General features: G+C 38.2%; 2 protein-coding genes across 7 annotated transcripts; one reads left to right on the forward strand and one right to left on the reverse strand.

Moving 5' to 3' along the window:
• Window positions 1-29,583: 29,583 nt before the first annotated feature.
• On the reverse strand, window positions 29,584-61,534 carry NMRK1 (nicotinamide riboside kinase 1). 6 transcript variants are annotated; one of them, XR_013170498.1, is made up of 9 exons: window positions 61,266-61,534; window positions 47,483-47,545; window positions 43,831-43,921; window positions 43,476-43,524; window positions 36,623-36,770; window positions 36,471-36,542; window positions 35,812-35,938; window positions 31,866-31,921; window positions 29,584-31,078 (listed from the first exon to the last, which is right to left on the reverse strand). XR_013170498.1 is itself a non-coding variant. In XM_077148448.1 (9 exons), the coding sequence occupies exons 2-8, from the start codon at window positions 47,509-47,511 to the stop codon at window positions 31,911-31,913; spliced, it is 507 nt and encodes a 168-aa protein (XP_077004563.1). In that variant the 5' UTR covers window positions 47,512-47,545; window positions 61,266-61,533; the 3' UTR covers window positions 29,996-31,078; window positions 31,866-31,910. The 6 variants fall into 6 exon arrangements, 5 of the variants coding, with proteins under 5 accessions (XP_077004565.1, XP_077004563.1, XP_077004561.1 ...); XM_077148448.1 differs by having other exon boundaries at window positions 29,996-31,078; window positions 35,812-35,918; window positions 61,266-61,533; XM_077148450.1 differs by lacking the exon at window positions 31,866-31,921.
• Window positions 61,535-61,657: 123 nt separating this feature from the next.
• OSTF1 (osteoclast stimulating factor 1) lies at window positions 61,658-110,918 on the forward strand. The gene is made up of 10 exons (XM_077148444.1): window positions 61,658-61,939; window positions 84,760-84,806; window positions 91,479-91,529; window positions 94,354-94,417; window positions 95,972-96,025; window positions 97,443-97,550; window positions 100,151-100,200; window positions 103,853-103,931; window positions 106,385-106,483; window positions 110,413-110,918. The coding sequence occupies exons 1-10, from the start codon at window positions 61,906-61,908 to the stop codon at window positions 110,469-110,471; spliced, it is 645 nt and encodes a 214-aa protein (XP_077004559.1). The 5' UTR covers window positions 61,658-61,905; the 3' UTR covers window positions 110,472-110,918.
• Window positions 110,919-144,179: the final 33,261 nt, after the last annotated feature.

Here is a 144,179-nt window from a genome sequence, read left to right on the forward strand (position 1 = left end):
GAATGATTTTTAATTAAATCAGGGCAGAGGGGCACCATCATTTTTCCAGTGTCTAATGGCCTACGAAGGTCCCAATCCGGCTGGCTGGCAGGGCTGTAACTCCACCCCCTGCCCCTGCTTGGGAAGACCTTCAAAGAGCGCAGGAGAGGTGACGCCCTTGGTTTTGGCACCGCAAGGCCCATCAGCGTGTTAATAGTGGCCCTTAACAATAATGCCGAATTTACCTCTTTCTTTGCACCTACTTTCACTTACTTTTTGCCTCATTTCTTCTGGGTCAGGACTAAAACTATTGCCATATGTTACAGATTGAATCATGTCCCCCAACAGGACTCATTTGTAAATAGGATTGTAGAAGATTTTGTAAGTTAAGATCAGGTCAAACAGGGTAAAGACTGGGGTCCTGGTAAGCAGAAGAAATTTGGACATAGTAGGAGACAGACCAGGAGAGAGAGGCCATGTGAAAGAAGCAGAGACTGAGTTATGGGTTGCTGGCAAGTCACCCCCAGAACTTCATAGACTTCAGAGAAAACGTTGCTATGCACATGCCTTGATTTTGGACTTATACCCTCCAAAATTTGAAATATTAAGTTGTTGTTGTTTAACCTAACTAATCTGTAGGACTTTGTTACAGCAGCCCTGGCAAACTAAGACACCCCCAGCTTCTGCTGTGTTTAATGTTATTCTTAGGAAATAACTCATTGAATTTAAGCAGGGAGTCATTTAGGCCCTAGAAGAATTCCTTCATCCAGCAAATCAACCCTACAAAATAATGGTAAAAGTTAGTGATTTAAGTTTGGTAAAGCTGCTGGAATGCAATATAGAAGAAATGGGTTGGCTTTTATAAAGGGGATTTATTAAGTTACAAGTTTATAGTTCTAAGGCCTTAAAAATGTCCAAACTAAGGCATCCATAGACAGATACCTTGACTTTGAAGAAAAGGCTGATGGCATCCAGGGTTTCTCTTGTCAAATGGGAAGGCTCATGGTAATGTCTGCTGACTTTCTCTCCAAGCTTCTGGTTTCAGACTGCTTCCCAGGGGTGTTTTCTTTCTCATCTCCAAACTTCTCTGTCTGTGTCAGCTCTGAACCTTTCCCAAAATAGTTCTCTCTTAAAGAACTCCAATAAGTGGATTAAGATTCACCTGGAGTGAGTGGAGATCCACTCCATGGAAGCCACCTAATCAAAGGTCCTACCCACAATTGTAAATGTTAGCTGGGAAGCCATATGGCTGGCATCTGCTGTGGTCTTTGGGCTCTGGGCATCTCTCTCAGCTGGGAAGGCACACAGCAACTTCTGCTAGCTTTCTGTCTTCATTTCATTAGGCTTCCTCCCGGGGCACCTTCCTTCCACATCTCCAAAGGTCCCTAGCTGTGTGGGCTCTGTTGGCTCTCTAGTTTTTTCAAAATGGTGCCTTCTTAAAGGACTCCAGTAAGCAACTCCACCTTGAATGGGTGGAGACGCATCTCCATGGAAACCATCTAATCAAAAGTTACCATCCACAATTGGGTGGGTCATATCTCCTTGGAAACAATAAAAAAAATCCAACCAAGCACTATCGAATGAGGATTAAAGGACATGGTTTTTCTGGAGTGCACAACAGATTCAAGCCAGCACACCAGGGAACAAAGATTCTGTTAAAAGAAAATTGAAAATGAAGTGCCTTCACGTTTTCATGATTTAAATTAATAATTGAAATAAAGGCAATGCAAAAAAAAAAGTTGCTAATATTATGTTAATGTTACATTTTTACATGAGAGTTTAAGTTCAAAATATTGTGTTTATTTTTTTATATTAATACAGTAATATGCATTTCAAAATTCAAAAGGATTTTGAATGTGCTACGGATAACACATTTGAGATGTTTTTTTTACCCCTGGCCCTAGCCATCCGTATCCCCTCCCCAGAAATAATATACCAATTCTTTGCCTATTCTTCCAGATTTTCTATCTAATACCTATTTTCTTAAAGACTTGTGTTTAGAAGGCATGTATAGGTTCTCATAATATTAACTGTTGCTAGTACTGTTTTCATATATACACAAATTATTCATGTCCTAATATGTGACATGCATTGTTCAAGGAAAGAATAACCTAAAATGATATAGGTCAGAGTGCCATAGATAATGACAATCAGCTGTATCAACATACTAGGCAATGCAATAAACATTTACAAAGTGATTTCATTTGTAGAGGCTTGCTTGGTTGTGCCTCATAAACTGATTAGAGTCTTAGAACCCGTGTCATTAAGGAGCTCAACTTTAAATTGTGGCTTTACAGATCAGGAAACAGGAACAGAGATATCAAGTGATCTGCTTGGAGCCACAAAGTAAACTCTGGCATTGCATCCTCCCACTCAGATCTTGTGCCTTTTATTTTAGCAGTATTTGATTATGACTCTAGCTATAGTTTTGAAATATTATCCTATCTAACATTGTATTATCATTTACACCCTTCAATTTATCCCTATTGTATCACCTTATTTGTTCCTCACACCAACTCTGGGAGGGAGGTGTTATTATCTTCCTTTACAAATGAAGAAAGAGACTCAGAGAAATTCATTTCTTGTCTGGGAACTCATAAACAGCAAGAGCTGAAGTTCATTCACTGATTTATTTTTTTTCAACAAATGTGTTGATTCTTTCATGCACTGAGCTAAAGGCAGCTAGAAACTTGTGGAAGCAAGGGCTTCTCCTTCTCGCTCTGCCACATAGTAACTCCGTGACTTCTCTAAAAAGTTAGTCTAGCCTACAGGGTAGTTAGCCTAGGTTGTGTCATTTCTAAAATGAACAAAATATTATCCTTCTTTCATGGTCATTTGGAAGAACAAATTATATAGACTAGAAAATGCCTGGTATATCAGCTCAATAAGTGTTACTTTTCCCCCCTCTTTTCAGGTGTATTTAGAATACATTTTTGGCTTTCCTTTAAAACTAGACTTTCCCCTAGAAATCTTTCTGAACCAAGGAGCTATTGGGGCTGAAAGCACTGGAATGTTTTCACCAGGAGGAGGTGAGTTAATCTCCAAGAATTGCCAACCAAAAAGCCATCATGCTTTCTTTTTGATATTCTGAAGAACTATTAATTAACGCTCATTCATAAATACATTCACACATTGCTGATGGGAATGTGGAAAGATACAGTTACTCTGAAAAAGAGTGTGGTGGTTTCTTACAAAAGTAGACATGCACTTCCCATACAACCCAGCTATTATATTCTTGGACATTTCTGATGTTTCATACAAAAACCTGTACACGAATGTTCATAGTAGCCTTATTTGTAAAAGGAAAACAGGAAGTTTCAACTTGTTTTTACACTTCAGGTAAAATGGTTAACATATATACCCCTTAGTTTTCATAATTATACCAACAAAGTTACTCCCTCATTATTCTCAAGGATGTCTCATAATGAATAAATGTTTGTAAATAAGGGTTTCGAACTCCACAGATCTACACATCTATTAATCCTAAGTATACTTTTATTAGTCTGACATTCCCAACGTGGGTACCTCATCGAAAGTTTGTAATTATACTTTATATTGGTTTACCTTTTAGACTGTAAGTTCTTTGAGAGAGGAAGCATATCTGGGTTGTTCATGCCTGTATTTCCAGAACATAGCAGTGTTTGGCTTGTGATGATTTTCTATAAACATTTCATAAAACAAATGAGTGAATTTACAAGTGTCTGGCACTGTGCTAATCACACACACACACACACACACACACACATATATATATATATATCATTGCATATAATTTAATATTCACAATAGTTATCATTATTGCTTTTTTTTAAAACAGATGAGGACACCTAAAGAGTTTAAGTGACTCAACCAAAGTCATGTAGCCGTTAAAGGGTAAAGCTCAGATTTGAAGGCAGGTCTACAAAGCCCAAGAAACTATTTACCACTGATCTCCTGACTCTACTGAAGTGGTCATGTCCATTCTTCAATGAATTTTATGAAGTCCTTTATACTTTTGAAAATCTCATTAGGTTTGTGAATAATTGTTATTTACAAAATGATTTAACATTCTAGGTGGGCAAGAAAAGATGTACAATTGGCTGACAGAACTGAGAGACTAGATTGTCCAAAGAATATGTTTATGGAGACAAACTATTATTTATACTTTTTGTTAAATATCTAGTTACAGCATCAAAAATTCGAATTACTAATGATCCAAGGAAATCATGGGAAAAAAGGAAGGCAGTCAGAGACTTCTTTGTTCAGTCCCAGGGTTCCCTTCTAATCATCATTCTAGGATTTATACCTTTTATTCTTGGAATTCCTCTAATTAATTCCGCTCTTTAAGAGTACTGCCTTTGACTTAAAACTGGCCTGTTTTGCCCTGTAGTCTTTGTTCTAACAGCTGGCCCTAGTCCATATTTTGGTCTTCTCCATGATGGCACTGAAGATATGACTCCTGTAAGTGGTCATCTTATATCTTTAGGGATTCTTAGGCATAGGAACCAGTATCCAGCTGCAATCTTTGTATACAAATTGTTTCCATTCTTTAAATACTCTCAAACATGAAATGAAAATCCTATGTCTATTGTTAATTTGGGGGGGGGTTAAAAATGAAAGTGGGGCGAGCCATGGTGGCTCAGCTGGTAGAGATCTTGACTGCCATGCCGGAGACCCAGGTTTGATTCCCGTGCCTACCCAAGCAAAAAATATATAAAATTTAAAAAAAAAATGAAAGTGAAATCCATTATAAGTACTTAGTTCGTTTACAAAGTAAATCATAGTTGTCTACTGCTTGGAGTCATTACTTTTTTCACAAGCACTGAAATGGTCCCTACAAAGATGCCATCCCATCTGATATGCTCTAAATCATTTTTTTCCTTGGGGAGTATATCAAGCCAAAAGGATACCTTGAACTGCCATTCTTCCATCCTTCTCCATGCATACATCCAAGGCAATTATCCAGTATATTTAGGGTACCAGCAAAATGAGTGTAACCAAATAAAAGATTTTGATACTTATTGCGTTCTAAGAAAACATCAATGTAATAATCATAGAAAAAAGAATTTGATTAGGCTTACAATTAATTTACAGAATATTACTTTTCTTTTAAAATACATAATAATGGTAGAGATGGGAGTATTGTGGGATTTTCAGGTTTTAGGGTCTATAAAAAGCTTATTAGGTTCTGCGAGAACCACAAGTTTGTGCTTGTTCTGGAGACTCATAGAACACTTTCTGCTTTTCTGTTCACTGCAGAGCCAGTACCTTGGCTTCACCACTTGTACCTGATCTTTTCTGAAATTATTAAAAAGGAGTAAGATTGGGTTATACTATTTGAATTAGCAGAATCACTCTAATTGATTTTCTGTGTTAAACCTCCTTTACATACCTGGGATGAATCCCACTTGATCATGGAGTATAATTCTTTAAACGTGCTGCTGGATTCTGTTTTTTAGTTTTTGTTGAGCCTTTTGGAAGCTCAACAAAACAACATCCCCTAATGAGATATATTAGTCTGTAATTTTATTTTTTTATAATCTATTTATCTGGCTTTGTTATTATGGTGATGTTGACTTCACAGAATGAGTAAGGAAGTTTTCTTAACCTCCTGTCACAGAATGCCATGGAATTCAGAAAGAAAGCATCACCTTTGCTCAATTTTTGTAATCTTTTAGCCTCAAAACCATGAACCAATAATTTCCTGATTAAGCCAGCCCCACTGTATGGTACTTGTTTGGGTAGCTAGGAACAAAAACCCCCTCTTATTTCTGGTTTTAGTGATTTGCATTCTCTCTCTCTTTTTTGCTTTTTCACTCTAATTAAAGGTTTGCCAATGCATTAATCTTTCCAAAGAAGCACCTTTTGGTTCGTTTATTCTCTATTGTGTTTTATCTTTTTTTTTTTTTTTTTTACTTTCTATTTCATTTGTCTCCACTCTAATCTTGATTTCTTCCTTCTGCTTGCTTTGGGTTTAGTTTGTTCTTTCTTAGATCCTGCAGTTGTGAAGTTAGGTTTCAGATTTGAGACCTTCCTTTAAAATGCAAGCATCTAGAGCTATAAATTTCCCTCTCAGCACTGCCTTTGCTATGGGTTACAATTCCACAATTTTAAGTTTTTACTTCTAGTTGCTCCAAGATACTGAAAAAAGAAATATCAATATGCTTATTCAGCAATAATACTCATTTGTTAAACCTTACTTCTCTGTATAACTTCACCATCATGTTTGATCTTTCTGTCACCCTTTAGGGGTGTTTGGGCTATGCTCATTCTAGCTTTTTCATGTTGGAAGGGGCTGTTGATAATATGGGATAGGGGGTGGAAATTGTTGATGTTCTGGAGAGGCTGGTCCCTCAGCATTTCAGGACTTATCTTGTCCAGGGTCGCATCTGGAGGTTGTAGGTTTCTGGAAAGTTACCCTAGTGCATGGAACTTTTGTAGAATCTTATATAATACCCTAGGTGTTCTTTAGGATTGGCAGAAATCGTTTTAGTTGGGGTTTGGCAAGCTATGATAGGTAGCAATGTGTAACTAAAGCTTGCATAAGAGTGACCTCCAGAGTAGCCTCTCGACTCTATTTTAACTCTCTCAGCTACTGATACCTTATTTGTTATACTTCTTTTCCCCGTTTGGTCAGGATGGCATTGTTGATCCCACAGTGCCAGCGCCAGGCTCATCCCTGGGAATCATCTCCCACACCAGGGAGACTTTCGCCATTAGATGTCATGTCCCATGTGGTGGGGAGCCAATAGATTTTTGTTATCTGCTTGATACACTCTGGGATGTATCCAGGCATTACATTAAGTTATACACAATTAAAGGCCCTCATTCTTATTCTGGGCTGCCTATGTTTGAACTGTTTAAATGGTCTATTCAGACAGGTTGAGTTAGATTATTGCTACAGAAAATTTAGGTTCTGGACAAAATAAACCTTTCTTCCTTTGGTCTCAAAGAGTAGTTGAAGTTCTAAAATACAGACAATGTCTTCCTTACCCCTGTATTCTGAATTAACTTAATCCTGACCAGATAGATCAGTTTACTTCTTATCTCCAAATACCAGGTTATACATGATTAATCGTTAATTTTTATTTGCATTTTAGAAACTGTAAGAAGTAAAAACCTGGAATAACCTACCAAAAAAAAACTTGATACAATAGTACTGGTATTACCTTTGCCAGAGATCTTTATTTCTTTACACCACTATGATCTGCTATCTAGTGTCCTTTCCTTCCAGCCTGAAGAACTCCCTTTAGCATTGCTTGTAGGAAAAGTCTAGTGGTAATGAACTCTCTCGGCTCTTATTTATCTTGAACGTCTTAATTGCTCCATCATGTAAAATATATATATATTTTTATTGATAAAGCTTCACACACATATATTCCATACATGGTGTACAATCAATGGCTCACAATATCATTACATAGTTGTATATTCATCACCATGAGCTCCCTCATTTTTGAAAGTCATTTTTGACAGATATATAATTCTTGATTGGCAATTGTTTTCTTTCAGCACTTTACATATTTCATCTCACTGCCTTCCTGCCTCCCTGGTTTCTGGTAAGTAATTGGCATTTAATCTTATTGGGGCTTCCTTGTACATAACGCATTGCTTTTCTTTTACAGCTTTCAAACTCTCCCTTTGTCCTGGCATTTGGTTATTTGACTACTGTGTGTCTGGGAATGGTTCTCTTCGATTTTACCTTGTTTGGGGTGTGTTGGGATTCCTGAGTGTGTATATTCATGTCCTTCTTTAAGTTTGAGAAGTTTTCTACTATCATTTCTTTGTATACTCCTCCTGCCCCTTTCTCTCTTTCTTCTTCTCTTTTTGGGACTCCCATAATGTATATATTGGTATGTGTCCCTCAGGTCTCTTAGTCTCTGTCCATTTTTTTTTTTCACTCTTTTTTCTTTCTGCTCCTCAGCCAGAATCATTTCCTTTGTCTTGTCTTCACAAGACAATTCTTTGATTCTTCTGCCAGCTCCAATCTGCTGATGAAACATTCTCGGGAATTTTTCATTTTCAGTTATTGTGGTCCTCTACTCCAGTATTTTTGTTTAGTTTCTTTTAAAATTCCTATCTCAATATTGAGATTCTCTTATTATTTATTCATCATTTTACTCCTATCCTTTAGTTCGTCCTCTGTGTTTTTCTTTATTTCCTTAAGCAAATTGAAGATAATTTGTCTAAAATCTTTGGTATATACAAAATGCAGTCTTCTCTATTGATAGTTTCTGAATTTTTACCTTGTTATTTTGGATGGGCTATAATTTCCTGTTTCTCTGTCGGTTCTGTAATCTTTTGTTGCACCTTGTACATTTTAATAAATGTAATGTATTAACTCTGGGATTTACTCCTTGGGCTGTCTATTCCTTCTGTTTTTATCCAGATAGTGAGATAACAGAGATTTCCTTGACTGTCAGGAGCTAAGAAAAAATGGACAACCCAATGCGAAAAACCCTTTCATGGTTTTTCAAATTGGATCTGCACTGCCTGGTGCTCTACTTCTGAGCTAAGCATCCTATAAAGAAGAGCAACCCAAAGTAAGAGTGAAGAAGAGGATCTTCCCCACCTTTTCTAAGATTGTGTCTTGTCTCGTGCTTAAGCTTGCTCACTTGTGGTGATAGGAACTCCCCCCTTTTACAGCAAATTCCAATGCCCCCTCTATTCCCTGTGGAATAGAATCGCTCCCCTCTCTGGGTAGTCTATTGTATAACATAAAGCAGTAATCCTTTGTCCAGGCCACTTGGACTTAATTGTTTCTTACACTATTTTACAGTCTCCAAGTTGCTTCTGCCTATAGGGCAAGTCCTCAAAGGGCAAGCCAGAAATGAGTGCCTTGTTTAACAGCATTTAGGTTGCCCCAAGATAGACTGACACTGACATACATGTGCCTCAGTATGTATCCCTCCAGAACAGGGCCGGGGAAACACAACGGGTGCACAGGCCTGTTCCACACTGTGGAGGGAATGCAGGAGGGTTCAGCAAGGGTACCATTAGCATCTCCTACTGTTTCACAATGATTAGGGCTTTTTTTATTTGTCTGTCTGTGTTTTGTATGGGCAGGCACCAGGAACTGAACCCAGGTCTCTGGCATGCCAGGCGAGAACTCTGCCTGCTGAGCCACCGTGGCCTACCCTACTATTTTAAAAGCTTCATTTTCTAGATTCATCACTTGCTCCATCACTGCAATCATTGAACTGTTTTTCCAGAATTTTTAGGAAGATGGCCTTGCCAGTTGTTACTAGTTGTTCAAAGATTCTGTGGGGAGCTGGCATCCTGAAGTGTCTTCTGCCACCATCTTGGTTGACTGGAAGTTGATGGATGATACCTTGTTTAGATGAAAGCATGAGGATATGCAAGTTAAATGTTTACCCATTGTGTTTCTATATTGCACATCATAATGTGTAATATAAAATCTCACTGAAGAGGGGAGGATAATAATATCTAATCGAAGAGGAAAGGGTAAAATAAATCTCATATAAATATTTGATAGTCCATTAATCTTGACTTACCTCTCTCTTGGATTATGAGGGTAACCTTTCATTTATTCTTGAGCGTCTAACCACTGCCTTCCTTAAGAAAAGCAACTTATGTAAGAATTGATCAGTCAATTTAGTATGAAAAATTCTTAAGTGTTGTGAACTGGAGAGAAAAATGTGATTCATGGTTCAAACCCTGGAGAGGCTTATGGTACAGAAGGGCAGCAAAACTAGAAATCACTAAAGCATTGAGAAATTTAGGATAAATTTTTATTTATTTAGTATAAAACGGTATGAATTAAGTAGGTTATGGGAATTAAGGAAAGGGAGAGATCAATTTGAAAGTGGCATGAGAACTAGATCTCAAAGGATAGATTGAATTTGAAGTGGCAAACAGGTGGGAGTATTCTAGAGTGCAAACAAGAAACCCAGTTCAAACTGGCTTCAGTCTAAAGGGGGAAAAAGATTTATTGTTTCTTATTACTGAGAAGATCAGGCATAGGTTAGATCCAGAGACTCAAGTTATATCATCAGGACTATGTCACTTGCCATTTCTTGGCTTTCCCAAGCACTATTCTTTTTTAAAGTTTCAAGAGAATAGCCCAGAAAGGACACTCATTGGGCCAGATTACTAACCAAGGAGTTGTGGTCCTCTGATTAAGTGGATTTGAGTTCCATCCCTATGCTGGAGCTGGCTGTGGAGTCAGCTAAATCCAGACCTATGGATCGAGAGTACAGCTTTGATTGTTCCCCCCAAATTCTGAATGATATCACCAAAAGGTAAAATAGATGAAGAATACATGACTATGTGATGATATTGTGAACCACGGATTGTACACCATGTGTGGACTGTATGTGTGTGAGAATTTGTCAATAGAAATATTTTTTAAAAAATAGATGCGGAACAGGAAAATACAACAATCTTTTGTAATGGGGGAATAGTGGCATGAGCCATGTGGAGAAGGTAAAGACAAATCTGATTCTGATCTACATGGTGATATAGGGGGAAAAGGCTTATTAATTTAGGAGAGCTTTAGAAGTGAGACTGAAGAGTCTGGGTGAGTTACTAAACAATGGAGATTCATTTTAGATTCTGAAGTAGAGTGAAATGATGAATGCAGAAGTATAGAAAAAATAAGTGGACAAGAGCCAGGGGATAAGCCATCATCAGGAAGACCAGATAAGTAGATTGTTCAAATAAACCTGAAATGGAATGATAAAGATTTATGCTGGACAGAATGGTAAGAAGAAGAGATTAAGGTAAATTCAATTCATAGTTTAAAAGGAAGAAAACACAGCTGAATATAGGGATGAAAAAGAGCAGAATCAGAAGAGATGCTTAAGTTTGTACCTACAGTTCAAGGATATTACTAATAGATATTAAAAAGGAGAGTGGGTTTCTCTTTCCTGTTTCCAAGCCTGATCTCTTAATCTCTGATTTCCATCGTAGGCTGGATTAAGACTGCTTGAGGTTCTAAATATGGGAGAGGCTATGGTAGTATACCTCCTCTACAATATATGATTCCAAATAAAAATATTAAATGATTAAATAAGCATAAAGAAGTCCAATAGTCATGATCTAGTCTGTGATGACTAGCATGATGCTTTGTATAAAATCACATACATCAAGTTTTTCAATTTTTTTTTTTTTCTAATTGGAAACAGATCACTGAAATTACTGGCTTGCGTTTAGGGATCATATTGTCTAAATATTCAAGTCACATTTAGCATTGTGAAATGCTCATACTATGTGTGTATTTGAGGGCAGGTGGAAGGTCTTATAAATTCACACTTCATTCCATGGTACCTGCCAGGCATATGTTTATTGAATTGGTGGTGGGTAGAATCATTGTAGCACTTAGAATTCTCTCTTCCTGCCCCCCCCCCAACCCTCCATTAAGACTTTGTAGTTGATTGGAATTTTGATGTAAATGACTTTTTTTTCTGGTCTCTTTTCTATCCAATTTTTTCTTTATTTTAAAATAATTTTAGACTTCAGAAGAGGATTATTTTGAGGTTATGTTTTTTTGGCAAAAACACCACAGAAGTGATATACCCTTCCCAGTAAACAAATTAGGGAGTACATGATGTCAATAGCATGTTTTGTTTTGTTTTTTCTTTTGCATGGGCAGGCACCGGGAATCGAACCCGAGTCTCCATCATGGCAGGTGAGAACTCTGCCAGCTGAGCCACCGTGGCCCGCCCAAAGCAATAGCATGTTTTTAATCAAGGGAGTGACATGATACAATTTAGAAAGGTAACTCTGACACTATGTACAAAGTAAACTGGAATGCAGAACAGTTAATAAACTGTTATAACAGATTAGGTAGGGGATAAAGTTAGTCTGATGGAAGACTGTGGCCATAGGGTGGGATGAAAGACATCTGAAGTAAAAAAAAAAGAAAAACAAAAGAATTTTTGGACTGTTTTCATGAATTGAGTGAGGAGAATGAGGAACTGAGGATAATTACTAGGTTTCCACCTCTCCCCCCACCCATTCCCAGAATATTGGGTAGATGTTATCAAGTGGTGGCCAAGATCCTTAGACTTCAGATTCCCTAATAAGATAGGCAGCTACAAAGGGCTGCCTGTGTGTTTATGGAAAAGATACAAAAAGAGGGGGAGAAACAGATGCTGAGTCATTCATTTACTCTTCTTTTCAAGTTTCAAGTTTGGAAATTTAGCATCTTTGGTCTATATCTATGAGTGAGGACTAGACAGAAGTGTCAGCATGTCATCGTTGTCCTCATTTCATTTTGTTGAAAGAGAATTCATATGTACCTGACAATTATGTGCTGAATATTGCACAAAAGAAAGGGTAAGTGTGGGTTAGAAGCAAGAGTAAATTGGCAACAGAATGTTATGGGAGCCAGTTGCAAATTATTCCATGGTTGAGAAATATTTCATATAAATTGGCTCTGGTCTTAGTTCAGAAGAGTGAAGCCAAGATGGAATGTCAAGAGTGAAATAGTGAAAATTAATCTTCATTGCTCATTTCTATGTTATATCTATCTATCTAGATAGCTATCTAGCTATCTATATCTATTATATCTATATATAAAGTTAGAGAAAGCTTGCTGAGCTTCCATTGACCTGAAATATGGCTCTTATTCTTATAATGCATCACGGAAGGAAGAAGGAAGTTTTGCTTATTTGAAGCCTGTCGACCATAATCATCTATAATTACAAGTTTAAATGTTATATTTCTCAATAAAGTGGAACTTTTGAACTGAGGCTGTGTATCAGAATCATTTGTAAAGCTTAAAAAAAAAAAATACCAACATCCAAGACCCATTCCAAGCAATTCTGACATAGTAGGTGTGTTAGTAATAATCTCTGGTTGGAAGTGACAGCAATACAACTCAAATCAGCTTCAGCCAACATTTTGCAGTGGGTAGTTATTAGTGGCCTAATGCTGTGCCACAAAGTACCCAACCTTTAGTGACATAAAACACAGTTACCTCACATAGTTTCTGTGGTTAGGATTTGGGGAGTAGTTTAGCTGGTTTCTGGCTCAGGGTCGCTCATGAAGTTGAAATTAACGTTAGCTGGAGCTTCAGCCATCTGAAAACTTGGAGGAGCCACTTCGAAGGTGGTGCACTCACATGACAGGCAAGCAGGTGCTGACTGCTGACACAAGGTTTTTTCCACCGTCTCCACAGTGTCCTCATGACATGTAGCTGGCTTTCTTCCTGAGCACATGATCCAAGAGAGCAAGGCAAAAGCAGCTTGATATAATTTTATAGCTAGGATTAAGTGTCTTTGAGCAGGAGGAGTATGGAATTAATAAGTCAGATGATCTATTGTTACATAGGCTGGTGACCATCTTTATGTAGAGTTTTAGGTTCTAGAACAACTACACTGTATATTTCACCCTTCTCATTCATTTTTTAAAAAAATATAGAGCAGAATGGTAAAAATGAATATCAGGAATGCCTTAAAGGGGAAAGAACAATAATTTTTTAAAATCCAAGAGTTATGTTGACTCATCTGTACTTTGAAGATATTACATCTCTCTTAATAACCCTTTAATACGTTTAAGATTTGCAGAGCCCTTAAGAGTTTCTAAAATAATTGCGTAATAGCTTATTTATTCTTCAGAACAATCTTGGGTTTGTAGGATGGAATTATCAGGGCTGGATTGAAAGCTGGAGCTAATAATAGTGAACACCCACCAGGTGCCAGGCATTTGACTGGATGCTTTATATTCATTAACTCTTAATCACATATCATGCGGTAGATTTTAGGGATTTCAATTTTTTTTTTTTTACTCAGTAAATGAAATGCTGTTATGATTGGGGTAGGGACGGAATTTCCAGGCTGATTAGGAGAGTAGGGTTTGGATGGAGTACCAAGCATATCACCAGGATATAAAACCTTCACTCTTGACTCCTCTATGTTGAGTTTCAAACCTAGTTCCTTCTAGATATGTTTTTTATCTGGAAACATGATCAGGCTAAAGAGTCTCCAATTCTTCATGCAGTCTGTAGGAGAATAAGGTATGGTCATGAAGCTTCCTCCATATCGAGGAATTGGCTTGATGCTGAGGTACCAAGCATGTGCTTAAGTCACACGTATTGATTAAAGGGTTTGGCTACAGAGTCTTAAGGGGCATTCTGTTCATTTGGGGTACAGATTGGCTGGATACTGTGGTATCAAGTTCATGTTGGAATCACCCATGTTGATAAAAACAAGGCTGGGGATTCTCTGGGGCCATTCTGTTTATTTGAGGTCCCAAAATCTGAGATGGAAAGCTGTGATCCACTTGTTCTTGTGATACCATTTTCAAGCTGGAATCACCCAAGTGGAGAAAAAAGTGTGGCTGGGGATTTCCAGGGGCCCCTCTGCCCTTCTGGGCACCAGGGGACTCCCTTGGCAGGACTATTCTAAGTCCCTTTGAAGTGTCATTTTCAATCCTGTTTGATGTCTCTCTCTCTGGAAATGCAGTTTCTTCAGTGTGTCCTTATGGTCAGTGATTTCAATTTTGAGGGAAACTTAGCCTACGAGAGTGTTTAAATGACATGCTCACAGTCAAGCATCAGAGCTGGGATGAGAACCCAGGTTTTCCTATTCACAGTCCCATGTGCTTTCCATTTTGCTGCTTCATATTTTTTTTTTTTTGCATGGGCAGGCACCGGGAACCGAACCCGGGTCTCCGGCATAGGAGGCAAGAACTCTGCCTGCTGAACCACCATGGCTCACCTGCTACTTCACCTTTTAGTACAACCAACCATCACTGCCATTTCCCTCGCCTGCTCTGTCCTTGGCTTACTCCTCTTCTAACATTATAGGACTTCCCAAAACACAAGACCTTAAAAGTGGAGGCCTATACTTACTATACCCCAAGAACAAATTTTTCAGGCCTGAGTCTTATTACAAGCATTATTGGAGAGATCAAAAAGACAGAAGAAAGCATATTGGGTCAGAAGAGACCTAGTTCATGATTTATACCGAACTAAACTGAACAAATCTGACTTCCATGCTGACTACTTGAGTGGCCTCAAATAACGTCTTGGCACTTTATTTTCTTTTGTTGCCAAACGAGGAAAGTACTTTAGATTGACCTAACTTTCATGGATGTGGGAGCACAAGTGGCATCAAAGATGGGAAGCACTTTGTATTTCCATATTTGTTTTTGTGAAGTAAATCATTCTTAGGCAGTGAACATCATCTCTATTACTTACAGTCTCAAACTTTCTAGTTGCTCTTATAACTTACACATTTGCCTAAATATGAATCAAGTCAACGTTTCCTGCTGCAGGAAGTAAACACTATTGCCCCATGTTGTTAATGGTTTACTAAAAACAGCAATGATACCTGAGATTATCCGATATAGATGCCAACTTCCCCACCAAATAAATCTGCTATTTCAAGCACCTGTAGACCAGCTGGGCAACATGTCCTTATTTCACCATTTTCAGGGAAGAAACTCCTTTTCTGAGTCTGGAACCACCTCTGTTTCAGTAAAGGTCACATCAAAATGGAGGTCTGGAGGGTCATTCACCTTTCTTGCTTCACACATTCTGACCTTCAGAATCCCATCCAGTCATATCCTCAGTATAGTCTTGTTCCCTTGACCCCCTCATCCCACTTTTGCCACTTTATGGCAGCCAGTCACTTCTGTTACTATAGTTGAGTATAGTAGCTGAGAGATGGACATAAAGCCAAATTTGAATTTGTTCTGCCACTGCTTGTGTGGCTTTGGCCAACTGCTTAACCTCTTTGTGCCCATTTCTCCATCTGAAAAATTACACAATTTCCCCTCAGGGAGTTTTATGAGTATTCAACATAATGTGTAGGGAGCTTAGAACAGGGCTTTTTATGTGGTAAGTACTCATAGCTATTTTATTACTGCATGTATTTTCCATAAACCTAGGATACCTCCTAAGAACTTCAAGACTCAGGAAAATGATCATTTGATCAGGGATCCAATAAGCATTTATATGCTGCCTAGTGTGACTTATATTGTTGGATTAGACAGAGAAGACATAAAGATCAGTACAGACCTAAACAAAAGTACTTTTATGTGCTGATGTCATCACTTCCTGATGCCTTTGTACCTTAGTCTACCACATTTCCATTTGTAAAACAGGAAAAGGGACAAAAAGGTGAATATCAGGATAAGCAAGTCCAGACGGTTCCTGTTGGATTTGTCTTTTGCCAGGAGACAGACATCAACAACTCATGCACATATATGAGTTCAAAGAGTATATTCAACATGGTAACTTGAATTGAGGAGCTATAGATTCCAGGTACCTTTTTGTCAGCTTCCTATAGCATTGACTTCTGTGATATTATAAGAAAGTGAGAAGTTAGAGTTTCCAAAGTTGAAAGGTTTCTCTGATTGATTCTTGCATTTTGAACTATGAAGCTCCTCCATAGCATATAAATTGGGTGAGCAAGAGCTATAGAGAAAACATTTGCAAGTTGAGTGCAGTGACAGCAATTTGGTTCACAGGCTAGATCATAATGGTCTAGCATGGTAATTAAGAGCTCATTATTGAGGGTCATGAAGACTTGGGTTCCACGTGTGACTCTAACACCTATTAGCTGTGTGACTTTGGACAAGTTACTTTACCTCTCAAAAGCTTCATATTCATATGAAGTTCTTAGGAGGTATCCTAGGTTTATGGAAAATTCATGCAGTAATAAACCATATTCATATGGTTATTTAAAAGATAAAATAACTTATATTAAGTACTGTCAAAGTGTACTTTTCAGAAATTTAAAAACATGACTCTTATGTAAGTATAAAGTGAGCCTGTGCCAATGATTCATTTAACCTTTTAATGGGGGAAATTGACAAGATGGTAAGGCTGGTTCAGAAGAATTGGAGAGAGCAAAGAGAAAAATCTAAAAGACAAATGCCTGAATAAGATTACAAATTTAGATATAAAATTGGTTAATGTACAGAGCAATAAAAATTTAACTTTCAGGGTTATCTTTTTATACTAAGAAAATAATTTTCATCTCTACTGGGTAAAAGAGTTATCTTTCCTATTGGGAAAACCATTTCCTGATTTGTATCTCTACTGGCCAAAATTCATTTGCATCATTATCAGCAGTTGTTCTAAAACGTGGGTGATTTCGCCCTTTAGAGGACATTTGGCAATGTCTAAAGACGTTTTTGGTTGTCACAATTGGGAGGAGAGTGCCACTGGCAACTAGTAGGTAGAGACCAGGGCTTGGGTTAAACATCCTTCAATGCACAGAACAGCCCCCCTCTCTCCCCACAGCAAAGAATTATCTGATCCAAAATATTACCAGTACCAAGGTTGAGAAACCCTCACTATAAGCTTCTACTCTACCTTTATGACATTTAAAATATCCAATCAAGAGAAAACAACAAATCAAGCAAAAATACACACTTCTAGAGAACTGTGTAGCCCTTGGGTGAGTCTCCTAGACAATGCCCAGATAACCCTGAAAGGACATGCAGTAACTCTTTTCACCTATTTCCAAATTTTTTAATCTTTTCCTAATAGAACTTGATACTATATGTAACATACGGTAAGTGTTCAATAAAGGTTCATTATTATTTTAATTATTATTTTAATTTACAGGCCATGTCAGTAGAGGTCCAAATACCAACACAGTAAAATAAACACAATGCTAGACTTTGAACCTTTGTAGAACATTACAGAACCATCATCACTGTTGGAAATTATTTTTCCTGTTGGATTATTGTGTCATGTTATTTTGAGGTTTTAAGAAAATCCTTCCATACATTCTTTAAACAAATAGATATTACATCATGTTAAAAAAAAGAGAGGCATGTTCAAAAATCTTAAATCCTAGACTCAAAAAACCAAGACTTGCTTCTGCCAGAGAACCTGTACTGTTAAATCAAGAATATCCAGAATATCTTTAGGAAATCCATTTTAATATCTTCTGTAGGAAGAGGTATAATGAGATAAAGATCACAAGATTTCAGGCTGTGGCTCTTTTGATTAGCCAAATATGTTTTATTCTATGGGCAAATGGGTATATGTGTGATATTCCAGAGATAAGAAGAGATGGCAAAAGTTAAAAATACAAAATAATCAGCCACACAATTGTCCAAATTCATCTTCTATTAATTCATCAATAATAAACCTAATAATTGTATCAGTCTAAGTCCAATTAGGGGTGAGGAACCATGCAGTTATGTGAACAGGAAAAGTTTAATATAAATAATTATTAACTATAACAGGAGATTGGAATAACAAGAGATTGGTCAGTAAGAAATAAAGAGAATTATATCTAAGTAAAAAGAAAAACACAGTGCTATCAGATATAAGGAGCAGCCACTACCCGTAGGGCTGAGATGGAGCACCCAAGGAAGAAACTCTTCACACACACCCCTAATCCCCCAAGAATGAGATCCAGACCTTGTTTAGAAGGGCACAACAGTGGCTCAACGAATTGCAGAGTTGTGGTGGTGGCATGTCAATGAAATGTGCTAGAAATCTATCCTCTGAAAATTTTGGCAAATCTGCCTTCCAGGATGCCAGGAAAAATCTGTTCATGGTGAAGTGTCAAACGAAGGCACTCCACTATAGCTGCTGACTCCCAGGTTCTGCCCACTGTCATGCACTGCAAGAGCTGGGCACTTGGGAAGCCCCATGCACTGCAAGAGCTGAATGCTGGAAAAGTTGTATGCACTGCAGGGGCCTGCAAACAAGCAGCCACCAGGAAACAAATGCCTTTCCTCCTACAATGCCTCTCCAGTGCCCTCTACTTACAAAGTTTACCATTGTACCACCTGGCAAGGGAAAAAAAATATTTAAAGGGTCCAGATTCATGCTCACAGATCAGGTAAAGAGGAAGAATTTGGAGCTAAGAATCAATAAATTGATAACCAGCATAAGGTTGATATTATAGTATCTTGAGGGCTTGATGATTTCAGCTTGTAGGTTCCAAATGACAGTCGAGTCTGTAGGCTGCTATTTGTCCAATCCAGAGCAGTAATTCTCAAACTGTGGTCTGTGGATCAGCAACAGGAGCATCACCTCGGAACTTGTTAAAAATGCAAACTCAAGGGCTCCATCCCAATCCTACTGAATCAGAAACTCTGGGGTGGGAAACAGCAGTCTGAATTTTAACAAATCCTCCAACAGATTTTGATGCATGCTAAGGTTTGAGCACTGCTGTAGAAGGAAGTTTGGGAAACCTGCTTGTGCTAGCTTGAAGAGGAGAGTCAATAGAGATGCCCTTGTCTAAGTTTTAGTCTCTACTTTTAATTGTAAAGACGACCTAACTTCTCCAGGATCTGGAAGCTAGCAAGGAGCATGTTATTATATTTTTACTTTTGCACTGATAACATGTTTCTGGACTCATGAGCATGAATGCATTGGATTATTCACTTTGGTAAGAAATTTTGCTTTTGATATTTCTTTTCTGCAGGTTTTGCTACCTTGATTAGGGTCCAAAATTGCTGCTATTGGAATTTTCATCCAGTCCTTGTGCGCACAGAAGCAGAGAGTAATGTCCATTCTACTGTTTCTATATCCTTGTTTTTTTTCTCTAACTCCCCACCCCTTGATGGAGTATTGAAAGAACAGCTAGAAGCACAAAACTAAGGTCAGGAGAGCCAGGTAGTGGGATAGAGCTCAAATCAACTCACCACTGCTCCTTATCCCATGGATAACTCCATGTGTTGGCTCACCTCCTTCACCAAGCTCCAAGAGCCCAGAACAGAAAGCTTCATTTTTCACTGACACAGCCATTGCCTTTCCGGGCTTCTCAGTACATTCCCTTCCAAGGGAGAGAAGGAGAGATGGTGTGTCTAGCGGGCTACTTTCCTGCCATTCATTGCTCTAGAACAAAAAATGTGTGTGCACACTTGTGTGGTCAAGTGGTTATGGCCTGGTCCCAGCTTTGCTACTAACGAGCCGAATGGTGTTGGACAGGTCATCAGCTCTGGCTTCAATTTTCACATTGAAATATAGCACATTGGACCAGCAGGTACTGCTCCAACATTTTATGACATTATATGCTAACAAGTATATCTTTAAAAGGTGCACTCTTGGGCTTGAATCTCATCCTTTAGAGTAACAATCTGTGCACTGGAGATAGATATATGCTTTGCAGATTTTTTGAAGCATGTTTAATGATGTATAATTTATATACCATGAAATTTTTCTGCTATAAGAGTATAATTCAAATGACTATTAATAAATTTACAGAGTTGTGCAATCTTCACCACAATACAGTTTTAGAACATTTCCAATCACTCCAGTAAGATCCTTGGTGCTCATTTACAGTACCCTTCCTCCAACTATAGGCAATCACTTTTCTATCTACATAGATTTGCCTTTTCTGGACATTTCATATAAATAGAATCATACATGTAGACTTTTATGTCTGGCTTCCTTCACTTAGCATAGTTTTGAGGTTCACCTACATTTTAGTTTGTATCAGCACATTGTTGCTTTTTAATTGTTGAATAGTATTCTATTGTATGGCTATACCATATGTGGTTTATCCTTTCACAAGCTGATGGAAATTTGGGTTATTTCTACACTTTTTTTTACAATTATGAATAATGCTGCTAAAAACATTTATGTGTAAGTCTTTATGTGGATGTGTTTTCATTTCTCTTAGGTAGATACTTAGGTGTAGAATTGCTGTTTTTTTATGGCCAATTTATATATACTTTTAAAAAAATTGCCAAACTGTTTTCCAAAATGGCTGCATCAATTTATACTCCAAACAGTACATGATGGTTCTAGTTTCTCCACATCTGTGCCAAGACCTGCTATTGTCTGTCTGTCATAGCAATTCAAGCTTCATAAATTCATGGCTAGAGAGAGTGTGAAAAAAAAAGTTGTAGCAGACACTTCCAGTTCTTTCTTGCCAAAAGAACTTTGATTTTGTTTCTGTGGCAGCATTCCCAGGCAGTGAATCACAATTGTCCAAACCATCATGATATCCTTTTCCCAGGAGTCCTTTAAGTTTGAAGTGGCCATGTGACCCAGTTCTGGCCATGGAGATAAATCAGTAAGTCTGTTGGGGATACTGAGAGGTAATTTCTTTTTTAACTTTTTATTTTGAAATACCTTCAAACTTACAGGACAGTTACAAAAATAATACAAACCTTATATGGAGAACTCTAACACTCCCTTATACCCCAGATACCCACATTCACAAATTTTAACGTTTTGCTACATTCGCCCTATCATTCTATCTATCCATTAATCTCTCAATCCATCTGTCTGCCTGTCCATATGTCCATCCACCTGTCTCTATTTACCAACCCAATTTCTGAACACCTGCATGTAGTTTATAAATATCATGCTCATTAAACACTTACTGCTGCCATGTAAATTTCTGAAGAACAAAGATATTCACTTATGTAACCATCTTAAGTGCAGTTACCAAGTTTAAGAAATTTAACATAGATGTGAAGCTTACGGTTTATATTCCAATTTTTTCATATGTCCTCATAATATCCTTTTGGGCCTTTTTGCCTCCATTATTAGATACCATCCAGTCACGTATTCTATTTAATTATCATTGTCTCTTCAGTTGTACTTTTTTATAAGAGTAAGAAAATATATGCAACTTAAACTTTCCCATGTCAAGCACTTCCAAGCAAACCGCTCTGTGGGATTACTCATATTTACAATACTGCAGCACCTTCACCACCTTTCATTACTAAAACTTTCCCATCTCCCCAAGCAAAAACCCTACACTCATTATGCATTAACTCCTTATTCTTCTCTCTGACATGACCCCATCAACCTGTATTCTACTTTGTCTCTATGGGTTTGTATATTGTAGTTACCATGGGCATTACATTTAAACATGCTTAATCTGTAACACTCTCATTTGCTTAGATACTAACTTCACTTCAATGAATTTATACAAAGGATGTTCCTACACCACTGTTTCTCCCACTTAGGTAGTTCTGGTCACAAGTACCATATGTATACATTATGAATCTAAGAGCACTGATTTATCATTACATTTATGCATTTGCCTTTTAGATCACATAGGAAATAAAAAGTGGAGTTACAAACCAAAAATACGATAGTACTGGCATTTATATCTATCCACGTCATTACCCTTGCCAGAGATCCTATATCTTCATGTAGCTTCAATCTGTCGTCTATTGTCCATTCCTTTCAACCTGCAGAATTCTCGTTACCATTTCTTATAAGACCAGTATAGTGGTGATGAACTCCCTCAGCTATTGTTTGTATGGGAATGTCAATCTCTCCCTCATTTTTCATCACTTTTTTTTTCCCCATGGGCAGGCACCAGGAATCGAACCCGGGTCTCTGGCATGGCAGGCGAGAACTCAGCCTGTTGAGCCACTGTGGCTGGCCTCTCCCTCATTTTTGAAATACCTTTTTGCCAAATATGGTATTCTTGGCTGCCTTTTTTTTTTTTTTTGCTTTCAGTATTTTAAATATGTCATCCCACTACCTTCTTGCCTCCATGTTTCTGATGAGAAATCAGCACTTAATCTTATTGCAGTTCCCTTGTATATGAAACACTGCTTTTATCTTGTGGCTTTTAGAATTATTTTTCTTTGGTATTTGACAGTTTGATTATATCATGTCGTAGTTTAGGTCTATTAGGGTTTCTCTAGTTTGTAGTTCAGTGAGCATCTTGGATGTGTAATCCCTGTCTTTTGTAAAGTTTGGGGCATTTTCATAATTCTTTAAACATTCTCTTTGCTCCTTTCTATCTTTTTTCTTCTTCTGGGATTGCCACAATGCATATATTGGTATGCTTAATAATGTCTCAGGTTCCTCAGACTATATTTCCTTTCTTCGTTCTTTCTTCTTTCTGCTCCTCAGACTAGATGGTTTCAACGTCTTATCTTCAGGTTAACTAATTCTTTCTTCTGCCAGCTCCAATTTGCTGTTGAACCCCACTAGGGAATTTTAAATTTCAATTACCTTCTTCAGCTCTGTTGGTACCTTTTCATCTCTCTATTGATATTCTCTTTGTGTTCATCTATTGGATTCCTGATTTCTTTTAGTTCTTTGTTCATGTTTTCCTTTAGCTCTTCGAGCATATTTAGGACCATATTTTAAAAGTCTTTGTCTGGTATGTCCCAGGTCTGGTCCTCCTCATGATGCTTTCTAATGATTTAAGCACCTTTCCCAATCTTTCAGTTTGAACTGCGCCAGCACTCTCCTTCAGAGCTTATCTATACAATGAATTCAGAGGAGAGTTCCGGGTCAATACGTAGGGGTTGTCTTGATCCTCTCTGTGCACACATCGTGTCTTGGGCATGCAGATATGCCCTTAAGAATTCTCCCATTTATATGGACACACACGTCCCAGGAAACAGTTTCCTCAAAGCCTCAGGCACCGCATTATAGGCCCCACAACCAGCAGCCCCTTGTTCTAGGCAGCCAAGTGACTGCCCTCTCACAGTAGTCTGTGGGTGCTTCCTAAGCACAGCATAAGTTCTGGGACAGCCAGTCTGTCAGGCCACTGCCAGACATACATGCCACCAGTATGTGCAGAAGGGATACTATTCTCCCTCAGGAACCTGTACCAGGGTCTGCACTGGGAGCACAGGCCAGCTGCGTGCTGCCTGGTAAGATGGGGTGTGGCCACCAGAGCACCACAAAATCCTACCACTTTAAAAAAAATTAATTAATCAATTAATTTTTAAACATAACACATACAAATATGACCATTCTTACCATATGATCATTCCATTCTTGATATATAATCAATAACTCACAACATCATCACATAGTTGTACATCGGTCATCATGATCATTTCTTAGAACATTTGCATCAATTCAGAAAAAGAAATAGAAAGAGAAAAAAATTCATATATACCATACCCCTTCCCCCTCCCTCTCATTGATCACTAGCATTTCAACCTACTAAATTTATTTTAACATTTGTTCCCCCATTATTTATTTATTTTTAATCCATGTGTTTTACTCACCTGTGTGTACCGTAGATGAAAGGAGCATCAGACACAAGTTTTCACAATCACATAGGCACATTGAGAAAGTTATATCATTATACAATCACTTTCAAGAAACATGGCTACTGGAACATAGCTCTACATTTTCAGGCAGTTCCCTCCAGCCTCTCCATTACACCTTAACTAAAAAGGTGATATCTATACAGATGCGTAAGAATAACCTCCAGGATAACTTCCCAACTCTGTTTGAAACCTCTCAGCCATTGACATTTTATTTTGTCTCATTTTGCTCTTCTCTCTTTTGGTAGAGAAGGTTTTCTCAATCCCTTGATGCTGACTCCCACCTCATTCTAGGATTTCTGTCCCATGTTGCCAGGAAGGTCCACACCTCTGGGAGTCATGTCCCATGTAGAGAAGGGGAGGGCAGTGAGTTTGCTTGTTGGCTGGGAGAGAGAGGCCACATGTGAGCAACAAAAGAGGTTCTCTGGGGGTGACTCTGAGGCCTAATTTTAGGTAGGCTTAGCCTATCCTTTGCGGGGATAAATTTCATAGGAACAAACTCCAAGATTGAGGGCTTGGCCTACTGCTTTGGTGGTCCCCACTGCTTGGGAGAATATCAGGAATTCTCCACTTGGAGGAGTTGAATTTTCCCCCTATCTCACCATTCCACAAGGGGACTTTGCAAATACTTTTTATTCACTGTTTAAATCACTCTGGGATTTATCAGGACATCACTCTGGACAAACCTACAAGGTCTCATGCCCTACTCAAGTTTCCATGTACTCATGGTGTTCAATTAAACAGTCCGCATAAGTTATATTAGGAACTGCACTAGTCAAAACATAAATTTAGTACCAAATAAACATTTTTGCTTCAGCCTCACACATAAGTTGAAGTTTTAAAATATGAATTACCATCTATTTTCAACACCCTGAAGTATTGGCATTCATTTGCTCTTCCTCATGCAAAAACATTTTTAAATTTGTACATTTAATCACTATCATTACACTCTAGGCATTCCTAAATTATACCACCTCAGTCTTTATCACCTATCTTTCCTTCTGAAAATCCTACCACTTTTCGTTTGTTTGTTTTTGCATGGGCAGGCACTGAGAATCGAACCTGGGTCTCTGGCATGGCAGGCAAGAACTCTGCCACTGAGCCACTGTGGCCCATCCAATCCTACTGCTTTTAACTAGTCTTTTTCTTGATTTGGCGCTTGCCCATCTTTTGAGAAAGAGGTTTGCACCAGTTCAAGCTTCTGTGTGTGTGTGTGTGTGTGAATTGTGCCCTGATGCATCTCACTCCACCATCTTCATCGGGGCAGAGTCTCACTTTGGGGTAATTTTGAAGGATGTGGGTGATAGTACCTTCCTGCACCCTTCATCTTGCCTTGAAAGCTGACATATGCCTAGAGTTTCCACTGCCTTCTTGGGACCTCAAGGTGACAGGCCCACAAGTCAAGAATGGCGGAGTAGAAGATGAAAGACATCTTTGCGTTTCTGTGTAAGTAGAGGTGCTGGATAAAATTCAGGACTCCCAGTTAAATATGAATTTCAGAAAACAGTGATCTTAAATGAACAATATTCTGGACATATTAATACTAAAAAATTCTTATTGTTTATCTGGAATTCAAATTTACTTGGGTATCCTCTATTTTTATTTGCTAAATCTGGAAAACCTATGTACAAGTCCTAGACTTCCCACTTCAGAGTTTCTTCTCTGTTATGAAAGAAAAATAAGCCCTAATTACTTTAAGCAGCAATCCACCAAGAAATATTTTACCTGGCATGTGAAGCCCTTTATGATACAATAGTGATTTAAAAAAAATACTAAGTAACATTTTTTTGTGCGTTTATTCTGCATCAGACAGACCCTGCGCTAATTAGTAGAGCCACATTTGTAAGTCACAGATATGTCCTCACTTGGTGGAGTTTGCAGTTACTGGAGAGGCAGCCACGAAACAAGTAGTTCTACGAATGGGAGTATATCATTTGTTGTAAGCACTTTTAAGGAAAAGTAGAGAAGCCTGAGAGCAATCTATAGGGAAGGGGGGATCAACTTATCGCTGGGGATCAAGCAAGCCCTCCTGGAGGTGATATTTAAGGGGAGATCTGCAGGATGCGTCAGAGTCAGCCAGGTCTGGTTGGAGGGGAGGGTTGTGGAGTGCCGTGTAAGCCCAGGGGGCAGCATGAGTGCAAGCTCTGTAGGAGGAACCATGCTAAGATTGAGGAGAGGAGGCCATTGGGGCAGGAGAGCAGTGGGTGGAGATATGGGTCATGAGGGTAGAAGGTACACAGAGGCTAGATCAGAGAGAGCCTAGGACGCCACCATAAGAATTTTGAATTTTCTCCTTATTCTGCTTTAAAAAGAGAAAATCAAGGCCAAAGTTGCACAGCTAAGATGATTTAGTTTAATCATCTTAGCTAAAGATTTTTTAAATTGTTCTGTGTGTGATCAAAAAAACACAAACAGATCAAAAAACCAAACCAAAACAACAAAAAAACTCCAATCAACATTGAGTGCAAGCTAGTTAGAAATACAAAAAATGACAGCTGACCAACTGAGTTTGTACAAAATATTTCATCTTAACATAACAATGTTTTTAGAAGAATTTAGTGATTTTTATAAGAATGTTTATTATCAATTTAAAAAGATTTTTCAGTAGAGGACATAATTTATTTTCCAGCATTGAAAGAGTTCTAAAAAAAAAAACTGCACAATTTGGATCTTCTGCCTATGTTTCTTTGTGCTATATATCATTGAAGTAAAAACAACTTATTTCTGTTTTCAGATCACTGGTTTCACAAAAACGAATGAAGCACAGGGAAACTCCCTCATCTGTAACAAACTCTCATCATAAGTGACACAATGATCCCACAGAACTAGACACATGTAAAAATAAAAACAAAAACTGTAGTAAACTGTTGATTTACTCAATCTGATGACTGCCCCCAGTTATACCATCATTTGCAGTTAGTAAATGTCAGCATGGGATTGGAGAAAGCAGCATTTTCCAAACTGGGTTGTAACCAATATTAAAAAAAAAAAAAAAGAAAATTAAAGACAGCAAAGCATCAGAGCAATTGTTTGTAAATGTTTTATGATACTTGATATGTATGCATGTGTATAAGTACACACATGCACATACACAATGGAATTTAAATACACTGGACTGGGTATAAACTTTATTTCTTACTCTGGGTTCTAATTAGAAAAGTTTGAAAACCATTGGTATAGAGGAACTGACTCATTTTTTGTTATCTGTGTTCTATCTATGCAACTCCCTAGAATGAGAATTACTCATTAAGGTACATTCCTGTCCATTGGAATGATAATTATTTACTGTTCTATATTTTGCAGACACCATGTGTAACCAGAAACAAACAACCGCTGTGTACAAAAATACATACAAAGCATATTTTGTATCATTGTTAAGGTTCTTGGATATATTTCTTAGAATTTCCTAATTCACCCCAGGTAGGATTCAATGCATTCCATCTTTACACTGTTACTTGCAAACTTTGGGAATAAATATGAATAGAAAAAAATTAATGGAGAATTCCAGTTCTCATTTTATTACATTTTCATACCAATAAGAGTAAATCTAAAGATTACAGGGATTCCGGAGCCAAAAAAAATGCTCTGTTTTCTTAAAGAAGTAAATCAAGTCCAAGTTCCATTCTTTTAAAAATATTTTTATTGATAAATCTTCACACACATATATTCCATACATGGTATACATTTAATGACTCATAATATTATCACATTTATTCATCACCATCATCATTTTTTAGAACATTTGCATCACTCCAGAAAAAGAAATAAAAAGGAAAATCTCATACATACCATACCCCTTTCCCCTCCTTCTCATTGACCACTAGTATTTCAATATACACAATTTATTTTACCCTTTAACCCTACTGTTATTTATTTTTATTCATCGTTTTTAACTCATCTGTCCATAACCTGGATAAAAGGAGCATCAGACACAAGGTTTTTATGATCACACAGTCACATTATAAAAGTTATATCACACAATCATCTTCAAGAATCATAATTGGAGCTGAAGGGATACAGATCGTGCAACAGGACTGACTCTAAAAATTCAGAAATGGATAACACAATGCTACCTAACTGCAATACAATAATGTTAGAACACTAAATGAAGCTAAATGTGGGAATGACTGAGGGAGGAGGGCTGGGGGCACAAATGAAATCAGAAAGAAAGATGATAAAGACTGAGATGGTATAATCTAGGAATGCCTAGAGTGTTAATGATAGTGACTAAATGTACAAATTTAAAAGTGATTTTGCATGAGAAAGAAAAAGGGAATGTCAATACTTCAGGGTGTTGAAAACAGATGGTAATTAATATTTTAAAATTTTAACTTATCTATGAGACTAAAGCAAAAAATGTTTATTTGGTACTAAATTTATATTTTGACTAGTGCAGTTGCTAATATAACTTTTGTGGACAGCTTGATTGAACAGCATAAGTGCATGGAACCTTGAGTAGGGCATAAGATTTTGTAGGTTTGTCCAGAGTGATGCCCCAATAAATCCCAGAGTGATTTGAACAGTGAATAAAAAAGTATTTGCAAAGTCCCCTTGTGGGAATGGTGAGAAAGGGGGAAAATTCAACTTCCCCACGTAGAGAATTCTTGATATTCTCACAAGCAGTGGGGACAACCAAAGCGACAGGCTGAGCCCCCAATCTTGAGGTTTGTTCATATGAAACCTCACCCCACAAAGGATAGGTTAAGCCCACTTGAAATTAGGCCTAAGAGTCACCCCCAAGAGAATCTCTTTTGTTGCTCAGATGTGGCCTCTCTCTCCCAGCCAACACAACAAGCAAACTCACTGCCCTCCCCCTCTCTACGTGGGACATGACTCCCAGGGGTGTGGACCTTCCTGGTAACATGGGACAGAAATCCTAGAATGAGCTGGGACTCAGCATCAAGGGACTGTGAAAACCTCAACCAAAAGGGGGAAGAGCAAAATGAAAGAAAATAAAGTGTCAATGGCTGACAGATTCCAAACAGAGTCAAGAGGTTATCCTGGAGGTTATAATTACACATTAAATAGATATCACCTTGTTAGTTAAGAAGTAATGGAGAGGCTGGAGGGAACTGCCTGAAAATGTACAGCTGTGTTCCAGTAGCCATGTTTCTTGACAAAGTCTCATCATAAGTGACACTTTGATATAGTTTTTGCAATGTGACTGTGTGATTGTGAAAACCTTGTGTCTGATGCTCCTTTTATCTACCTTATTGACCGACAAGTAAAACATACAGAATAAAAATAAATAATAGGGGGAACAAATGTTAAAATAAATTTAGTAGATTGAAATGCTAGTGTCAATGAAAGGGAGGGGTAAGGGGTATGGTATGTATGAATTTTTTTCTGTTGTCTTTTTATTTCTTTTTCTGAATTGATGCAAATGTTCTAAGAAATGATCATGATGATGAATATGCAACTATGTGATGATATTGTGAATTACTGATTATATATGTAGAAAGGAATTATCATATGTTAAGAATGTTTGTGTTTGTTGTTATATTTTTAAAAAATTAAAAAAAGAAATTAAAAAAAAAAAAATCAAAGCCACTGGAACTGTTTCAGGTACTTCCCTCCAGCTACTCCAATACACCATACACTAAAAAGGGATATTTATAGAATGCATAAAAATAACCTCCAGGATAACCTCTCAACTCTGTTTGAAATCTCTCAGCCACTGAAACTATTTTGTCTCATTTCTCTCTTCCCCCTTTTGGTCAAGTAGCCTTTCTCATTCCCATGATGCTGGGTCATGGCTCATCCTGGGATATCTGTCCCACATTGCCAGGATTCATACTCTTGGCAGTCATGTCCCACGTAGGGGGAAGGGCAGTGAATTCACCTGCTGAACTGGCTTAGAAGAGAGAGAGGCCACATCTGAGCAACAAGAGAGGTTCTCTGGGGTGACTCTTAAGTGCAATTTTATACTAACAATGTTTATTTGGTACTAAATTTAAAGTCACCCCCTATCCTTTAGACTATCCTTTGCAGGAATAAGTTTCATAGGGGCAAACTTCAAGATCGAAGTCTAGGCCTATTGATTAGGTTGTCTCCACTGCTTATGAAAATATCAGAAATTCTCCAAATGGGGAGGTTGAATAATTCTTCCTTTCTCCCCAGTCCCCCAAGGGGACTTTGCAATATTTCTTTATTCACTGCCCAAATTACTCTGATATATAATGGAGCATCACACTAACTTGGAATAATCCACAAAAGTTCACTATTCAAGATTCCATGCACGTGTGGTTTAACTAAATTGACCATACAAATTAAATTAGGAAATGCACTACCGAGAATATAAATTTTGCACCAAACAAACATTCCTACCTTTGGTCTCACAGAAGTTGAAGTTTTAAAATATGGATGATATCATCCTTTACCCTGTACTCTGATTTACCTTAGTCCTAGCCAGATCAGCTTCTTTCATATCTCTACTCGAAGTCTGATTAAGTTGCATTCTTTTAATGTTTGCATTAAATTTAAGCACATTTTAAGTTTTGAGATATCAAATATCATTTACAATTGGTATAATAATCCTACACTTCACACAAAAATTTGGGGACTAGATGAGAATCACAAAGGGTGACTAGCTGCTTATTTTTTAGTGTTATGCTTGATTGAGCAAAAAAATTTTATTACTTTAAATCTTTTATTTTAAAATAAGGAAGCCTAGTTGAATAACTAGATGGCTCTGGCTTAGAAACTCAATAACAGACCTACCAAATTCTTATTATACAGCTCATACTGGGGAACAAAGAATTTTTTTAGTGTAGTATTTAATGTATAAACTATATACAATGTAAAAAATGACTATACCCTTTGACCAGTTTACCCCAGGGATATTAAAAAAAAAAAAAGAAGCCAGCAATATATGCAAATATTTTTATAGCATATTATTTATCAATGTGAAAAACTCATAACATTAAATATTCAACAATAGGAAATAGTCTTATGTTAATGTGGACTACTGTACTAGACAATTTTACTATTATTACTTTATAATTGGAAATTTTATTTTAAATCAATGTAGAAAAATACCAATAAAAATACAAATATTTGATTATTACATTTTAATTTGAAATTTCTTATTCCTTTGATTTGAATGAGAAGACATCATTCTTCTGCAATAAGATGTCAATATCAAGTCTTGTATTTCACTTTCAATGTGCAAAGCAGAATTCAGCCTTGAATCCTTTAACAGGGAGAGATAATTAGTTTTATTCAGTTTCAGTATATATAATGAATTTTATACAGCTGCAAAAATATCAACCGTCAATTTAAAAAGAGAAATGAGTGTGGCTGATCAACCACAGTGTCCTTGCAAAGTCTTTGCTGTAGACGGCAAAAAGACTGGGTGCCTATGCATTAAAATGTTAGTACCGGTGGGAATATAGGTGGTCTATACTTAATCCCTTTTGCTTTTATATTTTTTTGTAAGTTTTACAATTAATGTGCTTTTATAGTCAGAGGAAAACAAACATTTTTAAAAGGAGTTTGAATATTCCTGGTAACTAGCTTGCTTTGTTATATATTGGGTAATAATTAAAATTTGCTTCAAAGGTTGGATTTAACTAAGGATTGAATTAAATATATAACTTCATATCCTTACTCTCCTGGTTTATGTGTTGTTTCATTACTAATTAAATTCTATCTTTGTTGTTTCCCTTTCACTATTATTACTTTATCACAATTATGATATATATACTTAGAATGAAAAATTAAATAAGCGGGTTTATGAGATGTTATGAGAACAAGCCTGAGGAGTAGTTAATAGAAACATCTGAAATGCCTCCCGAGCCAGCTCAGCCTCACTGAGGGTTACACCAGGGTAGGCTGCAGCTCTATCCAGACCAGGCTTGCCAGGACACTGTGGCTGGAAGAAATGTGAAAGCTGTGGGATACTATAAATAACACAGCAACTTATTCAGGCAAGTGAAAAAAAAAATAAAGTAGATCTTGGAGGTAGTATAAAAGCTGACCTGCTTCAGATTTTATGTATCTTCTAATGTTTTTCTTTTTTAACTTTATTCAGTATCTAGAACACAAAGAAGAAATGAGGCTTAAATGGCAAAGCTGAATAATTCCTTATGTGCCTCTAGGTCACAGGCAAGGAAAGAGGAGAGTGTCCCACACCGGGAAATGTACTTTTTTTGTGGTTTTCAGCACCCATCAAAACATGTCAGCTGTTCTTGGGCCTTGGAACAGGAGGTAGACACTGGCATTTGGAAGGGACCTGGGTGCAAGTTTTCTGAGCTACATGACCAAGGCTCCTTTCCTCTTTATTATCAGGTAGATCAAAAGGTCAAACTACAGTGCATGCTTAGTCATGAAAGGAGAGTTGGGCCAGACTTAATGAGAGGATGGAAAGGTACAGGAGTCTAGCAACTGAAAACCCCTGGAAGTATCCCATTAGACCCAGAAAGGGAAGCCAACAACTCTTGGAAAAATGGGTCTGGATATCTGCTTTTCATCATTTCAGGACTCAGGTGCCATCACTTATGAAGGGTTTACATCCCTCATGCCAGTGCCCTTAGCTTTATTATGGGAAACCTGCCTTTCATCAAATAACAGAGGGCAGTAGTGGGCAGTCATATTGGGCAAGGATTACAAGTCCCATCTGTAAGAAGAAATTTTAAAATGGTCCTGAAATTTCTTCAAATGGGTTCATACCTACGTGAAGGGTTGATTCCTGAAATTAGGAATGTATAGGCTCAACAGGCTGCCTGGCTGGACTCAGTCCCCTAATCAGACAGGGATTTAGTGCGGATACAGGATGTCTAATTCTTAGTGAAAGATGACGACATTTGGACTGGGGATAGTTGCTTCTCATAAGAAAAGCATGCAGCAATCTCATTGCTAGAGTGACTCGGACTGTCTTCTCTTACCATTTGATGATTACATTTTACCAGTGCTAGCCAAAGAAATCCTTTTCTGTTCAGAGTTCAATTAAAATAATAGCTAGAGCTATAATTTTGTCCTCCCAGCCTCCTTCTTCTAGTTTCTACTCCGTGCCCTACTTTCCCTTTGGGGAAATTTCTTTCTCAAGTACAGGAGGCTTTTGGTTACACAATTCAGTGTTGGCCAATAAGAGTTTTCCAACTCCTAGGCAATAGTGATTGATTTAGCAAAAAGCACATGTCCCATGTAGAACCAATCAAAGTCTTCCCTGAGACTTTTCAGCTGGAGTAACGTGGAAAATTTCTTTTTAAAAAAACTACTTAAAATGAAGAATTCTAAATATATGTAAAAATAGGGAGTGTAATAAGTGAACACCCCTGTACTCAGTATCCAGTTTTTCTACTGGGGTTGCTGAATTTAGGAGGATGGGGCTCCCAGTAAGTATCATATCTGTCAGTAGAGAGAGCCTAACTTCAAAATAAATCCAAAGAGAAAGTAAAATTAAGAGGCAGAGCCCAGAGGACCATATTTGAACTCCCTGATCCAGCTGAACCTGAAATCACTATCACCCCTGTACTTCTCTTTTGCTGAAGTCAAATTTAGGAGGATTTACATCACTTGCAAAAAGTGTTGCTTAATATGAAAACTTTAAAGAAACACTCAATAAATCATTTTTAAAATCCTATGTTTATTTTTATGGTATTTGGTAAAAAGAAATTCATGGGAAATCTTTAAAGGAGAATAAAGGAGGAGGGGAGCTCTAGGCTGATATGGTTTGATATACACAAAATCCCCAGCACTTTAACTTCACTCAGCCCAAAGGATAATCTCAGTTCCATTGAAATGACAGCCATCTACTAAAAAATTTTAACTAAATAATATAAATACTAAGCGCTGTGACAAAAGGTGAATATTTTCACACCTATAAAAACTTAGAAACAAAATAATCAAGTCCTTAAACCCACACAGCCTTTCCATTTTTGACTTATCTTCAAAGTAATAAATGAATAAACAAATAAATCATTTCTACATTAGCATTCTGTTATGCCATTCTTGGGATACATAATGAACTACTTTCCTCCCTCTTCCTGTCCCACCATCCACTTTGATAGATTAATACTTAAACTTCTGCTTTGCTAGTTCTTGGGTTAGATCTTCATACACTTCTGAAAAAAGGTCCTCTTCAGATTTTGTTCCATCTAGGTAAACTGAGAAGGGGAAAAGAGGGCAGTTCAAATGCTATCGGGCTTATTAATACAGGATGATTACTTCTGGCACCTGCTTTAAAAGGTAATGAACGGGCATCTCTTACAAATGCCAATAGGTGTAACTGAAGAACACAGGACCATAACTTAAAGTATATATCAAAAGCAATTAAAAAAGGAAAAGGTCACAGCTAGGCACAATAGATTTAAATGTTGATGTGTTACAAAGAAATCAAACTAGCTTCTGTGAAACAAAACACAACAAAAATAGGAACATAGATAAATGACACTGTGCATACGGCATTTTAGGAGAAGCAAAGAGGTCCCCCCGACGTCTTCCCGGAAAAGTCATTGAAGGGAGTGGTTCTCACTTGCGTATATATCAGGATCACCTGTAAAGCTTCTTAAACTGCTTGGATTCTTTGGCAGGTCCCCATAGGTGAATCATGGCAAAGTCCCTGAAATTTCTGAGCAAAGCCCAGCCTGGTTATCTATGGATAACACTCCACTTGGGAAAGAGCCTTTGGCCTGACACTGGGCCTTAGTAGAGACCAACCACTTAGCTGTGGGCCACTAGGTGATCATGACACCCGAGGTGCCCATCACACAGATAACTGGGTGCTCTCTGACCCACCAAACCATATGCTCTGGGTGTGCTCAGCAGCACTCCATCATCAAATGGAAGTGGCATACAAAAGACTGGGCTGGAGCAGGACCCAAAAGCACAAATAAGTCACATGAGAAAGTGGCCCAAATGCAACTTCTCATGGTCCCCATATTTGCCACATAACCTTCTCTCTCCCAGGCTGCCCCTGGGGCCTTTTGGGGGTGTCCTCTTCAAACAGTTGACTGAGGAAGAGAAAACTCAAGGCTTGGTTTACAGTGGTTCTGTGTGATATACAAGTACCACCTGAAAGTGGTGCAGTGTTACAGCCCCTTTCTGGGATGTCCCTGAAGGACGGTGGTGAAGGGAAATCCTCCCAGCGGGCAGAACTTTGAGCAGTGCACCTAGCTGTTTATTTTGCTTGAAAGGAGAAATGGCCAGAGGTGTGTTAGGATACTGATTCCATCCTATGTCTCCTAGAATAATGACCTGATTCCTTGAGTGGCCTATTGGCCTTGTAAGGCCTGGACCCTGTCTGCGTACATCATCGGCACTGACTGTCCCCCTTAGTTTTTTCTACCACAAATACACCAGCCTTCTTTCAGATCCTGCTCATTCCTTCCTGCCTCCTGGCCCTTGTGTGCTATACCCACTGTCTGGGATGATCTTCTGCCTCCCTACCCCCACCTCCCTTTTCCAGTCAAATCCATCAGAGTTTGGTTGAAATGTGGCTTCCTTAAGGAATTCTTCCCTGACCACTAGACTCAGGCAGCCCCCCTGAGCTCGATCCCCAGCACGTGCATCTCTGGCACAGCTCTCACCATGGTTAAAGAGGATATACATGTGCAACTAGCTTGTGTTTTAAAGTCCGTCTTCCCTAACAGAATGTTAGTTCCTGAGAGCAGGGACTGTCTGCCCTGATATCATCAGGGCAGCGCTTTATACACGGAAGGCAATCAGTCAGTATGTGTTGAATGAATGATCACCCAGAAGTCAACAAGCTTTTGAGAAGAGCCATAGGAAAGAAACAGAAACCAGAGGGCCAGTCCTGAGAGAGGTGAAGCCCAGAAGGGTTCTGGCTTAAAGTGGCCCTTTATTTTCTTTACAAGGCAAAAAAAAAAAAAAAAAAAAAAAAAACCTCCCAAATTCCTTTTTTTTTTACACTTTGAGGCAAATGACAAGTAAAAGGTCTTATGTGGAAGGTAAGAAGGCACTTACCAATTTCCCACGTGGTGTCCTCTATTTCTCTTCTGTGCTTTAGATACATGGGCCACACGTGGCCATCAAAGTACCCGGGGGAGTCTGGGGGCTGGTAGACCCTTGTACTATCAAAACACGTAGGAAACTTTATGTAGACAGAAACACACCATTGATAAAACAAAATAACAGTGGTCAGAATACCAGGAAAATCACTCAGAAATTAAATCTAAACATGATTACAACTACACGTTTTAGATTTAATGCCAGTTACAAAGGCACTAAAATGGATTTAGAGAATTAAGAGACAAATATCAGTGTTAATAATGATACAAATACTGATATGCTGGGCTAAGCATTTAACTAATCAGTGCTCTGTATGGCTTTAGCAGAATACAATTAGATTACAAAATCAAAATCAACATGGGATGCTCCATTTGCAAATGTATGAAGAACGAGCCACATAGCTTGTAAAAGTGACTTTTCTTAGAAAAGTAATTTCCTTTACTCCGTGTTGATGACCATTTATGGAAACAGGCTTTGCTTCTTCTGTAAAAGAGTTAAGCCCTCCCTTGTTTGAAAAATGACATATACACATTGCCAAAGACTGTTGCTCTTCTTGTTTTTCCTAAATTTTGTCCTTTTGAATTACAATCCACAAAGGTGATTTCAAAACGTACCTCCTCCTCCTTTTACATTCTTCATAGGGAATGGTCAGAAAATAGCTTCTATTCCATAGAGTGTCAAGGGGCCTGAAATAACAACACTTTTAGTTAACAAGGCTTCCCCCCCTTTACTCAGAGTTAATATTACAGTAGGGGTACTTACTTACTTATAATTAAAGAGAAGGAACCCTTCAATGATTAAAATGGGAATTTCTTCAGCATTTCCCAAGTCTGTTGATACCAGAGGGTGTTGCTGGCTTTCAATACAGCAGGAAATGGCCGACATCATCTTTTCCATGTTAAGTGCTTCAAGCACTACAAAGAAACATACATAATATAAAATCAACATAACAAAAATTTTTGTGATGTGATCTTTTGTCATGAGTAGGTCTAGGGCTCTGAAAGTGTTGCAGAATAACATCATTTCACTCTTCAAAAAACCTCAAAAATAAATATTTATAAACCAAATTTAAAATCTAGTTTTGTTTAAACTGATGTGTTTGAAATTTTTTCAAAAGTTAAGAACAGAGGCCAATGAACCGCACTGTCTGTACGACAAGCTTTGGTAACCATAAACTCATGGCCATTCTTGACTTATTTATAGCTCCTACTCCCTGGCTTTCCAGATTATGTTAACGCAAACCCAGTCATCATATTACTTCACAGGACGATCAAACTAGTAGCAATAGGCAACTCTGGTCACTGGACTGTGGGCTCCAAATACCCTTTTTCTCACTAGAAGGAACTAGAGTCTCTCAGGTGATTTTAAGGCCAGTAGATATGGGACATCACATTATTTCACAGGATGTAATATTTTCACCTAATAATAGTGAGCATTCCTGTTGTCCAGATGGTGGACTCCAAATATAATTTCCCACGAACAGGAATCAGGTGACCGTGGTTTTGATCCTCGGTCATAAATCCTTAATACCAGCACATAATACCAGTGTTCGGATATCCCTGGTGTTGTCATAAAACACCAAAAAAAAAAAAGCAGTTTAAGTATTCTCATTAAGATTCAGTTACATCCACCCCTCACAGCTTGTTGCTATACCTCAAGTCTTACTCTATAGGCTCTTCCTCCATCTCTCTCTTTGGACTTGCTATTTCTTTGCTGAAGTAAGTGAAACATTTGTTCTACAGTTTTCTGCTGTCTGGACCTTGCTAACTGACTACCTGCCTCTCCTGCCCTGCACATTTATAACAAGGTCCTCTGTGCCCTGTATTTCCTACGAATCACAAGTCAGAGCTAGAAGTTTGACTGGATATAGTTTTGATCTTTCCCCCACCTCATTCATTTATTCATTCAATAAATATTTGTTTAGCATCTATTACATGCATAGCATGGAAGAGCAGATTTAACAAAACAGGCAAGTTCTGATTCTGTTTTAGTAAGGATGCCTCATAGGGGAAGGTGCATCCTTCCATCAGGAAGCAGTGATACCGACGGTCTCTCAGTTTTAGATATTAGCAACCATGGTTATCAGTAATTCGATAGGAGTTGAAAAACAGATATTAATTTAGTAGTAGGAATTTTCTATATAGAGAAAGTACCCCTCATTCCTTCCTCTAGATACACAGAACTCCACTGTACTCCATAATCTATTCAATCAGTCCCCTCTGATGGACATTTGGATTGTTTCTACACCGAAAAGCCTGGGCATATTCCTTTTCTTCTCTTGCCAATACCTTTGGGATAGATTTCTAGAATGGGATTGCTAGGTTAAAGGGCAAATTCATGTATGATTTTTTGGATATTGCCAAATACCTCTCCACTGTTTTACAACTCTCTGCATTCCCACCAGCAGCATGAGAGTGCTGCTTTCCTTGCCTGTAAAGTTGTCAATCTGAAAGGTGAGAAAGGGTATTTCAATGTGGTTTTGAGAATTCTTTATACATATTGGGTACAATGCCTTTGAATACAAGTTTGTGATTTGATTTTTTTCATTCTCTTAGTAGTATCTTTTGTACAGCAGAAGCTTTTAATTTTGATGATTATCTAATATAACATTTTTATCAATTGTGCTTTTGCTGATGTATCTAAGAAACCTTTCTCTAAGACAAAGTCATAAAGCTTTTCTCCTTTGTGTGGCTTTAATTTATGTTTATCTTTTAAGAGGGAGAGTGATATTGTAAAAGTACAAAGAGAAAAGTAATGAGTAAGTAATTTTGGGGTGAGGAACTCTTTTGTAAGCATGACATAATTAGAAATTCAAAGAAAAAGATTTGTAATTCTGACTACCTAAAAACCTAAGTTTTTAGACAACAACACATCTATAAATAAGGTTGAAAGATAAATGACACACTGGGGAAGTATTTTGCAATATATTTGGCAAAAGTTGATATCTTTAATATACAAAGAACTCTTACAGATAAATAAGAGGCAGAAGATCTCAAAGAATTACAAAGAACCTGAATACTGCATTTTCAAAGGAAAAAATATAATTGGCCAATAAACATAAAAGGATGTTTACCATCATTAATAAACAAAAACAGGGACATTTAAATACCTATCATATTCTTGAGACTGTTGCCCTGTCTTCAAGTTCACTGATTCTTTTCTTAGTCGTATTCATTCTGCTACTGAACTCATCAAATTCTTTTTTTTCATATTGTATTTACTCAGTTTGAAAATGTCTATTTGGTTCTTCTTCTATCTTCTATTTTTTAATGAGACTTTCAAACTGTTTATTTGTTTCAAGTTTGTTCATAATTATTTATTGAAGCTTATCTATGATGGCTGTTTTAAAGCCCTTGTTAGATAATTCCAATATCTGTAATCATCTCGACTTGGCTTCTGTTGATTGTCTTTTCTCACTTAACTTGAGATTTTCCTGGTTCTTGGCATCACCTATGAGTTTTTTCTATCCTAGAAATGGGGGGTATTCTGATGGGGGACACTGGATCCTATTTAACATTTCCTTTAGGCAGTTACCCTGTTTAGGTGTAGTGTGCAGCGTCACGTGTGGGTCAATGGTCAGTTTCTCACTGGGCTCTACTGACACTGGGGTTGGAGAGTGTGTGTGTGTGGAGGGAGTGTGGGGGGTGAAAGCAGTGCTGGTTCTGCTTCACTGCTGTTAGGCTGGGATGGAAATTCAGCACCTGCTAGACCTCCCTGATGCCAAGGCTGGGGTAAAGTAGGGGCTGACACACCATCTTGCCCCAGGTTGTTGCCACTGGGCTGGGAGGTGGGGGTAGAGGTTTAGCTGTCTTCTGGCTATGCTTGACAGCAGCTGGCAATATCCTGGCAAGGGAAGTGGAATGCCAACTAGCCTGCCTCACATTGCCCCATTCCACCTCTGCTGCCAGTTGCAGCTAGAAGTTCAGCTTTCTGTTTAGCTCCACTGATACTGCTGCTATGGGGGAAGCAAAAGACTAACTCACCCTGCCTCGCTAGCATCAGGTGAGAGGGAGTCCATTGCCTCACTCAAGCCTGCTGACACCATGAAGAGTGGACAGCTCTACTTTTTATGTTTGGCTAGGGTATGGTGGATATTATCAAAAAAGGTTTTTTATTGCACTCGGTCATCATTTTCCCAGTCCTTTGGCTAGAGGGAGCAGGCCTTTCTGGGGCTTTTTGGTCCCCACGTATTAATGGTGCTCGGTTCTAGGCTTCTCCAGCACTCTGTCCTGGATATACGGGAGGCAAAAAAGCAAATCCAGGGAATTCTCTGTCATGTCATTCCTCAAGTCCTGAGGCCCCTACTCAGTTGCTCTCTTCTTTTCACCTTTCAGAATCTTCCTATGATTGCTTATTATACTATTTCCAGGGCTTTTTATTTACAGGAGGGAGATTTGTGGGGAACGGGGCTAATCTATCTTGGCTGGAACAAGAAGTCCCACTTGCTTTGATATGTCATATTTTCATTATCATTCAGTTAAAAGTATTTTCTAATTGTCATCGTGATTTCTTCTTTGACCCACAGGATATTTAGAAGTATTTTGCTTCAGATAAAATAAGATGATGTCTTACGTTCTAGTTTGCTAGCTGCTGGAATGCAATATACCAGAAATGGGACGGCTTTTAGGGAGAATTTAATAAGTTGCTAGTTACATTGGGAAAATGTCCCAATTAAAACCAGTCTATAGAAATGTCTAATCAAAGACATCCAGGGAAAGATACCTTGGTTCAGGACGGCCGATGAAGTTCAGGGTTTCTCTCTCAAGTGAGAAGGCACATGGTGAACGCAATCACAGTTTTTCTCTCAGCTGGAAGGGTACGTGGTGAACCTGGTGTCATCTGCTAGCTTCTTTTTTCCTGGCTTCAGGTTTCATGGAGCTCCCTGGGGCATTTTCCTTCTTCATCTCCAAAGGTCGCTGGCTTATGGATGCTCTGCCTCGTGATGCTGCAGCATTCTCTGAATCTCTTTCATTCTCCAGAATGTTTCCTCTTTTACAGGACTCCAGAAACTTATCAAGATCCACCCAAATGGGTGGAGACATGCCGTCACCTAATCCAGTTTAACAACCACTTGACTAAAGCACATCTCCAGGGAGATGATCTGATTACAGTTTCAAACATACAGTATTGAATAGGGATTATTCTGCCTTTATGAAATGGGATTTCGATTAAAACATGGCTTTTCTAGGGGGCATACTTCCTTTCAAACCAGCATATCTTATATGTCACATTTTAAAAGCATTAAAAAAAATGAGATGCCATCTGGGATCTGTTTCAAAACAGCACAGATAGGGAAAGTGAATGAGGTTATAGATGGAATACAGTTGGTCAAGAATTCACGATTTTAAAGCTTGATGAAGAATTTATGAGAGTTCATTATACTTTTGCATATGATTGAAATTTTCCATAACAAAAAGTTTTTTAAAAATCAGAAAAAAAAATTCTCAAACATCTGAGAATTTCTAAACACCCGGGAATTTTCTATTTACCTTTTGTTACTGATTTCTAATCCAATCCACTGTGATTATTAGTTATCTCAATATTACTTCAATCCATAGAAATTTATTAGGACTTGCTTGGTTTTTCCATGAGCTCTTGAGAAAAAAAAAAGTGTATTCTGATGCTGTTGGGGATATGTTCTTTAGATGTTACTTTGGTCAAGTTTGTGAATTTTATTGTTCAAATCTGTTATGCCCTTATTGATTTCTTGTCTGCTTGTTCCCTTGGTTCTGAGAAAATAATTGTTGACCTATTACTCCTTTTAGTTCTGTCAGTTGATACCTAAAATATTTGAAGTTATATTAAGTGTATACAAATTTTAGATTGTTTTATCTTCCTGCTGAATTGACCCATTTATCCCTCTATCTTTAGTAATACTATTTGCCCTAAAGTTTGCTTTGTCTGATATTAGTATAGTCATACCAGCTTTTTTTTTTCAGTAGATGTTTGCACAGCAAACATTTTTTAAGCCTTTTACCATCAATGTCCTAATATTTAAACTCTCATAAGGAGTGTATTGCTGACTACTCTTCTTCTTTTTCTTTTTTAACCCAGTCTGAAAATCTCTGGACTATTTTAGTATATTAAACTTAATGTGGTTACTGATGTGTTTGTGTTTAAATCTATCATCTTACTATTGTTTTCTATTTGTCCACCATCCTTTGATTCTTTATTTTCCTCTTTTGCCTTCCTTTGTATTTATCAACAATATTTTAATGATTTCCTCTATTCTATTAACTCGACAGTTACACATTTTTAAAAACAATTCTTTTAATGATTACCATAAAGACTCAACATCATTCTCATCATTCTAACTTAGCAGAAATTAATACATGCACCTATTCCAGTTAAGAATTTTCTTTCAGGAAGATTTCTGGCAGTGGGATACTTGAATACATGGCATGGGCATTTTAAGGTCCTTGTGGACAAATGCTCAATCTCCTTTCCAGAAGGTTGTCCAATCTCTACTCCCATCTAAATAAAGTACATGAGGATTTTTGTTTTATTGAGCCTAAACCATCACTAGTAATTATTATCATTGTTTTAAAAATCTTTGTTTATTTAAGTGGGAAAAAAGTAATTTATAATTACTTTCTGCTTATAGATTGATATTTTTATTGTACATTTATTAATCAAAGAAGCTCTGCCTCTAAAAATAATTTATTCACATACTTGGACGACCTTTCTATTGGCATATTAGTGTTTTTCTTATCAGTTAGTAAGAAGAAATAATTCTTTGTCAATCATTGGAAACAGTTTTTTCTTCTTTGACTCTTATTTTATAACAATCTTTCTCATTAACATTTGGAGGAAGGGAAGAGAGGAAAAAAATACCTGGCCTCAGTTCAAGACCCAAGAACAGACAATGAGTCAAGGATTTGATCTCTCTTACACCTATTAAACGTCTGCAAGAACTGTTTACAGAATATTTTTCCTCCAAGGTTATCAGAGTTAAAAATAAAGAACAGACTATAAGATTCTTTAAGAGAGTACTCTTAAAGTTTGCATAAACAATGATCTATTGTTTATGATGACATTTAATGGATCATTAAATATAATACAGCTTATTAGCATGATATTCTCTCCAAGAAAATAAATGTTTCCTGATGGACTTTCATCCTTTGGCTTCAAGATAGTGCCTGCATAACAGGAGTGAGGTGAATCCATCTAAAAAATATCCACAAACCTTTTTTAGAAGTAAAAAGCAAAAAACCAAACCAAACCAAACCAAACAAAAAACAGATGCCCAGGTCTCTGGCCACTGGGAAGGAAAGCTGAGACTATATTAAGGGCTTAGAGTTTGTTCCAGGCAAGATTCTCCGATGGGGGTAGTATAGCTAGTTACATATGCCTGGGGTCATGGTGAGTAAAGCAACAGTGAACCCATTATGCTCCAGCTTCAGAAGAAAAATCTATCATTCTAATGTTTTCTATTTTAAATATAAAATTGGGAAATGGATTTCATTATTTAAATAGTTGAACATAAATGGAAACCTACAAAGACAGGTTTTAAATACAGTAATATATTTAAACACATTTTAAGACTTTCTTTGTAGTCAGTGACGTTTTTTGGTCTGCAAAAGAAAATGAATGCACGTTTTAAAAGCTAAGCAACTTACCATCATATTGCAAAAATCCATTTTTATCTGTCTCTATCTCAGACTCAGGCTGGAAAAAAAGGAAAGTACCAATTAAAAACAGTGTGCAGGCCAGAAATAATAAAAATTATACAATGAAGAGGAGATGAGCCTTTAAGAAATGTTTTGGATGGTGATGATAAATAAAATCAAAGATTAGCACCCTCTGATAACCACTGGAGGTGGTGCCATCTAGTGGGTATGTGACATTACTGCACTGAGCCCTTCACTACAAAAAGTACATCGTTCAGCAAAGGCATTTTGGATGTAATTCAATTAATTTTACTAATAGAACATTTTTATGTTAAATATATTATCTAAGAAGTTTTATGGATACCTTAAAGAAATCATCCTGAGATATGACACTGCAATTTGGGAGGTGTTTCTGCAAATTCTTCGCCAATGTTGTCTTCCCACCGTTTGTCACACTGATACCAAAGGGAAAATAGAAAATACCAAGCAGGAACATGTGTTAGAAACAAACAAAAAGAAAACATTTTAAAATGACCTTAGGAAAAAAGTAAATTTAAAACGATATTTAATATCTAACCCAAATTATTTCTCTCAAATATACTGCTTTTCCTGCTCTCAAAACCATGGGTATAGGCAGATTAGATGTGATAAGTAAAAAATAAGCTGGAAGGAAGGAGGAGAAAGATAAGTGCTGGGTAAGTCTGAGTAATACGCAGGCTTATGATACAGAGATTGTGTTGGAAGCAAAATACTTTTTTTGTATAGCAAAATATTCAGTTCATATGGAAGACATATAACACGAGTGGCACATTTTAGTGCAGTTAAGTAAAACTGCATATGGGAATTATGATTTTGTTTCAACGCATGGTCAAGAAAAATGGAGGTGTGACTTATTACAAGCTATCTACCGTGAATTCACATGCCCCCTGTAACACCTCCTTTTCCTCTTCTCTCTGGATGAGAAGTCCTTTGCAGCTTATCACAACAGGTCAGTGATTTGTCCCTTCTACTGGGACAGTAACACTGAGGAAAGCCTGACTCCTCTCTGTAACTAGTTTCTCAGAATTCAGCATATTGGAGGCACTATCACTCATTTATTCAAGAATTATTTTTACCTGGGGCTCATGTATCTCCAATGGATCTATGGACAGAATTCAGGATCTTTGTGAATTTGAATGGGAGACAAATTACATCTCTATTTTCTTACAGAAATTTAGCATTTCTTTTAATTATAAATATAAATAATAACAGTACCTGTGACTTTGTCACCCATGAGAATCATAGATATTTTCATATCATGGTGCCATTGGGGCAGCTATCTTAAAAGTCATTGATGCTCATTATTATTTCGATTTTATGTCAATTTTGAGAACACACCACTGGATATTTTAATGCACTGACAAGGAAGTATATATAGAACAATGTCATAAATTAGTTTTTTAAAAATTTGCAACTATAGTTCAATATAACTAATTCCCTTTGTAGTCCTGTATTTTATTTTGTGCGATTAAGAGGTCAAGAGTTCACTATACCACCTAATATCCACAGCACAAAAAAACTCTGACTGCACATTGCACATTTATTTTCAAGGACATACTTAATTACAGATGCGATCAATCCCAATATGTTTATAATCTTAAAAAGGGAAAAGGAACTAATATTTATTCATTGAAATTGCTTGTTGAATGTACTTCAATTAATACCTAAATATCTGATACCTAGAAAGTAGGAGGAACATGATTCATAAGATATTTCATTTAATCTTACAATATACATCTAAGAAGGATAGGGGTTATCTCTTTTAAAATAGGGAACAGTGGGTGGCAATTACTTTATGAACAGAGAAAATAATAAGATTATTTTCTTCTTTAAAAAAGGGTTTACAAACCACCCTGATACTGAGTTTTAGTTTAAAACAGAAAATAAAACAGGGGTAACTTTGCTGCGGTTTGAGCAATCTGGCTAGAAAATGCGTCATCTTCCTATACTTATGTCTTCTGGTACCGATCGTAGAGTTTGACCAACCGTAATTAGATCCCTCCCCACTGGCTTTGTTGGAGCCAAAGAGAAGTAAGTGCTCCGTATTTTTTTCTGTACAAGTTCTGGGGAAGATGGACCAGCCAGAAGGTATCCAGTCAGGATAGACAGGAGCCTATCAAGTCTGCGTCTTAGGATCCAAACTTGCAACGCACCATCATGTTCGGGAGAAACCTTAACGCTCAGCCCTTCTCCTTCAGCATGCTCATGGCCACCAGGATGTTCACAGAACAGTCTCAACTGAGCAATTCCTTCACAGGGTACCAAGAAAGAAACTACACAGTTGAGTTTAGAGGAAAGAAGACAGGAAAGAACAGAGGTGACTTCAGCTGAATCTGGCAGGGGTTTCACAGAAGATACAGCACTAAAATGAACTAGTAGCATTTGCTAATTAAGAAACAGTGGAGAAGAGCCTTATTATAGCGTTACGGATACTACTTACTATATATGGAAAGAAAACATGAGGCGTGTTTATCGACAGAGGGCACTGCCCTGGAATACAGAGGAGAGTGTAACACACACACGTGCAGAATGAAAGCAGAGCGGCATCATAGAGTGGACTCTGTAGTCCACTTTGCGGGGGTTTCACCACTTTTATCTGAGGTCTGTTTGGGGTTGACCTCACTCGTAATGCCAGAGCAGGACCCACCGGCCTAAGCCAATCAATATAATCCCATCTCTTATGCCTTAGTGACTGTAGGTACGTGATATAAGCTGGTTCAATCAAAAGGAGACTCATGACTTAAGGGAACAGAAGCACTTTTTTTTTCCTGGTGGCAGGCAGAGGGGAAGCATGAAGTGCCAAGAGCTATTGGCAGCCTCTTGAGACCAAAAGTGGAGCAACTCTAAGATGAATCAAAATGGAGGAATATATAGAAAAGAGAGAGAGAAAGACTGAGCCTTTGGCCAATAGCACTAAGCTCTACTATCAAATCTTTTCTACAGCCTATTACATACCTAATACATTAATTTTACTGTGTATGGGTTGAACACACATATCAGGAAATTCAGATTTTCTGGGTAATTGGGAACCCCTGAAGTTTGTTCAGCAGATGAGAGAAATAATTTCAAGTTTTTTATGAAGATCAAACTGGTAGAAGTACGTAGGAGAGAATAGGAAGTGGGGACTGGAATGAGAGAATGATGAGCTGAATTAGCACAGTGGCAGTGAGCACGCAAAGGAAGGGATGGACAAGAGAGGGACTGCAGAAAAAACGGAATAGTTTCATTTTGGTTTAGATGGGAGGCAAGGCAAGGCAGAGTTCTGACATTTAACTCATTCAATTTCACTCCAAATTGATTACTTACTATAGTACTAAAATACAATAATAAATTGATCTCCCCCAAATCACAAACTTTAACTCTAAAAATGTACCCTGTAAAGATGGAAACAACATGGTAGTAAAAAAAGTCCTTTTTAGTTGTCCTTTTTAGTTGCCAATGTTGTCTTATCTGTATGCCTGCCGCTGATACCACAGATTGGGTTTAATATAGGAAACTTTTGAGAGGGAATAGGGTATAATTAATAATCATATCAGGGCATAAAAACTAGCTCAGGTGACCCAGAGTATATGGTCACCCTAAGTATGGGGGGAAAGGTCTGGAGGTAAGGTTGTTTTGTATTCCACATGTCCAAAGCTGGGCATAATAGGAAAGAAATGATAGATTTTCTCTTAGATCATGCTGGAGGCACAAATATGGGAAATAATACATCACCCTGAACCAAAGACCATCTGATCAGGCTTTGCCTCTGGTGCTAGCCCCAGAAAATAAATGCAAAAGTAAGCAAAATTAGTGTACTGACTCTTGAATTTATCTTCCATCTTCTGTTGGCATCTATGCAAATCTCCAGTTTATTTTTGACAGTGGCCTGCTCTTCCCCAGCACTCAGAAATTCTCCCTTCTGCTTCTCCTTCCCCAGCTGCATCATGTGAAAACACCCATTTGGACATTTGGAGTAGCTTGACGCAGTAACTCACCCACTGATGCCAACGACAAATGTTTTCATAATTAGCTTTAAAATCACGTCTTCATAAAATTACCTAAAATTTATAGAAAAAAGAAAAAGGAATGTTTGTCATTAAGACTTCTAAAGAGATAAAATAGAGTCGTTAGCTGAGGGGAAAAGATGACAGTCATCTCTCAATTATCCCAAGCTTGGACTATCAACATTCCCTAAAGAATGTTGTCTGCCACACTCTACTGCTCAGTCCCAATGCCTGATACAGGCTCAGGCATGCAGACTGATGTCAATGAACTCAAAGGGCCCTTGACCAAGCACATATCCATGAATGTTTTCAAGGATAAGGAGGAGTTGCAAAGCTACAGCATGATCCACAGCATTTCACATTCCCCAAAACCAGGCATGCTGCATCTGAAGGATTCAATCACATGGATATGAATCCGATACCTCCAGGGGAGGTGAACCCTTTTGGCTGGACTTGCTTTCTTCTTTTCTGAAAAGGCGAGAAAGTCACTGCGGGCTGGGTGCTAACTGCTCACCAAAATATGCCAAGGTCTGAGGGCAGGGTATGCAAACTTTTCTGGAAAAGGGCCAGACAGTAAACATTTGAGGCTTTGAGGGCCAAGAGGCAAAATCAGTGTTATTATTTAGGTATGTACTTAAGAGAGGATACAAATTTCCAAAATATTTTGATGAACCTGATAACGTAATACTATATATATATATATTTGGCAATACAGAGCTATTATTGAAAGGAGCTGAATCTCTTTTTATGGGGATAACATTTCGCTTAATTGGATTTCAAAATCAGTGTTTCCTATCCTGAAATTGATTGCAAATGTTGCTCTGTAAAAACCATTGCTAGCTCCCAGTCAACCAAGGAAGTGGTGTAAGGGTACAATTTCCCCACAGAATCTTTGAACAATTAGCAAAAACTGGCAGAGCCATCCTCTTCAAAACCCAGGAAAACAGTTATAGGGTTGCAGTAACCAAGTGAGTGCTGAATGATGAAAACACAGCTTTAAAAACAGGAGAAGCTCGTGGAGCCTTTGCCGACCCTTTCACAAACACCTTCTCAGTATGGTGCGAGGAAGCCTGGGCTCCCTTTGTGCATCGCTCGTTCTGTTCTGGGGGGAGCAGAGTAATCCCTAGCAACATACAGGAGTGCCTGAATGTTGCTGCTAATCTATCAGGGAGCAGCTTGAAAGACTGAACCAAGAAACTCATTTGTGGCTCACCATCCCCAAACTTGCCCTGCAGCAGAAGCAGTTTAGGGATGGTAAAGCATGGAAAACCAAAGTGGCCTGGGGCAAAAGGGTTATCAGCGTTAGGACACACAACTGAGCACCTGTGTGGGGGCTGGAGGACAGTTTATTTCACAGAGAGTGGAGAGGGCATTCAGATTCCTGTAAATTGAGTAATTCCTAAGGTCACGAGTGTGCACAAGTCCAGAACAAGACAGGGTCTCAGAAAAGATAGTGAGGTCAATGCAATTTCCTCTCATTTCAGACTGATCTTGATAAAAAGGTTTAACTCTGAAGGAGAGTATCAGCCAATGCAGAACCAATTTTCACAGACTGTTAGAGGTGTTTTGTGTTGTTTATTAATTTTTGTTAGCTCTTGGCACTCATGGGAATCTGTCATCTCACTAGCTGGATATAAATTTAAGTCTACAGCTCTGGGATTAAATATCAGAATTAGTACTTTAAAATATACAACATGCAATAGAAGATTACAGAGTAAACAAAGAAGCAGGAAATAATGGCCCATTGAAAGAAACAAGATAAAAATTCTGAAACCATCAGTGAATATCAGACTTTGGATAACTGGAAAAAAATCGAAAAAAAAAAAAAAGATCTTCAGTGTGCTCAGGGAGATAAAGGAAAACGTGGAGAAAGAAATAAAGGATAGGCTTTCTCAACTTCCTCAACTCTGTTTTGGCAAGAGTACCTGTATGTCCTCTCACATGTGTTCCTGATAAATTTTCTGCTTGTTTACTCTAAAAAAAAGAAAGAGAGAAAGGATAGGAAGAAAACAATGAATACACACAATATGAGAATCTCAATGAAAAGAGAGAAATTTTAAAAAGGAGCCAAAGAGAAATACGAAAGTTGAAGGCCACAATAAACTGAATTGAAAAATAACTTGTGAGGGGGGGCGTTTAACAGCAGGCTGGAGCTGGCAGAACAAAGAATCAATGAACTCAAAGACAATTAAAATGATTCAGGCTGAGGAACATAAAGAAAAAAGAATGACAAAAGTGAACAGAGCTTAAGAAACCTGTGGGACACCATTAAGTATAACAATATACGTACTGCGGTAATCCTAGAAGGAGAAGAAAGAAAGAGGGAAAGGGGCAGAAGGAATATTCAAAGAAATAATGGCTGGAAACTTCCTAAAACTAACAATAGACATGAATGTACACATTCAAGAGACCCCCATATATCCCAAATAGTATAAACTCAAGAACTATGCTCAGACACACAGTAGTCAAACCGTCAAAAACCAAGGACAAGGAGAAAGTTCCAAAAGCTGCAAGAGAGAAGAAATGTGTTATGTACAAAGGAGCCTGTGGAACACTATCAGGTATACTAATATACGTATTATGGTAATACCAGAAGGAGAAGATAATTTGTAATAAGTACAACAAAAAGGTGGGGGGAAAGTGGAGGATAAGAACAGTGTATGTGTAGCTACCTAAGGTAAGTTGGTATCAGATCAAACATGATTGACACAGGTTTAAATGTTAAATTTAAGCCCATGTAACCAAAAAGAAAATATAGGAGAAATATATATAAAAGGAAACGAGAAGGGACTGAAAATGGAACACTACAAAAGAAATCAAATAAATATAAATGTAGGCATTTACAGAAGAATTGAAGGAAACAAAAAGTAGAAGACTTGCAAAGGCCAAACAGCAAAATGACAGAAGAAAATCCTGCATTATCAGTAATTAGTTTAAATGTAAATGGATAACACCCTTTATCAAACGGCAGAGATTGGTAGAATGGATAAAAAGCATGAGTCTATTATATGCTGTTTGCAAGAGACTTACCTTAAATACAGAGGTACAAGTAAGTTGAAAGTAAATGGATGGAAAAAAATATGCCGTGCTAATTAGTAACCAAAAGAGAGCTGGGGTAGTTAAATTAACACCAGATAAAATTGACTTGTAGTATAAAACTGTTAGTAGAGTCTGTTCTAGTTTGCTAGCTGCCAGAATGTAACATATCAGAAATGGAATGGCTTTTAAAAAGAGGAATTTATCAAGTTGCTAGTTTACAGTTCTAAGGCTGAGAAAATGCCCCAATTAAAGCAAGTCTATAGAAATGCCCAATCTCCAGGGAAAGATACCTTGGTTCAAGCAGGCCAATGAAGTTCAGTGTTTCTCTCTCAAGTGGGGAGATACATGGTGAACATGGCGACCATCTACTAGCTTTCTCTCCAGGCCTCTGGTTTCACAAAGTTCCCCTGGCGGCGTTTTCCTTTGTCATCTCCAAAAGTTGCTGGCTGGTGGACTCTCTGCTTCATGGTTCTGTGGCATTCTGCCGTCCTTCCCTGCTCTCTCAGAATCTCCAAAGGTTGCTGGCTGGTGGACTCTGGTTCTCTCGGCCTTGTGGCTCTGCTTGGCTTTGTTGTGGCTTTCCTGTCATTCTCAAAAAGCATTCTCTCCAAAAAATGTCTCTCTTTATAGGATCCCAGTAAACTAACAAAGACCCACCTGGAATGGGTGGGGACACATCGCCACCTAATCAAGTTTAATAACCACACCTGATTGAGTCACATCTCCATGGAGATAACGTAATTAAGGTTTCCAACATACAGTACTTAATAAGGATTAGAAGAAACCATTGCTCCCATAAGATTGATTAGGAGCAGAACACGGCTTTTCTAGGGTATATAAATCCTTTCAAACCAGCACAGGGTCAAAGAAGGTCACTATATACTAAAAAGGGATCAATTCAACATTAACAATTATAAATATATACGCACCTCATAGTAGGGTCTCCAAATATTGACAGATTTGAAGGGAACACACAGTTCAACATTATTGAACACACTGTTCAACATTAATAGTAGGATACTTCTATACCCACTTTCTATAATGGATAGAACATCTAGATAGAAGATCAGTAAGAAAATACTAGATTTGAACGATACTATGAACCAACCAGATCTAACAGACATATATAGAGAGAGCACTTCACCCAATTGTAGCAGAATATACACCCTTTCCTAGTGCATGTGAGTCATTCTCCAGGACAGAGCATATGTTAGGTCACAGAACAAGTTTCAGTAAGTTAAAAAATAATGAAATCATAAATGTATCTTCTCTGATCACATATGGAGTGAAGCTAGAAATCAATGAAAAAGGGAGTACTGGAAAATTCACAAATATGTGGAAATCAAACAACACAATGGGTTAAAGAACAAATCCCAAGGGAAATCAGGAAATATCTTGAGGTGATTGAAAATGAAAACACAACATATCAAAACTTATGCGGTACAGCAAAGGCAATGCTGAGGGAAATTTATAGCTCTAATGCTACATTAAAAAGAAGATAAGATTTCAAATCTGAGACTTAATCTCACAAGAGGATCTAGAAAAAGAGGAGCAAATGAAACCCAAAGCACACAGAACAGAGGAAATAAAGATAAGAGTGGACATAAATGAAATAGAAAATGAAAAAACAATAGAAAGAATTAACAATATCAAAAAGTGTTCTTTTAAAATAGCAATAATATCGACAAACCTTTAGCTAGACTGACAGAAAAAAAAAGAGAAAGAACGCGCATATCTAAAATCAGAAATGAAAAGGGAGGACATTACTATTGAAACCACAAAAATAAAGAGGATTATAAGAGGATACTATGAACAACTGTTCACCAACAAATTGATAACCTAGATGAAATAGACAAATTTCTAGAAAGATATGAACTACCTACACTGACTCACAAAGAAACGGCAGATCTCAACAGACCAATAACAAGTAAAGAGATAAAATCAGTTATCCAAAACCTTTCAACAAGGAAAAGCCCCAGACCAAGTGGCTTTACTGGTGAATTTTACCAAACATTTCAAGAGGAATTAACAATAATTTGCTCAAATTCTTCCAAAAAATTGTAGAGTGGGGAACACTCCCTAACTCATTCTATGAAACCAACATCAGGCTAATACCAAAGCAGTTAAAAGCAGCCCAAGAAAGGAAAATTACAATCCAATATCCCTTATGCATGTAAATGCAAAGTCCTCAACAAAACACTAAAAAACTAAATCGAACAGCACATTAAAATAATTATACACCATGATCAAATGGGTTTTATCCTACATATGCAAGGACGGTTCAACATAAGAAAATCAATTAATGTAATATACAACTTTAATAGAATGAAGGAAAAACCAACATGATCATCCCAACTGATGAAAAAAGGTAATTGACAAAATCCATCACCATTGCTTGATAAAAACACCTAGCAAACTAAGAAAAGAAGGAAATTTCCTCAACATATGAAAACCCACAGCTTAACATCATACTCAATTTTGAAAGACTGAAAGCTTTCCCTCTAGGATCAGAAGTAAGACAAGGATGCCCTCTCTCACCACTGTTGTTCAACGTTGTAATGGAAGTTCTAGCCAAAATAATAAGGCAAGAAAAAGAAATAAAAGGCATACAAATTGGAAATGAAGTAACACTTTCCTCATTTTCAGATGACAGGATCCTACATATAGAAAATCCTGATACATTCACAACAAAATTACTAAAGCTAATAAATGAATTTAGCAAAGTAGAAGGGTACATGATCCATATGCAGGAACCAGTTTTTTTTTCACTAGTAATGCACAATCTGAAGAGGAAATCAAGAAAAAAATTTCATTTACAGTCGCAACTGAAGAATCAAATATCTAGGAATAAATTTAACCAAGGATGTAAAGGACTTACACATGGAAAACTGCAAAGCATTGCTAAAAGAAACCAATGAAAACCAAAAAAATGGAAGGATGTTCCATGTCCATGTATCGGAAGGTTAAATATCATTAAAATGTCAATTCTACCTAAAACAATTTACAGATTCAGTACAACGCAATCAAAACTCCTGTAGCCTATTTTACAGTAATGGAAAGCTAATCATCAGCTTTATATGGAAAGGTAAAGGGTCCTAAAAAAGAACAAAGTTAGAGGACTCATACTTCCTGATTTTTAAAACTTATTCTAAAGCTCTAGTATTCAGAATAACATGGCACTGGCACAAGGATATGCTTATAGATCAATGGAACTGAATTGAGAATTCAGAAATAAAACCCTCACTTCTATGCTGATGATAATTGATGAGAGGGCAAATTTTACTCAATGGTGAAAGAACAGTCTCTTCAAGAAATGGTGCTGGGAAAACTGGATACCCTTATGCATAAGAATGAAGGTGGACCCCTACCTCACACCATAAACAAAAATAAACTCCAAATGAGTCAAAGACCAAAATATAAGAACCCAAACTACAAAGCTCATAGAAGAAAACTTGGAGAATCATGTTCAGGACCTTGTATTAGGCAATGTTTCTTACACTTTACACCAAAAGCATAAGCAACTAAAGGAAAAATAGATAAATGAGACTTCATCAAAATTAAAAACTGCTGTGCATCAAAGAACTTCATCATTAAAGTAAAAACATAACCTACAGAATGGGAGAAAATATTTGAAACCCTGTATCTGATAAGGCTTAATAACCAGAATAAAAAAAAAAATTTACAACTCAATAACAAAAAAAGATAGTGACCCAAATAAAAAGTGGGTAAAAGACTTGAACAGACAAAGGAAATATATAAATGGCCAATAACCACACAAAAAGATGGCATTAGGGAAATTCAAATTAAAACAATGAGCTACCATTTCACACCCATTAGAAAGGTTACTATATAAAAACAAAAAATAATAAGTGTTGTAGAAGATGGGAAAAATTGACAACTCATTCATTGTTGGTCAAAACATAAAATGGTGTAGCTGGTGTGGAAAACAGTTTGGCAGCTCCTCTAGAACGTTAAGTATTGATTCACCATGTATCTCAGCAATCCCACTGCTAGGTATATAACCCCCGAAATTGAAAGCAGGGACTGGAAGAGATATTTTCACACTGATGCTCATAGTGGCACTCTTTTCAAATGCCAAAAGGTGGAAGTAAAGGATAAAGGGATAAAAAAATGTGCTATTCATACTGTGATAGTTCGAAGCTGTATGTACCACAGAAAAACATGTTCTTAATTCTAATTCATTCTTGTGAGTGCAAAACCTATTTTAATAGGATCTTTTGATGAGTTTATTTCAGTTAAGTTGTGACTCACCTCATTCAGGATGGGACTTAATCCTATTACTAGAGTCCTTTATAAATGGAATGAACACAGGGGGAGAGAGAGAGAAAGCCACAGAAGCAAGAAACTGAGATCACTGAAACCTAGAAGAGAGGGGAAATACCAGTAGATGCCACTGAGTGCCTTGCCATATGGCAGAGGAGCCAAGGACTGCCAGCAGCCGGTCTTCAGGAAGAAAGCATAGCTTTGATGATGCCTTGATTTTGATATTTTCATGGCCTTAAAGTTGTAAGTGAATAAGTTCCCACTGTTTAAACTATTTCATGGTATCTGCTCTGAGCTGCCTAGGAACATAAAACATATACACAATGGAATAGTATACAGCCATAAAAGGAATGAAGTTCTGATAACATATGACAACATGGATGAACCTCGTAGCCATCACAATGAAATAAGCCAGACACAAAGGGAGAGATATTGTATGAACTCACCGATATGATATAATTAGAATAATCAAATTCATAGATTCGGAAACCAGAATACAGGTTATCAGGGGCTGGGGTGGGATAGGGGATGGGGAGTTTAATTGGTATAGATTTTCTGTTTGGAGTGATGGGAAAGTTTTGGTATTGGATGATGATGGTAGCACATGTGAATGTAATTAACAGTACTGAATTATATATTTGAAAGTGGTTCAAGGAGAAATTTTAAGTTGCATATTGTTACTAAAATAAAAATTAAAAAAAAAACCCACAGAATTGTACAGCACAAACCCTATTATTGTTCACTATTGTACAGTGAACCCTATTATAAACTATAGACTACAATAAATATATAATTCTAATAGTACTCTTTTATTAATTGTAACAAAGGTACCACACTAATGCAAAGTGTTAATAATAGGGGAAACTGAATGTGACCAGTATGGGGGTGGGGTGGTATATGGGTGCTCTCTATTTTCTGCATATTTTTGTAATCCTACAACTTGTGTAATAAAAAAATAATAATTAAAAGGAAAAAAAAAACCTGAGCTCACAGCACAGACAAGGATAAGTAGAGAGCACAGGCCTTTGCTTATTAGGGGACTGAGGTTCAACAAAGTAGTCTTGTAGATTTTATAGAGAATCATTCTCATTCCTAAGTGAAAAGTTGAAGCTGGGCTGGAGGGAGCCGTAGTTGGTGAAGGCTGTCCCTGCTCACTGTTCCATATTCCCTGCACTGTATTCCTGATTGCTCTATCCTTGGTTATCAGGGACACGAACTGTGACCTTCCCTATTCCCACACGCCCCCAGTGCTCAGGCTTCCCCTGGAGGGAGGGGGTAGTGAGAAGAGCCGGGCATTAAGAAGGCTCTTGTTTCTTGGCTTCTTTTCAGTTTATCAAAAATATGCCACAATGAGAGAAATTGCTTAACGGCCAGGTCCACTTTCATAAACAATTTCACAAGAGATAAAAAAATTTCATAGTGACTGTGATAAAAATAAAATAAAACAAGTCGAACATTTGAGTTCCCTCTCGTATTGCTCAGCAGACCATTTATTTCCATCCAAAGTAGCAAAGTTCATTAATGGAACAAATGCAATGTTGGATGGATATTGCAAAATATCAAAATAAATTTTAATGTTGTAATTTTTCTGCTTTTATTTTACCTTATTTTTATTTTTGATGTGTCAGTGCAAGGCGGCCAACTCTCCTTTCCCAGGAAGCAAAAGACTACCTTGTATTCTAAGACGGTATCTCTGTCACTGTTTTGGGTGATAAGTGTCCTTTCTCTTATGACATTGTCAGTTGGTGTTAGGTTCATGCCCTCACTTGCCAAATAAAAAAATTCCTGACGCTGTGTCATTCCTTGCTCTCACTTCTCTTATTTTTGCAAGTTTGCAAAAGTATGAACTCTCAAAGCTAAAAAATAAACAGATTTTTAGGATCATTTAGTCCACCCTTTTGTTTTGCAGAGGAAAAAACTGACCCAGATAATGAAGTAACTTGCCCAAGGTCACATAACTAGTAAGTGGAAAAAACAGAAAATAAACCAAAACCAAGCCAGTAAATTTCTATCCATCATATCAAGCTGCTAAAAAGCACTTTATTACCAAGAGCAGAGAAAGAATATTGCACGTGGGCTGGCTTAATGGTCACGCTGTCACGGATCATTCATGATGTTATTATTAATATATGATTTGATGTGGTATATATTCTTCGCATATGCTGAATGGAAAGGACTGCTGTTTCCCCTCACCGCTTGCAACATCTGTGCATATAAGTGAGCACACTGAATTAATTACATAGCATATAAATAACAAGTGAGTATGGTTGTGGCATCGGAAACAGGCTTGAATGGCTCACACACCTGGGAAGTCTCCTAATTCAAAAACCTGGGGTCAAGAACCTATTTATAAGACTTGAATAGACACTTTTCCAAAAAAGAAATACAGATGGCCAAAAAGCACTTGAAAAGGTGCTCAACTTCACTATCTATTAGGGAAATGCAAATCAAAACTACAATGACATATTATTTCACACCTACTAGAATGGCCCTGTCAAAAAACCAGAAAACTACAAGTGTTGAAGAGGATATAGAGAAATAGGAACACTTATTCACTGCTGATAGGAATGCAGAATGGTGCAGCTGCTATGGAAGACTGTTTGGCAGTTCCTCAGGAAGCTAAGTGTGGAATTGCTACATAATCCGGAAATCCCTATGTTCTAGTTTGCTAGATTTTGGAATGCAATATACCCGAAACGGAATGACTTTTAAAAAGGGGAATTTAATAAGTTGCTAATTAACAGTTCTAAGGCCGAGAAAATGTCCCAATTAAAGCAAGTCTATAGAAATGTCCAATCAAAGGTATCCAGGGAAAGATACCTCGGTTCAAGAAGGCTGATGAAGTTCAGGGTTTCTCTCTCATCCAAGAAGGCACATGGTAAACATGGTCAGGGGTTTCTCTCTCATCTGGAAAGGCACGTGGCAAACATGATGTCATCTGCTAGCTTTCTCTCCTGGCTTCCTGTTTCTTGAAGCTCCCTGGGAGACATTTCCCTTCTTCATCTCCAAAAGTCGCTGGATGATGGACTCTGCTTCTTGTGGCTATATCGTTCTTTTCTGCTCTCTCTGAATCTCTAGGTTTCTCCAAAATGTTTCCTCTTTTACAGGATTCCAGTAAACTAATCAAGACCCACCCCAATGGGTAGGGACATGCCTCTAGCTAATCCATCTTAACAACCACTCTTGATTAAATCACATCTCCAGGGAGATGATCTAATTACAGTTTCAAGCATACAATACTAAATACGGATTAGAAGAAACAGCTGCCTTTACAAAATGGAATTAGGATTTAAACACAGCTTTTCTAAGGTACATACATCATTTCAAACCAGCACACCCTACCAGGTATATATATAAAAGAACTGAAAGCAGGGATGTGAACAGACATTTGCACACCTATGTTCACAGTGGCATTATTACCAGTTGCCAAAAGATGGAAACAACCCAAGTATCCATCAACCTATGAATGGATGAACACAATGTGATATATACAGCTGATGGAATGCTAGTCAGCAGTGAAAAGGAATGAAGTCCTGACATAAGCGATAACATGGATGAACTTTGAGGACATTACGTTGAATGAAATAAGCTAGATACAAAAGGACAACTATTGTATGGTCTCACTAATATGAAGCACATATAATAAGCAAACTCTTAGAATTAAGATCTAGAGTATAGGTTACCAGGAGATAGAATGAGGATAGAATGAGGATCTGATGCTTAATTTGTACACAATTCTTAATAAGCTTAACCGCAAAAGTTTGGAAATAAAGGTAATAGTAGTGCAATACTGTGAGTATATGAACTGTTGAATTATGGATTTGGTTATGGTTGAGATAATGGTTGAAAAGGGGAGGTTTAGGGTCATATTTATCACTGGAAGGAAAGTTAAAGATAAAATATGGGACTGTATAGGGTTCGATTTCTGGTGTCTGCCCATGTAAAGAAAAAAATATATATAGTGAACCCTTTTGTGGACATTGACTGTGGCTAATTATACAAATACAAGAACATACTTACATGAACTAGAACAAATGTACCTCACTACTCTAAGGTGTTAAAAATAGAGTGGTGTATGGGAACAAATACAGCTAAAGCAACTAGGGACTACAGTTAACAGTCATATTATAATATTCTTCCATAAACTATAACAAACTTACTATAACAATGATAAGTATCAATAATAAGGGGGTATATGGAGTATGAGATTTTTCTTTTTGGAGCAATAAGAATGTTCTCAAACTGATTGTGGTGATGAAGGCACAACTTTTGTGATTATACCGAGAACCACTGAGTACACTTTGAATGGATTGTATGGAGTATGAATAAAATGGTTTAAAAAACAGTAACGGGGGTACAAGGGTCGTTCAATGGTAGAATTCTCACCTGCCATGAGGAGACCCGGGTTCGATTCCCAGTCCATGCACTTTCCCCCAAAAAAACAAGCAAGCAAAGCAAACAAACAGAAAACAAACTAACAAAAAAATTCAACAAATAGTGTTGCAATAACAGGATATTCACATGGAAAAATAATGAAAAGAGACTCTGCCACACAACATACAACAACAACAACAACAACCAAAACTATTAATAAAATCCCTGGGGCTCTGGAGGCAACTGCCACAGTTACATGTAAGTTTTTACTTAAATAGGAACCCCATGACCCTGAGCTTTCCATTAGCTGTTTTAGGCCTGTCCAAATGTTGAGTACAGCCCATGAGCAATGAACAGGTGACAGTGTGGTTGAGAGATGGGGTATTGGGACAAGCAGAAGAGATGCAGTCAGGCTTGAGGATGGGGTGGTGTGAGGGGTGAGCCTAGCAATCTCAGAAGCCATTTATTTTAAAAAATTGGGTTGGATGCACAGGTCAGCTTCAAGTTCAGACCTGGCCTTGTCCACCTCTGTATTACATTCTATGATTTCACTGCCAGCTTCCTCTTTGGGGACTGTTTAACCATCAATCTTTTTTTTTTTTTTTTACATGGGCAGGCACCGCAAATCGAACCCGAGTCCTCTGGCATGGGAGACAAGCATCCTTGCCTGCTGAGCCACTGTGGCCCACCCTACCATCAAATTTTAAAAGCCTGCAGTCAGGAGTTGCCAGGCTCTAAACAATCCAGGGCACTAGAAACATGTCACCTCCAATCTCACAGAACAGTTAGGTAGTTCATTCACCTAATACATACAAAGCTTTCCTAAACAGCAGAGTATTTGCATAGGGAGAAAAGAACAGACTTGGGTAGTCAAGGGCAATCAAAATGAGTCATTCTTTAAAAATACTTTTTGTTTAACCCCAAGTAAAACATATTAGTGGGTCCTTTTTTCATAACTGATATATGTTTATTAGGTTTAATCCATTTCACAAGTAAATGTGGTACATTTTGGATTCTAAACTATAGTATGACAGATGTGGCACATCCACAAGGCATGGATTTTGTGAAAAGAAACTTTCTAATACCAATGGTCTAAAGGATGAATGATAACGTGAAACAAAATGTTGTGCTTCTCAAATGCAGCCAAAGAGCAATTTGACCTTTTAAAAAGAGTGAAATCTTTTCAAGATTCCTCACTCATGTTATTTCAGTCAACAGATACTTTGATTATCTTCTTCCACAGGTCAAGGCAGTATTTTCCTACTATTCTTTAAACTCGGCTCTTTTGGTAAATCAATCTTCCCAAGGCCGAAGTTTGATAGGTAACCAATACTGCCCCTCCCCTTTGGAATCACTGTCTCTTTTGTTAGCCTCGAGTAGAAACTTTGGAGCTTCATTTTATATATGCTAATATTTGCTTATTTTCAATTTTTCTGTCCCTAAAAATGCAATTGGTTTATAATATTAATTGTGCTTTTTTGACCTTAAGCTCAGTGCCTTTCTTATAAGCTCCACACCTTTACCTCCCACTGGAGATTCAGTTTGCTGGGTCAGGGGGTCTGAAATCTTTTTCTGTAAAGTGCCAGGGAATAAATGCTTTAGGCTGTTGTGGGCAGCTACTCAGTTCTGAGTGATCATGCGAAAGCAGCCACCCACATGCGCGCGCTGGTGTTCCAATAACACTTTATGGATGCTGAAATGTGAATTTCATACAATTTCCACGCGTCACATTTCATCCATTTAAAAATGTCAAATCCAATCTCAGTTCAGCGGCTGTAGTTTGTCAACCCAATCGTAGAGGGGCAAGAGACTGCCGCCTGAGGATCAGGACCTGACACTGTCCCTAGTGATTTGTCCAAAATACCTGTGCGGCCTTTTGGAGGTAGTAATAAGGCACTACGCCATCATGAGTAAACATCGTCCTCAATAGGACATGTATTAGCCCTTGTAGGGTATTAAGAGTCCCAACCTGGCTTGCAAAACGCAACCAAGCTCCGGGCTCCAAGGCAGGGACGCTCTGGAAAGACCTCCAAGCCCTAGGGAGGCGGCGCGACGGGGACAGAAGGTACTCACTCACCTGGCGCCAGTTCGAGTCTTTCCAAGCTGAGCGATGGAAGCGATTACCAAGGGCGCGCCCGAAATTAACCCGAGGCCTACAACCCCTGGGCCCCTCCCGGGTCAGGAGGAGTCCAGGTGGAAGGCACTACCCAAAAGATTCTTCCTACTGGGGGGGTGGGGGGGAGGACTTCGTGCCTTGGTCCGGCCCACTTTGGGGCGGTAGGGCGGGTCTCCTGCGAGCGTGACCGCACGCGCGCAGCCCTCGCTCGGTCCAGCCCTTTCCCGTCCGGGGCGCGCGCGGCCCTGCGCGTGCCTGTGACGCCCTCGCTGTGCTCAGGCGGGTTCCGCCGTGCGCGCGGCCCGCGCTACTGCCGCGGCGAAGCTGCCAGCCTGGGAGCCAATTAGCGCTCTGCGAGGCGGCGGCCACTTCCTAGTCGACCGGTCCGCGCGCTCGGGTCTGCTCCGGCGGCCGCGGGGCGGGGCGGGCCACTCAGCTTGCGTCCGCTTCTTTTGCAGCCAGGGGTGGGAGAAGATCCTTGAAAGCGCACGACTGCAGAGTAGACAAAAAGAAACTTTGGGTCGCCTGGAGTGCCTGCTGGCTGGGCGTTTGGTTGACTTTTTGTGCGTGGTTTTTAGTATTAGCCGCTCAAGGAAGCGAGATGTCGAAGCCGCCACCCAAACCAGTCAAACCAGGTAAGGGAGGTGCTCGCGGGGTCCCCTGGCCACTTCCGCGCGCTGCGCTTCTTCTGCCACTTGGCAAGGCAGACCAAACAAGAACCCGGCCCTGACCTTCGCTTTGGAGACCGGACTCCCCCAGGAATGAGTTGTTAGCCTTGTTGGGTTCGCTACAGGGGAGAGATAATTTTTGATAGCAAGATGATTTCGAGGGCTTCATTTTCATTTTTAAAGAGGAGTCACCTTTGGTGTTGCCACATTGTCATTCGCTGCGCCTTGCTACCGTGTGTGATGGTTATGTTTCCTTGAACCTTTCCGGGAAGACAGGGCCATTGATCGCAATTTTTAAAAAAAATTAAATATTTCTTGAAATGGCCTTTTGGCCACTTCCTCTTTTGTCAGAGTGTGACACTGTCAAGTTAGAGTTCTGGACTGGCGAGAACGAACGGGAAGTGCGCTGCTTGCGGGGTGGGGTGGGTGAGCGAGCCACCTTTTGGGCTTGTAGGAGCGGCCGCGTTTGAAATGAAACTTGGGATCTTGGGACAAGCTTTTAGCAAACTTTTCTCTTGCTTGTGGGAGAAGAATCTAGGCTGCGGCACAGTAATCTCGGCTATTGCAGTTCGGAAGTGTCACTTTATCATGCACTGGTTGTGTTTTGCCCCTGCTACTTATGATGCATTTGACGTGGGAAACTGCAGAGGGTGTTGATAAATTCCTCAAAGTAATTCTCTTGTTCATTTGTGACTCCGTTCATAGAATATATTCTGTGATATGAAAAAACAGAATTTAAAAGGTTCTGACGCTTTTCAATTAAATACTGTAACAAAAGTTAAGCCTTCAGTGCATTTATTTGGGTAGTAATTAAGGGAAACGTAGGAAGTGGAATACAGATGGCTCTGATGTAGTCTCAAGTTTTTCTTCCGATCCCATGTAACTTCCGTATTGAAAAGGCAGCAGCTTAATGTATTTACATCAAATTTTGAGGCTTTTTTTTTTTTGCATGTGTAGGCACCGGGAATTGTACCCGGGTCTCAGGCATAACAGACGAGAATTCTGCCTGCTGAGCCACCCTCACACCGGCCCTACTTCGAATTTGGAAGTAACTTTCTTTCCGGGGCTAGAGTTTTAGTGATTACAATTTTTTCTTAATTTTTCTATACTTAGGTTAAGCATTACAACTTTCATGATTATCCAGTTTTATTTCTTTGAGATCCTCCAGGGCAGTATGAGGTCCTTTGATTTGAAAATTAATTCCACATACATACGTGGAATCGTCATTCACTCAGGGCTTAAATGTGGTGGACTGGGTGTGAAGGCAGCTTCTGAGACCTTAAGGCTCTGATGTGAACCAAGATGGGGCCTGGCTGGGGTTGGGTTCTGAGCCGCATCAGATATGTGATCTGATGAGGAATTTGCATTTTAAGTGTATATGCATGAGGTGGCAGCTTTCTAAACACGATTGCAAATCTGGAGCTCAAGTATCCAACAAAGCGGAGCTGTTCTTTAATAGCTAAACAAAGTACCTCATTTTAAAGAAGGCCCTGAGAAGCTGCTCATGGTGTTCCTCATCTCCTTAGACATTTTAGGTGAAGTCTGTACTGCATCTGGAGGAATATCCGCACGGGTGTGGGTGTGTTTTAGCATTTAACTTTTTTCTACCTGGGGAAATACACCAGGAGCCATTGCTGTTGTCTGAAGCCACTACTTTCTTCCTCTTGGCAAATCAGAAAGCAACCTACTGCAACATGACTGTTTTTTCGAGAGACCTTTGACTCCACCCTAATTTTAAATGGGATCCAAACTCAGATAAGGTCACCTTATAAGTCAATTTGTGAATTCACGAAGTCATAATGAGAAATATTACTCTCAGTCAGAACCTTTGCGTGGACTGGTTTAATAATTGAAGACAGAACTGTCCTATTATAATAATGGCCCACATTTATAGTATGTAAGTCACTGATCTAACCACTTTTACAGGTATTAACTCACGCACTCCTCAGGAGGACCCCATGAGATCAGCCCTGTTATTGTTCCCATTGTGTAGATGAGGTAATGAAGCCAGGGCACAGGGAAGTTAAGTAACTTGCCCAACATCAGCAACTGGGTGGGGGCAGGATTAGAACCCAGGTAATTTGGATCTGGAGTCTGGGTTTCTACCTATTGTGCTATTCTGCCTTATGTCGTAGTGCATTTCATGTGAATGGTCACATGTATTTTAGAGCTGGTGGGCAGTAAGTGAAAGGAGAGGACCTCTGGTTCTTGTTCTTTCATATTATAAAATGCACATTGTTGGTCACCCATGGGTTGGCAATAGCAAGGAAAGTGGTGCTATGCTTTCCTATTTTTGTTGCACAGGCAAGCTACATGAGTAAAAATAGTCAGAGGCATGCTGGAAATAAGGGGAATTTTTTGGTTTGTTGATTCCTCCAGAGAACTTCTTAAAAGTACAAGTCATTTGAAATTAAAAATGAAATCGGTAAGGAAAAGTTCGTATACAGACATGCATATGGTAAGGTCCTACAAAGTTGCTAAAGAAGGGGGATTGGGCTCTGAGCTTCAAGCAAAGATAAAAGATTAATTACAAGATTCCTGGTGCTCATGAAATTAAAATGTGTTACTTGTTCTGAGAAGTAGTTATTTTAATGGTACTGAGATCTGAGACCAGCTTTCTCATTGGTTCTCTGAAAATGTTGGAGTGGATTGAACATATCTACAAGAAATACAGTAAGGAATATTAGAGTGGTGTTTGTAGTTTCTTACAGACAAAATGGGGCAAAACAGCATGGCTCAATTTGATAAAACAGTACTAATAGTGGAGAGCTAGGTGAGGGGGGACAAAGGACTTATTGGAAGATTTTAATAGCAAGTCACATTAAGCTATAATGTGGGCTAAGGCATTTATCGAGGTGATCAGCATCCATGTGACAAGGGAACCATTTATGAAAGGAGGCTGTCCAGGCAGGTCTCTGCCAGACACCGGGGGAAAAGCCTTACACCTTCATGTTCTTTTGCAACTTCTGGAGGTTATCAGTGATCTTATTTGGATTTTTAGCCACATCCTAAATTCATTTGCTCAACATTTTATTAATGTATGCAGCTTAGATTGAAAGCTCTTTGCTGGACACTGGGTTTCCAAGGAACAATAAGATGAGTTCTCATCTATGAGAGTCTTGAGTCTAATGGGGGAGATTTACATATCTGCAGTTAGATTGCTGATCTCATCCCTTTTATTAAAAAAATAAATATTTTGATTAAGAAATAACAGTGACATTTTTATTATAGAAAATTTAAAACATAAAATATCAGATAAACAATAAATAGTTAACACCTAGTGATAACCGCTGTTAAAATTCGGGTAAGAATTCTCTCAGGTTTTTTCCTTCTTCAAATCCATTTCATTAAAAAGCAAACAAGTATCCTCAGAATGTTGTCTCAGCTTTCGTTTTTAAGTGTCTTGCTGTTACTTGGCATATGTTTCCTACAATCTGTACAATATTGCCCACCCTGTGCTTGAAAAATCAGTTCCTTCCTTGTTCACTGATTTTTTTCGATGGGGTCACTTTTGGCCTTTTAAGGCCTGTCATTGAAACCCTCTCCCTTATCTTCTAGCTTCAGATTGTGAGATGAGCCCCAGGGTACTCTGTCTGCTAAGACATGTCACAAGTTCATGGTCTTCAGCAGCAGCTGCAGCAGCTGCTCTGGCTGCTGCTTCTTTTAACTTTTAATGTGATGTAACATATATACAACATAAAATTCCCCATTTTAACCAATTTGAAGTATACATTTCCATGGTATTCATTTTGTTCACAAGATTGTCCTACCATCCTCACCATCTATTACAAAAAGACTTTTCCATCACCCCAAATTGAAAAACTATATCAGTTAAGCCTTAACCCATTCCTCACCCAACCCCTGCATTTGGTGACCTGGATTTTAGTTTCTGACTCTTGGAATTTGCATATTCTAATTACTTCATATCAGTGAGGTCATACAGTATTTGACCTTTTGCTTCAGCTCCTTTTTTAAGGGACCCTTTCCCTCTTTTGAACCAGTGCTGCCCCATCCAGCAGTTTCACTACCTTCAGTCATCCTCAGAAGCCTTGTGGTACAATTAGGATAAACTTCCTGGCTTGACTAAGTATAGGAGATAGAACTTTTGCTCTCATCACTTTTTTAGAGAATTTATTCTGAGATCGGATATAAAGATGATCCAAAGGATTTGGGCCTTAGAATCATCACATCCTAAACAGACTTGATAACCTTCCACTGTAGTTGGGTGTTTGACCTTGGCTCTTCCTTTCAAATGGCTGATTGATTTTGGTGGTGAAAGTAAAATGACATAAATATTTCATGAGTCTTGTGAAAATAAACTCAGAGGACTTTGAAGAAACAAATGGTACTGTCTTGGGCTCGTTTGTATTCACAGTAAAAACATCATAAAACATCAGAGATGGCACGCATATGCTGCGTGAGTGATACTTTCAAGAGGAAAAAGGTTTTCCCACAAAATGATCTGAACTTTTATGTAATTCTTTCCCCCTGAATAAATGAATTAGTCAAAGGTGAGGATGTGAAATTGGTTTTGAAATCAGCACATAAATATTTTTCGTTCATAAACTCAAAAATCCTTTATTATACCTGATGGCAGGATAAAGTCTGAGAAGCATCCTGAAAATTTCAGGATGATGATGATGATCATAATATTTAATATTTATTTGGCTCTGTATGTCAGGTGCTGTACCAAGCACTTTATATATTCTTTCTCATTTAATTATTGTAGCTTCCCTTTGAGGTAGGTCCAAAGAGTCCCATTTTTTTAATGAAGAAAATAGGACTTAGTGAGGTTAAGTAAACTACTTAAGATCACAGAGCTAGTAAGAAGCCTTTACTTGAGTCTATGATGGAGAAACCTATGAGGATTCTTTTAGGTTAATTAATAGGTTATTAGGTTATTAATAGATATGCACCCATCTTTGTTAATTTATGCAGTTGCATTACTTGCATTTGCTTTGCATATCTCCCCTCTTTCATTTGCTCTGTCCTCTCTTATTAATTTGTATATTTTTTGTTAGTAAGAACAATCTTTTATTCCTTTGTAACTACACAGCTACTGAACTTCTGTGTCTGACAGATACAGACGAAATCTGGATACATATTAAAGTCTTTTGGTCTGGAAGAAGGTGGAGGGAGACTGTAGTTGGGCACATCTTGCTACAGAGTAGCAGAGGTTGGAGGCAGTGTAACCTCTGCATTCCATGTTCTGAAATAGTGGCCTCCCCCACCCACTCTCTATTTTCCACATTTCCACACCCGGGGAGGGGGCTTTTCAGAAACATACCTCATGCCTCATGCCCAATTGAAAACTTGCCAAACTTACCCTTACTTGCTGGATGCACAGGGAAAGACAAAATACATTTGAAAGGAAGGAAGGAAACTTTGAGTGGACTGATATGAGTTGTCGAATATAGATTCCCTACTGGAGTAGGTCAAACAAATCAGTTTGGGGGAAAAAATTACAGATAGCTGTAAGAGAGCTGTTCCCTGTTTGAACAGCTGCATGGTATTCCATTGTATTTATTTAGCCAGTCCCTTATCAGTGTACATTTAGACGTTTCCCAGTCATATATATATATATTTTTATTGTTCTTTAAGCTGTTTTTTTTTTAGTCCTACAAACAGGACTTCCAAAACTTCTGTACAAACTTTGAATAACTGTATATCATATAGGTATATAATATACCACCTCCCAGTCATTTGTTATAACAAATGGTGTTGCAACAGCCTTGTTATTCCAGTAGCCTTGTTCCAGCCTAGCTCTCGAAGGGCTTGAGTCAGGGCAGCGCATGGAGTTAGACATGAATTTTATTAGGACTTACAACCAGGAGAAGGTTAGTGCTCTGCAAAAGGGAATGGGGGAATGCAAGGGCTAATAAGGGTTTAGGAGAAGGGTGTAAGGACAGAGTTTCAGTAGTGTCTCATGACACAGGGGTTTGGAGGTTTATTAGCACTGATCAAGGGAGGGGAGTTTCAGTGCCTTGTTTATGATAAGATTTGTATATTCCCTCCCCCCACCCCCAAAGAGGTCTGATGACCTTTAATGTCTGTCCTGGTCATGTAGGTGGCTACGTGCAATGGCCTGCTTTCAATACGGAGGGGGCTCCTGGGCTGTGGATCTCCACACTTGTTGCTTTCTTGTGTGAGTTAATGTACAGGATGAAAGTCCTAGCAGTGGGATTGTTGTGTGTGAAGGTATTTTCATTGTCATTTTCATAGACATTTCTAAATTGCCCTCTAAAGAGAGTACTTGTTTACTCTCCTACCAAAAATATATGAGCATGCCTTTAACAGAAAATTTGCAACATACCAAATAGGAAATGATATCAAGGTGGTCAGAGGGCTGGGAAGTGCAGAGAAGGAGCTTAAGAATGCTGAGAAAGCATCAGAGAAGAGGGGACATCCAAGTAGGATTTGAATTCGAGTAACAGTTAGTTAGGCAAGAAAGGGGAAAAAAGTCATTGACAGAGGCAGAAATGAAATAAATTGATGTGTTCTCATGCACAGGTGGTGAGTATTTTGCAGTGAAGCCAGGGAAACTTGGTGTGTGCAAGGGAAAGGTGAACTGTAGAAATTTATTCCAAATTAAAGAGAAAGTCATTTACCTAGTATAACAGTGTTCTAGTTTGCTAGCTGCTGGAATGCAATATACCAGAAACGGAATGGCTTTTAAAAAGGGGAATTTAATGAGTTGCTAGTTTACAGTTCTAAGGCCAAGAAAATGTCCTAATTAAAACAAGTCTATAGAAATGTCCAATCAAAGGCATCCAGGGAAAGATACCTTGGTTCAAGAAGGCCAGTGAAGTTCAGGGTTTCTCTCTCAAGTGAGAAAACATGGCAGACACAGTCAGAGCTTCTCTCTCGGCTGGAAGGGCACGGTGTCTGCTAGCTTTCTCTCCTGGCTTCTGGTTTCATGAAGCTCCTCAGGAGGTGTCTTCCTTCTTCATCTCCAAAGGTCGCTGGCTGGTGGACTCACTGCTTCGTAGTGTCGCTCTCTCTGAATCTCTTTCTCCAAAATGTTTCCTGTTTTATAGGACTCCAGTAAACCAATCAAGGCCCACTCAAATGGGTGGAGACATGTCATCCCTTAATCCAGTTTAACAACCACTCTTGAGTAAATCACATCAACCAGGGAGATGATCTCATTACAGTCTCAAATATGCAGTGTTGAACAGGGATTAGTCTACCTTTATGAAATGGGATTTATATTAAAACATGGCTTTTCTTAAGGGGCATACTTCCTTTCAAACCAGGACAAACAGTTTGTGCAAAACTGTTCTTATCCACACAGGATTTTACATGCACACTTCTCAGCAGTCTTGTGCAAGTGTGTTTGTCAGAGTGTTAACAATAGCTGTGGGAGTAAAGCTTACAGTTATGGGTTAAAGAGGGTCAGCAGCTTCAAATCAATGGAACAGTTCACTGATGAGACTGCCATGGCTACCTCCTTTTTTATTCATTCTTGCTGGTCATTTCCCACTTTATGTTAGGGGATCTATAGAATTTTTAAAAAGTCACAAGATCCATTTCTGAAGTTACTCTTGGGATTGGAGTTGGGAGTGCATTTCATGTTCATGCATTTTGATTATGGCATTTTTAAGTTTTTAGCATCTCATAGAATTTTATAAACTACATTGGTCTTATATTCTTGGGACCAAATAATGCACTTAATGTGAATCTTTTCTGTCCGGAATTCCCAATTCCCAAGGATCCTGAAGGTGGTTTGAATTCAAATTGAGGAAGACCCTAGAAATGAATTCAATTTAATTCTCGTCTGGTGAACTGCATTAGACCCTTTCCAAAGATGTGAAGGTGGCCCTAGAGAGGTTGCTCTGGCATCCCTAACACTCCAGGGCTATTGCTTGCCTCTGCAAAATCCATGGGTTCCATTTCAGAATTTCCTACTTTCCATCAAGGAGGAAGGACTTGAATCAACTCTCTCCCCTGGAATGGCTGTGTGTCTTCAACAAGCCTCTTGGCCAAATCTCTGCTTGCCGCAGTGTACCTCTAAATGTTAACTCCCTCCTTTGGCAAAGTTGGTGGTTTTCTTAGACTACAGAGTTTGAGGGAGATTCCAGAATCTCCTGCCTCCTTGCTTGAAAATTTGATAGATCTTATGACTAGCTCTAACAAGTTTTCAGGTTTTTCTGACTGGCTGTGAAAGATTGGGACAGAAACCATATCCTCCAAAGTTAGTCTTCAGATTGGTGAGCCAAACTTGAGATCAAGTTTTTTTCTCTCTGAAAAGCTAATTTTATTTTTTGGGTGTGAAACGTAAACTTTAAAAGATACATTTAAAAAACATAAAAACAAAGTAATTTTGAAAAAAAAACAAGTAATTTTAAGCAATACAATCCACAGATTGAGATAATTTTTAACATTATTTTTTTTTTCTTTTGGGGGAATACGCTCTTTTACTCCTTCATACTCAGGTTCTAATTCTAAATCATTCAAGCAGCTGTTATCTAGGATTTGGGCCGTCCTCAAGCTGAAATGTGAAGTAGGAGTCGCTGCTATTGTGACTGCCCACTTCCTTTTTCAGGGAACCCCTCCCAACTGATATGGTCTCTGGTCTTTGCCTAGTGACCTTTCAGACTCTGAGACCAGACCTGTACCTAAATGGTGGGGCTCTAAAGGGTCCCTAGGACTTGATACTGGCTTGGAAGGAGCTCTGTTTTGCAGTAGGCCCCTGCCCATTGCCTTGTGCCTGTTTCTTGATTAGTACCTGGTCTTTCTGCTGTCCTAAGGCCAGCTCGGGAACCTCTTTTGTTGATGATTGTTCCCTTTATACCTGTTACGTGGTCTGCCTGGAGCGCTTGTCAGTTGCCTACTTTCTCCTGCTTAGACAAATTTTGGACCTTTGGCTAATGGTTCCATGCACTAGGATTCCAAGATGGTCAGTGTATGTGTCTGCTCTTGGATGTGTTTCCTCTTGGGCTCCTTTCCTTCTTCAGACCCCTGACCTTTGGCAGATCTGCGTAGAGCTAATAAGGCTTTTGGAATCTGGCATGGCCACTTGTTTGAATCCTGATTATGGCACCTCATGGTACAAAGTTAATCGGGGCAGAAGAGTATAGTAATTAAAAAATAAAAGCATTGGGATAAAGTTCTGGTCCCAATTTTTAATTAATTTCCTGGTTGACCTTGATAAGTCAGTAGATGACTCTGGGCCTCATCTTCTTCATTGCCTTAGATTGGCCTTTCAAGTAGCTTCTCAAACTTCTTAAATAGTTCCATCGTTCTCTAGTCTCTATTCTCATAGACTCCTTGGGTGTTTTCCATCAGCCCCTGCCATTCCCGCTACTGCCCCCCATGCTCAGTGCCATGTAAAGACAAACATATGGAGGAAATAAATACTTAAGGGATTTTCATGAGTCCTGATATCCATGACAGCCAAGCACAGAGAGAAAGGAAAGGGTGGAATGAGTGGTAGGGGAGGGACATAATATATTAATAATTACATCCTATCTGCTTTCACTTAGGCTCTGGCTACATAGGGCAGTATTTTTTTGCAGTTGTCTCTAGGTGGCCTGCAGGGCTGTGTATGGGACTCTGCATGGATGGATTCTAAAGAGAATCTCATAAAGTGTGGTTGTTCATAAATGCCCATCAAGATGTTGAGGCTTTTATATTTGGAAAATGTATAAAATTGATGTGTATAGTATGACTAAATAAAGTCAACTCTGTAGAAACTGAGGTTTACATATGTCTGCTGCTAGATTTAGAAATTGACCCTCTGCAAAATGTCATTCAGAATCCAAGTTTCTTTCATCTTGTGTTTTCCTGTCTCTTGGAGGTGACACTGTTAAGGCATGATTTCAAGTTCATACCTAGCTTTATAGAAATTCTCAGATTTGATTCTAGGGAGACGGTTTTCAGTGCTTCTCTTTAGAAGAGGGATGATGTGTCCTCCCCTGTGCAAGTGGTTCCTGGTTCTCACCCTCCCGTTCTTCTCTGTTATGTGGGTCTCACACAAGAAACCAAAAGCCTTTTTTTAAAAAAAAGATTTTAAAGATAAGAACATTTATATATTTATAGGGAGTCTGATGTAATGACATTTTTAAGAATATAGAATTATATTCATGGGAATAAACTTAATTGCTATATTTTCAGAATGCAAACTCTGAATAATAGAATTATTTCTATTTTTGTTTATAGTTAAAAATTGTAGTGCTCTTAAATATTAATTTTCTACTAAAATTGCTTTAAAACCAAAGATAAAGAATTGCAGTTTATCAGGACAGATGACAAGAAATGGCAAGTTATTTGTGGTTGGACAAAGGGTGCTTTGAAGGAGACCAAATTCCTAGTAATTATTATGAAAACCTGCAATTTAAATGACCACTATGTTGGTGGAAAGCTATTGCCATAGAGAAAACTGAATTTTCTCTCTTCTGTCCCTGTGGGCAGAGAGGTTATTTTCAATGTCAACCCTTCCACATCTTAAACAGCAAATAGCTCTGCGTTCTTAAGGGTTTGGGAGGAGACCAAAGGGCATTCCTAGAAGTTTAAGGGCAATTGCTTTGTTTCATCTCCCCTGCTGCCCCCTAACCATGTCCATAAAAAGATAAAATGATCTTCTGGGTGTCCATCCAAAAAACTAAAACAAACAAAAAAGACCCCACAGAAGTGAGTGACTAATGTCCAGTTTCGGGGTTGGTGAGGCCTTGCAGTCTTGGGATGGCTGGAAGGTTAGGTGCTGAATATAAGACTGTGACTCTCAAAGTGTTGTCACAGCCCCTCTCAGCCCACCTCACTGCCACTCCCCATGCCAGGAGGGAAGGGAATTTCCACAAGAAAAGTTCTGTAATTTACCCCACTTTAATTACAGCCTGTCCAAACCACAGCTAGTCATTTTCTGGGGAAAATCCTAAAGAACCCTATTCTGTTGGGCCTCTCTTCCTCCTTCTGAAATCTGATCTGGTTTAGAAAAACACCCAGACATTTCTTTGGGTTAAGATTTTCCCCTGGCCTTTTTAGGGAGTCACTTGGACTCCTCAGGTCATTCCAGATCCTTTGGACTTCTGTTTAGCCTCTCCTTTCTATAAATAGTCTAAACCTGCAGGGCCAGGCCAAGTTGAGAGAAGGAACTGGAATCTGGCCAGCTCTGCATCTCATCTACCTGGGTCAGCTACTGCCAGGGCTGCCCCATGTCGAGCTTTCAGTGGGGATGTCCAGCCTGGCCCTGGAATGGTGGGGGTGGGGGGCAGAACTCTAGCCTAAATGTCATCTGACTTTTCTGGGACCCCCAGACAAGCCTGGCCACTTTTATGATGGGAGCAGTTCCCTTAGGAACATACTGCAAACCTTTTGAGGTAATAATGCTTTGACTAGAGAAAGAGACAACTTCCAGTTTAAAGGTTGTTGGCGTAGTGAGTAGATGAAGTTGGAAGAAATGAATGTTAGGCATCTTGTTGGTTCACTATAAATGGCCTCTCTGAACCTGCTGTCCTGTTTTGGTTCTTTTATAATTTGAGATGTGGACATTTGTGGAATATCTTGGGTGTGTTAAATAGTAAGAGACTCAAATATGAATTCTTTTGTTTTCTGAACTGGGAGGGATTCAGTTTTCAAAGTTATTGCTGATTGTTTACTTTCTAATTACTTTTTTCCCTCTTGTGTTCAATAATACTTCTCACACATCCAGAGCTGAGAGTATTAACTGGAAGCAGTAAAGTGTCTGTCCTCAGCTACAGGTTTGGTCTCTTGGGTGAGCTCTGAGTGAGAATCTGGCTGAAGCTCAGCTGTGTGATCTCACTAGTGGCTCTCTCTTCCTTTTTTCGATACAGTGTATGTCCTTGATCCTATATCAGGTTTTTAATGGGTTTTGCTATAAATAACCCATTATTTATAGCAAATAAAAAAATTAGGAGACATTTTTGTCATCACATTATTTTGCTAGGGATGTGTCTTTATAGAGGGCTAAGACTTTTTTGCTAACATATTCTGAGAATATTTTTATTATTGCTGGGTATAGTACCGGATATCTCATTCCGAAAAAATTTGTTTCTAAACACTGATTACACACATTCATTTACCAAGTGCTTTGGCCTGGTGATTTTTCACACTGTGAGTGGTGGTGACCCAGTAGCAGGAGGCCATGAAATCAGTTGGTCATGGCTAGCATCATAAAAAAAAGAAGGAAAGAAAGTGTATTCGTTAGGGTTCCCTAGAGAAACAGAATCAATAGGAAATATTCATAAATATAAAATTAAAAAAAGTGTCTCACATAACCGTGGGAATGTAGAGTCCAGAATCTGTAGGGCAGGCTGTGAAGCTGACGATTCCAATGGAGGGTCTGGATGAACTCCACAGGAGAGGCTCACCAGCCGAAGCAGGAAGAGAGCCTGTCTCTTCTGAATCCTCCTTAAAAGGCTTCCAGTGATTAGATGAAGCACCACTCATTGCAGAAGACACTCCCCTTGCCTGATTACAAGTGGAATCAGCTGTGGATGCAGCTGACGTGATCATGATTTAATTCTATGAAATGTCCTCATCGCAACAGAGAGGCCAGCACTTGCCCAACCAGGCACCACCACTTGGCCAAGTTGACACATGAACCTGACCATGGCAGAAAGTGAGTAGACTAGATTAAGAACAGAAAATACCAGAGTGAATCAGCCAAAGAAAGGATAAGGATTTTTTTGTGTGAAACCTTTTTTCTAGTTTTATGAGTATGTGTGTATGTGATTATTGGGTTCTGATGTGAAATATGTTTTTTACTGTAGGTCTCAAAAAACGTTTGAGGAGTCCTCCATGTCCCCAGTCTAATCTTTCACCAGTCCACACTCCCAGTTCCAGGCACATGCTCTGCTTCACATACCTAACCTCAGCCCCTCTGTGCCTTTGTGCTCTTTAATCTGGGTCAGCCCTACCTGCCCCTCCTGACTTGGGTAGCTCCTCTGATCTTTCCAAACTCGAATTAGATGTCATCTCCTATGAGTCTCTTGGCCATCTGTTACTTAAACGCTCAGTTTTGTGATCATTATGCTTGTTTATCTCCCCACCAAATTGGTTTTCATCATGAGGTCAGGGAGACAAAGAGGATAAAGGAGGGCTCATATTAATAAATACTCTGCTGATAATAAAATACAAATAACATATAAATTTTATTTCAATGAGGCATTAAAAGAGAATGTGTTTCTTTGGTTGTGTATGGAATTCCTTCACTGTATACATGAGAAAATGAAGAAGAAAATAAATATGACTCATACTTCTACCACCCAGAGATAACTACTAAATTTGATGTGTGACCTTCCAGTTTTACTTCTATGCATATTTTTGTTTTGCGTAGCTGACTATATAGTAATTTTACCACTAAACTTTTAAACCTGACAGCAAAACCTAAGTATATCCTCCCAAAAAGCTATCTGAAGGGCATAATAAATCTTCCTTTTATTTTGGTAACCTCTTGTAATATATGTTTATATTTACATGTTCATGCATTTCTATTTTTTTGGAAAATGAATTGTATATTCCTAACCCTAGGTTTCAAAAATGTTAACTTTAAACTCATATTTAATTTTTTATGGGCACCAGGGGACCTAATGTTAGGTGTTATACTTTGTTTGCTTAACAAAAGCATTAAGATATCTCTGTTGGAGCATTATAAATAGTAAATACCCTACTCCACAGGACTAGGATTTTGATAATGCTGCCTTCCAGTGAGGACAAAGATTTCAGGAGTAAGTCCCCCCAAAAAGGTGAAAAGTCATTAAAAAATTCAAAAATAGCTAACGTTTGTAGGCACATGCATTGCAACGGGAAGTACACTGAGTATTTTACATATATTAATTTCTTTAACCCCAGGATGCCAGCATTAAAAATATAGTTCTTAATTTAAATAGAAGTATTAAGAGTTAAACGAGTATATTGCATGTATCCTAGTCTCAAATATTTAGAAAATAGATGGATGGATAGATGAAAGAGAGAGAGAAGAAATATGTAGCCGATGTACGAACTTGCTATACGTTGGTAAATCTGGGTAGGAGGTATGTGGGAGTTCTGTGTATTGATTTTGTATTATTTTTACAAGTTGCTTTTATGTTTGAATTATTTCAAATAAAATTAAAAAAAAAAAAAGTGTAGTTCTTTCTAAGGCCAATCCAGGGCATTCAGAATATGGGCCCTGGAGCCAAACGCCTGAATTTCAGCCCCATCTCTCCCACAGCCTGGCTTGTGAACCTGGATTATTTACTCACTCTCTCTGAGCTTCAGTTTCCTCAGCTGTAAAATAGGATTAGTAAGGTTTTTATGTTACATAGTTGTTTTGAGGATTAGATGAGCTGCTGCAAGTGAAGGCTTTGTACAGTGTCCAGCACATTGGAAGGGTCCGTTAAATGTGCTCTGGGTTTAGTGATTTTAGCATTAGAGAGTTTTCTGTTGCTAATCTTGGGCATGTGAAGTCGTTCGCCCAGCCATGGCATTCCCCAAAGGAGGTGGCTGAGTGCTTACTGGATCAGTGAGAGGCATATTTGGATCAGCAGCTCTTTGTACTATGGTATCATGCTCTTTTGCTGACTTCTTTTATATGGAAGGGGAGCATTGGGTAGGGGTCTGCAAATTTTCTGTAAATGAAACAAATATTAAATATTTTAGGCTTTCTGGGTTGCATTTGGTCTCTTGCAAATCCTCAACTGCCAAATGAGCACTGCTGTGTTCCAATAAGACATTATTTATGGACATTGCAGTTTGGATTTCAGATAATTTCAACGTTTCATGAAATCTTCTTCCTTGATTTTTCCTGCAACCATTAAAACATGTAAAAACTATGGGCTGTATAACAGTAGGTGCTGCTGCAGCAGCTCGGCACTTGGCCTTTTCTTGCCTTTTGCAGAAGGTGGCATGACCAGTGTAGCCTTTTTTCTAGATTCCAAATAGTAAAAAAAGAGTTTTCTCCCACTCTTCCCCCTGGTCTCACCGAACTATCGCTGGAAGCTGTTCATCCTGGATTGGAGGATCTTTAGGGAGTATTGCACTCTTTCTCTGGCCAGGCAAGACATAGTTGGCAAAGAGGTTGTCCATTGAAATTTTGAACCCTGCACTTAGAGACTGCTATGTTATACTGTGAAGAAGAAATAAAAACCAGGAGTTATGTTCCCTCAAGATGTAAAAGTAACCAAGTTTGCTGAAAGGCACTGAAAAAAGTATAAGCAAAGGAAAAAAATGAATTAGAAAGGAACAGTGTCACTAAACAGAACCCTTTTGTTAGGACACGTATTGGCTACTGTTTTTAATAGTCTATCATTACTGCAGCAGAAATCAAGACAAGTTTCAAATTCTTTAGGTTTTTTTTTTTCTTTTCTTTTTTGCAATGGGTAGGGGAGATGGCAAAGAAGAGGTAGTATTGGAGTATGAAAATACTGTGTTCTTATTCTTTTCTCTTAGTTATATCCTTTAAAGGTATATATGTGAATAGATTTCATTCTGTTTGATCCAATCAATCCAGAAATATACATGCAAGGGAAGAAACAGTATTTACATTAGAAACTCTTGGACATTGTAATGCTCTGATTATGATTTCCTTTCCAGGGATGTCAACCTCTACTTCTATTTCAAGAGCAGTGGACTTTTGTGGAATGACATGAATAGCACTATTCCAAGAAGGCTGTTCTTGGAGCTAATCACCTAATTCTATGGGCGTTGGAATCCAGAAAGCCCAGGGGAGCCCCTTGTTGACCCAACAGAGCACAGCTGTTTCCTTTCACCCCAGGGACTGAAAAGATGGCCTTGACTCTTGGATATCATCACATAGACTCCTTCTGCTTTGATTTGGAGCAGAAAGCATCCTGTTTCATCATGTGTGTTTAAAATAATAATTTAAATATGTCTGATAGAAATAATGTGGATACTTTTACATACCTTGAAAATATTCACATTTTTTTTTATATCCAGATGGTATACATTAAGAAGGTTAATACTCTGCATTCTCTTAGACAATATGATATGTATACATATATATATATATATATATATATATATAAAATATATATACTAAATTCTTCTTTTCCTGGGGTTCTCCTCTGTTCAGATAATTCTCTTCTTCTTCTTTCTTTTTGAGACCTTTAAGATTGGTTGCAGCTATCTCATTTTTGAGAGATGGGGGAGTTTTTCACCTTTTTTATGTACTAGCTGAATTTTGAAATTTGCAAAGTAGGGGAAGTATTTTTCATTCTTTCTAGAATCTTGTATCAGGTACCTAATTTAATCAGACTAAGTCAGTCTTGTTTTTAACCTCAGTATATTTTACTTTGTGACCCAGTGCACAGAAATTTCCCTTTGCCTGAATTTTCTGCCACAATCTGTCGTTTGTTCAGCTTCGGCTGCCTGGCCAAATGTTAGAAAGCCTATGTCATTGTCACTCTGGCACACCAAGGTTTGTGCTTGAGCAAAGATTGTACATTTCATAGAGTACTCTTGTGCCTAATCAGTGCAGCAGCTCCAAGAATGCGAAACAAGCCCTGCTGTTTGGGTTTATTGTTAATATCATACTATTTTCTTTGAAAAACAGGGAAATATTTAAAATGTAACTTATTTGGAAACTATCCTTGTGATCTTTATACACTGAAACCCTTTCAGTCAGTTGAAAGTATAAATGTATTTTTATTAATGGAAGAGAAAAATACTGCAGTAGTTGATTGTGAGGTTCTGAATTTTATGTACAAAAATAATTACATACAAAGAGTAAAAATTATAGTGATAGCTTGAGAATTACTACCAAGAAAGTACAGTAGCTAATAATACCATTATATCCAGTGAAATTGCACCATCACTGTTAAGCAAATCATTAAATCCAAAAGAAGAAGAGGGAAGTCTTTTTTTTTCCCATCATCAGCACTTTTACTTAGTTTAGTATATGTTATAAAATAAATATATAACAATATGCCCTTTCTTATCACAAGTAATCTTTTATGTAACTAAAATTTATAGCCAATATTTTATATAACAAAAGAAAAAATTATAAATTACTGGAAAAGGGGCAACAATATAGGAAAATAATACATTTTACATAAATTATCGAGGACAGTGACAAAGAAAATCCATTACTTTACTCTCTAATTCAATTTTACAAAATAAAGTCAGTGCATATTATGAGTTGATAAGACTGCATTTTAAACACTATGGCCCTTTCAAAAGACTGTGGTCAAAGATGAAATGTTATCTCAGTATCATACATTATTCTTAGTTCTTAATGGGAGTTGAGCTTCCTTTCATAATCTTCTTTAGGTGGTGGTAGTTTGGCAAGATTTTCATCAGGAAATCCAGCCTTAGCGTCTGGGCCTGCGGTTGCCCAGTCTGCAGCCGGGGAAGGCAGTCAGCACCATAGATCGCTGTTTTAAGAGGCAAGTCTTGACCCCAGTCAGTTGCTCTCAGGAGGGAAGGAAAGCTTATTAACTGGGTAGCAGTGTCACCATAGGCAGTTGCTATGCTGGCAGAGCTAGTGCAAAATATCTTGCTTTTCCACAGACCTCATTTTAAAGAGAGCATTTGTTTATATTGTAGTAGTCCAGTCAGACTGCAGTTGGCAGTGCTGAGGACCAGGTAAGTCAAACTTTAAAAATTTATCTACAAGATTCCCAGACCATGCACCCCCCCCCCCCCAAAAAAAATTATCTACAAGATTTTTAATAAAGAAATTGTAAGAATAATCAATTTGAAAGAAATTTCAGATTTCCTCTCCTATCCCAACAGTTCATTCTGTGAAGGTGACTTTTGGCTATGGCAAATATTGATTTTAATATTTAGCCATTTGGCATTGTACCAAAATGTGTATTTGGTAACTTTCTAAAATAAACACCCAAATCTCCATCTGTGGCCATACCAATGAAACAAAAATTTCACAAAACCATAATTACTTTTATTATATAATTGGTCTTTTTTTTTGTATGTAGTTTTTTTTTCAATGTTATCTTTTCAGTTCTATTTAATTAGTTTCACAGTCTAATTATAGGTCATGCTCTGCAGTTTAAAAATGTTGAGTCTCACTGTAGTCTAGGAATGAGACAGGGAGGGGTTATTTTAGTATTTTAGTCCTGCAAAAGAAGGTCTGGAGAGGATTTTCTAATAATGTCCCATTTCTAGAAATGTAATTTATGAGCTCAAATGCATGTTAAAACTTGTGAAAAATGAATTAATTTTATTGCCAAACAATTTTCCATAGTGGTTCTACCAGTTTATACTCTTGCTAGCAGTATTTGAGAATTCTACTTACTCCACATCCTTGTCAACACTTAGTATTCCCAGTATTGTCATTACTTTTAGTTTTAGCCATCATGATAGGTATGATGTAGTTATCATAGCCATCTAAAATAACTCACTCTTCCTGAAGTTCTTAAGTAAATGAAGTAGGCCAACTGTCATAGGTAACTACATCTATTATTCTTGCTGTTTATTTGATGTCTTTAACCACTGCAGTGAGCAGTCCCTTTTTAATGCTATCTTGGTGGCTCGCTCTAGAAGCAGTCTCCTCCACCCCTCTACCAACAGAGGATGATGTAAGATTGGAAGTTGTATGCTGGAGATTGTAATCCAAAGGCCCTTTTTAATGTGGTTTTCGGAGGCTTATGCATGTTCTGTGTGCACACCTCAGAAAGAAAATTCTCTTACTCCTTTTCTCATAAAATCCTGTAACCTGGCTCCCCTTCCCTCCACTTTGTGTACCTTCCATCCCCATGGACAGGAACCAGTTTATTGAAGTCTGGGGTCAGCCCAATGCCAAAAGAAAACACAATGTTTGGCAGATGACCAGTGGACTTGTCCCTTCTCTATCGAGGAAGGTGGAGTCAGAGGTAAAAGGGAAGGGTGTTGGCTGGCAAGATGGGAAGCCAGCAAAGAGAAAAGCCATAAGGGCCTCTGCTGCTGGTGTAATGGGCATTTGCTTATCTTGCTGGAGTCCAGAGGCCAGCCCTAGCATGTCCTTAATGCCACTCACAAGCTGGTCCATGCTAGTGCCACAGAAAGCGTCAAACAGAAGATTGGGCCTCGTTCCAGTCTTAATCCTCGGTGAATTCCAGGGAGATTTCAGGGAATTCATGCAGTCTTCTCAGCTGCATTTACTCTGTTTGTTATATGTAACTAGACTTCCATGAGAAAATGATCAAAATGGAAGAAACTTAAAGCCATCTTAATTTAACCTCTTTGCATATGCAAAAACACAACCAATTCTATGATGACATTTGCGAATCTGCCTTCTTTAAACACATTCAGAACAGATTCAGCGCCTGCTCTTGATGGTCTATTAAGATGTTTATTGTTATTTTTTGAGATGTCTGAAAGGCAGTATACAATCAGTACCCTGATTTCTTCCTTTCAATATTCTATGTAATTCTGTAGACTTATAGAACATAAATCAAAGTTGAATTAAAATATGGTGAAATTATCAGTGAATCATTAATTATTAATCAGGGCTGTTAAACTGTAATCAAGAATGTCATCTATTTTTGTCTTTCACATTTTTTCATATTCTCTGGCTGTTTTTGTTGCCTGCTTTCATTTCTACCTACCTTAATTTTGAGAATGAAATAAGTTAAGGCTGAGACGTTTTATAATATATAGAGGCTAATGTCCCCATATTAATCAATAACCAGGATTGTGTTTGTGAAAGTGTCCTACAGCATTACACAGATAGAATGCTCCCTTGCCTGAGGAGAGCCTGGTGTTCAATGGTTAGCATAAATTAAAATGTAGATACACCTTCCAGTTCTGTTCAGTTGTGAAAATCTTAGTGAAAGAATCACGAAAGATGCAATCACAAAAAAATGAGTGTTTTAGTTACACTTTAAGATTTGTTTTACGGTTCTTTAATTTCTATTGAGTTTTATCGAAACTCATTAAGTTTTCATTGGCTCTTGTTTCTAAAATTAACTGCAGCACATCTCATTGCTGCTTCTTCCTCAAGGGAAAAAGCAAGTCTGTCATTACTGATTTTGGTCAAGAGTAGACCACTTCTTTGTATAACTTCTCTTTGGAAAGTTTGAAGCATCAAGGTAACGAATCTCCCCTTAAAGCAGAAAATATTTCTTCTGGCAGCTACTCCTTCTGCTTGACATACCTTTCTCAGTACCTTGTGGGTGTGGGTAAAAAAAACAAACTCCAAACAAAAACAAATCTTTAACTTCTGCCTGTTAACTTCTACCTAGAAGAGCAGAAGAGATGTGACACTGGGATTCAGATTGCAAAACTAGTTTTTTCTTTTGATGGGGGAATCTGAGCTGCAATTCTATATCAGGAAGTTTAGAACCAGGAGAATGGTTCCTCCTCACCATTCCCAAATGAAAATATCTTTGCTGTTTTCATTGATTACGAAAGTAGCACATGCTCAGTGTAATGGATGTAAACAATTCAGGTAAAGTGAAATGTGAGGGCCCCCTATAATGGGTTCTATCATTCAAGGGGGGTGTGGGGGTGTGTTTTTAGTTAACATAAATGGAATGGTAGTTGGCATACTCCTCTTTAACCTGCTTTTTAAGAAAAAATTGTGATAAATACAACATAAACTTTCCCAACTCATCCACTCTCAAGCATACACTCAATTCCACAGTGCTGCAGCCACTACCATCCTTCACCCCAGAGAAGCTCTGTGTCCGTTATGCACTCTCTCCCCATTTCCCAACTTGATGCTACCTCAGTAACCGGTACTCTACTTCCTTTCTCTTGAATTTGAATATGCTAGTTATTTCATATGAAGAGAATCATACCATAGCTTACCTTTTTTTTTTCAGGCTTATTTCATTAAAGATGTGTTCAGGGCTCATCCACATTGTAGCATGCATCACAACTCCATGCCTTTTAGGGTGGGTAATAGTATATATCATATTTTGTTTATCTGTTCATCTGTTGATGGACACTTGGATTGCTTCCATCTTTTGGCAATTGTGAATAATGCCACTGTGAACATCGGTGTGCAGATATCTGTTTGAGTCCTTGCTTTCTGTTGTTTTGGGTACGTATTCTAGAATTGGGATTGCCAGGTCATGTGGTAGTCCTATGTTCTATAACCTGCTTTTTACACAGAATATTTTATAGGCTCCTTTCCATGTCAGTGTCTGTGGACCTGTCTGCAGTATCCTTTTATAATGACTTTATTATGTAGATGAATCAGAGTTGATTTACACTGACCCCTCTTAATGGACATTAAATCATTTCCAGTTTTCTGATGCCCTAAACTTGCACTGTTTGATTTGCTAGCCACCAGTCACACGTGGCAATTTAAATGAATGAAAATTAAATAATACTAAAAAAATCAGTTCCTCAGTCACTCTAGCTGCATTTCAAGTGCTCAGTAGCTACATGTGACTAGCACAGATAGAGAACGTTTCCATCGTTGCATAATAATATATTAGACAGTGCAATTCTGTGTGCTAGGTACTGTGGTAGGTACTTGTATATGTCATACATGAAAATTCTTGTCTTCATAATACTTTCTATCAGCAAAAGTTTCTGAGTACACACTCTCAATAAATCTCTCTATATTTATGACTTGTACACGTAGTATTTCATTGCTAATGTTTTCTAAAGTGTATTAAAAAATATAATGAAAGAATAAGAATAAGATAAAAATATAAGTAATTTCTGAAATAATCTTTCTATATCCTACCTTGGTACTTCTGTTCTGAATGATGCTTTTGTACTAGATAATCTCTAAAGGTTTGTCCAGGGCTGAAATTGTGGATTGTTAGCACCTTTAAAATAGGTTGGCTTTGTTTTTTGGTATCTTTCCTAAATTGATTTAATTCATAAAAGACCATCTCTATAGATTTTTTATAGATTTTTTCCTGTACCGTCAGAGTTTGCTCATTGATTTTTTTATTCATTTAGCAAATATTTATTAAGTTCATACTATGTACCAGGTAAATGCTGGGAAATTGAACAAGTTAGGTCCAACCTTCCAGTGAGACAGGCCAGCAAATCAGTGATCACAACACAGGATGTTATGGAATTCAGAAAAGAGGCGTATAAGACAGACATTAGCAGAATGGAGAATAAACTTCATGAACATGACTTCCTCCTTACTTAGCCTTTGTACCCTTGTCTCTGTTTTGAGATTTTATGGAATTACATTTTTCTCCTCCAGGTACTTTTTTCACCCCCATGGTATTTTCTTTCATTTGGAAAATCCTAAATCCTAAATCATTAATTTAAGAATTAAATCACTATAAATTGTCACATTGAGTATCTCTTCATGTTAAGACACCTTTATATTTCTTACACCTAGATCTTAGGGTTGGAAGCACTCTAGATAGGACAAGAAATGAAGTATGATAAATTATGTAGCTCCTGCTATAAGAGAGAAGGAAACAGCACACTTCCCCAGAGGGAGAGGGAGGTGGGATGGAGAGGGAGGGCAGGCCATTAGCACTTGTGGATCTCATTTGGATTTTGCTCTGGGTTAAGTTGGAAGCCATTGGAGGGTGCTGAGTATAGGAGTGATTCAATAGTTAAGTTTTAGAGGAATCCCCACTCTACCTAAGGTGTGAAAAATCATCTAGGAGAGCAAGAGTGGAAGTAGGGAGGAGAAAGAAACCAAGAAAGGAAACCCATTCTCACTGACTTTTCTCCCTTAGATGCTAGGGCCTTCTGCCTCCTTTACATTGTTTTACATTCATTTAATGAAAAATTTTATATACCTCCTATGTGGAAAAAGCACCTAATTCCAGAATAAATCTATCACATGGAGATTTAACTAGAGAATTCTGAAGGATTTACAGTGGATAATATCATTTAGAGCAAATTCAGAAATGAAATAATTGATGGTGTGTTGTTTCTTCCTCTTTTTGTTTCTTTAGGACAAGTTAAAGTCTTCAGAGCTTTGTATACATTTGAACCCAGAACTGTAAGTATTCAGTTTTTAACTTTCAAACTGACATAAAAACCTAGTTTAATAATTTAGATATTTTCCCTAAATGGTCTGCCTTATCTTTAATGACAAACTAATTCACAGAAATGAATGTCTGATCATTTCCCACTGCAGTCCAGAAATCTGAAAACTAAGTCCCTGGACTGATTTGCTTATCCTTCCCATCTCAAGATGGTGCATCCATCTTGCCCCGCTTCTCCCAAGCTGCCACACTGCCTTCCTGAAAATCACCAAGTGTCCTGAATATAAAGTGCACTGATCATGTCTTAGTCACCCTTTCTCTGAATCTCATGCTAACCTTTCCCCATTGTCCCCTTGAGTCACTTCCTCAAGTTGCCATAACAGTGCTTTCTGCCAACCTCCCAGAGCACTTTTTTTGATTTATGTCTCTGCTGTATGCACTTCCTGTTGTTATAGTTTCTGGTGTCGATCCATAAATCTTCCTCTCCATCTGTCATTTAGTGAGCATGTATTATGTGCCAGCACTGGTCCAGGCCTTGGGAATATTGCAGGAAACACACAAAGGATGGTCTCACGGAGCTTGCATTCTAGTGAGGAGAGACAGATAGTAAGCAGATAAACCAGCAGGACTGTCAGAGGCTGATAAATGCTATGCAAGAAAATAGAGAGGATAAGGAACAAAGAAGTTAACAGAGAAAACAGTGTTATTTTCGAAAGGGTGTTCAGGGGTAGCCTTTCTAAAAAGGTGACATTTGTGCAAAAGCCTGGAAGAAGAGGAAACAGCAGATGCATGGAACATCTTTGCTGGGTTGTAGAAACAGCGGGATGGACAGCATGGCTTGGAAAGTAGTGAAGCTGGGAGAGGGAGGTGGGATGGAGAGGGAGGGCAGGCCATTAGCACTTGTGGATCTCATTTGGATTTTGCTCTGGGTTAAGTCGGAAGCCATTGGAGGGTGCTGAGTATAGGAGTGATTCAATAGTTAAGTTTTAGAGGAATCCCCACTCTACCTAAGGTGTGAAAAATCATCTAGGAGAGCAAGAGTAGAAGCAGGGAGGAGAAAGAAGCCAAGAAAGGAAACCCATTCTTACTGACTTTTCTCCCTTAGACACTAGGGCCTTCTGCCTGCTTTATCTAGGCTTGCCCTGGACACTGTTATCCCCTAGGGACAGAGGCATCTCAGAAGGTGGCATATAGCAAACTGTGCTGACCATTGGTAAACTGAAATCAGGTCAGGGCCTGCCTTCACGCCCTACATCTGTCATTTATTCACTGTGTGCATTGACTCAACCTCTCTGCCATCCATTGCCTGTTGTGAGCGTGGAATAAGATAAATATTTAAAACCTGCGACATGGTGAGCATCAGTTCACGGTAGCAACTAGTGTAGCTAATATGGTGTGTATGGTATTCCGTTGAGTTTTCCCAAGACTTCATATTCCAAATGTTTCTGACACAAGAAGGGTTAGTTGGCTGGGATGAGCTTCTCATTATTTTTATTCTTCCCACCAAGAGGTTCCAATGACATTTCTTCTGTGTTAGTGAGGTTGGGAATTGAAAGGGAAGTGTGAGACCTGGAAGTCATTGACATTGTCCCCTGTTCACAGGCAGGACTATCATTTCATTCCTCCGATTGTCCTTATCAACTGTTTCCTAGGCTATGTGACCCCTGGGGAGGGCTGGAGTAGGGGAGCAGAGGTAGGTCATCAGCTCACAACCTGGTCCGTTTTCCACTGCCTCCTAACTCTGGAATAGAATCTGCGTTTAGTCAGTTTTGAGGCCTGAGGGTACTCTTGGCTTTTTCTTCTCTTTCCTCCAGTATCCGATGGGTCCTTTCTCTTGCCCTCCTCCTCCTTTTGTTTCTCACGCCCTTGTGCCTTTACTAGTTTCTTGAATGATTCTCCAGCATGCATACTCCAGCTGCTATATTCTATCTGTAATTCTGTTGCCAGATTGATTTTCTTAATATGTTGCTTTGATCTCATCACCGTTTCAAACCTTATTGAACTAAGGACATAATCTTTCACAGTTCAGCTCTCCTTTCCAACCCCATGTCCTCTGCTCCTTCCCCTTCTTAGAACATCCAGTCTAGGTTTTCTCACTGAAGAACCCATCTCACAACCTTTCAGAACTTGTGGCATTGTTCCCCTTTAAACTCAACTTAAATACTTCCTCTTTCATAAAGAACTCTCTGACCACTCCAGCTAGATGTAGGATTCCTTTCCCATGTTTAAACTTCTGCAGTTGGTATTTCAGTCCTATAGTTGTCATCTAAAGAACGAGATGAGCACAAGGGTTCAAAGCCTACAGTATGTTTTAGAACCAGCTCTGCCTCTCAGCAGCTGTGTGATCTTGGAGAAGTTACCTAACTTCTTTGTGTCTGAAACTAATAATGATCTCATAGGGTTTCAGTGAGAATTAAGTGAGATTAGTTATGTAAATTATTACTATTAAGAAATAATTATTACTATTAGAAGGAGTAATATAGTAATATTGCTGTATTAATTGATATGTAACAAATATTTTTTGATTGGTTGATATCTTGATAACTTTATTTCCAGTTCTCCTCCAGGATGGATTCTCTCCACTGCTATTTTATCTTAGTTATTATTGAATGCAGGAAAAAATAGACATTTAGTTCATTTGGATATTTTTAATTTAAATTTTAACTGCATTTTTTTAGTGTTACTGGTCACAAGGATCCTAGGCTGCTGAGCAGTGCTAATTGATCCTATATGTATTAGGTGGGCAGTAGTAGCTTCCCTGAACTCTGCTTCCCCCATACACTGCCCCTTTCTGTCAATCTACAATCCAGCTATAGTAGCATCTGGCAGAGCAAGCTGTCTCCAGCTCCCATTGGCCATACTGACTGGTTAGTGTTCATGCTGGACCAATTGTTAAATATCTTGAATATCCTCTGAGAGCTAAATTAGTCTTAGATTTCTTTTCTGAATGGGGGTTTCTGTTGGGCAATATTGGAAGGCTTGTTTGTTCTCTGCCCCCTCCCCCAGCCCCCACCCCCATCACCAGTCACTGTCTTAACTGAAGGGATAGATAGATTTGCCATGATACATCCTAAACTGACCTGGCCACCTTAATGTTACTGACACCAGGAAAGATCAAAGGGCTGAGCTGGACTCAGAGAGAACCTTGCTGAGAGATACAGCATCCTCTGGACGTCCTGGGCCCAGTTTTTAGCTACTGTTCCATGGTCAAGAGGTTGCAATCCTCAGCCTTGGTAATCCACCGAACAGATAGAATACTGGCAGCTTGTGGCTCCTGGCCCTCCCTGCCAACCATTTTTCGTCTGTCTTACTTGAAGCGAGGTGGTAGTCCTGGAATGACCCAGCTGTGTCTGGCTTTTATCTTTCCATCCAGTAGCAGCATCTTACGAAGACCTGGCTGGACTGGACAGACCAGTGTAGAGATGCTGTGATGGGGAGAGAGCAGCATTCTCTCTATGCCTGGAGGTGTGTTGCTCTCTACAGGGAAGCCAGTGGGACCTTGTTCTGATCACATAAAGTTGGCTGAGCACGGCTGGATGCAAGGCACCTTGTGTAGAATTGGAATCTAAAGGCTAATGTAGTTGCCCAGGCCCGTCACTCTCTCACTGTGTGATTTGGGGAGGTTCTTCTACCTCTCTGAGCCTAGTTGAGAAATGGCGATCATACCTGTGGCCCAGTTCTGCCTCATGGGTTGTTGTGACGATCAAGTGAGGTCAGCTGTGCGTCACAGGTGTAGGTGCCCAGAAGCAGGTTGTCTGCCAATGGTTTAGCATCAGGTGCGTGACAGGCAGGGGGTGGCTCCCCGTTTCCTCGGACGCAGGGCTCTCCATACCGGACCCCATCCCTAAGTGCGGTGGGGGATGCCACACGGGCACACAGGGCCGGCCTGCCGGCGAGCCACCGCTTTTAGTCTGGTTCGGTCACGAGAGCCAGCGATGAGTGCGCATGCCCACTCCAAGTGCGTGGCCGCCCCTTGGTGGCTAGGAGCAGGGACTCCGGAGTCTGCCTGCCTGGGTTCAGGGCTGTTTTCATCTATAGTGTGGTAACAGGAATCGTTCCCACCTTATAGGATGGTTGGCGAGCATGAAATTAGTTCATAATTTGTAAAGTCCAGTGCCTGGCACTTAATGAGAACTGCACCAGTGTTTATTAGAAACCTCTGTGGAAAATTTGATTTTTTTTTTCCTAATTAATTTTTGGGGCCTCTGAATTGACAATTCTGTCAATTCAAAATATGTCACAGTTTTTCTAAAATTTTTTCATAGAATATATATATTTGCAAAAACCAAGAAAATTAATATGTTAGATTGGAAATACATGTTAAGGAGATTGTACTCATCGCCATAATATCCCAGAGACCAATGAATTGCTTATTAAGAAACCTTTGTGGGTTTTCAAGGAGAGAAGAATGGAGGCATGTGGTTAAGAACCAGAGAACAAGCTGGAACTAGAGACATGCATATTCGATTGTTTCATTATTTTCCCATTTCTGGTCCGTGAATATTATGTCAGGCATTTAAAAGCAGATCCTCACTGAACAATTTATATTAGGTGTCCTACTAGGGTTTCTTAATGGAAAATGTGAATATTGTAGCTAAAATTTATCTAAGTTTTAAAAATCATGAAAGCACCTTGTTTTCTGAACTGCTACCAATAGTACAAAGAATTTGTTAGACTGCCTCTTGGGGTAAGAACAGCTACCCCTTTTTATCTGGAAGAAGCTGTTTTACAGGTATAGCACTGTGTGTTTGGTAGCTATTGATTAGAAAGAGAATAAACATTCCACTGTTGTTCCTCAGTATGAAAAAAAAGGGAGAAATCAGCTTTTTCAGTCAAATTTCACCTGAGTGAAATCAGCTGCCATGTTGTTGTAAAGGTAGTTGAAAAACAAGTCATACCTAATTGAACAGCAGGCATTAATGTAAAAATTGACACAAGCACTGAGAAGCATTGAAATGACCATGTTTAGTGACATTTTCCAGATGATGCACTTTACCAGACCACAAAGGACAAGAATTAGGAGTTTTAACTGTTCTTGGCTTTTTTACTTTTTATGACAAAAACTAATCACAGGGTTGTGTGTGTTTGTGTGTGTGTGTGTGCATGCATTTTTTTTTTCTTAAGCTGTCTGGTACTTTCTCATAAAAGTCTGATCACTGCATACCAAAGTGTAAATACAGCAGATATTTCAGGAAGTTGCCTTTTTTTTTTTTTTTTTTTTTTAAGGAAAGACAGAGAGAAGGAAGGAAGGATAGAAGGAAGGAAGGAAGGAAGAAAGGGAAACATCTTTAAACATTTTCTTGTTTTATTGTATTCTGTTTCTCCGTTTTTGTTACATGGGCTGGGGCCGGGAATCGAACCGAGGTCCTCCGGCATAGCAGGCAAGCACTTTGCCCGCTGAGCCACCGCGGCCCGCCCAGGAAGTTGCCTTTTGTAGAAACATTTTTTTTTGGTATCGTCAATCATTTATAATATTTATATTTGAATGCGTTATACAACTGAATATTTGTGTACTGTGGTTGCTTCAAGCATGATATAGCTGACATAGTCTTCATTTATATTTGAAGAAATAGATATGATAATAATGTAAATCAGTGTTGAAGCTAAATAAATTGCATTTTGTTGCCCTATTCTGCCATTAAGAGGAGCTAAACAAATAGAAAAATGAATGGATGAAATAATTTATTTCGCTAGACTAATTTTTACTTGTATTAAACAATACCAATAATCAGATGATACCAGTGCCTTTTTTTGAGAAGTATTTTCCCCACCAAAATTATGAAAGTAATATATGTTCATGATAGAAAATTTGGGAAGTTTACTATGCATATTTCATGTATAATTGTGATGTTATCTCATGTGAATGCCCTACATTCTTCACTCCACATGACAACATAAATGTTTCCCCATATCTGAAATTTACTCTCAATAAGCAGTACCCTATTTCTTCAAAACTTGCTGATGTTATTATTTACTGATGGGAAAAATTTAATTAAAATGTCTGATTTTGCTCAGAGAGTTTATAGGACATTTGGATGGTCCAGGCCAGAGCGCATTGGAACAGATTATGTCTGGACTGAGTTATTGCCTCATATCTTTCAGCTCTTTATCCTTGATACTGGTTAAATTAATCATCTGAAGATTTTCTCTCTGAAAATGAAGAGATAATAGTGGCTTTCTCAAATGAGCAGATATCACAGATGATGATATTAAAATATTTAAGGCTTGAGCCCTCATCATTTAGGTGAAATCCAAGTTTCTGGCCATTTTTCATGGCTTTAATTCTAGACAATTATCCTTTTTTTTTTTTTTTTGAAAAATAAAACAGTACCTTTTTAAATTTGGAAATTTCTCCAAGAAGACAGTCTGCTAATATATTGATATAAAAATAAAATATTTTATTACTTTATGATGATTATTTTTATTCTTATTGCCTTGCTTTTACTGAGTATAAGATGTTTGTATCGGGGTGAGGATCCTAATTTGTTATGTGTAATTCTCTGAAGTTCATCATGGGAAATATCTGGTTTTCTTTACAAGTATGCATGTATACAAGATTTAAATATATTAAAACTATATTGTTTACAAGGATGCTTAGGTTTTGGAATCTATATAATTATCATAATAATTATATTATACTTCATGAAAAAATACGTGGAGTTAAGCTTTTTTCTTTTTTCTTTTAGCCAGATGAATTGTATTTTGAGGAAGGTGATATTATCTACATTACTGACATGGTAAGCCCAGATAACATTGTATAATATCACATATGAAGTAAAGATGTACAAAATAAGATTATTTTAAATAGCCATAATGTTTATTATTTAAATGTCTATCTGTACTGGCAATTACATAGAATTATAAATGCAAAAATCTGTTCATTTCAGCACAATTTATAATAGCATAAGATTAGAAGTAGCTTTTGTGTCCACACATAAGAAATAGTTAAATAAACTGGTATATCCACAAATGGAATATTATGCAGTTATAAAATATATGGGGGAATATCTCTACTATGGAGTACTCTCCAGTATATTCCAAGTAAATTTAAAAAAAGGTGGGGAAAAGTAGAACTAGCATGTTCCCACTTATTTAAGAAAGAGTGATATGATATGAATATACATATACCTATTTGCATGAATATAAAGTAAATTTAAGTTAAACTGTAAAACAAACTTTAAAAAACAGTTCCCTCTATGTGGGGAAAATAAAATAGGGTAAACATAGACAGAAGATAGACTTTTAAAAATATACTTAATTTTGGAGACTTGACTTCAGAGTCATAAAACTCAATTTAATTGTAAAAAAGGTAAACTCTAAAAATTAAAAGTAGAATGACTCTAATGAACCTAATTGTATCCTGTTAAGGGGCATTTAACACACGGAGAGGAACTAGTTCAAGTGACTTTAACACTCAGTAATTTGACTAAACATCTCTAGCAGAATATGTATAAAGGACAAATAGACTTCCACTTTTAAAAATCGTAAACTGTTTTCAGTCATGATGTTGTTGTGGAAGTATTGCTGTTACTGTTCTGAGATTGTTGCATGTGTCTTGTGGTTGAAAGCAGATGACTCATTAGGTTAGTGGTGTTAAGAACTGGGATTTTCAGCGAGGGAGAAAGGAGACACATGTAAAATCAGTGAGATTGAGTAAAAAAACCTCTACTCCTGCATTTGAATTGGAAGTATTAGGAGGTATTTTATCTAAAATGAAATAAAACAAAAATATTTCCTGGTTCTCGCCTTTGAAAAGCCCTAGGAAAAAAAAGAGCAACCCAGTAATAATATAATATTAATATATTATTTATATTCCCAAAGTTGTAGAGCTCCTTTGGGAAATGTCTGATACCAGGTCTGGTGCAGTAAAGGCACAAATGAGCTCAGGTACCTTGTCCAGGTACCTTGTCATTAGAAAGCAAGGAAGCTACCAAAGATGACCAAAAAGCTGCCAAAGGCCATGATGGAAAAAAGTCTTAGGAAGTAGCTTAAGAGGCTCCCACTGACCAAAGGGGGGCCAATTTGAGTATCAAGTGGGCAAGAATTCCCAACGACTGAAAAGCAACAGATGTAATTGAATCCATAAGTTCCTAATGACACTCCAAAACAAATAAACCTCACTGGTCACCCTGAGAGAATGCCAGAGAAACATTTTATCTTGAAAACTGGCCAGGAAAGATCAGCATTTACCCTCCCTTTTCTCTAGGGGCTGCACCACCCAGTAACCTGAGAGTTGATGAAGTTAAGTTTTTTTTTTTGGCTTTATTTATTTATTTTTATTAATTTTTTAATTTTTAAAAAATATATAACAACAAACAAACACAAACATTGTTAACTTATGATCATTCCATTCTACATATATAATCAGTAACTCACAATATCATCACATAGTTGCATATTTGATGAGGCTAAGTTTAAAGAGATATCCCAGGTATTTAAATTAAGAAAGAACAATAGAATTAGAATGTCTCTATTTTTGCAACCCCTGTGAAATAATGGGTCTAACTGGTGATCATCAATGGCTGCAAACGTTGTTGAAAGAGACTGTCAGACATTATGTGTTTCCTGATGGAAAAACCCAATATTATCTATAAAATAGTCTTGGCAAAAAAAGAACCTAAATCTAACATTAATTTAGAGTGTTGTAGAACTAAGTACTAATGTACAGGCAGTAGAGGACACAGAGGAATATATCTGATAGGAACACAGGGGTGCAATGAACAAAATTCAGACTGTCAGAAACTCTACAGGACAAACAACCTGGGTTTTTCGATCTATATATTGCAAGAGTGAAAAGGTGATGGAGGTGAACCTATAGATTAAAAGAGATGTAGGCAAGGCAGTCGGTCACAATGTCTGTCCTTTATTTGGATCCCAAATTATTGGGTAGTTATGACAATTTGACAGACCTATATTCTTGATGATATTGAAGAATTGTTATTGAAAAAAAATTAAGGTGTCATAATCACAATTATGTCATCTTTCAGAGATATAAAAGGAAATGTTTACAGATGAAATAATATATCTAGAATTTATTTAAAAATAAACTAGGAGGGGAGTGAAGCCCGTGGGTAGGGATACATATGAAACAAGATCGGCCATGAGTAAATGGTTCATGCGAGTAGGAAATGGGTGTATGTGGTTTCCTGATACTATTCTCTCTACTTTTGTAGATTTGAATCTTTCTATTATAAAAAGTTTTTTAAAAAATGAAGGTGATATAAAGATATCTTCCAAAAGCAGAGAATTTCTAGGACTCTGGACAAGTAAATCCTGTTATTTACATTGTCTAAATGTAATTTTTTACCTTCCGTATTAAATCTGTTTGATTTGTTTGCTTGTTGAGGTTCTGTGACAAAGCATGTTTGAAAGCAGCAGGCAGATGTGTAGGCACTTGTAATTGATAAGGGGAATGGCAAACCATGGCCAGGATGTGAGAGGCGTGGACCGGGCAGTGGACATTTTGCAGAACAGGGGACACTCTTTGAGCCAAATGGTTTTTGAAGTGATTTGAATAGAAGCTGCATTTGGTACTTTGTAATTTAACCCTTCTTTCACCAGACTGATTCTAATTGGTGGAAAGGCACTTCCAAAGGCAGGACTGGACTAATTCCGAGCAACTATGGTAAGCATCGCTGTGGTAACCCTATTCTAGCAATACCTCATTCACTCTGAAATAGCTGGCTTCCACGGCTTTTCTGCTGGTGTGGTTGGGAAACCAGCTGCTAGCCCACGGCGCTTTCTCCTCCCTGAGCTTCCTGTTAATAAAATAGTCACAGACACCAGATGTACTTGAGCCTGACTCCCAGGCTTCTGAAAATGCATCATAGCAATGTTGAAAGAAACCCATGGATTCTAAGGAAATGTTTATGGTTGCTTCATTCATCTCTTAGCCCTAATTCTTTTTCTTTTTTTCCTTCCCTAAGATTGTTTCTTAGCCCTTTCTTTTTGATGCAGTAACTCAGTCTTGTTACTTCATGTTCGGGGCAGTGATGTTCACTGGATGCTTATAATAGCAGTTTGCAGGGAGCTTAGCCTCTGCCCTGAAGCCGCTTCTAGTTGGTAGAGGAGTAAAACAGACAAAATACTTATAAAGAAACTGGCAAATGAACTGAAATGAGCACAGGATTAGTAAATAGCTGACCTGGATTTTAATCTTATTTTTGCTGCTTTTTAACAGTATGAACCTTAGTTAGGGTACTTAATCACTATCGCTGGGACTCAGTTTCCCTCTCTGTATAATAAGAGGGTTGGATTTAGATCACTTGTTAAGTTTCTTTTCAGTTTTAGCATTAGATAAGTCCTTAGACCAATAGGGCTGGTATCAGACACCAGACCCAAATTTGCACAGGGGGCTTTGAAAATTTCAAGGAAGACCCGAGTTTGCCCAAATTTCAAGGAAGACTGTAGTTTGCCCTGGTCTAAGAACAGTCCTGTTCTTGGCCAAAAAAAGACTTTAAACATTTCTACACTCCTTTAAACCTTTGAAATCCCAAATACACCTTTACTGTGCCCTTTATTTCCAGTGGAGAACTGCATCTACTGTTTTGGATTCTCTGTAACCAAGGGAGTGTCCATAACAACTCCTTAATGGTGGGAGGGAGCGGACTGAAGTAGCATTTGATCTACAGTCTTTGTTTACTCCTGTTGATTTGGGATAACAGTGAATATACCGGCTTTAGAGGGAGGGAGGTGTACTGACTGTCCTTTCTGAGTATAGGACGCAAAATATCCTTCCCTCCTACTCCCCCCTCCCCTTTGTGCACACACACATAAGGGAAACGATTATTTTCAGCTGTATTAAAAGTAGGATGTTTTACAGAATGTGAAAAGGAATACCAAATGTTTCTTTTATATTTTTTGTGACTAAGTTTTATTTTTTAAGTACTTGAGTAAACTGATGTGCAGGTCATGGCTCTGTTTGTTATTATTTGTTTATCCTTCCAATTAATTGCCTTATTGCTTGGCTTGGTTTCATGTAACACACAATAAAGCTTTTTTTAAAACAGGAAATATCAATCCAATTTCCTGCTGTGTTTTAAACAAATAAAAGTAAGGGACTGTTTGATTGAAGGTACTGACACTCCCCAAACATGATGACCCTGTTGAGTGAGCAGCTTCGGGGAACCAGTGGTTGGCATCCTCAACATGGGGTTTGTACTTTTTCTCTTCAATCTAGTGGCTGAGCAGGCAGAATCCATTGACAACCCATTGCATGAAGCTGCCAAAAGAGGTAGGTGTGTTTCTTTTTGAGCTATACAGTGCAGCAACATGCACAGAATCTAAGTATATAGTTGGATGAGTTTGGGCAGGTATATACACCCAGGTAACCCGCATGCCAGACGAGATCTAGTGCATGTCTGTCATCCCAGTTAATCCCTTTCTCCCCTAGAAACAATCCCTGTTATGACATCTGTGACCATAGAGAGATAATGTGGGATTTTACTTTAAAATGTCAGTCAACAGACACTTCTGAGTGTCTTTAGAGGCAATTACTTTCACATGGTCTGTGACTTCCAGAGCTCAGAATCTGGGCAGGGCAGAGATACATGTAGGAGATCATTAGTTTGGTGTGATGGGGCAACCTTTGAAATGTGTCTAAGTTAAACAGGCCATGGAGGCCAGAGTAATTAACTATAGGGCAGGAAGTGGAGGCTTTCTCGTGGTGCAGCACTTAGGAGAGTGTTGATGTAGTGCAGGTGTGTCCTTGGGGGGTGGGGAGGAAGGAGAGAGATCTTGGATGAGCCTGAGTAGTAGCCATGGCCACTTGATGATGGATGGGCCTTGTACCTTGGAGTTTATTCTGTAGGTTACTGGTTCTCAACTGTGGGTGATTCCTTCTGCTCAGACCTCAGGGATACTTGATAATATCTGGAGATACTCATGACTGGGGAATTGCTACTGGCATCTTTTGGATAGAGGCCAGGGATGTCACTAAACAACTTTCAATGCACAAAATAGGCCCCCACAATAAAGAATTACCTGACCCCAAATGTCAGTAGTAACCCTGCTGGAAAGCCCTGATCTAGATAATGGGGAAGTGTGGTACAGTCTCAGTGAGGTCTGTTTTTTTTTTATAATTTAAATCTTTTTAAATCTGAATATGCAAAAGGTTTAGAATTATGGTATAAGAAGTACTAAACTTATATTTTGCAGATTCTTTGTAAAATTAAGATACTTAGGGTATTAGCCTGAGAGTTTTAAATTAATAGTTATACTTTAACATATAAGAACAGCAACTTTAAGTGGGTTGTTTAATGTTTTTTTTTTCCTAGTAAGAACTGAAAATGCGTTTTAAATATGAATATAAATAGTGACTGCTTGTTCTTAGGTTTGATTTTTCCCCCCAAGTTCCATAATTTCACAAAGAAAAAATAATTTCTTTTTTAAACAGAGCAGAAATACTTTAAGTAGAACCTTTTAGGCCACTCTTTCCATTAACCTACCATTAAAAATTGATGTTAATGGTTTCCATTAATAAACTGAAGTCAAAGGGTACTATAATGAATGCATTAGCGGGAAGGCTTTAATTTAAGACTTGCTGATTAATCCGTTGCAAATGGAAATTTATGCAGGATGAAATTGATTTAAAAGCAAAACAAAACTGAAAAACCTTTCCTTGTGTTTTTAAAAATGTAAAATTCTTACAGGCAACTTGAGCTGGTTGAGAGAGTGTTTGGACAACCGAGTTGGCGTTAATGGCTTAGACAAAGCTGGAAGTACTGCCCTGTACTGGGCTTGTCACGGGGGTCACAAAGGTATTAAATTTTGTTTGTTATCATAAATGTCTGTGCTGCTGAAAATGTGTTTCACCCAGGGGAGCCAGCTTTACTAAAAGGAAAAAAAGTTCGTTATTTCTTTCAAATCCTTTAGGACATCAGCGCAAAGCTTTGTTCTTGCCAGGTCTGTGGAACAACGGGTTGCCTGTGGCCCCCCCAGCCATTGCACGGACAGATCTACCCCAGCTGAAAGAGTGCAAACTTCCTCTCCTTTCTTAGAAAAGTGACAGGAAGACAGTAGCAATATAAAAACAAAACCAGTATCTAATCTTGCAGAAGAAAGGGGCAGAATTGGCTTTTCTGGTTAGCTTCTTCCAAGATAAGGTTTTATCATTTCCTTTTAAAGCTTAGGGCAAATGATTAGATTGATGAGAAAGGCAGTCTGGTTGGGTCCGTTTGCTTAAGTTGATACTGACTGTTATAGCCAATAATAATGACAAAGTGAATTTCTACATGCTGTATCAGCCTCGCCCTACCACATATACACTCTCACACACAAAACCCAACAACTCAGATCAAAGAACCCAACAAATTAAATAGCACAACCAAAGGAATATTTTATGACTATTTCCCAAAAGAAGCCTGTCTTATTTTAGCTAATGATACAAGTTAGTTGTATGAATACTAAATATCAAAATGAATGCAAACATATTTCTAAAATAGATGTCATATGGTAATGCAGATGCCAAGAGTGTTTGGGGAGGAAAAAAACCTTTTCCCTAAATAATTCTACTTTTTAGTTCCTTAAGTTTTTCTGCTTACATATTTTTTGAAAAATTTGTGACAAGAATTTTCTCTCAGTGATTGAAGTTGAAGTTCTGCTTAGAATCCAGTGTTTTAAAATTATTATACCTAATTTTGTTAGGCTTTTACTTAAAAAAAATGCAATTTTATTGTGATATAGTATATATTCACACACCAGATAATCATCCAGATTATACAATCAGTGGTTCACAGTATCATCATATAGCTGTGTACTTGTCATCACAGTCAATTTTTGAACATTTTCATTACTCCAAAAAAATAAAAATAAGAATAAAAAGAAAAGTAAAAAAGAACACCTAAGACACCCCATACCTCCTCACCCCCTATTATTTATTTATTCTTTGTCTTTTTTTTCTTATTCATCTGTCCATACACTGCATAAAGGGAGTGTCAATCACAAGTTTTTCACAATCACATGGTCACACCTTAAAAGCGCTATAGTTATTCAATCATCTTTAAGATTCAAGGCAATTGGATTACATTTCAGCAGTTTCAGTTATTTCCCTCTGGCTACTCTAATACACCAAAAACTGAAAGGGAATATCTATATAATACTTAAGGATAACCTCCAGAATGACCGCTCAACTTTATTTGAACCTCTTAACTGTATTTGAAATCTCTCAGTCACTGAAATTTTATTTTGTTTCATTTCTCTTCCCACTTTTGGTTAAAAAGGCTTTCTCACTCCCATGATGCCAGAGGGCCAGGCTCATCCCCTGGAGTCAGGTCCCACATTGCCAGGGAGATTTACACCCCTGGGAGTCATGTCTCATGTAGTGGGGAGGCCAGTGAGTTCACCTATGGAGTTGGCTTAGTGAGAGAAGCCACATCTGAGCAGCAAAAGAGGTTCTCTGGGGATGACTCTTAGGCATAACTATAAGTATGCTTAGCTTCTCCTTTGTAGGAATAAGTTTCGTAAGGGCAAGCCCCAAGATCAAGGGCCTGGCTCATCAAATTGGCAGTCCCCTATGCTTGCGAGAATATCAGATCTTTCCCAAGTGAGAAAGTTTAATATTTCCACGTTTTCCCCCAGTGCCTCCAGGAGACTTTGCAAATACTTCATAATCTTCTGCCCAATTTACTCTGGGATGTATCAGGGCATCCCACCAGCTGTCCAAGCCAACAAGGTCTCACTCCCTCTTCAAGGTTCCATGTAATTATGGTGTTTAAGTAAGCTGACCATACAAGTTAAATTAGATAGTGTGTTACAGGAAATATCAATTTTGCAGCAAATAAACATCTCTTCCTTTGGTCTCACGCAGAAGTTGACGTTTTAAAATATAGTCAGTATCATCCTTTACCCTTTAATCTGATTTACTTTAGTCCTGTCTGGATCAGCTTCATTCATATCTCTAATTGAAGTCTGATCTCTTTTTCATTGTTTTTAAAAGTTGGCGTATGGGGTAATGCTGACTGTCATAGCTGCAGAGTTCTGAGTCTCAGGTGTCACACAATTACTCGGAGTTCCAGGGAACTACCAGGTTATACACAAAGAGTTCAGCATCTCAGAATTTAGAAATAACCATTCCAACTCAGAAATATATGTGACTGCTGTAAGAGCTTACAATCTAGGCACCTTTACAACAGGCCCCCCACCTGATAACCTGATAATCAAATTCAGTTCTCTGAGTTTGCTCTTTATAGTGAGTCCGTATTGGTGAGGTGAAACGATTTGTCTTTTCGTTTCTGGCTTATTTCATTCAGCACACTGTTCTCAGGGTTCATTCACCTCATTGCATGCCTCATGACTTCATGCCTTCTTGCAGGCTTTTACTTTTAATTCTTAAAAAATGTCTTTTCTATTTGAATTTCAGATATAGTGGAAATGCTATTTACTCAGCCGAATATTGAGCTGAACCAACAGGTGAGATTGCTAACACTGAAATCATTTAATACAACTGTCTTGTTCTCTTTAGTATAGGGTAGCAACGGGCATGGAAAATTTTTATTGTTTTGAAATGAACTTTTTGCATTTTTAAAATAAAATTTTTAATAAAAATACCAAGAGCATTTAGTTTAAAAATTAGTATTGTATTAAAATTGAGATTATCCAAAGCTCACATGGTCTACCCCAGCCCTCCTCACATCCTATAACTTTTAGCTATTTCTTCTTGTAACTTACCTCCATGTTACTCAGTAACATGCTTATGGAGCTGTCTCATAATTCATCAACTTCAGATATATTTTCGGCTTCCTATTTGACTGGTGAAGATTGAAGTTTGTCAAGTACCACAGCCATCATTATTCCAGCATCAGCTTTTCCTCCTCTGATCCCCCTTATATAGTTGTATCAGTTTTTGGTCATATTACTATATAGTATTTACATTATTATGGCTGTTTAAATTTTATTCAGTGCTAAACCAAGCAATCTATTATATTCCTTCCTTATATAACTTTTTTTTGTTTCTGTACTTAATTATTGACTTTTACTTAGGTTTTCTTGTGACTCTGTTAAGATTTCCTGTGCTATTTATACGCTCTTAATGTATCTTTCCAAAATGTATCTAATAGTCAATTACTTTCTTCTTTGATACTGGAATTTTACTTCTTGGAGCTGTCCATCCTCTCCCTCCTGTCTGCACGAGTTACTGTCTACTGCCCTTTGCTGTCTTCCTTGGAATCCCCTTTCCCTCTCTTCTGTGTTGGAGTTCCTCTTTGGATCCCATATCTTCCTTTTGATTTACTCCTTTGTTTTGTTAGAGCACATTTTCTAGTAGGTTCCTGAGAAAGCAGGGCATGGGATTGATTATTTGTCTGATCAGAATTCTAGGTTGAAAAGCATTTCCCTCAGAATTTTGAAAGCATGGCTCCATGGTGTTCCAGTTTCCAGGGTTAGTTTTGAGAAGTTTGATGCCATTTTGATCCCTATTCTTTTATATATGATTTGCTTTTTCTTTCTCAGGGTCTTCGCTTTATCCTTGTTATCTTAAAATTTCACAACAGGGTGCCTTAGTGTAGGTCTTCTCCCAATGATTATGGTGAACTCTTTCAGCCTGGAAGATCACCATGGGCTTTTTTTTTTTTTTAATTGCTGTTTTTTAGAAAATTTTATAGGAAATATTACCATTTTCTTTGCTTTTAGTTTCTGGAATGTCTATTAGTAGGAAGTTAGAACTCTTGGATTGAACCTCCAATTATTTTAGTTCTTCTCAGAAATTTTCTCACCTTTATCTTTATGTTTTGTTTTGGCTATCTTTTTAAATTCCCAGGAGCTCTGTATTAGTTTGCTATTGCTGCATAACAAATTTTCACAAACTCGCCCTTTCTGTTGGTGAGAATTCCAGGCATGATATAGCTGGATTATCTGCTTAAAGTCTCAGAGGTTGCAATCACGGCGCTGGCCAGGACTCGTTCTCATCTGGGATTTAGGTTCACTCCCGAGCTCATTGCGGTTGTTGGTGGAATTCAGTTTCTTGTGCCTGCAGGACTGAGGCCCTCAGCTTCTGGAGGTCGACCCACTCCAAAGATAGTTTAGAACATGGCTGTTTGCTTTCTTCTTTAGGGCTAGTAGGAGCTCATCAGTATGATGCTTCACCTCCTTTCTCTAGTAGATTTTCTGGTAGGTCAGGTCTACCCAGGATTATCTCCCTTTAGATGAACTCAAAATCAACTGATTAGAAATTTTACTCATGGGGATGATATCCTGTTTTTAGTCACTAGTTCCACCCTTACACAAGGGGTGAGGCAATCATGCAGGCCATGAATAGCAAGGAGCAGGAATCTCAAGGGTCATCTTAGAATTCTGTCCATCACAAGCGCTTTCTTTTACTCTGATTGTTCCTTTTAACTAGCATCTTTTTCTTATTTAATGATGGAATATCATCTTGTAGCTCTTTGCTATATTATGTTTTTTAAAACAAATTTTCTTCTGTTCGTTGTTCTTTGCCTTTTCTTCTGAGATCCAATTGTTTTGTTTGTCCTGGTCTTTGCTCAAATATTGGAGGCTTTCCTTAAATACCTGGTATCTTTGGCTATCCAAAGCTCCTTGAAGTGGTGAGGTCCTGCTTACCACCCTACCTGGTGAGGCAGCTGTGAGAGGAGTTTTACTGTTCAGTTTGTAGGTTTTTACCCAAACCCCTGTTTTTAGTTCCATACCTTATTGCTACATTCTCTTATACTAAATGTCTATGAGCTTGGAACCTATCTGATTAATTTCTTGACAGGTAATTCTATACCATTGTTCTAGTTTGCTAGCTGCTGGAATGCAACACACCAGAGACGGATTGGCTTTTAATAAAAGGGGATTTATTTTGTTGGTTCTTCAGAGGAAAGGCAGCTAACTTTCCACTGAGGTTCTTTCTTACGTGGAAGGCACAGGATGGTCTCTGCTGGTCTTCTCTCCAGGCCCCTGGGTTCCAAAACTTTCCCCTGGGTGATTTCTTTCTCTATCTCCAAGGGCCCGGGCTGAGCTGCAAGTGCTGAGATGAGGAATGCCAAGCTGCTAGGCTGTGCTACATTGCGTTCTCTCATTTAAGCACAAGCCAATTAAGTTAAACGTCACTCATTGCAGCAGACACGCCTCCTAGCCGACTGCAGATGTAATTAGCAACAGATGAGATTCACCTACCATTGGCTCATGTCCACAGCAACAGAACTAGGTGCTTTCACCTGGCCAAGTTGACAACTGAATCTAACTACCACAACCATCTTTACTGGGCCATCTGACAGCAAGGGTAGAGGAAGATGTTATGGGGTGCTGGAATTCCAGTTACTTCTTATAAACATTTTCAACTAGTACCTCTGCTTCACCCTTGTTAAAGTTTCCCAGCTGCAATCACAAATCCCATGAAATGGGTTGGTTTAAACAACAAGAATTTTTTGGCTCATGATATCAGAGGCAAGAAGTCCAAATCTGGTATGTCAGTGTCATGGTGCTTTCTCCCTGGAGACTGGCCTTCTGGGGCTGGTTGCCAGCCATTCTCGAGTCCCTGGCTTTTCCATCATATGGCAATGCAGAAGGTGGCAGCTTCTCTTTTTCTCTTCTGCGTTCTGTGGCCTTCCACCTTCTGGTCCTCCATCTGGCTTTTTCTTCATAAATCCTCCAGTAATGTGATTCAGTTGGGCCATACCTCAATTAAAAATAACATCTTCCAAAGGTCCTATTTATAATGGGTTCACATCCACAAGAATGGATTAAGATTTAGAACATGACTTTTTCTAAGGCACATCATTTAATCTACCGCAGCCTTCATACCACATTCCTGCCCCAGTGTTTGCAGGAATCCCCAGTTCCTAATTCTTGCTGGGTTTCCATAGAGGCAAATCTGTTTGGTTCTTTCTGGTGTCGCCCTCTGCTAGCCTCCACTTTTCAGTTTATGCTTTGCTGAGTTAGCTTCTACACCTCTGTGTCCTTCCATCTTCCAAAAATGTTTCATCTCTTGACTCTTTCTTTGGAATTTTATATGACTTTATATATTTATTCTCATTCTAAGTTTAATTAGGTTAAGTCTGAATAAATGTGTGTTTTCAGTCTACCCACTATTTTTTAAATGCTACTTTCTCTTTTTTTCTTCTAGAACAAGTTGGGAGACACAGCTTTACATGCTGCTGCGTGGAAGGGCTATGCAGATATTGTCCAGTTGCTTCTGGCAAAAGGTAAAATTTGTGCTTGAGTTTATCTGGTCTTTTGCTTAGCCTGAAAACTAATCTACATCGAATTATTTCACTTGAAATAGTAGGAAGAATAACAGGCCCCCGTATGTTAAAACTGAAATTTTAACCTCTACTTTGTATCACACAGTTGATATGAGAAGATGAGGTTATTGGAGTTATTTGGTTATCAGTTATAACCTTGGTAAGCTTTAAAAATAAATATGTTGCTTCTTTTTTTTTTTTTTTAGTAAGAACTTACTGTGCATTTCTGCATGATTAAAGGACTGTAGAAGGAGGTGGTGTGTGTATGGGAGAGATCCTCTGTGAGAAAGATATCTAGGCAAAGTTCTGAGGTCCTTGTCCTCATAGGAAGTCTTTATAGATAAGAAATAATGACTGTGGCTGTATTTTCCTGCCTTGAACTGAGCCAATGCTAGATGTACAGAGAGTAAGAGTATGTATATTCCCTGCCATTATACAAGTCAGAGGGAACAAGTGACATTAAGGTCTGACCATCCATCCATCCATTTGACCCACAGATATGAATTAACCCTTAAAAAGGGCCAGATGCATCATAGGGTGCACCTGATCCCATACCACACCCTGGAGTTGGATGTAACTATAATATAGGAAATTTGAGCCCCCTGGGGTACAAGTCCCTTGGATGGACTGTTGTTAGGGCTCCTGTTGTTTCTGAGAAACAACATGAGGTCTTTCAGAGAAGATGTTTTTGATTTTAAGTATGTTGATGATGTAAGTGCTAAGTCTAAAAAGGTCAGACACCATGAGAACCACTACTGTGCCCCCGAAGAGTTCTGCCTACAGCTGTGTCATCTAATGTGGAGGCCACTGGCTACTGGTGCTCCTGAGCCCTTGAAATGAGGCTAGTCTAAATTGAGATGTCAGTGCAAAGTTCGTGGCAGGTTACTAAGGCTTACTGAAAAAACAGAACATGAAATTTTTATATTGATTTTTATATTGATCACTGTTAATGTGATGACATTTTTTTATATAGTGGATTAAATAAAATGCATTATAAGTATTAGTTTTACATTTTGAAAATTTGGCTACAAGAAAATTTAAAATTACATATATGGCTCATATTTGTGACTCACGTTGTACTTCTATTAGACAATGCTGGTCAAGAAGGACAGAGGAAATGGTTGGTTTCTTCTCTAGCATCACTGTCTCAAAATGTGCCACCTTGACAGAAATTATGCAAATGAGCATTAGAATATCATTTAATGTGAGATATGACTAGTCCCAGAACTGTTAACCCTCAGTAGTCTTTGACCTAAAGCACACTAAGAGAATGAGATTTTACAGGGGTTGTTGCAAAGAAATTGGCACTCTCGTACACTGTGGCAAAAAGTATACATTGGTGAAGCCTTCTTGAAAAGCAATGTGACAGTAACTAGCAGAATAAAAAATGCACATATCCTTACATTCAGCATCACTTCTAGGAAACTTCTAGAAGTATAGAAGAATATATATGAACCAGCGTCGTTCAAGGAAGTCCCTGAAGTATTTGTTTGTGACATTGAAAATTAGAACCAGCCTAAGTGCCCATCAACAGAGGGGTGTTAAATAAATTTTGGAATAGCCACAAAATGGAATACTCATAAACATTTATATATTACTTTTTAAAAAATTACAGAAAAACAATATAGTATGATTTTATGCATACGTACATGTATGAATCCATTGATGCAGAAAATCACACCAACTTGCTGAGAATGGTTTCCTTTGGGGGTAGGTGGGAGGAAATGGGGGAAGGAAGGGAGTTTGCTGGGGATGAAATGGGACTTACACTTCTGGTTCAGCATACTTTTGTATTGTTGACTCCTTTACGATGGAGCATATTCATTAATTCTTATGTGTTTTTTTAACACCAGAAAGACCGAGTAAAAAGTGGGTAGAAGTTGGAATACAGGAATGATGAATTGCCCCTAGGTTTTATTGGGTTGTCAGACTGTTAATTCACCTGAGCATATACTTATATACATAAACTCATCAGTTCCCCTCAGGTTCATCCCAACTGGTCTTTTCTCGACCCTGTTGAGCAGAAATAGAAGAGGCAGAGGGCATATTGAATGTAATCTCCAAATTCTCATGTAATCATTGGGGTCTAGCTGATGATTTAGAATTTACCAAAATGTGTTATATTCACTGAAAGTTCACGTGCAATTCTGTAGGGATGCTAAGGGAAACGCTTTGTTTTAAAGTAAGCATAATTTTCACATATGCAGCAACACATGTGCTCCTTGATGAAAGAGACTAAATCTATTATTACGGCCTCTTTTACTGTTTTGAGAAAGTTTACTTCTGGGCCAGATTTGCTCTCTATTTGGCATGAAAGACATGCTGGAAGGGTGTGATTATTTCTGGTGGGAAGAGTATTGGCTGACTATTTTATTTTCAGAAATGCCTCATTTGCTTCTTTTGTGTTGGGAAAGGTGCGAGAATAGACCTAAGAAACAATGAGAAAAAGCTGGCCCTGGACATGGCTACTAACGCTGCGTGTGCATCTCTCCTCAAAAAGAAACAAGGAACAGGTATTTGGTTTTAATCTTCCTTTCTCCGCTGTTGCTTTCATGACTGAGATTTATCTTAATTTAGTACTGGGGAACACAACTCCTTGATAATCTCTTTAGGTGATTCTGAACTTTGATTTTATATCCTTGGTCTAAATCAGAGTCTTCAAAATAGGATACCCTCAAGCAAACAGAAATTTGAAGAGAGACCTGGATCTTTCACTATTTTTTGTTTGTTTCTTTTGCTCCTTGCGATCAGGTTCTAACCACCTTGATTTCCATTACAGCCCTCATCCAGAACCCTGGTCTCCATTTCCTTGTTTCAGATATGTATCTCTAAGCAGTTCTCTCTCTCTAAAATGTTTTTAAAGTTCCACTTTCAGCAATACCATGATTATATTTTGGTTTTATCTAAAATGAGGGTTATCAATGAACTTTATCAAAATTATTCTCGATTTTGTTAAACATCTTGGTGTCCATTCATAGTACCTTGGATGACTTTTAAAACTCATTTTTAAAGACACAAAATAGCTATCCATGTGGGAGAATAAGTTTGGAAAAAAAAAAGGAAAGTTTGCATGGTTGTTTTGAAAGAAAGGGGGTTAAGCACACTGACTTCATTCATGATTACTACTGAGACTGGCTATTTATTTGATCTTTGGGTCTACACTGGAAGACCTCAGTATGCACCTATTGAACGTGTCTCTGCTTGATTCATTCTAACGTGGTGATTCTTGAAAGATGTGCTGGGAGGGTGTCCCTTAAACTCTGCTTTTCTTCTCTTCCTGTCCACCTCTCCTTTTTCCCTTCCCCATTCTCCACTGGTCTCTGGTCCATGGGACACCCAGAGAGGCAGAAATAAAAAAGGAAAAGAAATTTTGGTGGGAAGGGATATTAAATCCCTTTGTTTTTTCACTTCTCAAGCCTTACTCTATTATCTTGTGTTTGATACCCTAAGACCACTTTGAAGCATAAGCCAGTAATTGATACTTTATGCCATCATTTTCTAGGAAAAATAGATTAGTATAATGAAGGACTCATGTTTTGCTGATCTTTTGCATTGCTACTCATCATTTTATAGTCCAAAGTTAAGACTGACTCATGTGGACCTGTGTTGATGAAAAATTACCAAAATAACTTTTCAGAAAACAAATTTCCATTATTGGAGCTAAGTGCATTGGTTTCCATTTTAACTTGAGGCATTATTGCTTTCCAAGTCCTCAAATTTATGTAATGGGATCCTGACTGCTTTTCTGTTTTTTATTGTTTTAATTGAATTCCCAGTAATTTTCAAATCTTTGAAAAATTGATTTCTCCCTCAGGTGTATTTTCTTGTTTTATTAGAAGAAGCAATGTTATGCTGTCCTTCCTCCACTCCTATGAGTGGAATCAACAAAATAAAATGAGCCTCTGGTCGCTTGCTTTCTAAAGGCAGTCTCCCTCTCTTTCGGGCTTCCCAGAATTATCGTCCTTCCTATCATCAAATTCCCATCACAGCCCTTCTCAGGATTCTATTGTTCCTTTTATCTGTTCCACGTACATCTTAGTTCCAGATTTTAATTTTTTTTTTTTTTTAACTTTGGTTCAGCTGTAGCGTGAACCAGTAATCACTTTGGGAGTCTCTTATTATTTAAGCCAAGAACACTCAGAGCAAGTCTTTCTTTAAAATAATTAGTCATACACAGTTGGATATAGGTTCTACTAAGTGGGTGAGAAAGTGTTTATCAGCTAAGTACTTATCAGCTCCATTTTGACCGAGAAGCTCTATTTGTAGCTATGTGGAAGAGATACTTTTGCTTAAGGTCTGCTTCTTCCTACTTCTTGCCGCCTTGGGTCAGTCAGGAAGTAGGACTCTGGCCTAACATCCTTTCTCTGCCAGTGGCTTCCTGCATGTATGCGGCCTCCCTTTAGAGAATTGTGGCTGAAAAATAAGATTTCTAACGTGGCACAGCTTATGACTGTCTTGTACATACTATGAACTTGGTCATGAGAAGAAAGGAAAATGCCAAACCCTCTCAGACCCCAGAGAGCTGCACTTTCTCCCTTTTCCTTTAACCATTTTTCTAAACCAGTAATGAAAGAAAAGAAAAGGAAAAGATCAACTACAGTATTATTTCCATGTCTAAAAACTACTAATAATTCCTTAATGTCATCAAGTTGTTGTCATTATCCAAATTTCCCAATTTTCTCATATGCGTTTATTCTTCATTTATTTGGTTACAGTTTTTTTTAATCAGGGTCCAAATAAGGTCAGTTTGTGATTGGTAGATGTGCCTCTTACTTTTCCTTTAAATCAGTGTTTCCTCTCCTTCTCTTCATCCTTCTTTATTTTTAAACTTGCAATTTGTTTATTAAAGAAAATGGGTCAGTTGGCCTGTAAATTCCCAGTCTGGACTTTGCTGATTGCATTCCTGTGGTGGTGGTTATCACATTCCTTTGTCATCTGTATTTTTTGTCCATTGGTGTTAGATCTAGAGGCGTCACCAGATTCAGGGTTTGTCTGTCTGTCTATCAGTCATCTATCTTCGGTATAAAAAAGAATACTTCATATAGAATATTATGTTGTACTATCAGAGGCATATAATATCTGGTTGTCACTTTTCCTGTAATGTTACCATTCGTTGATGATCATTATCTCGACCCATTATTATTTCCCTGTTGGTTGTGAAATGGTGACATTCCAATTCTGTCACTTCTTTTCCAGTAATTAGCAAGAGTATTCTATAAAAAAAAATCTTCTCTCATCAATTCTTTGGCTACCCAGAGTTATAATTGATATAACAGAGGTAGGATAAATGCTTGATTTTTGTCCTTTATCTAAGAATTTTCAAAATAATTACTTGGTTCTCTATCATTTTCCATAAAGGACCAATGGGTTCTTTTTGGTATATTTGAAACATTCAGTGGATTTTCGTCCATTCCGTTATAGGTAGTATCCTGATTGATAGCCCTTCTTTAGCTAGTGGAAACCTCTTTAGGTTGGATCCTGAACCTTTCAACATGGTCCTAGTAATCTTTGAGCCGATTCTTGCTTTATGGTATGACAGGAGGTTCCAGGTCCATCTTTTACATTTCCTGCCCTGGACCTGGAATCAATCATTTCTCCAGTGAGCCTTGGGGATATGGTATTTAGAGGCATGACCTGGGTGCTGTAACATACATTAATTGAGGTGCAGCTGGGTGCCTGGACTTATATTCCAGTTTTCCCCCTAAAATTATACCTAGGTTAAAATTATTGTTACTATTTTTTTTATTAACTTTTCTTATAGGAAATTGATTAGAGAGTTAAATAGGTGAACAGTTAAAGATTAGATGTCTTCCTGTTGAACCCTGCCTGAGGTTGATTTGACATTCGGATGGAGGTCATTGCTTTCCATGTAAAAAGCTTTTATTTTTCATTTCACTTCTTTCTGTTGCTTCCGAGTGTACTTTATTTGACTGTGTTTTCCAAAATGAAACTGAAGCTCCTTTGTTTTCATGCTCTTTCTTTTCCTCTTCCCCTCCTCATCAGTTATGTACCCAGTGACCTTGCCTTCAGGTAAGGCTTGGACAGGCAGAAGCCCTGTGTGTACTTGTCACTGCTGGAGAGGTGGTTGGAAGCACTTGATCAGAATGGAGTGGCTCGTGGCAGGTTACATGTTGGTCACAGTGCATGTGGCTGGTTGCTTTCTATTGGGGATAAAGTAATGGCATTTAAGCACCATGCACTTTACTTTTTTGCACGTTGGAGAAATATACAGACAATTGTGTGTCAGCCACTGTTGCTGCAGAAATTCAGCAGTTAGGCTGAAAAGCGAATGTGAGAAATGATCCTTAGGGAAAGTACACAATGCCTGGGTCCGGAGGGAAGGTTATGATTTGTCGAATTGTCAAGAGCTTTGAAAGTGAAAAAGAAAATCCAAGCAGCTTTGGTAATTTTTCTGTTTTGCTTTTCCCCCTTTTCCTTTTAGATGCAGTTCGAACATTAAGCAATGCTGAGGACTATCTCGACGATGAAGATTCCGATTGAGTCCCTTCTGGAGCTTTGAGATCTAAACTTCTGTTGCTTTTGCCATTCCAAAAACCTTGTCTTTGCCAGAAGAGTGTTGGTAACTGTAAAAAAAAAAAAAAGTATCTATGAACATGGCAGTATTGCACTGTGTTTGAGTAGAATGTATAAGTGAATGGTTCTCACCTTTGCTTTGCCAATAAGTGACTGGATACTTCTCTGTATAAAGTGCATTTATGTTCACCAGAGTAGAACAAGAAGAGATTATTTCTATTTATCAAGCTAAAAGAACTTTAAGAATGTTTTGCCTTTAAAAAAAAAATCAGGTTTTTTTTTTTTAGTTAAAATTCTTTACCTCAAGGATTGAGATATTTTTAATGGATTTTCAAGGGAGAAATGCTTATTATAATAATAAACTTAACAGAAAATCGTCAGCTCTTCTGACAAAAAATAAACATTTTAAGATACTTTGTTCCTTCTGTCTGTTTTTGTGCTGTCATTCATTGCTAGTAAATAAAAAACCTTTTTATATTTATATTTAGGTAAGGACTTATTTTACCTTATTTTTTGAATTATATTTTATATTTATTAGCACAAGAATATTGCAATAGCCAAATTTCTTACATCTACTTTGATTAAAGTTAATGATAATCATTGAGAAGATACATTTTTAATAAAATAAATAGCTTTAAAAATGACTACGATACTTTGAATTTTATCTCCAAGTTTGTGTGTAGAGTAAAGAAACCCAGCGGCTCATTAAGATTTGCTTAAAGTTTGAAAGGTTAAAAAAGTTGACTTTCCTCTCATGGATGATTTCATAGTCTTTCATATGTAGTAGCCAGGAGAACTTCAAATTTTTCATATTGTTTTTCACTCTGATAACACTTGTTTTCTCTACCTTATGATGATTTCAATTCATTTGTAAAAGACAAAAGAACAAAAATCCCAACATATCCCTGTAATGAGCATTACAGGGATCCTTCTGTAGTACTGCAGTGACCCTTAACTTGAGGTCCTACCTTTGTACCACTACAGAGACGGTATTAAAAATGACGTGGGCATTGGAATTCACCTAGAGTCTAGGCCCTGAGCTCAGAAGTGTATTTTGCAAGATGGTATCGATGGTAATTTCAAAAAACACATTGGTGAAGAGGAGGAAATGTCTGAAGAAGGAAGTGGGTTAGCTCAGGAAACGGATAACTGCCTCTTAAACTCTATAAAAGTTTCCTTTGTCTGTGACTGGTTTTTCTCTCTGCAGGAGGCTTGAGAAAAAGATATCCTGAGAAGCCTACCCAGAGTCTTTCTAGTGTTCCAACTAAATATTACTAGAAAAAGAATCTGCATAAGCAGTAAGAGCAAAGGATGAGCACAAATTCTGGAATTCGTAAAGGGGAATATTTTATTTTCAAAACAAATGTTATTAAATTTCAATTAAATGTTTATAATGCTTCTTAAGTATAAAAATTTAAGATATGAAATCCTTGGAAATAGCATCTCTTCCTACAGAACCTTTAAGGATTTGTCCTTTAAAATGGAGCTTGGCCTGAAGAAAAACTCAGCCTGGGGTCATTAGAGTTAGAAGATAAATAAATACTATGAATCTTTTACCATTAAAAGGGATATACAGTTTCTGTAAACAAAGATAACTTCAACGGAAATATTATGTGCCTGAATTAGATATTTTGAGGAAGAGAAAAAATGGGGGTTTCACTGTCATTGTCTTTGACATTATCAAGCCTGTGAAAAATTCTAGAAAGTTAGCCAACTATAGTATTTTGGGGATGTGAGGAAAGAATGAGGTTTATGCATGAAATGGGGCAACTCATTTAATTGTGTTTGAAATTCCATGGGAAAATTTGTTTTTGCTTGTTTATTCAGCCTAGCTGATCTGAGCTTTCTCAGAGAGTGTTTAATGCTGAACTCAGCAACAAAAATCGGATCTGGGAACTCGCCACTGTGCACCGTGCTGCAGGGACAGCTGTGGGAAGAGCTTTGATTATGTTCTGGAAAGGACCGTGGAGGTTTTGCTGTAACCTGAGCTTTTTCACAGTCTCTGGCCTGAAAGTCTTCTGAGCCCTCACATCCTGTAGGAAGAAAATGCATTCCGGCCACTTGGGCAATAAGATACTTGTCTGACTTTAGGTCCAGGATCCTCGTAAAAAGAGCAATATCTATCAAAGAGCTCCATTTTAGTTTCCTTTCTGAAATTGGATGGTTGCAAATTTCTTTGTGTCAGACTGCTATGCATTATAGCAGTCAACTTCTGTATTTGTTTAGTGAGCCCATCATTGGCTCCCTGTTTCAGTAAATGAGCCATATTCTTACCCAAAGGGAAGTGTTGGGCAAAGCAGTGATGACCCTATTTTTTTAATCTTGAAAAATTAAGATAATATTGGAAATGAAATCTCAGATAATTTTAGATAGATGAGAATGTACTATTCTCACAAAAGCTTTCTTCATAGGTGTTCTTTATTGTGTAAAAGTTCAGATTGCCTGGTATTTTTCTTATTGTGAGAACTATATTTCTCATCTTCGTAAATGATGATCTCTTTTCTGATAGGTTCCAAACCTAACATTTTCATTTGCTCATCAACATTTCCCCTATTAACTTTGATTAGTATTTTTGTGCTCCTGATTTTTAAATATGTTTGCAGCAGTAATACCCAGAGCAGCAGTATGTTATGCAGCTGAACTGCTAAGTGTTTGATTACTAAAAGATGAGGTTTTGATGGGATACATATTGCAAAAGATTCTGCTGTCCCTTTAAACTGAAAATATAGCTTTGGGGAGCAATTTTCTTAAAGAGTGAAGGGAAAAATTGCAGACCACAAATTTATGGTTTCTGTCTCCTTCATTTCTTAATAACAAGCCTTTATATCTGCCCCTCCCTTGAAATGATATAAAATTAAATAAAACTACCATTTGTTAAATGCCTACTCTGCCTGTTCCTAGGCTAGGAACTTTCACAGACATGACATCATTGGATCTTTACAGCAACCCCGAGTGGTGAACATCTCTTTTAGCAGAGACCTGGCTCAGGGTCACTGTGCTTGAAGGTGGAAGTCCAGGTCTGGGGACTCCTGAGCCTGGGCACCTGCTGCCTCCTGCAATTGTCAGATGACACCATCCACATCCTGATAATGTGCAGAAACAGGCCAGTTCCTTTCCCAACACAAGTCCTAGATGGAGGCATCAAATAAATTCAGCATATCTGCTAATCAGGTACATGTGTTATTTAAACCAACCCTAAGAACTCTGATAAAGGATCTCCTTTTATCCTTCCCCCAGAAAAATTTTGGCAAAATGTTTTGGTCCCCAATCACCCTGAAGAAATATGATTTACCACACTCTGCTCCACCCCCCCACCCCCACCCCATGCCCCACCCTCGCCCAAGTTTCTAAATTTTCCTACTCTATGCACATTAGGCTGTGAATTAAGTATTAAAGAAGGAGAGCCTGAATTAGCAGCTGCTCACCTTAGCCTGAGTTTGCATTGCTAAATTCAGTGTTTTCTTCAGTCTGAGAATTCCTCGTGTATTTCCACATAGCCATGAAAATGTGTCACTGGGAAGGGTCAGGGAATGTTGTCTTACCCACGTCTGGGAGCTTGGTATGGACAGATGGATAAGCTCATGCTTCCCAGGCAGTTCTGCCGTTGTTTTTGCCAGTGTCCTTCTGCTTGGGTTTCCAATCAGGCTTGGCCTCCATCCTAAGATTATGCTGTCAGTGTCCTGGGCACTGGAGTGAGGCCAGTTTGCTGGTTGTGGCTGGAAAAGAAAACCAAGGAAATCTAAAGTTGTGAGTTAGATAGCCTGGGGGGCAGGAGAAAGGAAAATGGAAGAAGAGACAAGGAGTAAAGAGGCTGAACAGCAAAGGAGAAATTTTCTTAATTACTCATAGTTCTGATATGCAATGACAAGACAGTTTCAAGCAGTGTCTGAGAACATGGACTTTGGAGTCAAACTGTCTGGGCTCCAGTCTGGCTCTGCTGCTTATTGCTGAGTGACCCTGGGCAGGTTACCCAAACACTCAGATGGGAGAATAGTATCCACCACTGAAAATTAGAAGGATTAAATAAAATGATAAATATCAGCCACTTAGAGTATTGCGTGTCACCATGCTTGGTCAATATACATTGGCTATAATCATAGGCCTAAATGAGAAGTGCTTATTAAAGCAAGTGTGTATGTGTGTGTGTGTATGAGAGATGTAAAGTAAATGTTTCTCAATACAGCCATTTATTGTGAAGACAGGATTTCTTAAAATTCTTTAAAAATGAGTAGAGGATATTTGCTCCCAATATTTTAGGTGTGTTTGTGTATGATAATGCACTTTAAATGTGATTTTAGACTTTTTCAAGTTACAGGAAAGAGATGTATGACTAGAAAAGACCTGGTTATTTTTGTTAACATTTTGAAAATAATTCAGTGGTCAAGTGGAGAGAATGTCTTGGCCACTGTTTCCATTTTTCACTGTTGCTTTGGAGTGATTTGATGAGCTTAAAAGGCTGTGGGTTCAATATTTGGTATGCAATGATTCCACATTGAAAAGGTACTGATATTACCATCTTGTGCTAAATGTCTTCAAAAATCACAACAATTGATCCATTCAAATTGTTAAGCTTAGCAACTTTCTGTGTTACCACTCAAAGGTCTGTGTTTCCCCTACTTCAAGAATTTAGTCTGTGTCGGTGAGACCAAGAATCTGATGCTTAGATGTTAACTTTGAACAAGGAGGCAAAAGAGTAAGAACTAGATCAGACATTTCTTTGTTCCCCCTTCCAGATGGGGAACTCCTGAGCCACAGAAAAATGCCTTCTTATACCAAATGCAAGCATAAGATGTTGAAGTGAGTCCCTTGGCTGAAACTAGAAATAACTTCAGAACAATCCATAGACCTGAAAAGCTCTTGGTAGGCAGGAAGCATCACCACGACACCAGATATCAGGGAAAACCTGGCCTTCAGGCCTCACCCCTTCACTTCTGAGCTCTATGACACTTATGGGGCCCACAGTTCTCTTGATGGGTCTGAAAGGAGGACCAGGTGGTGCTGGCTCATGTGAATCCAGGTGTCATTGTCACATCAGTTTTTTAGAGGACTGTGATGAAGGACCTGATTTTTGAGAACCTCAGATTATGCCATAACCCACTGTGCATGCTGTATCAACTTTCCAGTGTGTGATACCCCTCATGTGCAATGGGATACGTGAAGAACCCCTGCACTTCATCTCAGAAATGGGGTTTAAAAGGTGAACTGCAATCAGATTGTTCTGTGAGGCATGTTTTTCACATATTGTTTATCCTTTGGCTGTTATAAATACTATTTGAAGTACACGAATACCTTTCTTCCCTCTCTTAAAAATAGAAATTGTGCCCTATAATTTGTCTTTCTGTTTTTCATTACCAGTTAGCAGTAGTTTCTCCCGTGTTGTTATGGGAGTTGATTCATTAATATGACTCTTATGTCTAATGATCATGCATTTGTCCCCGCTAGGAAATGTCAGCAAGAAAACTATACTAATATGAGAATTATTCTTAAATTTTGTCCTTGAACAGTCCTTAGAAGTTACTCATTCAATCCAATGCCTTGTCCTACCACCCTCCTTTTTTATAACAGATGAATCCTGAGACCAGAAGGGACCTGCTTTTAGAAACAGCAGCAAACTAATGACAGAATTGATTAGATTTAAGATAGGTACCATAGATGTTTCTTTCTAGATTATGTTGCTGTGTGAGAAATTGTTCAACCACTTGTGGTAGGTGGAGTTATGTTCTCCCCCAATTGCGTGTTCTTAATCTGCATTCCTATGGGTCTGAGCCCATTGTAAACAAGAGCTCTTCAGGATATTATTTCAGTTAAGGTGTGGCCCAAGTGAATGAGGTTGGACCTTAATCCAGATTACTGGATTCATTTATAAGCAGCAGAAATTCAGACAGAGAAAAAGCCATGGGAGGAGATGGAAGCTAGAAGTCAATGGAATCCAGAAGAGAAAGGAGAGGACTTGTTGCATGATGGGAAAACCAAGGGGCCCAAGGATTGCTGACCAGCCAGAAATTTACCAACCCCAGGAGGAAGCAAGACTTCTCCCTCTGAAACTGTGAACCAATGAATTCCTGTCGCTAAACCAGTCCTATTGTGTGGTATTTGTCATAGCAACCTGAAAGACTGTCAACATATTTTCCTCGTGGATTTTCTAGGTCCTTTATATTCAGCTTTCTTCACCTTCACATTTTCTTTTTCTTCAGCTGCATTTTAGCCATATACAGGGAAGTGGGAAGGATGTTATCAAATAAACACATTTTTTTTTTTTAACTTTTCTTTTCTCTCTTATTGAAAAGTTACTATGGGACGAAATTGAAATGCCAAACAAAATGAGATTTGAAATGATGGAGTTATTTATCTATGCTTTGTGGCTGTCCTCTAATACCTATTGTTATAGATTGACTCATGTTTTAACTGTCGGTCCTGTGGATAGGAACCCATTTGTAAATAGGATCTTCAAAGATGTTATTTGTTAAGGTGAGGCCAAATTGAGTCAGAGTGGGCCTTCATCCAATAAGCAAAGGAAATTTGGACCTAGGGAATAGGAGACAAACAGGGAGAGAGATGCCATGTGACAGAGACAGACATTGTGGCAAGCGACTAACAGAGCACTGCAGACTAGGGAGAGTATGGTCCTACCGACTAACCTTGATTTGAGACTGCTAGTCTCTTTAATGTAAGACATTGAATTCCTATCGGTTAAGCCAATGAACCTGTGGCCTTTGTTAGAGAGCCGTGGCAAACTAAGATCCCCTATCCTACATAAGCAGAAGATGAGGCTCTTATGTCCTGCTTTTTATGGTATCAGAGTTACAACATTAGCAAAATTATTTCCATGGAGTATGTCCAATCACAAAATATGATTGTACACCATTCTATGTTTCTACTTCACCAATCACCAAATAGTCATTGACATTTGTATGTTTAATGAATTCTTTTAAAAGTTGAATGATAATTAAATGTATTGAATGGTTTTACTTAGTATTTGTGTGACTGTATTGTTATTTAGACCCACTGAGGAATGTTAAAAATAAAACTATGGTAAATAGGTAATGTTTCAGAAAGTACTTTGTGGCTGTTAAGTTTTCCTTTGAATCAAGTGTCCAGTAAACTTTGTAATGACCTCCAATGAATAAGAATACAAGGCCATTTTCATTTCCTCATTCTTCATTGTTGTGCCTTGCTTATTTGAATGCCCTGAATATATTTCTTATTGCAGGTTTAACAATGATTTCACAAAAATTCAGAGTGATAGGAAAAATCTTATTGTGTTCAAATTAGTTTTTGGGTCTCTTCTGCATACAATTATGGTTTACTATTAAAACTACATCAATATGCATATAACAATGTGCATCCAGTACTATCAAATTTTCTTTTTACCTCAAGCTGTAATAAACTTTATTCTCTTCCATTTCCATTTCGATATAATTTCTTTAATTTTGGAAAAGCCACCTATACTCATGCTTAAGAAATTCCTCATTCATACATTGTTTTCCCTGTTCTCTATTTTATAAAACCCATGAAAATTCAAACTCTATCATGGACCAAAGGGCTGGCATAACCCAACCAAACCCATGTCTTGCTGTTCCTCTTTAGTTCTCTTCTGACATATTGGTCTTCCCTAGAATTCTTGAGCCTGTCACCTGACTTGCTTCAGTTGCTTTGAAGGTAGTTTTTCCCCTCCCTGGAATGCCGGAAAGGTTTTCTCCCTGATCTTGCCCCAGCTGATGGCTCATTCTGCAGATGTCAGTTTGACTGTCACCATCTCAGAGAGGCCTTCCCTGTTATTCTCTGTCTGAGCACCCTGATTATTTCCTTCAAAACACATATTGAAAATGACAATTGCATGTTTATTTCTTGTTTTGTTTTTTTGTGTCTTCCCCACCCTGGGGGAAGAGTCTATACTCTTTTTCTGCCACTGTATTCCTAAGGTCTAGCGCAGTGCCTTAAGAAGAGGAGAATTTTAACAGTTCTCCCAAGGTAAATGAGTGCATGAGGGAGTGAATAACTACATATTAAGGCCTGAGACTTCCTGATCTGTTTTGGCTCCTGAAGAAATACCAAGGAGGGAACTCTCAGCTTAGGAGTACCATGGAGGAACACAGGCTCCCCCATCTACCAGGAAACAGTGACAAACTGCTCTTTCTAGCAGCTTTCAGGCTGGGGCTTATTAAGCTCCCTGTGGAGCATATAGGGGCTGTCTGTAACCTCAGTACCATCACCATATTCAACAAAATTAAACACCTGCTGCCTTAAATTTCTCAGTCTATCAAGGTCTCATTCGGACAGTCTTGATGGTAAGGACCTCACAGGACCTCTGTTCAGAATAGAGATTCTTGCACCAGCTTCCCCTATTCCTACAGAGTAGGCAAAACCACACATCAGACTTGGAAGTTAGGCTCTCTGAAAGCTCGGCTTCAACTAGACCAGCCCTCCCTTCACATGGTAGAAGCATGGGCTCAGTTTTGTAGGAAATAGGATTTGCCTGGTAGGAAGCTTTTTGACCTGAGTTTTCATTCTCGCTTTTCCATTTACCTGTGGAATGATCTTCTGTAAGTTACTCAACTTCTGAGCTCAGTTTGTTCATTAGTAAAATGTGAATTGTAATACTTACCTTACAGAAGTTTTTTAAGGATGTGAGGGTATGTATTAATTACCTAGGTCTGTGCTTGAGTTTTTAAACTCCTTTTGCCTCCGTTTCTTCTTATGTAAAGTGGAGGTAATAGTACCTGTCTCGTGAAGTTCTTATGCCTGCACAAAACAAGTGCAAAAAATGTTAGCTATTTATAATTGTGATTATTATTGTTATTAATTTTAATGTTTTATTCATTTAACATATGTTTATAGTACCTCTACTATGTATTGATTAATCTAAGTTTTCACTCCATGCATCCATAGACCTTTATTAGCAAGACTGGAAGAAATTAAACTACCATGCTGGTAGGTTTCACTGTAAATTCATGTCCACGAACCTCAATTAAACACCCGTGGTCATTCAGTCTCCATTTTTCCTAAGTGAATGTTTCTCATCTCCCTTTCTGCCATCAAACTCTCAATTTCCTCCTCTATTGTTGGTTCCTATTCACTGAGAAAATGGACTCATAAAAAGAGTTTTAGACAATACCTCTTAAGTGTTCCTTCGCTTTTCTGTCACATGGCAATGTACGTGGTAGCAGCTTCTTTATCTTCTAGGTTCCTCCATTGACATCCAGCTTGTGGCTGCTGCCTGTGGCTTCCCCTTCAGTGTCCAATTTCCTTTGCTTGTCAGGACCTCAGCCATATTAGATTAAGGCCCACTCTCATTAAGTCTGGGCACACCTTAAGTAATAACATCTTCAGAAGTTCTGTTTACAAATGGATTCACACCCAGATGACCAGGGCTTGGGACCTGAACATGCCTATTATGTGGGACATAATTTAATTCCCAATAGGCCTCTTCTTAATTTTGGAGTGCCCAACCCACTCCCTTGATGATCTTATCCCATCTCATTGCTTTAAAACGCCCTTTCTATGCCAATTATTCCCCAAATCTCCAGCTCCCATGCCCACGTAAGTTCCACAAGACAGAGATCCTTGTCTCTTCTATTAACCGATCTCTGCCAAGCTCCTAGGATATGACCTGGCACAAAATAGGGTCTCCATAAATATTTGTTGAATGGATGGTTGAATGAATGGGTGTCCTTGTGGAACTCATGGTTTAACTTTTAAATTCTATCTTGATTTTCTAGATTTGTATATTATTTTTATGTAAAATATAAACCCTGATTTTAAAATTTTATTAATCCTAAATTTTTGAGGTAGCTGCAGTGTGGTGGTGGGAAGCTGTTTCATAGGAAAAAAAGACAAAGGACTTCTTTGTATTCATGATTTTACATTTAAAATGCATTTTTATATATTTTATCTTTTACTAAATTGGTATTTGGATGCTTTTGGAGGAAAAATGCAACCTAATATTCAAATAAAAATTAGCTTAAGTATTGTATTAAAATCATATATGTTTACAAACGTTAGTAGAGTGCTTTCCAGATTTAATCTGCCTTTATGAAAGTAGAAAGATATTTTCTCTGCCCATCTCTAAGGTAAGAGGTTTCATGATACACACACAGTTGATGCTCACTTTAGTTTTTGATATGTTAATTCTTGTTTATCATTTCTATTTAGTTCTATGAATTTCAAATTGTTCTGTCGACTTTATTTTGCTAAATGTACACAGTTATACTAATGTAAATGTTTCACTATATTGAGTTTATTCATTCATCCATTTAATAAATAATGAGTACTTTCCTTCCTTGTTTTATTACTTTTAGAATAGTGTACTTATTTTTGCTTCAAAATGTACATTGGTTCTTTTGTAAAAACAAATCCTTCTGGCTTTCCAATTTGCTTCTCTGGAAACAACCAATGCTATTAGCTATTTTTAAAAATCTTTCTAGAGATATTTTATTTTGTGTAAAAGTAAATGCAGGCAGGCCCCAGTGGCTCAGCAGGCAGAGTTCTCACCTGCCATGCCAGAGACCTGGGTTTGAGTCCCTATGCCTGCCCATGGGAGAAAAAAAAAAAGTAAATACATGCATGACTCTGTATGTATATATTCTCTCCCCCTCCCCTTTTTCAACAAATGTTTGCCCCTTGTTTTCTCATGTGCTGTATCTTCAAGATCATTTTATATCAGCACATAGAAAGGCTTCCACATTCCTTTTTATAGCTCCATTGTACAGATGTACAACAATTTATTTGACTCATTCCTTATTGATTGGTACTTTCATTGTTTTCAGTATTTAATTAGCTATTTCATACAGTGGTGCTTTGAATAACCATGTGCACATGTCACTTCATATATGTGTAAGTATAAATTTCCCAGAAATGATCAGAAGGTATTTGCATTTGTAAATTTGATAGATTTTTGCCAAATTTCTACCAGGTTCATGAAATTGTACTGATTAATGATTTCCGTCCACATTAACATCCATTTCATTAAATTGTACTGATTACTCAATACCTGAAAACACATTGTATTGGATGTTGGGCATACAAGATGAATAAAACATAGCACCTTCCTTCAAGGAGATTTTTTTTTTTTAACTTATGTAAATTGGACTGAGCACTAGAAGAAATTCATTTAGTCTAGGTCATTTTGAGTACATCAGGGCTGTTCTTCCTCTGTTACTTTATGTTTGTAATATGGATTATCATTTAGAATTTGTGCTAGCTTGAAACTGTTATGTACCCCAGAAAAGCCACGTTCTTTTAATACTGATCCAATCTTCTGGGGGTAGACTTATTATAGGATGGGACCTCTTGATTTAGGTTGTTTCCATGGAGAGGTGACCCACTCAACTGCTGGTGGGACCTTTTGATTAGATGGAGATGTGACCCCACCCATTCAAGGTGGGTCCTAATTAGTTTAGTGGAGTCCTTAAAAGAGGCTATACAGAGACCAGGCAGACACAGACATTTGGAGATGCTTGGAGAGCCAAGGTAGAAAGACACTGGAATCAGAAGTTGAAAGCAACATTAACCAGGAGCAAAGGACCAGGAGATGCCAGCCACATGCTTTGCCAGCTGACAGAGACTCTTGGTACATGATTGGCCTTTCTAGAGTCAAGGGATCATTCTCTGGATGCCTTAATTCAGACATTTTTATGGCCTTTTTGGAACCTAATAAATCTCCTTTAGGAAGGCCAATCCTTTTCAGGTATAATGCATTTTGGTGACTTTAGCAAACTGAAACATGAAGATTTTGCTCTAGATTCACGTTTGATCTGAATTAAAAGAAAGAAAATGGTTTAAAAAATTAGAATGCAGGTTCTCTGTGTCTTATAAATATACCTTATGCAATGTTTCTGATGTGGAGCTAAGGCATTTTTTCCCTCAGCTAGAGGCATTTCCTGCCCTCTAACTTACGCTTATTTTTCCACTAAACTATTCAACAAAATTGTGGTCCTAATATTGGTAGTCAAGGTCTCAGATAACCCACAATAGACTGCTGAATCCACGGGCTCTCTGCTATACTGGTATATGAGTTAGGATGGCATTTGGCCATTTATAACAGAAACCTTATTACAATGGCTTATCCAAATAGACCTTTTGATTTTTTTTCATTTAATAAGAAGTCCACAGGTAGGTAGTCCAAGGCTAGTGCAGCAGCTTCACAGAACTGTCAGGGACCCAGCTCCATCTCTCTCTCTCTCTCTCTCTCTCTCTCTCTCTCTCTCTCTCATCCCAGGTTTGCTGCCTTCTTACTGTAGGATCACAACTCCAAGATAATTGCACTGGCTAGGTTTTCCTTCTATCTCAGTGACTCCTTCACTACCTCCTCCTCTTCTCCTATACCTTCTAATAGATGGAGTGCTGTGGGCTCAGATCTCTGACTTCTCCATCTCCAAGACTGTATTTAGCATCTAAGCAAGAAGAAAGGGAAGGCAGTAGGCTTGTCCATTTGTTCTGGGAGGTCTCCCCCAAGAACTTCTGCATACATTTCACTAACTGAAAATGTTCCACCTAGCTCCCTCTAGTGCAAAGGAGGCTGGAAAATGTGGTTTTTACACTGAGCTCATTGCTGCCCTGGACATAACAGGATGTGAGTAAGAAGGAGAGAGTGGATATTGGAAGTTTCTGCCACAGTCTGCTATTTGGGGACTGTTGAGAAATGTTTAAAGGTTGATGACTGTCTATATTTCAGGAACAAATTCTATCTTTCTGTTTCTAAATCGATGGATCAGCTACATCCTTTGGGTTGTGGATGTCTGTGTGGAGTCATCAATAAGATGATACATTTGAAAATGCTGTCTAAAGCCAGTGTTCCCAGAAGTGGGGACACTGGCTCACACGTTGAATTCCTATCTAGTTATTTCAATCAGATTTCAGTCTGCCTCAATCAAGTTGCAAATGGAACACTTTCAAAATGACTCTATTTTAGTTACTTTATAGATCAAATGGACTTTCTTTGGATAAAGCCTGAGAAACCCAACTGCCATACGAAAATCAATGCTAAGATCAAAATAATTGAAAACAAAAACTTTCTAACTTGGAACAGCCTGTTCTCAAACATGTTTTACTTGTGTATATTTTTAAATACATTAAAGTGGTTTCATTTATAAACGTTAATTAAGGAAAACTAATGTTTAATTGAAATTGTTGGAATATAATAAGATAATTATTTGCTACACTTCATCCTTTTAGGATTTTGTCTCTAAACTTGTGCATCCCCTGATCCTTCAATCCTTACATCCAATTTACAACCCAGGCTTGTCAATACTATTTCCATAATCACGTTTCTCAAACCTGAAATTTCCTTTCCATTTCCACTGCTACTGCCTCGATACCAAAGTGGGAGATTGTGCCTCTAGTCTTGGGCACCATCTGAGTAGAGTTTCCTGGAAAGTGTTTTAACTGGGAAGAGGTATTCTTGAAGATCTAAGGATGAGCTCCAAGCAAGAAATAGCCTAATTATAGTTAGGAGGAGCCAAGGCTGTAGCAGGAAAGATGAAAATGTGCTCCACATTTGCAAGTGAGGCAAAACTTAATTAATTGTTAGAAATAATAAATTGGTGGAAATAAAAAGAAGAAATGAACCAGGCCAGCCTTCTAGCTGGTGCCTAATGCACTCTCCAGATGTGGGTCCGACTGCTTGATCTGGCTATGTGGTATTACATGGCCAACACCCTAGCTCAGGCTCTCCCAAAGTTTCTCACCAAACAGGTAGCTAACCAGGCTTTCTGCCCCCTCCCCCCAAATCTTTCTAAATCACCATATTTCATATGGAATGATCCTTTGCTTTCTCTGTTTCTTGAAACTCAGCTCAAATACAGCCTCTCCTCTGAAGCGTTTTGTGTTTACTTAAGGTAGAAATGATCTTTCTCCTCTAGTTCCCTATAACATTTGCTGTTTTGGCTTTTCAGATGTATCTCAAATATTTGTTTTTGTCCCATAGTTACTTTGTGTTTAAACTCATCCCATATCTCATTGAGCTCTTCGAGGATAGGATCCATCTTTGCTTCTACTTCAAGATAGCACAGGGCCTGGCATAGAGGAAATTGGAAAAAAAATTTTGAAAAAAAGTTTTAAAAATCATATAGTAAAATTGCCTTTTTATGTATGTACAATTCTATGAAATTTAGTACACATATAGATTTGTGTAACCACCACCATAATCAGCCTAAAAAGCAGTTCCATCACCCCCCAAAACTCCCTTGCCATCCTTTAGAGTCAATACCCTCCCCCCGTGTCCACTGGCAATCACTGATCTGTTCTCCATCCCCAGAGTCCTGTCGTGTTGAGAATGTCATATAAATAGAACCATACAATACACAATCTTTTCAATTGGCTTTTTTCATTTAGCAAACAACATTTGAAATTCATCCAAGTTTGTTGTATGTATCAATAGTTCCTTCCTTTATATTGGTGAATAATATTCCATTGTATGTTACTGGAAATTTGGACTATTTCCAGTTCTGTGCAATTATGAATAAAGCTACCATGGACCCTTGTGCACAGTACTTTTTTTTCCTGATCTTAATTTTCTTACTCATCTGTCTGTACATTGGATAAAGGGCACATCAGTTACAACGTTTTCACAATCATGTGGTGTTTTGTTTTGCTAAAGCTGCTGGAATGCAATATACCAGAAATGGATTGACTTTTACAAAGAGGATTTATTAAATTACAATTTATGATTCTAAGACCATGGAAATGTCCAAATTAAGGCATTAACAAGAGGATCGCTTCACTGAAGAAAGGCAGATTGATTCTGAGTTCCTCTATCACATGGGAAGGCACATAGTGATGACTGCTCTTCCTTCTCTCCTAGGTTGGGTTCAAAATGCCTTTCTCAGCTACTGTGAGTCCTTCTGGCTTCTTCTGGGGGCTTTTTCTTTCTTTAAACATCTGTGCTTTCTTCAAAATGTCTCTCTTTGATTCCAGTAAGCAGATTAAGATGCCCCTTGAATGGGTATAGTCACATCTCCATGGAAACAACCAAATCAAAAGGTCCCACTCAAGAATGGGACCCACAAGATTGCACCCACAAGATTGGATTAAAAGAACATGGCTTTTCTGGGGGTACATAACAGTTTCAAGGCACACACAGTCACATCATAAATTGTAACTTATAGTATAATCAATCTGCAAGAATCAAAGCTAATGGGTTACAGTTCAACAGTTTCTGGCATTTCTTTCTAGCTATTCTTCTTATAACTTTTTTATTTTATAATATAACATATATACAAAGCAAAGAAAGAAGAAAGCAATAGTTTTCAAAGCACTCTTCAACATGTAGTTACTGAACACATTACAGAGTTTGTCATGGGCTACCATACCATCCTCTCAGATACCTCCTTCTAGCTACTCCAGAACATTGGAGGCTATAAAGGAATATATGTATTTCTATCATCAGTTTTTTTCTTTTTTATGAAAAATAACATACATACAGAAAAGCAACAAATTTCAAAGTACAGCACAACAATTAGTTGTAGGATAGATTTCAGAGTTTGGTACGGGTTACAATTCCACAATTTCAGGCTTTTACTCTTAGCTTCTCTAAGAACTGGAGACTAAAAGAAATGTCAACACAACGATTCAGGAATCATTCACCTTCATGTATCGCTAAATCCCCTACATTCTGCATTATAAAGCCCCTGATTTTACCTTTATCATCGTCACAAAAGTGGAGTCATACAGTATCTATCCTTTTGTGTCTGGCTTATTTCACTCAGCATTATGTCCTCAAGGCTCATCCATCTTGTTATGTGCTTCAGGACATCATTTTGTCTTACTGCTGCATAATGTTCCATCGTATACATATATGTATACCACATTTTGTTAATCCACTCATGGGCACTTGAATTGTTTCCATGTTTTGTTGATTGTGGATAATGCTGCTATGAACATTGGTGTGCAAATGTCTGTTTGTGTTACTGCTTTCAGTTCTTATGGGTGTATACTGAGTAGTGCTATTGCTAGGTCACAGGGCAACTCGATATTTAGTTGCCTAAGGAACAGCCAAACTGTCTTCTGTAGCGGCTGTATCATTATACATTCCCACCAGCAGTGGATAAGTGTCCCAGTTTCTCCACATCCTCTCCAACATTTGTAGTTTTCTGTTTGTTTAATAGCAGCCATTCCTATAGGCGTGAGGTGGTATCTCATTGTAGTCTTGATCTGCATTTCCCTTATAGCTAATGAAAGTGAGCATATCTTCCAGTGCTTTTGAACTATCTGTATTTGCTCTTCAGAATAATGCCTCTTCATGTTTTTAGTCCATTTTATAATTGGGTTGTTTGTTCTTTTGTTGTTGAGTTGTATGATTTCTTTGTGTATATAGCATATCAAACCTTTGTCCGATATGTGATTTACAAATATTTTCTCCCATTGAGTCGACTACCTCTTCACCTTTTTTGACAAAGTCTTTTGAGGTGTAAAAGCATTTGATTTTGAGGAGTTCCTATTTATCTGTTTTTATTTCTGTTGCTTGTGCTTTGGGTTTAAAGTTTAAGAAGCTACCTCCTATTACCAGGTCTTGAAGATGTTTCCCTACATTTTCTTCTAGAAGCTTTATGGTATTAGTTCTTATATATAGGTGTTTGAGCCACTTTGAGTTAATTTTTGAATAGGGGTGTTAGGTAAAGTTCCCCTTTCATTCTTTTGGCTATTGATATACAGTTCTCCCAAGCCCATTTATTGAAAAGATGATTTTGTCCCAGCTCAGTGGATTTGGGGGCCTTGTCAAAAATCAGTTGACCATAGATTTGGTGGTCTATTTCTGCACTCTCAATTCAATTCCATTGGTCAATACATCTATCTTTGTGCCAGTACCACGCTGTTTTGACCACTGTGACTTTATAATAGGTTTTTAAAATCAGGATGTGTTAATCCTCCCACTTTGTTCTTCTTTTTAGGATGCTTTTAGCAATTTGGGGTCTCTTTCCCTTCCAGATGAATTTGATAGCTAGTTTTTCCATCTTCAAAGTGGGTTTTTGGAATATTGATTGGTACTGCATTGAATCTGTAGATTAATTCGGGTAGAATTGACGTCTTAACTATATTCAACCTACCTATCCATGAGGAATAAATGCCTTTCCACTCATTTAGATCTTCTTTGATTTCTTTTAGCAATATTAATATAGTTTTCTGTGACCAAATCCTTTACATCCCAAGTTAAGTTCATTTCTAGGTACTTGATTCTTTTAGTTATTATTTCAAGCTGTAGTTTTTTTTTGTTTTTGTTTTTGTTTTTCACATGGGCAGGCATCAGGAAATGAACCTGGGTCTCCAGCATGGGAGGCAAGAACTCTGTCACTGAACCACTGTTACCTGCCCTAGTTCCTATTTTGCATAGATTATTTTTTTCCTTAACTGGCTCCTCAGTTAGGTCATTGCTTCTGTATAGAAATACTACTAACTTTTTTTTTAATATCTAAACTTTTTATTGAAGAATAAGAAACTACAGAAGGGTGCACAAACCATTAAAACATAGTTCTTTCTTTTCTGTTGTGTATACATCTGTTGAAATACATTTACTGAAGTATTTTAAAGCAAATGCCAGACATTTGCTTGGTATCATCTGATGCATTGTCCCATGTCAATTAAAATGCACTTCAAAATGGAAAAAATTTCCTTTCTTCAGGATTTTTTTAAAAACTTTTTTATTGTATAGTATAACATATATAGAAAGTAAAGAAATAAAAAAAAATAGTTTTCAAAGCACTCTTCAACAAGTGGTTACAGCACAGATCCCAGAGTTTGTCATGGGCTACTGTATGATCCTCTCATATTTTTCCATCTAGCTGCTCCAGAATATAGGAGGCTAGAGGACTTAAATATGTCATCACAATTGACTTTTTTTCCTTCATTTTTTGTGAACATTAACATTTATACAAAAAGCTCTGAAATTCAAAGCACAATACCACAATTAGTTGTAGAACATAGTTCAGACTTTGACATGGGTTACAGTTTCACAGTTTTGGGTTTTTACTTCTAGCTGCTCTAAGATACTAGGGACTAAAAGAGATAGCAATTTAATGATTCAGCATTCGTACTTCATTTGTTAGTTCTTATCTTCTATGTATACTTCCACCATCACCTTTGATCTTTCCATACCTCTCATTAGGGTTGTTTGGGCTATGGCAATTCTAAATTTTTTATTTTGGAAGAGTCTGTCACTAATATGGGGTGGGGAGATGGAACTATCTGATGTTCTGGAGAGGCTGGGCTAGGTGTCAGGGCTTATTGGGACCAGGGACCCATCTGGAGGTTGTAAGTTTCTGGAAAGTTACTCTAGTGCGTGGAACCCTTGTGGAATCTTATATATTGCCCTAGGTGTTCTTTAGGATTGGCTGGAATGATTCTGGTTGGCGGTTGACAGGTTATGATAGGTAGGAAGGTCTAACTGAAGCTTGCGTAACAGCAACCTCCAGAGTAGATTATCCACTCTATTTGAACTCTCTCTCCCACTGATACTTTATTAATTACACTTCTTTTTCCCTTTTTGGTCAGGATGGAATTGTTGATCCCACAGTGCCAGGTCTGGATTCATCTCTGGGAGTCATCTCCCACGTTGCCATGGAGACTTTTACCCCTGGATGTCATGTCCTACGTAGGGGGGAGGGCAATGATTTCACTTGCAGATTTGGGCTTAGAGAGATTGAGGCCATATTTTAGCAACAATAGAGGTCCTCCAGAACTCTTAGGCATAGCCTATAAGCGGTCTAAGCTTCTCTGCTATCTACATAAGCTTCACAAGAGTAAACCTAATGATTGAGGGCATGGCCTATTGATTTGGTGTTCCTAAAGTTTGACACAGTATCAGTGGATTCCCTGATGGTAAGGTTTAATAGTTCCATATTCTTTCTCCCCTCCCTCAGGGACATTGCCAATATTTTTTGATTATCTGCTTAATATACTCTAGAATGTTTCCAGACATTACAATAATCTAAGCAATATTAAAGGACCTCTTTCTTACTCTGTGCTCCCTGTTTTTCAGTTGTTCAAATGAGCTATACAGATAGGTTGAATTAGATTACGCACTACAGAAAATTTCAGCTCCAGATCAAATTAACCTTTCTTTCATTGATCTCAAAGAGTATATGTGGTTCTAAAATATAGACACTGTCTTCCTTACCCCTCTGTTCTGAATTACTTTAACCCCAATTTGTTTGGCTTCATTCTTATCTCTGAATATCAGGTTATATATATATAACAACCTCTCAAAATCCAGAAATATTAATCGCCACTCCAGACTTAATGTGTCTGCTCTAAAAGTTTACAATCTAGGCCCCTGTTTTCTTATAAGCATTTCCTAAAGGTGACCATACCATTCTTGTTCTTTTGTTTCTGGCTTATTTTGTCTCACCAAATATCCCATATGTTCATTCACATCGTTGCATGCCTCACAACTGTTCCTTTTTGTAGCAGCCCGACCTTCATTCGTAAGTATACACCATTGTTCACCAATCTACTTCTTCGTGAGTGCATCCTTCAGCCACCTGTATTCATTGGGTATCATGTAGAGGGCCCAAAGTCCACAGTCCATCAACAGTCTCAATTTTAGATAATTTCATTGTTCCCAAGAGAAAGAAAACCAATAAACAAACCCATGCCAAATAAGAAATCTAAACCTCCTCCTAACTCTTGTCCCTCTCCCCATTATTTATGTCTGCTGTTGTTGTTGTAGTGCTGATGGTTTCCTTTTGAACATAGCTCACAGCATGCAATAGTTGCTTCCCCCCTGTACCCTGTACTTAAACACTCTTTATACAAGAATCATCTTTGAAGTAATTCTTACAAGAGCTAATTCATATTTCTAGAAAGAAATTACCCCAGGGAAAGTTGTTGGAACCCAGAGGCCTGGAGAGAAGCCAAGCAGAGATCACCCTGTGCTTTCCCACATAGGAAAGAACCTCAGTTGAAAGTTAGCTGCCTCTCCTCTGAAGAACTAATGAAAGAAATCCTCTTTTATTAAAACCCAATCCGTCTCTGGTGTGTTGCATTCCAGCAGCTAGCAAACTAGAACAGGGTGCAATGACCTATATATGTTTGTTAGGTCTAATTCATTTATCAAGTTATTTAACTTCTCTATTGCCTTGTTGATCTTCTGTCTGGTTGTTCTGTCTATAGGGGAGAGTGGTATATTGAAGTCTCCTACTATTATTGTTGAAACATCTATTGTTCCCTTCAGTTTTGCAAATGTCTGTCTCATATACTTTGGAGCTCCTTGATTGGGAGCATATACATTTATGATTATTGTATCTTCTTGGTGAGTTGTCCCTTTAATTAATATATAGTGTCCTTCATTGTCTCTTATGATGTCTTTACATTTAAAGTCTATTTTGTCTGATATAGCTATTCCTGCTTTCTTTTGGTTACAACTTGTGTGGAAAATCTTTTTCCGTTCTTTCACTTTCAATCTATCTGTATCCTTGTGTCTAAGCTGAGTCTCTTGTAAGCAGATATAGCTGGATTATATTTCTTAATCCATTCTGCCAATCTGTATCTTTTAATTGGTTAGTTTAGTCCATTAACATTCAAAGTTATTACTGCAAAGGTGTTTCTTGACTCCACCATCTTATCCTTTGTTTGTTTGTCTGATCTATATATTCTTTTCTCTGTATCTCTTCTTATCCTTTAAGTTACCCTTACTGGTACTCTTCAATTCTGCACCCTGCTCCAAACCTCCCTCTCCTGTCTTGTTTTGTTTTCAACTGGTAGAACTCTCTTCAGTATTTCTTGTAGGACCGGTCTCTTGTTGACAAATTCTTACAGGATTTGTTCGCCTGTGAAAACGTTAATCTCTCCCTCAATTTTGAAGGACAATTTGGCTAGGTACAGAATTCTTGGCTGGCAGTCTTTCTCTTTCAGGATTTTAAATATATCAGACCACTGCCTTCCTGCCCCTATAGAACCAGTTGAGTAGTCTGAACTCAGTCTTATGTGGTTTCCCTTGTACATAGTAGATTGTTTTTCTCTTGCTGCTTTCGGGATTTTTGCTTCTCTTCCACATTTGACAGACTGATTAGTATGTGTCTTGGGGAAGGCCTATTTGGATTTATTCTATTTGGAGTTTGTTGGTTTTTGCATTTTGATTTGCATATTCATTACTTCTAAGGGTTGGGATTTTCTTCCCATTATAACCTCAGCTAATCTTCCGAACCCTTTACCTTTTTCTCCTCCTTCTGGGGCCCTTATGATTCTCATATTTCTGTGCTTTGTTTTGTGCATCATTTCCCTGAGATCCAAAAAAATTTCCCATCTTGCTTTGCCGTTTGCTGTTTTGAGTGTTTGAGATCAGTTGTCCTGTCCTTATTCTTTCTTCTGCCTCTTCAAATCTGCTGTTGTGTAGCTCAAGTGTGTATTTTTTATTTGGTCTACTGCATCTTTAATCCCTGTGATATCTGCTGTTTTTCTATTTATTCTTTCAAATTCCTCTTAATGCTCTTTTAGTGTCTTATTAATCTCCTTTATGTCATTAGCCATCCCATTTACTTTGTTAAGTAGAGTTATATGAACATCTTTGATTTGGTGTTCCAAAGTCTGTGTCTCTTCTGGTGTTGTAATTTGGTCATTAGGCTGGGCTATATCTGTCTGCATCATGATCTGCTTAATGATCTTCTGTTGTCTTAGCGGCATGTAAATATTTTAATTGGTTTACTTTGTAAGTTGATTTCCTTCAGTTTTCTAAAGCTTCGTATTTGGGATATGAATATGGAACAGAATGGGGGGCATGGGGTGGGGTACCACAGTGCAATAGTACATTGCAGTGCAGGTATAGGCACAGGTTGGGGATGCTATGCTGGTGCCTTTGAGCATGGTCTGCATGTCATGGGGTTGTAGAGGTGTGGTGTAGGGGCCATGGGTATGTGGTGCAACTCAGGCAGACCTTGGAGCACAGGAATGTGGAGCAAAATGTGGCGTGAAGGACACAGAGGTAGAGTTTACCTCTTCCCGATCTCCCCATCTGTGCATTCCTGAGGGCTCCAGGCTTCCATTTGTAAAGTGGCACATTAGGCTGTTTTCACCAGCTGGATGGTCTCCAGTTCTCTGCTTCTCAATTCTTCTGCTTTTATAACCAGGGCCTCCCTATGTGATATAGAAGACCCTCCAGGGTCACTTACACCCTGGAATTGCCACCTCAATTGCCTTCCCATCCCTCCTCTAGTTGTTCCTTGAAGAAGGGGTGAACTCAACCTATGCTATTCTGCCATCTTGCTGGAACACTTTATTCTGCCCTTCTGCTGGTTTGAAAGGATGTATGTACCCTAGAAAAGCCATGTTTTAATCCTAATCCTATTTTGTAAAGGCAGCCATTTCCTCTAATCCCTATTCAGTATTGTATGTTTGAAATTGTAATTAGATCATCTCCCTGGAGGTGTGATTTAATCATGAGTGGTTGGTAAATTGGATTAAGTAGAGATGCGTCTTCACCCATTTGGGTGGGTCTTGATTAGTTTCTGAAGTCCTATAAAAGAGGAAACATTTTGGAGAATGAGAGATTCAGAGAGAGCAGAGCAGAACGACATAGCCATGAGAAGCAGAGTCCACCAGCCAACAACCTTTGGAGATGAAGAAGGAAAATGCCTCCCGGAATGTTTCATGAAACAGGAAGCCAGGAGAAGAAACTAGCAGATGATGCCATGTTTGCCATACGCCCTTCCAGATGAGAGAGGAACCCTGAATATGTTCACCACGTGCCTTTCCAGATGAGAGAGAAACTCTGACTGTGCTTTCCATGTGCCCTTCCACTTGAGAGAGAAACCATGAATTTCATCAACCTTCTTGCTTCCATTTCTGGTATATTGCATTCTGGCAGCTAGCAAACTGGGACAGCCAGTCACATCTATTTCTGAGTTGTAACAGTTATTTCTAAATTCTGAAATGCTGAGCTTTTTATTGTATATAACCTGATCATTCCCTGGAGTTTCCAGCATCTGTATGATGCTGGAGACTCAGAGCTAGAGTTCTGCAGCTATGCAAGTGAGCATTGTCCCATATAGCAACTATGAAAAACTGAAAAGGATATCAGACTTCAATTAGAGATATGAATAATGCTGATCTGGTTAGGGCTAAGGTAAATCAGACTAAAGGGTAAAAGATTATTTTGACTATGTTTTAAACTTCAACTTCTATATGAGACCAAAGGAAGAGATGTTTACTTGGCACAAATTTTATATTTTCTATAGTACGCTAATTTAAATCGTATGGTCAGTTTATTTGAACTTCTTTTGTTTTTTCGCATGGGCAGGCACCGGGAATCGAACCCAGGTCTCCAGCATGGCAGGTGAGAGCTCTGCTTGCTGAGCCACTATGGCCTGCCCTCAGTTTATCTGAACACCATAATTACATGCAACCTTGAAGAGGGAGTGAGATCTTGTTGGTTTTGTACAGGTTAGTGTGATGCCTTGCTATATCCCAGGGTAATCTGGGTAGAAAATAGAAAAGTGTTTGTCAAGTTCCCTTAAGGGACTAGGGAAAAAGGTGGAAATATTAAACTTCCCCACCTGGGGAAGACCTGATATTCTCACAAGTGCTGGGGACTGCTAATTTAATAGGCCAAACCCTTGGTTTTGGCATTTGTCCTTATGAAACATTACTGCAAAGGAGAAGCTAAGCCTACTTAAAATGATGCCTAAGAGTCAGCCCCAGAGAACCTCTTTTGTTGCTCAGATGTGACTTCTCTCTCGAAGCCAACTCAGCAGGTAAACTCACTGCCCTCCCCCATTCATGGGACATGACACTCAGGGGTGTAAACCTCCTTGGAAGCATGGGACAGGGCTCCTGGGGATGAATCTGGCCCTGGCATCATGAGATTGAGAAAACCAACTAGATCACAGGGGTAAGAGAAATAAAACAAAATAAAATTTCAGTGGCTGAGACATTTCAAATAGAGTCAAAGGTCATTCTGGAGGTTAATCTTATACATTATATAGATTCCCTTTTTAGTTTTTAGTGTATTAGAATAGCTAGAAAGAGGAGATGGGGGCAAGGTGGCAGCTTAGTGAGGTGTGGAATTTAGTTCATCCTGCAGAGCAGCTATTAAATAGCCAGGAGCAGTACAGAACAACTGCTGGGGATACACCAGTGACCAGACTGGACAAGCTGGACTGGCTGAGACCCCACACAGATCTGTAAGTCCCCACACCACAGAGGCCAGTCCCCCCTTCCCCCACCACAGATGCAGCAGCCTTGTTCCATGAGGGGAAAGGAAACAGACTTTACTAGTAGCAAGAGCTTAGCTCAATCAAGCTCCAGCTGCAGAATTAATTAACAAATTCTGACCACTGAAAATAGGTCCTTAGCTCAGATAAACCTGGAATAAGAGCTAAGGTATTAGGAGTTTTTGCCCCAGCAGAGAGGGGGATGTGGCTGATGGGGAAAAAAAACACGGAGGCCTTTTTAGTCGGACAGCACAAAATACTGCAAAAAAGCTGGACACACAGTTCCAGATAGAGGGCTGTCATGGTCAGGTTCATGTGTCAACTTGGCCCAGTGGTGGTACCTGCTTGTCTGGTTGTGCAAGTGCTGGCCTGTCTTATGTTATGAGTAAATTAAGTAATGATCACGTTGGCTACATCCACAGCTGATTTCATTTGTAATCAGCCAAGGGGAGTGTCTTCTGCAATGAGTGATGCTTAATCTAATCACTATAAGCCTTTTAAGGAGGATTCAGAAGAGACAGGCTCTCTTTCCTGCTTCTGCCGGTGAGCCTCTCCTGTGGAGTTCATCCAGACCCTCCATCAGAGTCATCAGCTTCACAGCCTGCCCTGCAGATTTTGGACTCTATGTTCCCATGGTTACGCAAAACACTTTTACAAATTTTATATTTACGAATTTTTCCTGTTGATTCTGTTTCTCTAGAGAACCCTAACTGATACACTGCTATAAAAGCATACAATCTAGGAATCTCTACAATAAGCCTTCCCCTGTAACCTATGCTTTTGAATTCAATTCTCAGCTTTGCACACTATAGTCAGTTCATATTAATGAGGCATTATAATATTTGTCTTTTCTTTTCTGGTTTATTTCACTCAACACATGTCTTCAAGTTTCATTCACCTAGCTGCATGCCCCACAACTTCATTTCTTCTTGCAGCTGCTCAATATTTCATTTTATGTATACCTCACAGTTACCCCTTCTGTTCATCAGCTGATATACCCTTAGGCCACCTCCATCCATCGCAAACTGTGAATACTGCCACCATAAACACCAGTGTGCAAATGTCCATTTATGTCCCTGCTTTCAGTTCTTCCAAGTATACGCCTAACAGGATTGTAGGATCATATGACAACCCTATCCTTAGCCTCCTCTGGAACCACCACACTGCCCTCTAGAGGGACAGCACCATTCTGCTTTCCTACCAACAGTGAATAAGTACATCTCTCTCTCTGCATTTATTCCAGAACTTGTACCTTCCTGTTTATTTTTTAACAGTTTTATTCACACCAATCCATCCTAAGTAAACAATCAATGGTTCCTGGTATAATCACATAGTTATGCATTCATCACACAACCTATTTGAGGATATTTCTATTTCTTCCACAAAGAAAGAAGAGGACAAAAAAAAAAAAAATAAAGGAATTAAAAAAAAATAGAAAGGAGAAACAACAATACCAGGAATCCCATACCCTTCCCTTATATTCCCCTCTTATTTACATTTAGCTTTGGTATAATGCCTTTTTTACATTTAATGGAAGCATATTACAATGTTACTGTCACTCCAGACCCTGGTTTGCATTGATTGCATTTTTTCCATGTACCGTCCCATTTTTAACACCTTGCAACGCTGACATTCATTTGTTCTCCTTCATGTAAAAAATGTATTATATTTGTACATTTAATCACCATCATTGTCCACTCTAGGTTTCACTAAGTTACACAGTTCCAGTCTTTATCTTCTATCTTTCCTTCTGGTGTCATACGTGCCCCTAACCTTCTCTTTCAACCATACTCACACTCATCTTTGTTCAGTATATGTACAGTATTGTGCTACCAATAGAAAGTATTGCACAGTACTTTTTGAATGAACACACAAGTAAATGATCAATATAATTTCAAATACTTCGCCATGTGAACTGCCACACATAGGCAGATGTTGCGATAGGTGTCCTTGGAAGAACACAGAGAAATGGACATGTTGATACATGCATAGAGGTTATATATATATAGAAACAATTATATTTAAAATGAATAGATTTAGAATAGACATACAAATGATGTTCATTTGGATCTTAGAAAAATAATGTTTATTTCTGTCTAGTTGTGGGTATGAGGGAGATATAGTCAACATTATTTTGAAACTGAAATCAAGTATTTACTACCCAGACAGAGTTTTGATACTACAAATCAAGGAAATACATGGACCTGCATAGAATTAACTAACCTTGTTAACTATTTTTAAGTGTACAAAGGAGTATAAAAGTGGATATAGGACACATTGCCATTTTAACTGTTTTATTTATTTATTTATTTATTTTAAAGCTTTAACACATAAAAGTAATTAACTCACTGTTTAAACTGATGAGGGGCAAACAGCGACAGAGAGAGAGAGAGAGAGACAGAGAGACAGAGAAACAGAGACAGAGACACACACAGAGAGAGAGGCAGACAGAGAGAGAAAGAGATAAAGAGAGAGACAGAGACAAAGAGAGAGACAGAGAGGCAGACGGAGAGACATAGAGAGAGAAAGACAGACAGAGAGAGAGAGAGAGACAAACAGAGGGGCAGATAGAAAGAGAGAGAGAGAAAAAGAGATAAAGAGACCGACAGACAGAGGTAGATATAGAGACAGAGAGAAATAGAGATAAAGAAAGAGAGACAGAGAGAGATAGAGAGAAAGAGAGAGACAGAGAGAGAGAGAGAGCCATTTTAACTGCTTTTAAGTGTACAATTCAGTGGCATTAATTACTTTTACATTATTGTGCTACCACCATCGCCTTCCATTACCAAACTTTTTAATCACCCCAAATAAAATTAAGCAATAGCTTCCTATTCCCTCTCCCACAGCCCCTAGTAACCTCAAGTCTACTTTTTATCTCTATGAATTTGCTTCTTCTAGATATTTCATGTGAGTGGAATAATACCATATATGTTTTCTCGTGTCTGAGAATTTGTTTATTTTGTGATCTATTTAAAATTACTCGACCACTTCTGAAATACTTACAAGAAGTCCAAAATGTCAGTTTATGTCATTGACAGAAAATTCCCCATGATTCAGAAATTCAAAACACATTGAATATAAAAAGTTGTCACTGTAGATATTCTCAGAAATTCAAATAGAGCAAGGCATTCTCAGAAAATTTAAAACTGTGCAAAGCATTTTGAAACATTCTGATTTCCTCTTTCATTAATAGAAGTCAGTTTGTTTTACTAACATGGTGTAGGGAAAAATGAATTCATTTTCAGGGAGAACTAAATTGTAGTCCTGGATTAGGCAAAAACTAGCTGAATGACTTTAGGCAAGTCACTTAACTTCTGTGAATCTTCAGTTTCCTCAGCTCTAAAATGAGGTATTTTGACTATCAAGTAGGACAGTTGTGAAGATTTCAAGAATCATACATGTAAAATGCTTGGCACATGTATTAGTTCGTTAAAGCACTGGAATGCAATATATCAGAAATGGGTTTGCTTTTATAAAGAGAATTTAAGTGGCAAGTTTATAGTTCTAAGGCCATAAAAAATGTCCAAACTAAGGCATCCAGGGAATGATAACTTGACTCAAGAAAGAGCCAATGACATTCGAGGGTTTCTCCCTCAACTGGGAAGACATACGGTAATGTCTGTTAGCTTTCTCTATTGGCTCCTTCAAATGACTTCCCCAGGGGTGTTTTCTTTCTGCATCTCCATAGGTCTCTGGCTGTGTGAACTCTGAATATTTCCAAAATGGTTCCCTCTTAAAGGAGTCCAGTAAGCGACTCAACCGTGAATAGGTGGAGACACATCTCCATGAAAACCACCTAATTAAAGGGTTTCACCCACTATTCGGTGGGACACATCCCCATGGAAACAACTTAGTCAAAAGGATGTCACCCAACAATATTGAATCAGGATTAAAGAACATGACTTTTCTGGGGTACATAACACTTTCAAACTGGCACAGCACATATTATTCACCCAATAGATGTCAGATTCCTTCCTTCTTTCCTTCTCTGAGTTTCAATTTCCTTATATTTAAAATGTGGGATTAGACCAGACGATTTCTGAAATCTTTCCAACTCTGGATTTTTTTTTTTTTTTTTTTTTTTGTGACTGGGTGAATTGTGAATAAATATATCTTCGAGAACACAAATTTCTAGATTGGCAAGTAAAACATTGTATCCTAAATCGACTTTTATACTCCTTTGGGCCATTGTAGCTAACTGAAAATAAAAATTTTAAAGTTTTTTCTGTTTGAAGTTAATTTTCAGGGGTGAGGTGTGGGCAGGATGGTAAGGCATAGTGACTCAGGGCTCCAAAATAAGGAAAATACTTAGTACTTATTAAGGAATAATGGCATTCACATGTCTAATTACAAATAATGCAGGGATAAATAATATTATATGAATGTCATTTTACACAAGAGCATGCCACTTAGAAGAATTGTTGTGTGGGTACAATATTTCCATAAATATTGTCAAATTTTATGCTTATAAGCTAATTGCCCCGCATCTGCAAAATATGAGAATGCCTATTTCCCCAAAACCTCACCAACACAGGATTTATCAAACATTTTGTGAGAATTATTGATAGGTCCTTTATCTCCCAAAGATTTTTCTCTCAAGCACATAGATGTAACTGCCTGCATTCCTCCAATTAGTCTTGCCACCCTTTAAATCCATTCTTCATAGAGCTTGTTTAAAATTCTGTAACGGCTTCTGGGTAGGATAAGAATGCGAACCCCCAGCTGGTCTTCTTTTTTTTTGGCATGGGCAGGCTCCAGGAAGTGAACCTGGGTATCTGGCATGGCAGGTGAGAATTCTGCCACTGAGGCACCATTGTACCACCCTCAGCTGGTCTTTTCTTATCTCTAGCTTCATCCCTCACAACCTCTTAATACCTGCTACTCCCCTGGAACTCAACCCCAGGCTTGCTCAACCACCAGCATTTCTCCCAATGCCCGATGTTTTTTCCTCACCAACAGGCCTTTGAAAAACCTGCTATTCCTTCTTGGAATACTTTGATCCCGTCTTAGTCATATTTCCATACCCCTCCCATTCTGGATTAGGTACTTTCGTGTGCTGCCTAGCATCCTGGATTTATCATGGTTGGTGGCTGATTTATTTGACTCTTCTCCTGGATTGGGAGTTCCTTGAGGTCAGGTTGTCTTATGTATGTTTGTTGAGTGGAGCATTAGCACAGAATTCAGAACACAGAGGATCCTCAGGAAACATTAGTTAAATATATATAGTCCCCTGTTGTATTAGTTAGGGTTCTCTAGAGAAACAGAATCAACAGGGAACACTTGCAAATATAAAATTTATAAAAGTGTCTCACGTGACCATAGGAACGCAGAGTCCAAAATCCACAGGGCAGGCTGCAAAGCCGATGACTCCGATGGATGGCCTGGATGAGCTCCACAGGAGAGGCTCACCAGCCAAAGCAAGAATGGAACCTGTCTCCTGAGTCTTCCTTAAAAGGCTTCCCATGATTAGATTTAGCATCACTAATTGCAGAAGACACTCCCCTTTGGCTGATTACAAATGGTATCAGCTGTGCATGCAGCTGACGTGATCATGACCTAATCCTATGAAATGTCCTCATTGCAACAGACAGGCCAGCGCTTGCCCAATCAGATGAACAGGTACCACAACTTGGCCAAGTTGACACCTGTCCCTAACCATGACACCTGTGTATAGGGGGAAATATTCCCAGGATGTACGTCTGGTCACGTTCTTTTGTTAGTGTTCATATTTGAGTTTCCCATTAGACCATAAATTCCTGGAGGCCAGGAGCTGTGATGAATCTTTTTAGATATCTCCTCTTTGGCATTTAGAGCAAAGCTGTGTATGAATCTAGATTCCATATATATCTGCCCTGAACAGGATTATGTTCACTTTTTTCTGGATATTCTAGTATGAAGTTATTTATTCATTCGCAATATTTATTCAACAGATACTTGATGACACCTTTTTATATTCTGGGCAATGTTTTACCTGAATTACAAGGGTGAATTTCAGAGACAAGATCTCTTTCCTAAATGTGTTTACAACTACACTGAGAGGAAGGAAGACAACACTTCCTTAAACAAAGCAACAGGTTGATTAATGTTCATGGTGGGGGGAGGTACTTTTGATGGTGTCCTCTTAAATAATGGAAGCCTGTCAAAATTCAGACTTTTTTCTAGACTCTGGGGAAACATTTAGAGGCAACCACTCTCCTCTCTCTCATTCTTACCTGCGGCCCATAATCCATGGAAAAGGAAATATAGATGTTCAAGAAAGTTCTGAAGAGGAAACTTCTCTTTGTTCTCTGACTCCTTTGTTATTTGATTGGAGATGCTCAAATCTAAATCTTGGCTGACCTTCCTTCTTGTTTAGCTTTGCCTTCCAGGCTTTTGCAGTTTAATTCCCACACCCACCCTATATCCTGCACTCTCTAAATTGAAGATCTTCTGATTCTTTGTTTAATGTATCAAATATGGATTGTTCTATCTTGGAAACTATTCTTTGCATGCACAATAGTTAATTGAATTTCTTCAGGATATTGACGAGGAAAGTAAATTACATTTCATTTTTCAGAGTAGTCAGGTAGGGCACTACTCACTCTCAAAGGTTTTGAGAATTTTATATGCTTCGAGAAGTTGGATTTTCTTTTTTAGTTGACTTATCTTTCATATTCATACAATAGCCCACAAATAGAAAAAACATTTTAAAAAATCATAAAACAAATGCCATAAACAGAAGAACCAAATCATAGTGGTGAACTTTCCTAAATCCCTAGTTATTTGTGCTGTTTTAAATATTAACTGTAAAATGTTGAGCCCGGTGGGTTAATGGTATTATCTAAATTGAACGCAATTGCCACATGCTTACACTAGATGAGTAAAAGAGTATCTGTGAAGTTATTCAAAAAAGATGGAAGACCCTGGAACTGATTTTTCTTTTGCACAAAAGCACTATTGAGGTCAGTTAATGCTATACAGTGGTGCCATTATGTAGTAATTTTGCATTCAATACTATCCTTCAGCAAATTTCTAACTTAAATGAGCTGTTGGGCAGTCATAGAAAAACAGTATATTTTTCTAGTTGGTTTTGACTGGATTGGCCTGGTCCAAATGTTGAATGTTAAAAGATGAATAACATGACTAATAGCGTGCTTTATCAGAAAAACTCAGTCGCTTGTTCATTCAACAAATATTTACTGAGTGCCTCAGATATTCAAACCTTACCGCCTGGGAAGAAATGGTGAATAGATTATATACTAACACAGTTTTGCATATGCAGATTGTAAAAGAAGTCAGAAAAACAGGAACTGAATTACATGAGGGACCTCTCCCTAACTAAGTATCACAGGAATTCTGGCAGTAACACCTCCACCAAACAGTTATCCAGACCCTGCTACAACTTCTCCAGGAAGTGGGTGGGGGCTGCCTTCTAAAATGGCCAGTTCCATTTTTGAACAGTTCTAAGAGAAAGAAAATGTAAGTTTTTATTGAATCAAGGTGTACTTTCCTATGACACCCGTACGCTGATTCGAGTCCCTGCCTCCCTCTTTCAGATTAAGTCCGCTCCTTCCATATGACAGCCCTTCAGATATTTGAAGACAGTTACTATCACCCCAAATTTTCTCTCCTCTCTCTTCCTTTCAAAATTGGGGCTGGAAAAATTCCCCTATTTTAGAGGTTGTTGCTATATCACCCTCCTCCTCAGACACTCAGGATGTAGGTCATTTAGCTTTATTCCGTGGAAATCGAGAGTGTTGGATAGGGGTTTGGAAGGGAAGAAAGTTAATCTTTGGGGACACTTGTCCCCACCCTCTTTTCTGCCTGGCAGTTGTTGCAAAGACCCTGGTGTAGGCAATGATTCATTTGATCCTTCTTGAGTATGTGAAGACAAATGATTATTTTAAAAATGTTTCAACAAATTCTAGCTTTGCTAGATCTCACACGTCTCTGAAAAAGTGGCTGACTATAATTATTAAAGATGCCTGGGAGAAGATTCCTCGAAGTGAAATGTAGAGTTAATAAAAATGACAGAAGTTCTATCAAGATATCAATTTACTTTATGGTCCTATTCTGTTTTTGGGATATGAAAACTATCCTGTATCCTCTGTTCTATTCAGCAGTAACTTTAAAGTTGGTACTAACTCATAGAGTGTGAAAATTACCCTGTTAAATATTTTACGTGTGGGAGATTAAAGATGGTCACAAATTCTTTAGTACTCTGCCCAGTGAAAGGTAGAGCTTAATTTTCCTCCTCTTAAACCTATGTTAGCTTTTGTGCTATGTTTCACCAGTAGAAGGCAATAGGAGTATGATTCTAGGATTTAAGTGACTATGTCGAAAGAAGCCTTCCATCTTCTGCTCAGGCCGCTTGCATTATGTATTCCTGGAATCCAATCACCAGACTGTCAGGAAGCCTAAATAGCCCCATGGAGAGATGCATGGAGGGAGGGATCCGGGCCTGTGCCTGACAGTCTTGGCTGATCCCTCGGCTAACAGCCAATACCAATATGCAAATGAGCAATCTAGGAAGTGGATTCTTCAGCTCCAATGGAATCATCCTAACCGATGCTCTATGGAGCAGAAATAAAGTTCATTCAAACCCTTACCATATTCCTGATAAAAAAATGAGCACAATAAAGTTGTTCCAAGCCATTAAGTTTTGGGGATTTTTATTATGTAACATTAGATCACAAAATCCATGCATTAATTTAATTCTCAAAGTAACCATATGAGAGAGGTACTATTATTTGTGTCATTTTATTAGTGAGGCAACTGATCCTGAGGTGTTCAGTAATTTGCTCCAGACCCTACAACTACAAGCCAGGAAGAGAGGAAGGAGGTCTGTCTGACTTTGAGTCCTGCCTTTAACCCCTGAGCTAAATTAGTGTTAACGTAATCCTCCTATTTGGATCTAAATTAAGATGAAAAAGGAAACTTGTATTAACTGACCTGTGTTGACCCTTTAGTATTTCAGATGCCAGGTTGACTCTTATTAATCTTAGGATCATGGTGGTTTGTAAACTATGTGACATGGTGGAGTCACTCAGCAAGAAAGCACAGCCACTCTTCGCTGGTACAGCATTCATTCATCCATAGCAGCGCTCTAGGCCATCCATGAGAACACGGAGGTAAGTATGACGAGTTCTGGGTAGTGAGAAATGAAACAGAAAACACATCTTATATGGTAAGCACATGTAAGTTAAGAATTAATGATGTTACATCATTGCGGTAAATTATTTCTTTAATGATTATATAATGACCTTTTATTACCCCTAAAAAGACGTCTTATCCTAAAGTCATTTCTCTGCAATTAACGCCATCCTTCCTTTCAGACTTTCTGTGTCAATGTGCTTTCCGTGATTCTTTCAAAAAGGGCATATATGTGGATTTCATTTTCTTAAAACCCTTTCCTAGGAAAAAATAATAAATCTTTTCATAAATTCATTGTCTCTTAATTGATGCATTTATTCTATTTGCTTTAATTATGCTTGCTAATGTTTGGGCTTATTTATACCAGCATGTTTTTGCATTTTATGTACCACATGTTCTTTTCTTT

Source organism: Tamandua tetradactyla, chromosome 2 (genome assembly GCF_023851605.1).
Source record: "Tamandua tetradactyla isolate mTamTet1 chromosome 2, mTamTet1.pri, whole genome shotgun sequence".
Classification (NCBI taxonomy): Eukaryota; Metazoa; Chordata; class Mammalia; order Pilosa; family Myrmecophagidae; genus Tamandua; species Tamandua tetradactyla.

Coding starts and splice junctions, on each gene's coding strand:
- NMRK1 (XM_077148445.1), bottom strand. CDS start 47,511: ATGAAAACATTTGTCGTTGGCATCAGTGG. Junction 36,771..43,475: donor TGGATTTTTGCAATATGATG/GTAAGTTGCTTA, acceptor GTTTCTTTGTAG/TGCTTGAAGCACTTAACATG. Junction 36,543..36,622: donor TTCCTTCTCTTTAATTATAA/GTAAGTAAGTAC, acceptor TTGTTATTTCAG/GCCCCTTGACACTCTATGGA.
- OSTF1 (XM_077148444.1), top strand. CDS start 61,906: ATGTCGAAGCCGCCACCCAAACCAGTCAAACCAG. Junction 91,530..94,353: donor TTATCTACATTACTGACATG/GTAAGCCCAGAT, acceptor TTCTTTCACCAG/ACTGATTCTAATTGGTGGAA. Junction 106,484..110,412: donor CAAAAAGAAACAAGGAACAG/GTATTTGGTTTT, acceptor TTTTCCTTTTAG/ATGCAGTTCGAACATTAAGC.